Source organism: Mustela erminea, chromosome 1, assembly GCF_009829155.1.
Source record: "Mustela erminea isolate mMusErm1 chromosome 1, mMusErm1.Pri, whole genome shotgun sequence".
Taxonomy (NCBI): domain Eukaryota; kingdom Metazoa; phylum Chordata; class Mammalia; order Carnivora; family Mustelidae; genus Mustela; species Mustela erminea.
In genome coordinates this window covers 98,451,933-98,582,451 of record NC_045614.1, presented here as the reverse complement: position 1 = coordinate 98,582,451, position 130,519 = coordinate 98,451,933, and the positions used below count along the sequence as shown (strand labels likewise).

The 130,519-nt window shown below is 38.8% G+C and overlaps 2 protein-coding genes and 2 pseudogenes across 9 annotated transcripts; 2 read left to right on the top strand and 2 right to left on the bottom strand.

Moving 5' to 3' along the window:
* The first annotated feature begins 14,643 nt into the window (after positions 1-14,643).
* ILDR1 (immunoglobulin like domain containing receptor 1) lies at positions 14,644-46,533 on the top strand. 4 transcript variants are annotated; one of them, XM_032334870.1, is made up of 8 exons: positions 14,645-14,929; positions 27,246-27,416; positions 28,764-28,913; positions 32,101-32,220; positions 32,497-32,643; positions 38,895-39,026; positions 39,245-40,068; positions 44,035-46,533. In XM_032334870.1, the coding sequence occupies exons 1-8, from the start codon at positions 14,875-14,877 to the stop codon at positions 44,074-44,076; spliced, it is 1,641 nt and encodes a 546-aa protein (XP_032190761.1). In that variant the 5' UTR covers positions 14,645-14,874; the 3' UTR covers positions 44,077-46,533. The 4 variants fall into 4 exon arrangements, with proteins under 4 accessions (XP_032190771.1, XP_032190761.1, XP_032190778.1 ...); XM_032334887.1 differs by lacking the exon at positions 38,895-39,026; XM_032334864.1 differs by lacking the exon at positions 44,035-46,533 and having other exon boundaries at positions 39,245-44,028.
* Positions 46,534-47,429: 896 nt separating this feature from the next.
* LOC116585503 lies at positions 47,430-50,929 on the bottom strand (annotated as a pseudogene).
* Positions 50,930-55,537: 4,608 nt separating this feature from the next.
* SLC15A2 (solute carrier family 15 member 2) lies at positions 55,538-118,789 on the bottom strand. 5 transcript variants are annotated; one of them, XM_032334837.1, is made up of 25 exons: positions 118,722-118,789; positions 103,528-103,603; positions 97,604-97,656; positions 95,899-95,988; positions 94,001-94,088; positions 93,318-93,459; positions 88,385-88,477; positions 87,174-87,273; positions 85,293-85,383; positions 84,917-84,994; positions 79,695-79,777; positions 79,164-79,250; positions 78,907-78,996; positions 78,770-78,814; positions 77,174-77,206; positions 76,366-76,454; positions 75,046-75,127; positions 74,367-74,501; positions 72,831-72,995; positions 72,624-72,670; positions 70,912-71,022; positions 70,350-70,446; positions 57,838-57,984; positions 56,800-56,904; positions 55,538-56,458 (listed from the first exon to the last, which is right to left on the bottom strand). In XM_032334837.1, the coding sequence occupies exons 2-25, from the start codon at positions 103,562-103,564 to the stop codon at positions 56,282-56,284; spliced, it is 2,265 nt and encodes a 754-aa protein (XP_032190728.1). In that variant the 5' UTR covers positions 103,565-103,603; positions 118,722-118,789; the 3' UTR covers positions 55,538-56,281. The 5 variants fall into 5 exon arrangements, with proteins under 5 accessions (XP_032190728.1, XP_032190727.1, XP_032190729.1 ...); XM_032334836.1 differs by lacking the exons at positions 103,528-103,603; positions 118,722-118,789 and having other exon boundaries at positions 97,604-97,759; XM_032334838.1 differs by lacking the exons at positions 95,899-95,988; positions 97,604-97,656; positions 103,528-103,603; positions 118,722-118,789 and adding an exon at positions 95,109-95,197.
* LOC116590409 lies at positions 116,839-120,911 on the top strand (annotated as a pseudogene).
* The last annotated feature ends 9,608 nt before the right edge of the window (positions 120,912-130,519 follow it).

The following is a 130,519-nucleotide window of genomic DNA, read 5'->3' as shown; positions in this document are numbered from 1 at the left end:
ACAGATGCAAAAACTCTTAACAAAATACTAGCAAACTGACTTCAGCAGTACATTAAAAACACCATACACAATGAACAGGTGGAATTTTCCCCTGGGTTTTGAGGATGATACAACATATGCAAATCAATAAGCATGATACACCACATTAACAGAATGAAGGGTAAATATCCTATAATCATCTTAATAGAAATTCAGAAAAAGCATTTGACAAAATTTAACATCCTTTATTGATTAAAAAAAACCAAACTCTTGACAAATTGGTATAGAATAAATGTACCTCAACATAATAAAGGCCATCTACAACAAGCCCATAGCTAATATCATGCTCAACAGTAAAAAGCTTAAAGCTTTTTCCCTAAGATCAGGAATAAGATAAAGATGCCAGTTCTCACTGAAATCTTAAAATTTGTATGGAACCACAAAAGGCTGAATAGTCAAAGCCATCTTGAGAAAGAAAAACAAAGATGGAAGCATCATACTTCCCAATTTCAAAGCCTATTATAGTTTTTCTTTTAGCACTTTAAATATGTCATTCCACTGTCTTCTTACTTGCATAGTTTCTGGGATAAAAAGTCCACTGTCATTCTTATCTTTTTTCTTTAGCAGATTTTTTTTTCCCCCTCTGTGTATTTTCAAGATTTTCCTTTGGTTTTGGTTTCCAGCAGTTTGATTTTGGTATAGACTGAATTGTGTCCCTCCAAAATTCAAATGTTGAAGTCCTAACACCAAGTACCTCAAAATGAGACCGTATTTGGAGATATGGTCTTTAAAGGGGTGATTAAGTTAAAAGGAGGCCAATATGGTGGCTCCTAATCCAATCTGACTGGTATCCTTATAAGAAAAGGACGTTGGGATACAAAAGACGACACCATGGGTGACATCCACAGACAGAGGGACAATCGATGTGAAGGTACAGCAAACAGCAAATAGTTTATTAGAGTGGTTACGGCGAGGGGGTTAGGAAAGCCAAGAGGAGATGCCTCAGAAAAAACTAACACTGCCAGCACCTGAATCTTGAACTCACAGCATTCAGAACTTTGAGAAATAAATTTTGGTTGTTATAGACACCCAGTCTATAATATTTTGTTATGGTAGCCTTAGGAAACTAATACAATACAATATGTCTAAGAATGGGGTTTGCTTCAGTTTCTCTTGTTTTGTTTTTGGTATTTATCCTTCATGTTGTTTTCTGAGCTTCTTAGATCTGTGGTTTGAGGTATGTCATTAATTTTAGAAAATTCATAGTCATTATTTCTTCAAATATTTCTTCTATCCCATACTTATTCTCTGATCTTTCTGAGATTCTAATTACATGTATATTATAATGTTCGATCTTTTCCTTCAGGTCTTGGTTGCTCTGTTCTGTTTATTTTCCCCCCATTCTAGTTTTTTCCTCTTGCTTATCAGTTTATATGATTTTTATTGACCTATTTTCAGGTTGCATTATTTATTTGCTGTGTGGTCTACTTATGGGTCTGTTTAAGGCATTTTCCATCTCTATTACTACTCTTTTTTTATTTCTAGCATTTCCATTTGACTCTTTTTTGTTTATAGTTTACATTTCTCTGCTAAAATTATCTGTCTGAGGGCGCCTGGGTGGCTCAGTGGGTTAAGCCGCTGCCTTCAGCTCAGGTCATGATCTCAGGGTCCTGGGATCAAGTCCCACATTGGGCTCTCTGCTCAGTGGGGAGCCGGGAGCCTGCTTCCTCCTCTCTCTCTCTCTCTCTGCCTGCCTCTCCATCTACTTGTGATTTCTCTCTGTCAAATAAATAAATAAAATCTTTAAAAAAAAAATTATCTGTCTGATCCTGCATGTTGTCCTGTAAGATAGTTTCAACATATGTCATATTTGTGTCTGGTTTTTTTAGTTTTTTAAAAAAAAGATTTTTATTTACTTGTTGGACAGAGAGCAAGCACAAGTAGGGGGAAGGGCAGAGGGAGAAGCAGACTCCCTGCCGAACAGGGAGACCCATGTAGGACTTGATCCCAGGACCCTGGGATCATGACCTGAGTTGAAGGCAGATGTTTAACTGACTGAGCCACCTAGGTGCCTTGTGTCTGGTTCTGATGATTATTTTGTCTCTGCAGATTTTGATTTTTCTTGCCATTTTGTATTCCTCTGCTATAGATTGAATTGTATCCTCCCCCAAATTCATATGTTGAGGCTCTCTGAGTGTGATGGTATTTGGAGATGAGGCCTTTGACAGGTAATTAGGTTTAGATGAGGTCATTGGGTTGGGGATTTCATGATGGGATTAGTGTTCATATAAGAGGAGATACTGGGAACTTTGTCCTTTTTCTGTCTCCACCATCTGAATACACCTTGAGAAGGCACTTATCTAAAACCCACAAAGAATTCTTACCAGAACCCAGCTATGCTGGCACCCTGATCTTGGACTTGTCAGCCTTCAGAATGCTGGGAAATACATTTCTGCTGTTTAAATCACCCGGTCTGTGGTATTTTGTTATGATAGCTTGAGCAAACTAAAATAGCCTCGTCATTTTTTGTTCGAAGTCAGATGTGTTAAAGAAGATTATAGATACTGAGGTACACATGCTTTATGCTCAGAGATAAGCCTGTCTTTCCTTTTGCTAGGCTCTTAATGATTCGGGGATTTGTGTTAAATTTGTCTGGAGTTGAGTTGGGCTGGAAGTTCAGTGTTGCTATGGTTAACCTCAGTGTACCACAGGCTTTCAAATTTCTCTAGAGATACCTTGTGTGGGCTGTTTGTCAGAGTGTTTCTCTCAATGTCTGCTCTACACTTGGCTTCATCTTTCTGCTTTCCTCTGAGTCTTCCCTTTAAATTGCTTGCCCAAAATAATCTGTTTTTTGAAGCTCTTCTAGCTGTATTCCATTCTTAGTTTTACTTAATGTTTAGTAGAGTGGTTATGGGGAGGGGGTTAGGAAAGACTTAGTTCTCCGATGTTCTAATTGCTTCAGTTTTCATAAGACATTGTGAACCTGTGTTCTTCCATCACTGGTGTTCTTGCCTTTCACTGGACATAGTGCTGGGCCAGAACCTATCCTTGACTTAATCCCAGGGTTAAACATTTATTCTCCTGTTCCCTACCCCACCCCCCACCGCACCCCCCTGGTGGCAATGGGCGTCAACCAGTGCCCTAAGGATACAGTTTTTGTTTCCATTATCCCTGCAGATTGAGCCTTTTGTTTCATAAAAGACATAGAGCTGGGTTTGAGCCAAGTTATGGCAATGATTTCTAGTCCCCATCCTGTAAGGAAAATGTCCTCAGAGTTTTCTTCAATTTTCTTTCAATTTTCTTCAGTGCTCCTGGTGAGGGTCTCACAGAAAAACCCTTCAAGAAGGGCTTGCTTCACTGTATCACACTGGCCCACATTCAACCTTTAGAAATTGATTACAGTTTTCCAGTTATTCTTGTTACTGGCTTATATGGCATTGAGGGCATCTGCCTCAGATAATCAAATACTCTGATTTTGTTTTTCTATAAAGGAGTTGTCTCTCCCCAATTTTGGGTTATATTTTTGCCCTGTGATAGCAATTCTCCTAAGGATTCAAGAATCTGTTAGTTTTGCAGTTTGTCCAGCATTTTCTTGTTGTAAGGGTGGGAACAGCTCTCTTCATAGCTCTCTAAACTTCCGAGGTGAAACCAGAGGTAATATCTATATTTTTTTCATGTATTTCATACAATTTCTGGGACTCAACCAAAATAAGCAAACACACCAGTTTGCTGAATCCAAGATCAATATACAAAATTAACTGAATCTCTATAAACCAGCCATAAACAATAGGAAATATAATTTTTTAAATGATTTTAAAATTGATATAATTTATCATCAAATTATATCAATACCTACAAATAAACCTCATAAAGATGTATGATATTTCTATCCAAAAAAACTAAAAAATTTTTTTGAGAAATTAAAGAATATAAAAACAAATGGAGGCATATACTAAGTTCATAAATCAGAAAGCTCAAAAATATAAAAATAGCAATTCCTATCAAACTGATCTATTGATGTAACTCAATCCCAATTAAGATCCTAGAAGGTTTTTGTGTAAATTAGCAAGCTGATTCTAAGATGTGTATGGACATGTAAAGGACTAAGAGTAGTCAAGTCATTCTTAGAGAGGAAAGTGAAGTGAAAGGACTTGCTCTAGTAAGTATGAAGATCTGATAGGAGGTTACAATAATTAAAAGAATGTAGTATTCTACATTCTTTACAAGGGTAGTCAAACAAATAGAAAGCTCAATGAAAGAAAATAGAGAGTCCAGAATAATATAGACAAATGTATACACTTCACTTTTGGAAAAGCTGACATTGTTGAACAGAAGGGAAAGGAATTAATTTTCTTTCTTTCTTCTTTCTTTCTTTCTCTCCCCCCCCCTTACTTTCCTTTTATAGTATACGTGCTGCCCAAGCAAACACAGGAATTAATTTTCAGTAATTAGTCTTAGTCAATTGGATATCAGTATGAGAAAAAATGGAGGGCTACCTGGCTGGCTCAGTCAGTAGAACATGTGACTCTTGATCTCAGGGTCATGCGTTCAAGCCCTATGCTGGGTGTGGAGCCTGCTTTAAAAAAGAAAAATGAGAGAGAGAGAAAAATGGAACTTAACTCCCTACTTCATATGTCAGTTCTGTGTGTATTTTAAATCTAAATGTAAAAAGCAAAATATAATGCTCCTTGGAGATGACAGAGGAGAATATCTTCATGACGCTAAGAAAGGCATGTATTTCTTAAATAAGACATTAAAATTTTAAAGACATTAAAAAAAGATATTGATAAGTTAATCTTGTTGAAAATAAATATTAAAAATATCTGCTTATCAAAAAATATCATTTAGAGAGCAAAAGACAACTCACAAATTGGGAGAAGATATTTTTAACCTGTATAATCACAGAAAGGACCATATCCAGACTACAATAAGAAACTCCTGTAAATCAAGAAAATAACAGAAAACTGGATAGAAAAAAATAAGCAAAAGATTCCACAAAAGACAAAAAAGGATATCCCAAAGTCCTGAAGGCAGTTAAACATATGAAAAAGTGCTCAACTTCATTAGTCATAGGGGAAATGCAAATTAAACTACAATACAATACCATCACAGACCCACCAGTAGAGCTATAATTGAAGACTGTTGATCCCATATATAGCCAAGGATGTGGAACATTAACACTTTCATACATTAGCAGTATGTATATAAATTGGGAAAAACCTAAGTTTGAACATATGCTTACTATACTGAAAATCTATTACTGCATAAAGCAATATTGTTTTAGTGGCTTAAAATCACAAACATATATTCTCTCTCTTTCTGTGGGTCAGGAATTTGACAGTAGCTTAGTTGTGTGGATTTTGGCTCAGGGTCTCTCATGAGCTTACAGTCAAAATGTTAGCTCTTCTGAAGACTTGACTACAGCTAGAAAATTTCCTCCCAAGATCGTTCAGTCATACGACTATCAGCAGGAAGCCTTAGTTCCTCACCATGTGGACTTCTCCATAGGATTGCCTTAGTGTCTTCATGATATTGCAGCTCTTCCCCCAGACTGAACAAGGAAGAAGCTGTAATGCCTATTATGACCCAGTCTTGGAGGTAATACACCGTCACTTCTGCTGTTCATTAGAAGCGAGTCACTAAGCCCAGCCTATACCTGAGGGTCATGGATTTAAGCTCCCCCCTTTTGAAGAGAGGAGGGTAAGAGAATTTGGGGAAGTACATTAAAATCACCACACATACCCCATGACCAAATAATTTTACCCTGAGGTACAGAAGCAAAAATGGGTGATTGTATGGCTCTCCAAACATTTACAACAATGTTTATAGCATCATTATTCAGAAGAGCCAAATAGTAGAAACAAAATGCATATCAAACAATACAACAGATAGATAAATTGTGCTATATTCTAACATTATAATATTATTCATATATAAAAATTAACAAACTTACATGCAAAACCACAGGCGAATCTTGCTAATACTAATATTGAGCAAAAGAGACAAACTTCAAAAATGTGTACTACATTATTTTCTTTATATAAATGTTAAAAAAGGCAAAACCAATCTATACTATAAGAAGTCAAGATTGTGGTTACCTTTAGGGAGGAGAAGGAAGGAAAGGATTAAGAGGGATTATAAGGAGATGCCTCTGAAATTACTATTTCATTACTGATCTATAACTTGCCCAGAGTGGTAATGGCAAAGATATGTTTATGTTGTTATAGTTCATGGAGCCATACACGTCTGATTTGTGCAGATTTCAGAACTGTCTTATACTTCAACTTTGGAAAATTTTTTAAAAGATGCCAAAGAAAGAAAGTATTCTTCAGGTAAAAACACATGTCTATGTGTTGAATTTGGTCTTCAAGTAGCCAGTTTGTAATATCTGCTCTAGACCAGATTGCTAAATATGATCTCCAGTTATGTTAGAATTTGGTGGTGGCATAAATCTATTCCTATAGAATTTAGAATTGTCAGATGTTGGTTATGGAGAAATCCTTCTGGCTCAGTTAATCCAGTGATTTTTCAAACCAACCTCACTTGCAGAGGCAACCCCTTAGGTACTCTACAGACTGCAAGTGCTTCTCAGAACACTGTGTAAAAACCACTGATCTAGCCTAATGCCCTTGTGTTACAAATAAAGAAACTGAGGCTTAGAAAGACTGTTATTTGTTTAGAGTTATACAACTGCTTGGTGGTCATGTCCTGAGATTCGCTACCACCTGAAGTTACCATGAGTATGTGCTACTGCTCTGGTGAAGAAACCTAAAAAGGGAAAAATTACATATCTCAGGACCTTGGTATTTGGAGTAGCTACTCTCCAATTCAGTCATTCAAGGTAGTGGCAAAGCAGAATTATCAAAGATAAGCTGAGACCAAGAAATATGTTGGAAAGTGTTCTGTTTAGGGACTACCCTGGGGAATACCCCATTTGCTAACAAAGATGTGGGGCATTCTCTCATCCAGCTCACCCTTCAACTAGGTTCTCAGCTCTGGCTGTATATTACAACCACCTGGGAACTTTTGAAAAAACACTGCTTCCTGGGTCTCCCCATAGACAAATAGAATCAGATTCTCTAGAGTGGGCTGGAAAGAACTGGATATTCTAACCCCTACTGAAATTTACTGAGATGTGTATGGACTGAGCTCATCATCTCAGAGAAGCTCTGAGTCTAAACAACAAATTGGGTCTTGCCACAAGATTGAAAAAAAAAAAAAAAAAAAAAAAAACACACTAGAGAAAGAAAAAAATCCCTCTGGTGGTAGCAGAACTCCAAGCTGCCTATCTTTATTAGTATGAGGACTTGGGCTTCTTCTCTTTGTCTCCAGCCTCAGGAAAGCAGCCCCCATTTGTCCCTAGTTTTTCTCCTTATTATAAAATATTGGGAACACCAGATTCTTAGGCCTTGCGTGAAAAGTGCAATTAAAGTACCTTGGTCCCATGCATGGCTTTGGCAGAACATGGAGTCTACACCTCTGCTTAGAATGGGTAGAGCCCATTCTCTGAGGAAGGTTGCCCTTAGAGATGCATTAGTTCTGTATTCCTCTGTCCAGTCAAGGTACATCTTACTAATCTGTATCCTTTTCACCTTTGTAGAATACTAGAAGTGGGAAGGACCAAAGAGGTTATTTCACTCAGTTTTCCATTTGATAAAAACATTCTCGGCCATAAGTAACTTACTGAAGGTCACACAGGATGTCACTGGAAATGTCATAGCACAAATACATATGGTCTGATCCTGCACCCAGTGCTTGCTCCTTTTTGTCTTAAAAGCATTTTTAGTTACAAAATATGCCAAAGATAGAGACAAACATATGAAATTTAACGATTTTACATTCTTAGCATATTGGTTTCAAGTATTTTTTTCTTTTTTAAATAAAATGTTACAAGGGGCACCCAGGTGGTTCAGTTGTTAAGTGTCTGCCTTCAGCTCAGATCATGATCCTGGAGTCCTGGGATCGAGCCGTGTATCAGGCTCCGTGCTCTTCAGGAAGCCTGCTTCTCCTTCTCCTTCTCCTACTCCCCCTGCTTCTGTTCCCTCCCTCGCTGTGTGTGTGTCAAATAAATAAATAAAATCTTAAAAAATAAATAAATAAAATAAAAAATAAAATAAAATGTTACAGATTCAGCTGAAGTCTCTCCTAACCTCCCATCCAAGTACTAACCAGGCCTGGCCCTGCTTAGCTTGCAACATCAGACGAGATGGGGCGCATTCAGGGTGGTATGGCTGTAGACAAAGTTCCTCCTAACCTATACCTTTCTTCCTTCCCTCTCACAAGTAACAGCACTCAAAGATTGGTGAATCCTATTCCCTGGAATTTGTTGTACTTTGTTATATATATATATAGAGAGAGAGAGAGACAGAGAGACAGAGAGAGAGAGAGAGATCTATTGTATAGATTAAGATAATTCATTTTAACAGTGTCATGTTATCTCATTTCATTCATAAGCCCCATTTTATTTACTTATTCCTCTCTGATGGAAAGTTGTTTCCAGGTTTTGCACAAATTGTTTCACAGTCAACATCCTTGACATGTATCTCTGTGTACAAGAGTGAGAATTTCTATAGATTGGAGACCTAGAAGGGAAATCACAAGGTCCTGGAGATATGCACCTTCAACTTTATGAGATTTTGTCAAATTGTTTTCCAAAGTAGTTGAACCAGTTTATACTTCTCATATCTTTAGCAGCACTTCATTTGCTCAGACTTTAACATTTAAACACATTTGTCACAGGTGAAATAGCATTTTATTTTATTTATTTTTTATTTATATTTTTTAATGTTTTTTATTAATTTTTATTTTTTTTAATTTCTTTTCAGTGTTCCAGAATTCATTGTTTATGTACCACACCCAGTGCTTCATGCAATACGTGCCCTCCATAGTACCCACCACCAGGCTCACACATCCTCCCACTCCCCGCACCTCCCAAAACCTCAGATTGTTATTCAGAGTCCACAGTCTCTCATGGTTCGTCTCCACCTCCAATTTCCCCCAACTCCCTTCTCCTCTCCATCTCCCCATGTCCTCTGTGTTATTTCTTATCCTCCACAAATAAGCAAAACTGTATGATAATCGACTCTCTCTGCTTGACTTATGAAATAGCATTTCAAATTTATAATTTCTGATTACTAGTCAGGTTGAGCATCTTTTAATAAAATTAATAGTGAATTAGATTTCCTCTTATATGAATTGGCTTTTCATCTCCCTTACCATTGGGTTGCCTCCTTACTTTTTAGGAGTTTAAAAAAAAAATTGGTGGTTATATTTTGTTTGCCTTTTAAGTGCACAGGTAATATCTTTCTCCAGTTTGTGGTTTGATTTTTAATTTTGTATATATTGTCTTTCATTTATAGAACTTTTAAATTTAATATAGTCTTCTGTATCAGCCTTCTTCCATGAATTATTCTTTTTGTTTTCTGTTTAAGAAATCATTTCTTTCCTCAAGGTCATATGGGTATTCTAACATTCTTTTCTTCCAAAAGCTTAAAATTTTGCTTTTAATATTTAATTTTAATCACTTTGGGATTTTGTATGTAATATGAAGAAAAGATTTTAACATAACAAACACTAATTGTCCTAGCATCACTTATTGAATAGTTTATTGTTATCCCATTGAATCATGCCACCTCTGTTATATATCAAGTTCCCAGCTATATGGGTATCTGTTTCCAGAATCTCTTTTACGTTCCACTTGTCTGTTTGCCTATCTATGCCAATGCCACATTTTTTAACTGCTCTAGCTTTATCATTTAAAGAGGCAAACTCCCCTCTTCTTATTTTTTTCAAAAATTATCTTGGCTATTTACAATCCCATTCCTTTTAATTTTAGGAATAACTTGTGGAGTTCTTGGGAGATTTATCAGACTTGTGTTAGAAATATTTGGAATTCATTAATTTGAAAAAAATTATTGTCTTTAGTGGTATTGTTTTTATCCACGAATACGGTACATCTTTACACTATTTACCCCTTTGAAAACTATTTTCACTAACTTTTTACAATTTTCTCCACAGAGCTATTTCACATATGTTGTTAGATCTATTCCTAGTTACTTTATAGATTTACTGCTATTACAAATATATATTTTAAAGTTATATCTTCAAAATGGATGTTACTGGTATATACAGATGCCAGTGACATTCACGTATTGACCTTATTTTCAGCGACCTCTCTTGTTAGTCCTTATAGATTCTCTTCAGTAGTTTCTGTAATCATAACACTGTGAATAACAACATCTTTATTATTCATTTTCAGCCTTTTAATTTTTTTATTGTGCTAATTAGAAGATTCAGCATAATGTTGAATAGGAGTAGTAATAATGAGCAAATTTGTTTCCCCAAATCCTTTCACTAGATTCTACCACCTTCTATTTTTATCCCTACTCCAAGATGAATTGTGTCTTTGGTTTTATCCCACTGACCAAAACGTAGATCCCCCAGTCCCTGCTGACCAAACCTCCCTTACCAAGCACACAGCACCTACTAACCTCATTCAACCAATTGCACTTAATAAAGGAGTCCATCACCCAGAGGAGTTTCATTTAGATACTCCACTATTCTCTCAGGTGCAATGTGTCTGAAATAATTCAAAACTTTTCCATATATCTGTGTTCTTTAAGGGCATCACCAACCACACAGACTCAACAATCAGAAACCTATATTCTTCTCTCAATTCCCACATCTAATTTACCATCAGTCTCGTCGATTTCACATTCTAAATATCTGCCAAAGTATTTTCTCTTCTCCATTCTCAGCACCAATGACTGCGCTGAGCCCTCAGTATTTCTATCTTGACTAACTGATCTTTCCATCTTTCATCTCAATTCTTGCTTACCATTCTTCTCACTGCTGTCAAGTTTATTTTCCTAATATGCAAGTCTGATCATGCCTCATCCAGCTTTAAACCCTTCACTGCTTCCCCATTGTCTACTATATGAAGTCTTAGTTCTTCAGCTGGTCATGCAAGGCCCTTTGTTTACCCTGGCTCTCTAACGTATTTTCCTACCACTCCCCACCTTGCCCTACAAAAAATGAAGTGCTGATAGTTCAGCTGTGCTATTCCCTCGTGCTATGATTTTTGCACATAGTCTCTTTGTTTGGATTGCTCTGGCAAAGTTGTTCACTTTCAAACCCAGCTCACATGTCACTTCTTTCAGGAACTATGGATAAAGAGCTCAACAATAAATATTGAGCACTACCTATATGCCAGGTGCTTTGCTAGATGCCGGCATAGAAAATGAACAAGATGTGTTCCAAATGTTGCAGCATCAATTAGCTACTTTCATTTTTTTGTCTCCCTTTAGGTTTAACTGCCTGGAGCAGTATTTTTACTTACATGTTTATTTTCTTTCTTTCATTCTTTTTAAAAAAATATTTTCTTCATTTGACAGAGAGAGAATATAAGTAGAGGGAGCGGTAGGAAGAGGGAGAGGGAGAAGTACACTCCCTGCTTAGCAGGGAGCCTGATGTGGGGCTCTATCCCAGGACCCTGGGATGATAACCTGAGCTGAAGGCATACGCTTAACAAACTGAGCCATCCAGGTGCCCCTCTTTCTTTCATTCTAGATAAATACACAGTTAGATGCACAAATATCACACTATGCTTAAGAAGAGATGCACCTGCATATATAGACCCAGTATTCAGTAACATTTATGGACAGTTTTAACTAGAAAGTATGATTATAAATGATGAAATCATAAGTTCTGTACTTTGTGGTTAGACTCTGGACCATGAACACAAAGAAACACAGTATGGCTAGGGTAGTAATTAAGGGTGTGCTCTCTGAAGGCAGATTGCCTAAATTTGCATCTCAGCTTTGCTACTTACCAGCTGGGTGACCCTGGATAAGTAACTGGACCTTTGTGCCTCAAGTTCCTCAGCTGTAAAATGGGGACAAAAATAATCCCTGCCTCAGTGTTGTTGGGAGAATTATTGTTACTTTGGGGAAACTTTTGTCTCAGTCACCCTCAGTAGGTCAAGTGACTTTTACTTCTATATTGAGCAATTAAAGAACTTTTTGTTGGTCTGAACCAAATGTATATTCTTATCAAATTTTTACTGAACCAACGGCACATGCTGGCAGAATAACTGGCCCAGGAAAGCTCACAGTAGTGGAATGGAGTTTTACTTCATGGAGAGCTAAATGATCTATGTGGAAAAAAACAGTAGTAGCAGATAGAGTCAAATAGCTGCAAATTCAGGTGAAGGCATAGCTAGGTGAGACTGTAGGGTGTAAGAATTGACAGCTGAAGGTCTGGAGTCAGACTGTTTCACTTAGATTCGTGACTCCACCACTTACTAGCTTTGTTCTCTTGGGCAAGTCACTTCTTTATACCTCAGTTGCCACATTATTATTAATGGAATTGATAACAGCAGAAAAACAGTCCCTATTAAATGTAGTTATTTTAGAAATGTAATGAGATAATGCATATAAGGAGCTTAGAACATTGCTTGGTACAGAATAAAAGTGGTGAAGAAAAAAGATGCATGCGGTAGGCAGAGAAATATATAATCTGTGTGTTCACTCCAAGAAAAGCAAGAGAGGTAGATGAGCAATGGAATGAGTGATCCTAAGAAAAAATAAGGACATTTAATTCTACTGCACTTGGGATAACTTTTGTAAATGTTATATTTTGTTTCTCTAGAAGCCTTCAATATGTCCCCAGTTATGTTGGGTTTAGACCTCCAGAACTTCTCAAAATATGTTCCATGAAGCATCTGCCCAAAGATATGTGTAAGAAAAAGGCTTTGGGGTTGAATAATGCTAAAAAATGCTATATGACTGATTTCCTTAGAAATTTCAAATGTAGGGGCGCCTGGGTAGCTCTGTTGGTTAAGGCTAACTTTGGCTCAGGTCATGATCTCTGGGTCCTGGGATGACGTCCTGCACTGGGCTCCTTGCTCGGCGGGGTGCCTGCTTCTCCCTCTGCCCTTCCCACCTGCTTGTGCTCCCTTTGCCTGCTTGTGCTCTCTCTCTCTGTTAAATAAATACATAATATCTTAAAAAAAAGAAACTTCAAATGTATAGTAGCACTCTAAGGGGTTGAGAGATGCTGCAAAAATGTTTCACTGAGTTTAATCCAGCATTTTTAGAATTTGATCACAGAGCTTTTTCTCTATATGGTATTTATTAACATGCCATGGAATAAAAATAGAGAAATGCTGGCTTCCGATGAGTATTAAAAATAACCTTACATCAAAACAAGGGCTGAGAGGCATGGGATGTAGGTTTTGGAAAGAGAGGACTCATACTTTTTAAGGCTGGGATTGAAAATCTGTCTAGAGTAATTTAAAAATCCAGGGGCTATACAATTCCCTCAGGGTCACAAATACTCAGATACATACAGTGTTCCTGGGAACAATGTGCACAGTCTCTGGAGAGGCATTGGGTGAACACCCCTCACATTATAACCTACTTCAGCCGCTTTGCTGAGATCCCACTGTGGAAGGTGTAAAGGCCCCTGAACATGCTGTACCACCTGCCTTTGGCCATGTACTGTCTGAATTTACTTCCTACTTTTTTGAAGAGAAGAGGCTACAAGAAAAACATTAAAAGTGGAGAGGCCCAATTGGGGAACTAGAGGCCAGACTCAGGGGGAAGAGGGAAAATTGGGAGAAGGGACTGGGTTGACCTCCAATCAGTTTCCGGACAAGGATGTTCCTCTGGGCGGAAGTGAGATGGGGGACACCAGTAGCTCTAACAAAGAGAACCCTTCACAGCAGAGCAGGTTAGGAGATAATACTTAAGAGAAATAATATTGCCTTCCAAGGGCAGTGATGAGAATGGGAGCTTCCCGAGGGACAGAAACCCTGTTTAATTCATCTTTATAATTCTTTTCTTGAGGAAAAAGGTGGTGGCTAGGAGGGAGAGCGCAATGAATAATCCCTCATAAGAGAGAGTTAGATAAAATAGCTTGCAATTTACATTGACCAGTGTTTAGATGACTTTCCAAGTAAATGTTGTTGGCTGGTTTCTGAAGGTAGGTGTATTTTGCCCCTTCCCATGGCTTGCTACCACGAAAAGAGACACTGGATTATATCCTAGTTGGCCTGTTGCAAGGAGACCTAGAATCTCTGACTTGGGAGGGCTGACTCAGGGAGGGGCTGATGAGCCGTCTTCATGCAGGATGGAAATTAAGAATAAGGAATACATCAACACTAACAATGCCTAACTATGAGAGGGGAAAGCAGGACTTTTTTCTCATTTCCAATAATTCATATTTTTCTGACTTTTCTATAATAAGCACCTATGACTTTTATATTTGTGGAAAATTAAATCTATTTCTCTAGTTTATATGTACATCTTTAGTTTCTAGAAAACCCGAGCAGACATGATGGGCAAACTTCATATTGGAGTGTTTTTAGTGGGGAAAAAGTGTTCCAAACATGTTTGAGGGTATGGAAATATAAGGTAGGAAACACACCTCAGAAAGTTATATCCACCTAATTCTACAAAGAGGGGAAGAAGTTTGCTAGGGATAAGATTTCCCAAGAACCTCTGGGGAAAAATGTTAACGCTGTCTATGTCTATAGGTGGGAGGGGTGTGGCGAAAGACGGGGTTCCAGAGGGACGAATTACATGGCAGCCCCGGGAGCCGGCCGGGGAAGGTAAGAAAGGTGGCCACGGTCCTCCGGGAAGGGGGGAGGGGGGCGGAGCAGGAAAGGGCGGTGCGCGGGACGGGAGGCGGAGCCGTCGGCGCGCCCAGGTGGGGATGAGCGGGGGCCGTACCTGCTCCAGGACCGCAGCCGGTCTTCCCACCGCCCCGCGCGGAAAGAGGGGAAAGCGGAGGGATTCCTTGGAGAAGTGGTCCGTCCTGGAGCGGCTGCTGTTGCAGAGAGACGCGGTGTCCCCCCGGAGCTCCTGAGCTGGCAGGGGCCAGAGAGCGGCCGGCATGGGCCCCGAGCTGCCTGCGCCTTGGCTCCTGCTCTTCACCTGGCTCCCAGCAGGTGAGCCTTGGGAAAAAGTGGGTCTCACCCTGGGCCCGGGGAGACTGGAAGCCATTGTTGCCAGGCCTTGCAGAACTGGTCACAGGCAGGCCAGTGGAGGCCTGGGCCGCGCTCTGGTAGCTCTTGGCACAGGCTCCAGGAGGTGCGGGAACTGGCTCGAGTTTCTGCCTGTGAGAACCTGTTGTTTTCCTCTTTCATTAGCCCGGCCCTTCTGAGACAGGTGCAACTAAGGAAGAAACCCAGAGCCTCTGGGCTTCCCTGCCGCAGTCTTTAGGCACTTCTTGGTCTTGAAAGCTGAGTTGATAAACGTGGAAGCACCACTCTTTTGATCCCTCATTACTTTGCCCTTTCCTCTGATATGGTGACAAAAGTGCATTGATGTCCCTCCTGGGGGGTTTTAATGTGTCCTCAGAATCATGGGATGTTCGAGATGATTCAGAATCTATTCTACAGGGCTGAACCATGTGTCTCTTTGCTCATTATGTTCAGTGTCATTTTTCTACTTTCTTTGTACCCACCCACTTTCCTAACTTTAACCCTTGCTCAGTTCTCTCCCCATCAGGTGCCCAACCATCCACCCTCTCCTCCCTTCTCTTAACCTTCCCACCCTGTCTGCTTTGGAAAGCATGGTTTTTGTGTCTCAGTATATCTCTTGGGAATGTGACAGGCCTGTGTGTCTGCAGGAGTAAAATCAGGTAGGAAAGGACAGCTGAGTGACTGCCTGTGCAGGACTTCCAGCCCTTTTCAATTAGGATGTAGGTGTGACCTTACAAACAGACCGGTAGGAGTTCCCTTGGAAATAATGCCCTGCTGTATTTCATTTTACCATTCCCCAGCCCTTCTTTAGGACTAACTGCCCTCTTACCTCTAAGTCTTCAGTGGGAAGTCTGCTCAGTTTGCTCACAGACTAATGTAAGTCTTGTATTTTTCTGAGGGAAAAGATGTGATATGAAGGTATGGGAAGAATTTCATTTTTACCAGCTTAGGTATACTTAGCTTATAGGACATGAAAACCACTCGGATGTAACTAAATCTCATTAAGACAAGATTCTACAATAGCTTAAGCTTAATGCTGAGAATAAAAAGGATGGAGAATTGCAAACGGGTGAGAAAATCGGAAAATCAATATTCCCAATATCTTCTGGCTCACACCAGTTTCTGCAGGATATGTGTCCTATCAGTTGTCTGAAGCTGACAAGGATAGATGCTGGACACATGATACACAAGGAAATGGACTAAACCTCACCTAAACTGGAGTGTCGAAATTCTACCAGAACAGTTACCCGCTTAGACTGTGACAGCAAAATCCTAAACATCCCAGCTTCTTAGTCCTTTCTCCTTTGCCTTATGTGTTTAGCTCAAATTCCACAGCAGCTAGGGATTCCTGAAGTTGCTTGAGCTGCCTTTTCAAGAAAATTAAGGTCTACTCCCACCTCTACCTCTTAGCACCCCATCCCCAGATTAGGACTTTGTAGCCAGCAGTCATCAAGGTCAAAAGAATAAGAAAAGAAGCCTTACAGACAAAAATTTTATTAGGATATAAACCGCAATCCTTAAATCATCAGCATAATGTTCTAAAAGCTTTTATTTTTATGAAGAATATTGAACACTGAACATTTTTCAAATACAGTGATTATGACCAAAGGGTATATTCTTACAGTAAGCAGATTGCTAAATGGACAGGGACTTTTTTTTTTTTTAGAAGAAGATTTTATTTATTTATTTGTCAGAGAGAGAGCACAAACAGGGACAGCAGTGTGCAGAGGGAGAAGCAGGCTCCTTGCTGAGCAGGGAGGCAGATGTGGGACTCCACCTAAGGATCCTGGGGTCATGACCTGAGCAGAAGGCAGACACCTAACTGACTGAGCCACCCAGACATCCCTGGACAGGGACTTCAGAAAGTGGAATTCCAACTGTTCAGGAACCAGCCATGTGGTGTTAATACCAGGATGCTGAAGTGGTAAAACTATACAGACTGCCCTGTTTCCTGCCATTCTTTAACTGGAAACCTACCTGCATGACCCACTTTAGAACCAGAGAATGCAGAAGTCAAAAAAAGTCCGAAGTAAACACTTAATCTTACCTTTATATCATAGGTGCAAAATTGACAGACTCCAGCACTTTGAGAGGAAATAACTATTTTAGCAGATATTTTCCCCGAATATGGGTAGGGCATGCTAAAAAAAACAAAATCAAAAACAAAAACAAACAAAAACCCTGCATTCAGCTATTTAATGTGCATTTGGATTTTACATCCAGAATGTTTGTGTGACTCTGGTCAAGTTACTGAACTGCTGGAAGTCTGCAGTAAACAGGGATGATTATAGTACCTATCTCAAAGTTTTTGTGAGGGTTAAGTGAAATGAAGATTTTAAGGCACTGAAGATAGTGACTGAAACAAAATGAGGGCATAATGAATATTAGTCATGGTGATAATAATACTCGTGATTTAGACTCAAGGAGGATTTTTTTAGAGCTAACTTTAAAGAAACAATTGAAGTGTCCCCTCCTCGTCCTTCCCCTACAGCTAAGAAACTGCAGTTAATAGTCAAGTCAGACCGACTGTCGGGTTGGAATCCAGATTCTGCCTCTTACTAGCTGTGACTCTGGAGAAATTACTTCAGTTCCCTTCATCTAGAAAACAGGTAGAATTCCTGATGAGCCCCTCACACCTCCCGCCTTTCACCCCCATAAGGCCAACTTATGTTGGGTGGGTTAAGATCAGGCACAGTGTCTACAACATGATCATCACTCAGGAAATACTGGGTCCTGCCTCCCCCACCTCTATTTTTAGACCAAACTTCCTAAAATTATCTAAGATCAAACTGAAAATCAAGTTCTTCTCTCACTTCCAGTATCTGCCAGAGCAATGCTTCTCAAACTTGTTTTCTTTTTATAGTTCTTACCAAGAAAGACAGTTTATGTTGTGACATGTGCACATATATAAGATTTATAAAACAGAAACAAAACTACATGCACACATAAACCCATTACTATGCTGGATGAAAGAATAGCAAACTGACAAATAAAATAAAATGTTATTTTAATAACATTTAAATTAGTAGAAAATAGTCCCCAAATTAACATTCAATAGAAATGTCCAGTAAGTTGATTTTCCCAAGATCTGCTGCAAATTGCATTATGAATTTTGGAAAACCCGAGAGTATGTTCATTTTGGTCCATTGCCCTGTTCTCTCCTGTTTCTAAAGAAGATTGAACCCAAGTTTCTGGTTGGAGTCCAAGTTTCTACAGTTGTAAAGTATGGGCCATTAGAGAAATTATGTCAGATTTGGGTACTGGCTACCTGGTCAGTGTGGCCAGAGGCCCTGACGAAGCTTCTCAGGTCAGGGAGTCCTGGGAAGTTACCACAGTCCCTGTGCTCTGAGCTGTGGACTGATCACTTGTCAGAGTTTTAGTTCGTTTGTTTTTGTACTTCTTCAAAGTTTTTTTTTCCTTTAAAAAGAAACTTCTAGGGGTGCCTGGGTGGCTCAGTGGCTTAAAGCCTCTGCCTTCAGCTCGGTCATGATCCCAGGGTCCTGGGATTGAGCCCCGCATCGGGCTCTCTGCTTAGCGGGGAGCCTGCTTCTCCCTCTCTCTCTCTCTCTCTCTGCCTGCCTCTCTGCCTACTTGTGATCTCTCTCTCTCTCTCTGTCAAATAAATAAATAAAATCTTTAAAAAAAAGAAAGAAAGAAAGAAAGAAACTTCTAGCCCACAAGTGATACTTGCTCCTTAAAACAAAACACTAAGATAATTCAAAGTAAGTACCTGCAGTGTTTTGCACTATTGGTCAATGGTTCTGGTTACCTCCATCCAGCCTCAAAGTTTATTCCTGGAATAAAAATTTACTTTTCCGGGGCACCTGGGTGGCTCAGTGGGTTAAAGCCTCTGCCTTCGGCTCAGGTCATGATCCCAGGGTCCTGGGATCGAGCCCCGCATCGGGCTCTCTGCTTAGTGGGAAGCCTGCTTCCTCCTCTCTCTCTGCCTGCCTGCCTCTCTGCCTAATTGTGATGTGTCAAATAAATAAATCCTTTTTAAAAAAATTTTACGTTTCTGCCCAAATTCTAAAAGGGTGTGTCTCATTGGGACTTCTGTGAATTTCTTTTTTGGGGGGATTACAGAGAGGTGTTAACTTACAGATTCATGCAGCTCTCAACTTATGTTATCATTTTTCAGGCAATCAGCCCACTGACTCCTAAGGGACACATTCTTAGAAAGCATCTTGGCTAGTAATTTTCCCTCGATGGTGGGGGTAAAGTGTGGGATCACACTGAGGACTGAATGACATCTCAGTCCGCAGTATAGTGGGTAGGAAAGTGGAGCTTCTCAGGCTGAGGGGGGTGTGGGTGGTGGATAGGAGCTGCCCACGTGGCTCCTTCCTTACCTCCATGGGGCCTCTGATGGACCTCCCCAGAGTTCTGGGCTCTGCTGAACTCAAGTACAAATCATGGCCAGTCCCTGTCTGTCTTTCTCTCTGGGCCAGTTTGGCAGATAAGGAAATCTGCATCCAGGAAGATCATAAGCCTTAGGTTGACACAATGCAGTTACTTTGAGAGCTGAGACCAGAACCCTGGCATCCTTGATTGTAGTCCGTGGCTCTTTCCTCTGTTTCATACCATGGAGCAAGTTTGTTTTGTCTAATTGCATCCTGGTATGCAGAAATAGAAATAGATTGCCTCCTGGATGTCTAACTAAATGGCATTTATTAAACATCTTACCCCAACAAAGATGCTCTGGAAATGAGATGCTGGGTAATTAATGTACTGTCTACCTGGGTTTCTTTCAGCCCTGTGCTGTATTACATTATGTCCCTAGGGGAAAAATAAAATGGTGTGTTTTAAGAAGTAGGAAGACTTAGATCATGTGTCATCTTTCTCTCATCTATTTTTTTTTTTGTACTAAGATTTTTTTATTTATTTGACAGACAGATAACTACAGGGATAGCAAGAGAGGGCAGTAACAGGGAGAAGAGGGAGAAGCAGGCTCCCTGTTGAGTGGGGACCCTGATGTGAGGCTCGATCCCAGGACCATGGGAACAGGACCTGAACGGAAGGCAGATGCTCAACCGACTAAGCCACCCAGGTGCCCCTCATCTTTATTTCTAGTTTTCAATCTTTAAATCTTAGGGTAAGGTGGGGTCAGAGGAAAACAGTTTTGACACTTTCCTCATTTCCCAAACGCTGTTAATCACCATGTGTTGTTTCTTAATCCCAGGATCTGCCGCCTCTTTTCTATTCCAGGTGATAAACCTAACACCAGCCTATTTTAAGGATCTTAAGCATCTCCTTGCCTTGAGGCCTGCTACTGTCTCTGTCTCATTCCAGCCAGCCTCGCCCCAGATGATGGGTTACCTACCTGGGTTCCCCTTTCCCATCTTCACTCTAATCCTCCAAGCACCTCTACTGATCTCCATAGCTTATAAGAGTGGGTTAAACCTCTTTGTTTAGATTTCAAGGCTCACTCATTCTGGCCAAAGGGCAGGCTTCTCCCCAGTGATGCGGGTGCGCTCTGGTACTCCCTCTCCCTTACAACGCAGTTTGTTTGTTTTTTTGTCTGGCCATGCTACCAATGGCTAACTTTATTATTTTCTGTACTTTTAGGGCACTTAAAATGTGTTCCAGGCAGTTTAACCTGTTTTGTATGAATTCATTTGTTTTTCCGGTCAGCAAATGTTTAATGCATACCATGTACAAGGCATGCTGGCCAACACTAGCTGTGTGGCCTAAGACCGGTTACTTATACTCCTTGAGGATTTTTCTCATCTATGAGATGGTAATAAAATAAGGCTATCTCATGGGTGTTTTACAAGGGTTAAATGAGATGCTATGTAAGAAAGCACCCGATACCATGGCTAACAACGTAGCAAGTGCTCAGACTGTCTGTTTTCTTCCCAGGGTAACACCTCATATGCTTAGCACCACCCTGAGCTCACACTATTGAGTAGCACACTGCAGACCTTTGTTCAACATGGAATACATAGACATAATTCCTTCCCTGCCCCAGGCCACTTCTCTTTTTCCCTTTCCTCCTCTCCTGATTCTCTGGATCCCTTCCTTCTGGTTCACTCTCACGGCCACTCCCTCCTCTGCTTGATTCCTTTCATATTTGCACTGTTATCTAAGGAAATGTAACAAGTACAGACGGCAAATATACTTGGGGAGATAGCTTGCTCAGACATAAACTCTGATAGGATTAAACCTGTGTACTTTTTGTTAACCTGCTTAGTGGAGCATAGGAGCCTGCATCCGTGAAAAACACTCAAGAATGAGACCTTCTCTTAGGAGTTAGCACAAGGCTACCGCTCCTTGCCCGGGAAGACCGAGCTCCCCTGCTGCCTGCCACCCCTCTCCAGGCGGGACCCTTCATATGTAAAGGAGGGGAAATGCCATTCAGTCCCCTGAAAACAGTTCTTAGTTTAAAAAAAAAAAAGGAAAAAAAAAAAAAGCTCTGTACCTACATTCCTGTGTTGTATGGACAAAATATTCGAGAAACTATAAAACATCCTGCCCAATCTGATATGACACAGGGAAGACAGACTGAAAGAAATATACAAAGATATGTATGTGTTTGGAACACATAGCATTTCGTTGTAAAGCGTTTAACTCTGTTGTTCGTGTGTTCTCCTTTGACAAGTTATTTTCCCACCCTTAAATGACAGGTTTCCCTTCCTCTTTCAGAGCAGACAAACTGAATGGGCTTGCCAGGGGACAAAGTGACACAGCTTTAAAAGTTTTTATGCCAGTTTGCATTTGTATCATTTTAATTCTTTCAAAATCCTTTTTTTTTTTTTTTTCAAAATCCATTTACATGCTGTTCTCAATTGATGTCAGTGTCTAAAGGTGGGCAAGATAAGTACTAATGATACAAATAATAGCTAATGTTTGTTCAGCGGCTATTATGTCCCAGGCTAAATGCTAAATGCTAAATGCTGGACATGTATTACCTCATTTAATCCCTTCTACAATGCTGTCAGGGGAGTTTTGTGGGGTTTTTTCAGATTTATTTATTTTTATCTCTTTCCTATTTATTTATTTATAAATGCTTTGTTTAAATCAATATAATTAACATATACTGTATTACTAGTTTCAGGGGCTGAATTTAGTGTTTCATCAGTTGCATGTAACACCCAGGTCTCATTACATCAAGTGCCCTCTTTAATGCCCATCACTCAGTTACCCCCAGCCCTCCAGCAACCCTCAGTTTGTTCCTTATATTTAAGTGTCTCTTATGGTTTGCCTCCCTTTCTGTTTTCATCTTATTTTATTTTTCCTTCCCTTCCCTTATGTTCATCTCTTTTGTTTCTTCAATTCCACATGTGAGTGAAATCATATGGTATTTGTCATTCTCTGATTGACTCATTTCATTTAGCACAATATCCTCTAGTTCCATCCACGTCATTTCAAATGGAAGCTTTCCATCTTTTGATGGTTGAGTAATATTCCACTATATATATAGGTCTATATATATATGGTGTATATATACCACATCTTCTTTATCCATTCATCTGTCAATGGACATCTGGACTCTTTCCACATTTTGGGTATTATGGACATTGCTGCTATAAACATTGAAAGATTTATTTGTTTATTTTAGAGAGAGAGAGAGAAAGAGCACATGCACTTGTGTATGTGAGTGGGAGAAGGGGCAGAGTGAGACAAGTAGACTCCCTGCTGAGTGGGGAGCCCAATGCAGGGCTGGATCCCAGGACCCTGAGATCATGACCTGAGCCTAAATCAAGAGTTAGATGCTTAACTGACTGAGCCACACAGACACCCCTGTCAGGGAAATACTTTGCATGTAAAGAGGCAACTATAGTTTGGAAATAACTTGTCAGGTCTTTTAGCTGGTGGGGAAGTGGAGGCAGAATGTGAACTTAGGAAGTCAGTCTCTAGAATTAAAGTTTTGAAAAGAAAATGATAGAGCTATTTAGGAAATCGGATGGCAGTTAGCTGAGGGGAAGGAGATGCCACAATATGAAGGAGATTTAAGAATAGAAAGAGGGCACCTGGTTGGCTCAGTCAAGCATCCGACTCTTGATTTCAGTTCAGGTCAGGATATCACAGTTGTGAGATCGAACCCTGAGCTTATGATTCTCTCTTTCTTTTTCCCTCTGCTCTTCCCGCCACCTCAAGAAAGAACAGAAAGAAAATATAAGAATTTGAGAACAGTTTAAAGAGCACAGATCCAAAAAAGACATCTACCTTTCTGAATCTGTTTCTCTTTTCAGCTCAGATTCTGCTGTTCTTAGTCTCTTCTTGAAAACGTTACCTGCCTAGTAGTGTGCATGCCCAGTGTGGTTAGTTTTACCGAGAAGTCCAAGGCTAAAGGACAAGGATCATAGAGATTTTTTGCCTTTGAGATGGACTGTCCTCCTCCCAATCTGGAAAACCCTCCTGCTTTCTGAGTCTAGCACCAAACTTCCACTTTGAAAGTCAAGCTTGCCTGCGTGGGAGAGAGTAGGTTTACCCAAACCTGCAAAACCAAAACTCCAGCAAAACCAGATCCTGAAGCTGAGAGGCCTTGGCTTATTATAGTGTCTGAACCTTTGCCCATGTATATCAGCAGGTCTGTTTCCACCCCTTGGGGGCTTGTGAGAATTAGGAACTATGTGTGTATGTCACCGGGCACACCGTAGGTGCTGAGATCCAGAGCAACAGCTGAGACAAAGGGAGGGAGGGTTGCTGGTTGCTCCGTACCTTTGTCCTGGGACTCTTCCCCACTCTTCTTGTGCAAGGCCAGGGGCAGAGGTCTGAGAGCTGAACTGGTTGCTGTGGGGCTGGCAGACCCCAGGAGAACATGTGAATAAGCTCAGTATGGCCCAAATCATGGGAACCTGATATATATCAAGGCTTGAAATTCACATAGGGATGAAATCAAAGAGAGGATGAAAACAGTACCCAGGTGGCAAAGCCTGTGCTGACGTTGGAAAAGGTGAGGGTGTCCCCGCAGGTATGTACTGGCCATAATAAAGGCATTCATGGAAGGGGAGCTGGGGGAGGGCTTAGTGATGAAGGTGATCACCCTTGTCCCCATTCTCCTCCCTCAGAGTGTCAGATTCAGCGATCTTCAAAGCTGCCCCAGAGCAACTCCTTTCTCTGACTCCCCGCAAACTTGCTCTCCCTCCACATGTTCCGCCTCTACACACACACTGTTCACAAGCGCCCTTTGAATACATTGCTATTTCTGTTGAATTACCATTCAGCAAGATAAAGAACATGTCGGTTGTTAGTCGCAGTATCAAAGTGACTGCTGCCAATTGTCGCCTGGCCCATCATTCCTGTTATTTGCAGGCTGATGAGTACCGAACATTTTCCTTTATTTAGAGAATAACCAGGCTGAGTGGAGAGACCACCCATTCCAGGGGTGGAATCTTGACTCTGACCTCCTTAGAAAATGAGTGACCACAGACAAGCCACTCATCTTTTCCAGTCTTAGATTTGTGGTGTGTGAAATGGCCCTGATTGTCTCCTTCCGGGGGTCAGATTTAGTGTGTAAAAGACAGTATTTGAAAGTACGGTGTGAACATAGGATTTTGTTTAGTGTTTTTATCTCTATTCTAATCTTCTTATTTACCAAGCAAAATAAACTAGTGTCAGCAATGCCGTCTTCGTCATTTTCAAAAGCTTACCTATAGTGACCTATCGGTTAAAGCTGTGTTGGGTGAAAACTCCAAGGTCTATTTCAGGCCAGTTCTGGGAAAAAACCAAGGCGGATGGTGAGAGTGGAGAAGCAAAAATAATAAGGCAGATTACAAAACAACCCACGTTAGGCTTGAGATGCTAGTCACTGGCTCTTCCATTCTGATTGGACTAATTTCCAGGAATCTTACAGCTGGTAGAGACAGCAGCTGTTTTCCCCCCAAACTACTGAAGGCTCATTTTCAAAATGATGATCTTTATAACTGGATGAGGAAGTCAACATTTTTCCTTAAAAACCACCTTTGCCCTATTACTCTACAGAGAAGTCTTCAGTGATTACCCACTAACTAGAAATAGATGCTTCAGTGAGATTTAGACTCCCCACTCCCAGCCACTACCACCAGCCCTGCCTTATTTATCTCTCTGTTTCCCATAAAGCCAAGGGTTGGTTCCCTCCAGGCTCCCCAAGTTATTGCTCCTTCCTGATAAGGGCTTCTGCTCTCTCTTTTCTTCTGTCTTGAAACCATAAGTTTCTCTGCCTTCTTCCCATTTTTCATGTGTAATCTTAATCCTACCTGAGTGGCAGGACCCAGCTTATATTTCTTTCTTCTGTGAAATCTTCCCCAGCCACAGGTCTCCCCTGTATTTCTGCAGACCCTCTCTCCAGCATGCCTGTTACAGGACTTCCTCATTTCAGCCCAGCCCCGGAGACAGTTTGCGTCATTCCTGGGGGTGAGGACCTGTCCTGTTCTTTCTCTGTGGATGTGAGAAAAGTGGGTACACATGCGCATCCTAAGCCACAGCTTACTATCTTACGAGGGCTGTGTCCCAAAGGTGAGGCAGGATCCAGAGCCGTGTGGCTCTGGCCTTTGAGCCAGGCCCATCCAGCTGCTTTTTAAGGGGTGAAGATAGGGAATAAATTTTTGTGTTTGTCAGAATAGCTCAGTCAACATGAGGCTTTTCCACCTGAGGGCTCCCTTGGAGAGAACCCCCACTTGAGCCCTTTTCTGTTTGGCCTTCATAATAAGAGAAAGGAGGGAAAGAGACTCAGACTCAGACGCTAACACTAATACAGCATTGTATGGGCCAGGCACCATGCCAACTGCCAGAAGTGAATTATCTCATCGCATTCTTTCACAGACCTAATGAGGTTAGTACTATTATAATCTGCAGTCATAGCTGGGGGGAAAAAACAAACTCAGAGTAAATAGCTTATACCATGTCCAAATAAATAGTGAAGTTTTATTTGAATCCAATTGTATCGGAGTCCAAATCCTGTTTGTTTTTAATTTAGTCCACACTAGTGGTTCCCAAAGCTTGGTACCCAGAGCAGTTAATATCAGCATCTCCTGGAAACTTGTTAGAATTATAAGTTCTGGGGCCCTACCCAACTGCTCCTGAATCAGAAACTCCTCCTGAAAGTGATCTGGGCCGTTACAAGTCCTCTTGGTGGCGCATGCTCAAGTTTGAGTACTGTTATTCTGCACTAAGTCTCCCATGAGGAGATCCCCACTAACTTGGCCTAGAGACCATCTTGACATAGGAACGTTCTAAGGTGTTCTATGTGGACCTGCGACAGTGCCAAAGTCCCACCTGACTTTCTGTGCCTCCAGGTTCCTCATCAAGGCAGACCTGGAGCTGTGTGTTTGTAGCCTTGGAGGCTGGGGAGAGGGAGTCTTAAAAAAGAGAAAAGAAAAAATCTTAATTACTTCAAGTCTTTCTTAGTAAAATTTGTCCCAGTCTGATCATTTGTATTTATTTTATGTTCATGTTGATCACCTGTACTGCCAGTGTCTACCGTTAATGTATTCTTGTCATTCGTTCCGTTATTTATTCAACAAATGTTTGTTGGGTGCCACGGAGGTGACAGGTACAGTGTGAGGTTGTGCTGTAACAGCATGTCAGAGGCAGAACCAGCCGGCCTTCTCAGAGCCTGCAGTTAACTGGCCATCACCAAGGCATGTGCAATGTGCTGCCTGGAGGGGAGGAGGCACCTTGGGAAAGCACAGGAGACCCTTCTCCCAGATTTGCAGCTAGGGAAGGTTTCTGGAGGAGGTGAGGGTGCTGCTGAAGACCTGAGGAATACATAGGAATTAGCCTCCTGAAGGGAAGGGAGCGGTGGCTGGTGCTCTGGGAATGTGCTCCAGCCAAGAAGTCCACATGTGGGAAGACTTGGGGAAGACTGTGATCCTGGCATGGCGAGGAATGAAGCCAGTTCAGCGTGGCTGACACCGTGAGTGTAAAGTGGGCTTGGAAGGGAGATGAGGCAGCAGGAAACGCTGAAGGCAGATACCTGACAGGCTTTGGAGGATTGTTGAACTTCCCTGGGAAAGTGGGGAAACATTTTAAAAGAAAGTAACATGAACAAATACGTACATGTACTGGTGAGCTCACCCTAGTACTATGTGACCTTCCTTTAATGTAGTTTCTTTCTTGTTGGATGTGTTGACACTATCAATGGATCAGAGATCCGTTGTCATTCATGCCCACTCTTCATCTTCCCCATCTACCCCAGGTGTCTGCGTGGTCTCTGCCTCCCTCCCACTCTGTCTGCCATCTCCCAGCTAGGCAGCCAGTGTGTTTGCTTATTTGCATTGCTTTTAATACCCCATGAACAGAAGTAGGTCACCTCCCAGAGACATAGAGTGCCTTCAGCATTGTCTCCTGCTCTTGGCTGCAGGGTGCCTGTCCTTGCTGGTGACGGTCCAGCACACAGAGCGCTATGTCACCCTGTTTGCCTCCATCGTCCTCAAGTGTGACTACACTACCTCTGCCCAGCTCCAGGATGTCGTGGTCACGTGGCGCTTCAAGTCCTTCTGCAAGGACCCCATCTTTGACTACTACTCTGCATGTGAGTCCCTCACCCTTCTACCCATGTGCCTCTGTGAAGCATGGCCATTAGGGCATAGGAATTATTTAGGATGGCAAATCCTTGTGAGAGGGAGCCACAAAGGCCACTTAATGCAGTCCCCTCCTTTTATAGATAAATAAACAGCCCAGACAGGTGAAGTAACTTATTTGAGGTCACATACTATTTTATTTTAAGATTTATGCCCTACCTTGTTCTAAAAAGATATGGGCAACTCAGACATTAAGTTTTTAAAAGGCTGTGCCAGTCCTACATCTTGTTTTGTTCCTGGTTGCTTGCCAGCACACTGAGATGAGTACACAGTCTGCCTCCATTCCCCTTACCACCTGAGAATGTGGACAAGAAGCCTCCTACATCCCCTGGGACCCTAAGGAGTGGCCCTCTGTGAACCTCCCTCCCACTGCCACACTCACTTTTGTGGCCAGCCTTCCTAGTGGCCGAGGAAACTCCCCTAGTGAGTGAGAGCATACTGCCTCTAGGGAACACATTCTCAGCACTACCCTCCCCCACCCCTCCCACCACACTTAGCCAATCCTACCTCTCAGTAGTAGCCACCCCACTCATGTCAGCTCTCCTCCCTGGGACCAAAGCTCTTTCTAGCTATCTACCTCTGCCTCTCTCAAGGAACAAAGGAACCCAGATCATGACCATCAGCCCTGGACATTTAACCTTGTAGAAATTTTGAGAGTACAAGTAGACACTGTCTTTGTAGGAAGGAAGTGAGCTTCCTGAAGTGAGAAAAAAGGGGAGAGCCATCAGCTTTTCCTCTTTTAGCCCTGACTAATGTCTTAAAGTATGAATCTTGATACCTCAATGTTCTGCGAGTCACCCACAAGTCACCCACAGAATCTGGCAGTTGTCCCCAAAACATACATCTCTGAATCAAGGCGTAATTTCTAGGGGGTTACTCTTCAAATAAAGTCGGAAGGGAGGAGAGACCAGGACAGCAGGCATTTGCCACCAGCAAATGTATTAAAAGGGCAGGTAGAGGAACCCCACTGAAGCAGAATCTGGGGTGACCAAAAATGAAGCAAAGGTAGATGGAATAGGAGACAGGGGCATGGAGCCAGGATTTGGAAATGATGGCCTTTTAGGGGGTCTGGATCTTGCTTCTCAAAGGTTCATTTTATCACCTGAGAGTTCATAAGAAATGCAGACTCTCAGATCTCCACTCCGGACCTTCAGTACCAGAATCTTCATGTTTAGCAGGAGTAGACAAATGAGCTCAGGATAAAAATGAGAAGCTTCATTGCTCTAGGGAACAGTAAGGGCTCCTTTCCTCCTGGGAATTCCCCAGTGCTGTGTGACTTGACTGTCCTCTTTCCTCAGCATACCAGGCAGCTTTATCCCTGGGCCAGGACCCATCCAATGACTGCAATGACAGCCAGCGTGAGGTGCGCATCGTGGCTCAGCGGCGGGGGCAGAATGAGCCCGTGCTGGGGGTGGATTACCGGCAGCGCAAGATCACCATTCAGAACCGTGAGTGCAGGGGAGGCGGTAGCATCTAGGGCTGCCTGGAGGTGCAGATACTGGGCCTGGGTGGCTGAGTCATTGTGGGGATTTCCCTCTTTTCTTTCTTTCTTTCTTTCTTTCTTTCTTTCTTTCTTTCTTTCTTTCTTTCTTTCTTTCTTTCTTTCTTCCTTTTGTTTGCTTTGTTTCTTTGTTTGTTTGTTTGAGGGAAGTGCCAGATATATAGAAGGCTGTTACCACCATCTGAAGTCACTCCCCTGAAAAATTGGTCTCTGGATGATATATCCTACAGCTTTGGCTAAGAGTCTGGGAGTGGGTGGTTTCTTTTGCTTTTTCATGGCTGAGGTGTGGCTCAGGCTTGTTTGCTCCCTCCCATAAACTGCTCTCAGGGCATCATTTTCTCTGGCCCCTGTTACCTCAACTGAAAGATGGACATACTGGTCTCTGTCTCTGTACACTGAAGTAAATATCAAATGTGATATCTAAGAGCCATGTGTAAAGCATATTTATTCTTTGTGCTTAGTACAGGGACTGGTAGTTAGAGCCCTCAGTCTGTAGTCAGACTGGGTGTGGGTCCCCATTCTGCACTAACAGGGTATGTGAACTTGGGCAAGTCCCTTCAATTTTTTTTAACCTCAGCTTCTACAAAATGGGACATGCTGTAGTACTATCCTTCTCCAGGAGAGTTGTGAGGATTAAGTGAGATGATATGCATAAAACACTTAGCAAATATTAACTGTTCAGTGAACTTTAGTTATGATCACGGAGAATACTTTTGGATGGGTGGGCTGGTGCCCCACATTCCTGTCTTGAAATCTAGGATTGCCAAATTGGGTTATTGGCAGAATTCAGAGCCTGTTTCAATGAGCTTCACAGGCAGTGTAAAATAAATATTTGCTGGTTAAAAGGGAAAAAAGAAGGGAGAATACATGAGGCTAGTCACTCAGGGTACCTGTAACAATAATGTGAAGAAATCAGTGAATGCTCTATGACCATTTAAATGAAGATCATTTAAAGGAAGCCAATTTAACATTTTCTTCCAAAATTGTGTATAATACTTTGGCTGTAATATTTAAGTCTGATTCTTTTACTTGCAATCCCTGATTTCCCCAAGCCAGCCCTTAAACTCTTGGCCTTAGGTACATCTGTCCTTTTCTGGTCTCTAGGTTCTTTCTTAAAGATTCAGGATGGTTCTCTTTTTCCCAGAGCCTGCAGAATTAGCCCTCATCTGACTCCAAAACTTAAAGTCTCTTTAATTGGCAAGTCTCCTTTATAGTTTTTGAAGGATGAAAGTCCCCACAGGTGACAGTCCCCACTAATTTTTTTTCTAATTTTGAGTAATACTATCCACTATCTCAAACTCTGCTTCTCCCTTATACCAGTGGGAAAGCAGTATTTCCCCTTGGTTTTTATTTCTGCCTCCATAGTTGTCATGATTTCCTGGAGCCCTTGTTTTCTGACACTTTATGCCTGTGTGTACATCATTTGAGATGACCATGTCAAGTCAGTTCTTGGATTATTTAAAATATTAACATATCTGAATGTCTCCATTATTGTGACATCCCTAGAAAAATATTTATGTCTCTAATAAAAATTGGAGCAGATTTTTAATGCAGAGTAACACTGAGAGGGAATTTCCTCTGAAGCATTTTTACCATTCTTCCAAGTCTGGATTAAGCTTATTTCTGGGAAAGGCAGTTTGTCTGGAAAATCATGGGTAGGAAAAAAAATCGTAGATATTGACGTAGAAAGAGGAGGAAACAGAAGTTGAAGTTAGCTCCAGTGGTGCATGACCTTGCATTTTTGTTTCATTTCCTCAATCAATATTTTTTGATGAACAGTTAATGAAGAATTACAGATGGGACTGCCAAGTAAGCAGGAGCAAGTCTATAATGCTAAGGGTTTTTAAAAAGGAATTCGAAGATGTCCCCTGGCACTTTACCATGGAGGCTGCCCTGATGCATGACTGGACTTTAAGCTCTTTTAGGATGGAAATGAGTCTTGTTCCTCTGCAGATCTGTCATAGAGCTGGACCCACACAAGGTCTTCAGTGACGATTTGTAGCGTTTACTAAACTTGAACATACCATTCGTCTATCTTAATGAGGTAGCCCAACGCATGGTGCTCATGAAAACTGAAATTCCTTTGTTGAACATTGAGTCACATACCCTTAAAATATTGGCATTTTATCCTTCCTTATTCAACTTCATCTCATAACCTGTCCCTCCAAGATCCAGAGGGATCTGTTCACAGCCGGTGAGGGACCCAGGCTGTGGAGTTCTCCACACACTTTGGAAAGGACATTAGAACTTCGTAGTTAAGAGCACCAGGGTTGCAGCAGAGATATGGATTGGAACCTACCTCTGCTAACTCATTAATTCTCTGTTCTTAGGCCAGTTTCTTAGCCTCCTGAAGTCTTGGTTTCCTCATCTGAAATGAAGCTAATAAGCATTCTTACTGTGTCAGGATGGTATCGAGTTTGATTGTGAGTAAGCCAAAGCCCAAAGTATTAGTGACTTAAACAGTAGAGAAGTTTATTTCTTCTCATGTATAAATTTGGAAGTAGATAGTCCAAAATTAGTGTGGTGGCTCTGTTCCATTAAGACCTCAGGGATAGGCCCAAGCTCCAGCTCCCCAAGAAAGTCTTTTTCTTCCTCATGGTCCAAAATTGCAGCCATCACATTTGCTTTCCAGATAACAGAGTAAAAGAAAAGAAGAGAAAGAAGAAAATGTTCCCAAACTGTTTTAGGAGAGTTCCTGGAAGCCATCATGTGACACTTCTGCTTGCATTCTGTCCACCACAATGGAGTTGCGTGTCCATGTCCACCTTTAAGAGAAGGTAGAAAATAGTAACTTTATCCTGGATAGCCACATCCATGAACAAAGGTTACATGACTGTGAGAGAAAGTTATAATGTGTACCTCACTCACTCAGAGAGCTGTGGTGGAAATGAAATGAGGTGATGTCCAAAATCCATTCATAGTACCTGGTAGGGCTCACTGAATTGTCAGTTGTACCATCATTGTACTGTGTGGAGAAAGAGGAGGGTCTCAATAAAAGGACTTGAGGCCTACCCCTGCACTATGAGGGGCCCTCTTAGAGTGTGGAAGGACGGTGTTGGGTCTTTAAAAGCTATAGTTCAGAAACCCAGGCCCTCTCCTTTAACCCCTGGCACTTTCTCCCTCCCTTCCTGTAGGAGCAGATCTGGTGATTAATGAAGTGATGTGGTGGGACCATGGAGTGTATTATTGCGCCATTGAGGCTCCCGGGGACACATCAGGAGATCCAGATAAGGAGGTGAAGCTCATTGTCCTGCGTAAGTGCTGCTGGAGCTTTCTCTTAGCCACCCCATCACTGTGACACTTTCACATGCAGAAAAAAGAACAGAAGCAAGCAAGCCCAGGTTATTGTTGGATTGCCAGCCTCCAAAGTTCCCTTACAGCAGCTAAACCTTTTTTTTTTTTTTTTGGCCAGTATTTGATTGAATGTAATCCGTAGGTCGAGAGCTGTATTTATTAGACCTCTAGAACATTAGACCTGGAAGCTCTCACCGGCATGTTTACTTAGCTTGCTGTTGGTGTCTCCCCTGCAGACTGGCTGACAGTGATCTTCATCATTCTGGGAGCCCTCCTTCTGCTCCTGCTAGTCGGGGTGTGCTGGTGCCAGTGCTGTCCTCAGTATTGCTGCTGCTACATCCGCTGCCCCTGCTGCCCTGCCCGCTGCTGCTGCCCCGAGGAAGGTGAGAGGGGATGGACGAGCCATGGGAGGGGTGATGCTGCAGACTGCTTTCTCAAATACATCAGCCTCACACACCAGGCCAACACCTTGGGTCCTTCCAGGTTCTCCTCCATGCCCTTCTCCCATCACAGGTGCAGAGGTCTTTGACCTCAGCCCAGAAAATGATGCTCCAGGAAGTTATAGACCCAAGGGGGAAGATTTCTGCCTGTCTGCATCCTAGCCTGTCTAAGGTCTCCTTCCAGTTGTTCTGCCTACTGATGGCATTTCCTCAGTGGCCCTGATAAACCTGTGCTTCAGTATTTGCTCCTAGTACTCACCTTGCTTTGAAAGGGAGTGGCTGGAGTGGGTGGTTTGAATGTCGTAGGGAGAGAGGAGGCCACCCCTTAGAGATGGCTTGAAGAGAACAGATAGAGGAGAGAAGTACTAAAGCAGTGGTTCTTAAACTTAAGAATCACCTAGGGCTTGGTAAAACTTTGTTCCTGGCTCTACCTCCAGAGTTTTTCATTTAACTGGTTTTGGATAGGCCTGAGAATTTGTATTCTCAAAAAGTTCTCAAGTGATGTGATGCTGCTGATCTGTGGGCCACACTTTGAGAACCTGTTTTTAGATGAAGGAAGGAGGTTTAGAGGAAGGAGAGACAGAGCAGAAGATCTTGCTTTTAATGTGCTCTTTCTTTTTTTTTTTTTTAAAGATTTTATTTATTTATTTGACAGAGAAAGATCACAAGTAGGCAGAGAGTGAGAGGGAAGCAGGCTCCCCGCTGAGTGGAGAGCCCGATGCGGGACTCGATCCCAGGCCCCCGAGATCATGACCCGAGCCGAAGGCAGCAGCTTAACCCACTGAGCCACCCAGGCGCCCAATGTGCTCTTTCTTTTGGTTGACTGAAATTTGACATTTTAGAACCGAATTATGTCATGTCCTAAAAAATGTGGCTGTGGAATGCCAATCTCTTTTGTAAAAAATTATTCTATAAAATTCTTTTCTTAGTAAATAGATGGCATGGGATCAACTGCTTTAAATGGAGGGAGTTTTGTGTCCTTAAAACCTTTTTTCCTAATATAAGTATTACATTGTAGAAAACTTGAGAATTTCAGGAAAATGTAAAGACTAATCTGAGCACTCAGAGATAATCACTTTTATCTCTCTTATCAGTCTGGTTCATTTGAACAGGAATTTTTTAAAAGAAAAGATAAGGAATTGCTTCTTAAGAAAGAAACAAAACTTAATCCACAATGTCAAGAAGGTCAGTAGCCTGCGTCTGGTTTTTAGGCCTGTGTTCCAGGCTGTCTTACAGGAAAAGAGAACTAACTTATTGGATGTCTGCCATGTATTGGCCCTTCGCATATATTTCCCTAGATGAATCCTCGCAACCCTAGAAGGCTATATCATCTCTACTGAACAGATGAGGGGACTGAAGGTCAGAGTGGTCACAGCTAAATGGTAGCAGTGGCAGTATGGTGTTGAATCCAGGTTCACCTGACTTATGAGTGCCTGAATCTCACACAGTAGAGGCTGCCACAGCCTATACATGGAGACCACAGTTGGCTTGGCAGTGATACCAATGGCTTCCTTAATGAGAGGGAAATAGCAGAGAACTCAATATTGGGCTGTGGAACTCCTTACCTTTCAGGAGCCTGTGGGAGAGATGCCATGGAGAAGTCACTGTCACTGGAGTAGTAATACACAAAAAGAGATGAGAAAATCACTCCCAAGATGTCTTCTTAGAATCCCTAGGTCTGTGGGGCACTAAAAACAGGCAGGACTGGGGACAAGGCCAACACAAATGATAAATGTATCCACTGTTTCAGTAAGCTGATAAACAGGTTCTGGTGGGAGAGTGGTTTCTTCTAAGTTTTTAGAGTTCATTTAGAAGAACTGATAACAAAGAAATGCAGGCCACAAGTAAAGATCCCTGGACCTGAGCAAATGAGGTCTCTTTCAGAGTGAGTCATTACGGCAGACTGTTCTGAGAATTTTGATGACAAGAGGAGAGTACATGGAGGAGGCAGAAGTTGTTAAGGAGAGGTCTTAGATGAGGAAAGAGGTGTGTATGATTGTTGGTTAGAATAAGATAACCCCAAGCATATTTGTAGGCAGAGAACCAAGGCCAGTAGGAAATGACTAAACTGAAGCTTTATGAAGTGAGACAGTCACTGAGCAGGTGGAACAGGTGGGAGTGACATCAGGCATCTGGAGAAAGGACTACATTTAGAAAGGAAAGGTAGGGCAGTCTGACCTCTGGAGAGAGAGAGAGAGAGAGAGAGTCATTAAAATGTGAGGGATGGTGCAAGTATAAGGGAAGCTGAGGGATCTCATACCAGCCTGTCTCGATTTCAGCAACTCAGAATTCTACAGGCAGAAGGGAGCTTGAGAATGGCACTGGTGCTTCTTAACCTTCTCTGACCACAGTCCACCTCCCTAACTTGGTCCCACTTTCCAGTGAGTTAATAGAGGACCAGCGAGGAGAAAAATGAGAATGACAACAAATTTTAGTAACCCTTGGTAATTCACTTAGTGCTGGTAAATGACCCACAGTAGATCTTAAAGATAAAAGTTATTGAAACTGAATCCTAGATCAGTTGCTGGCCATCCTTCCCACAGAACCTCTAGACGTACCCTGTGGTAGGCCACAGGGCACTCTGGGAATCTCTGATCTGTGCCACCCACCTTCCCATCCCCCTCACAACTGAGGGAAGTAAGGCCTAGAGAGACTTCAGCACAATCACACACAGCTTGTTGGTGGCAGATCCTGGACTCTCAATTCCATGCCCAGGGCTGGTTCCTCTTTCTCAAATAAGATGATGTCATCAACTGAGAGTTCATGGGGAGGGGAAGACATGAGAAGAGGGGAATGGTTAAACTGCTCTGACGGGGGCACCTGGGTGGCTCAGTGGGTTAAGTCGCTGCCTTCGGCTCGGATCATGATCTCGGGGTCCTGGGATCGAGCCCCACATTGGGCTCTCTGCTCAGCGGGGAGCCTGCTTCCCTCCCTCTCTCTCTGCCTGCCTCTCTGCCTACTTGTGATCTTTCTCTGTCAAATAAATAAATAAAATCTTAAAAAAAAAAAAAAAAACTGCTCTCACGGAGGGAAGTGGACTTGATAGATCAGTCAAAGGAAGCCATGTTGGGGAGTGCTGTTTGAGGGAGGTCAGTTGCCTGGCTGTGCTGTCAGCACTGGCAGCACGGGGCCGGAAGTGAAAGCTGAAATGGTAAGAGTTCAAGCACATGGGATTCTAGGAAGCTCAAATGGTGTCGCTGAAATGACTAGCCAGTCAAGTTAGAGGGGGCTGGTAGTATGGGAAAAAGTGAAAGGACTGTGTGATCATGGGTTGAAAGAGGGTAAAGAGTGAGTTCTGTAAGAGTGAAGAGGACCCGGGAAGGGCTAGGAAGTCCAGAAGGAAAGCTTCAGAAACCATGGGTGATGCTAGCTGCAGGGAAGGAGAGGTGCTGGTCTCTGGAGGAGGGGGATGTGCTGTGCCATTTCTCTCACAAAAGAGACGTCTTGAAAGAATATGCCCTGGGTTTTCCTCAGAAATGAAGATAAATAGGCCTTTCGTGGTCTGGCCTCCAAATGTGTACTTTTATTTCCTGTGGGGTCTAAGGCAAAATAAGGGACCTTTTGTAACAATTTATTATGACAGTGAGAGCCACTGTCTCTTGGTTGTCTGTCATCTGTTAGGCACGTCACGTGTTTTGCTTCATTTAACATCTGCAACTTTATGAAATAGGTGTTTCCATCCTTAGCTCACAGAGGAGGAGCCTGGGACCAGAGACTATGGAAATTTACTCAAAACCACACAGCTGGTACATGCTGGGATTCATGCTAAAGTCCATCTGACCCTCAAAGCTTGTATTTAAGGAAACTTAACCCTGAGGACCACAGTTCTCAAAAGGATGTTAAGAACTCTCAATACTCAACTGCAGTTGGGCTTCCTGCAGTAGCATTAAGGAGCTTTTTAACAACTTGCACTTGCTTTGCACTAGACTGAAGGAGGGTATCTGGGAGTGGGATCTAAGAATCTGTATTTTTAACTAATGCCTTAGCATGATCAAGGCAGACTTTACTCCACTGAGGTTCATAGATAACGAATTAGGATTCTTTTGAGGCTTAGCTACTTTCTCCATGTCTCTTCTTTTATTGCCTGATTCCCCATTAGGTGAACAGCAGAAAATCCTGACATCCCCATGGGACAAGAGGGCCAGGGAGAAACTCAGAGACTATGTTTTCCACTCAAAAGTTCTATTACAACAGGGAAAGGTGGGGCCCTGGGAAAAAGGGTGTGGCAGCTAAGAAGAGAGCAGGTGGGTTAATCTTTGGAGTATGGAAAATTTTACAGGAAAGCTTATGGAGGATCTGTAAGGGTCTTTATGGAGCTGTCTGTCTGTGCAGAGGATCCTGTTAGTTAAAAAGCGTCATTTAGGGAACAACGTATAAGCCCAACTTTCTCTTTGTGAACTGTGGAATTGGGGGAGTAGGAGAAGGAGGTGGCCAGGATTCAGTTAGAGAGGTAGGGAGTAGGTAGGGTTGTTCCCAACAGAGTCAGATGCCCCAGGCCTTAGAGGCAGAAACTAGTCTGGAGTGGGTTTTGAAGTGTGCAGCTGATTTGGAGAGAAATAAAGCAAGGAGGTGCCACTGTGGAAATTGTGTTTTGTTTCACCGCAGAAATAAAGGGGAGTGGGGACTCAGTGATTTGGCAGAAAGAGGACAGGCTTGGGCATCGGAGAGGCCCAACTATGGGACTTTGAACTGGGAAGTCAACCTCTATGCATCCAGCTTCTTCATCTAATTCCCACATAAGACATTGCTCTGAGGATTATTTAGCTTATGTAAAATGACTGGCACATGTGTAGTAAGCCAGGCATTATGTGTGCAGAGGGTGGCCCAGGAAGGGAGCTGGGGGAGGCACTGGTTAGCAAGAGGGAGAGGAAAGTGCTGTGCACGTGGAATGTCTGGAGTGCTGCCACCTGAAGGTGTGGCCGCTGGGGGAGCTGCTCCAAGTCTGCATCTGCTTTTCTCCAGCCAAGGCTGTGATGTACTGTCCCGGCTGCAGCTCTGGACATTTTTGAGGGCTCAGCAGCAACCACGTTTTGTGCTGGAAGTGTGTTTCACACTGGAGCCACCGGGTCCAGATGGCCACTCAGCTGTTGGCCTCAGAAAATCCCGGACCCTGTGCAGCAGGGGCCAGAATGCCTGTCTTCTGCCCCTCTTACTGTGCCAAGAGGAAGCCCCAGGCAGAGCCCTACTGCTTTAGAGGTGGCCATGAAGCTTGAGGAACACAAGAAGAGGTGAAAGTGTCAAGCCGGGGGCCCGAGGCAGGCACTTCCTGCCCTGAAACACACAAGTACATTTCCTGCATGCATGGATAGACAGAGACCTTGGGAGACAGTTACCTCAGAACAGAAATTCATGAACAAAACCAACTAAATGCTTTTGTTTTTAATTTGCACTCACGGGGTGGAGGGGAGGGAACTGTGGGCTTCACACTAGCTGCACCTGGGGTACTGGAGTGACATGTCTGTGGGTTCCTTGTACTGCTTTTATATATGATTTTTTTTGCCCTGAAGTGTTCCCTTCTTTACCTTCACTGCATCCCTTAGAGGTATCTCCCACTTAGGGAAAACCCAACACTTTCTGAGATAAGGAGAAGAGTAGAAAGGATCCACTGGGATCTACTTCAGCTTTTTGCATCTCTTGCCTCCTCCTACTAGTTCTTCCCTGCAAGGTCTAGAACACCAGCTAGAAGGTTCTTCAGAGTCCTTCCCTCTACCAGTAATTCTGCCCATTGATCTCAACACCTACATCCTTTTTTGGTTTTTTGTTTTCCTTTTTCCACCTTGAGCAGGCAGACCTGAGGTTCCCTGGCAGCCCCGGCCTCACAGCCCCCTCGAAGTCCTTTGTGTCTGCATCTTCTGTATTTGGTTGTGGCTGAAGGCCTTGTTGGTCCAGGACCTGGGATTTCACATATTGCTCATATCCATGTATCTCCCTACATCTTAGGGGAACCTGGGAATGGCAGGATGATGCAATGTTTTCAAGACTGGGGAGTCAGATATTATATATATACTTTCCTGGAGTACATTTCCAGCCCCTTGCCAGATAACCAATGGGTTACTGCTCCTTTAACTCTGACTCCTATACAAGATAGGTTAGAAACTGGCCTCTTAGCAAGGCTGCTGGGTAGAAAGAAGTGAAGTGGGAGGTGTGGGACTTGTCCTGGCTGAGGGTCTGCATTTCTCCTTTTTCCCCTGCAGCCCTGGCCCGCCACCGCTACCTGAAGCAGGCTCAGGCCCTAGGCCCTCAGATGATGGAAAAACCCCCATACTGGGGGGCGGACAGGAGCTCCCAGGTTTCATCTTATCCAATGAACCCGCTGCTGCAGCGAGGTAAACCTTGCCCGAGATTTGGGATGGAAGGGGGCAGAGGGCAAGGGTAGGCACTGGGTCTACATTGGGACCCTCATGACCAATATGGCGGGTGTCTGGGATTGAGGATGGGATCGGGATAGATGCAAGCTGATTAATGGGGCATTCTGGTGCCCTGGTTCTGAGGAGTATGTTTTGGGCCAGCAGTTCTGCATGTTCTTATCCTTGTTTCTATTCAGATTTGTCCCTGCGATCCAGCCTCCCACCGATGCCAATGACCCAGACCACCGCTCACACTCCCATTGCAAATGGTGTCTTAGAGTATTTGGAGAAAGAGCTGCGGAACCTCAACCCAGCCCATCCTCTGCCCCATGACCTCAAAGCCATATCTGGCCAAGCCTGCAGCATGCTGTCCTCTCTGGGCTCTGAGGTTGTGGAGCGCAGAATCATCCACCTGCCCCCACTGATCAGAGACCTGCCGTCCTCAAGGAGGACCAGCAACTCCTCCCACCAGCAATGGCTTACCCCAATTCCCCCTGGACCCTGGGATCCAAAGGAGGGGAGAAGGCAGCCCCACTATTCTGATTTCCACCAGGAGCTTCAGGACCAGGAGCCTAAGCGCTGGGCATTGGAGGCACGGGAGCTGAACCGACTTCGGAGGGGAAGACACCACCGCTCTGGGGTGCACGGGTCCCCTTTGCCCTGGTCAGACAGGGACAGCCTCAGCGACGACCCCTCATCAAGGGAAGCCCATTGGCGGCCTGACCACCCACCTCTCCGGAGCCGGTACCCAGACGGACCCCGCAGGCCCAGACCCCGGGAGAATGTACAGAGGCACCGGAGACGCAGACACCGTAGCTACTCCCCTACCTTGCCTTCTGGCCTCAGTTCCTGGAGCTCTGAGGAGGATGAGCAGGAGAGGCACCCCCAGAGCCGGGGAACCCACCACCACCACAGCTCACACTCCTCTAACTGGCCTGAGGAGAAGCCACCCAGCTACCGCTCACTGGATGTTATGCCAGGCAAGAATGGCAGGAAAAAAGGGAGTGTGGAGAGGCGCTCGGTGAGCCTGGGGCATCTTGCTGCGGGTGGGGTGTGGGCAGAGCGGGGCTTGGCCACAGCTGACACAGGCCACCCCGCCTGCCCCTGATGAGGGTACCTCGTCCTTGAGCTTGCCCTGTAGGCATGGTGAGACCTCTTATCAGAGCTAGAAGGGACCTGTGCCATCCAGAGGGCAGAGGAGGGCTCCACGCTTGATGCTTAAAAAGGGCCTTCTCATCCTCAGACCAGCCCTCCTCACAGTCTCGTGAGGCAGGGTTCCCCCATTTCACAGATGAAGAAACAAGGCCCAGAATAATTCAGCGCCCCTCAGTAGTGGAGCTAAGACTTAAATGCAGGTTTCGTGGCTAAGACTTTACTTCCTGTCATAGCTGCCTGTCTTTACTTAGCAACCCTATTTCCATACCCCAAATTAGACCATGCAGCCTGACAGAGGACGTTTGTGCCACTTCTGGGGATAGCAAGTCAGTGTGCAAGGCCTTGTATTCGAGGATGAGGTCCTGTGAGACCCCCTGGCAAGCATCCTTAAACTGATTAAACAAACAAACAAGCAAATAAAAAACAACTTATATCCCAAATACGAGTCAAAACTTTAGGGTTCTGGAATAGGCAATGTGCCAGTGAGTGCCAGTCATAGCTTACTAAGCTAAAAGGGGTGCAAAGAGGGATCATAAGCATTTTAGGCCTTCATTTTTTTTGAAAGATGTGACCTAAAACATTTATTTTATAATTGATATACTAAAACGACGTGTTCCCTTATGTCACTTTGCAAAATTATGCTTCCATGGCTCAAAAATATTCATGAACTGCCTTCAGAGTCAACTTAAATGAAAACCTATTTCTCTATCTGACCAAAATCCTTTTCTACTTTGCTTCCTTTGAGATAAAAGGATATGTAGTAGGTTCTGAAGGAAGTTCTCAGAGTAGAGAATATTATAGGAAGAATTTTAGTCTCCTACACACTTCCAAGGATGTCTGGAAATGCAAGATTTAAACCAATCCCAGGCATGGAGTGTGCAAAGAAACAGGCACCTTATGGGAGCTATAGTGCTAGCCTTTCTAGATAAGAGCCATGGTGAAAGAGTAATTCATGAGGAAGGTAGCAAAGTTCTGTAGGTAGTTCTAAAATAATGACAGTTCTCATACATGTCCCAGGAAAGAGGCAAAGGCCAGTAACAATGAAATTTAGTAGTATCCTTACTAAGTGGTACCTAACTATGGCCATTGATGCCATATTCCATTTAACCCTCACAGCATCCTGTGAGGTTTATACTCTTGTCTTCATTTTTATAGTGGATACAGTTCTTTCTTCCATGTTATCAATAAGAAAATTACATCCTGGAAGAATGCCTAGAACCAGTTAAAGCCAGGACAACCGCTGCTGCTACTTTAGTCAGAGAGTGACTAGACTGTTTCTTATCTTCATTTTAACAGAAAAAAATGTAATTTGAAAGGCAGTTTTTGGCCCCAAATCCAAACCCTATCTTTGAAATTTTTCTTAACTTGCTTCACTTTAAGTGAAATTATGTGGTTTCTTATAAGTGAGAGTAGGGTGAAAGGAACACTTGCTATGTTCCAGATATTGGGGTAAGCCTTTTCCAAAATTATTTATTTAATCTTTGCAACAATGCGTGAGGCTCAGTGACATTGGATATCATGCTCGACGTCACACAGCAAATAGGCAGTGAAGCCAGAATGTGAACATGGGTGGCCTGCTGACTCTCAAGCCTGTACCTTTTCAGTAACTTTATGCAACCTCATTTGAAAGAAACAAGAACATTTCGGGCAGTGGTGTTTTCCTGTTATATTTCTTCCTGGTAACTTTATTTCTTCTTCATTTTCTAAAAGTCTCACAGCTTCCTTTATCATTAAGATGTACACACCACTAATTCTACCACAAGCAAACCAAATTTTCTATTGTAAAGTTGCTCACAAGATGCAAAGATTTTGCTCAGGATCATTTTGAAGGCCTTCATTGTTTTGGATTTCTCTGAGCTTGTCTCCCAAAGAGTTATCACTTTATCACATTGAACTGTTTACTCATATTCTGAATGAGTACAGGCCCAGGGCTATGGCTGGCTTTAGAAGATTGGTTGGTTTGAAGAGCACAGTGTTTTGTTTATAGTCTGAATTTTGAATGCCTTCAGTGAAGCAAAAGCCTCCAAGGCCAAAGTCTTACTCTTTGCTGCTCTTCTTGGTGGGGCTGGATGCTTCCCATACACTTTTCTCCCTCCCCCTCCCCCCATACACTTTTCTAACCAATGAAGCCTTCAGGAGCTTGCTGCTAACTTCAGAACTTATAATACAATTGGGCCACTAGATGGCAATCTTTGATTATGTATAACGAAGCTTGCGGTTGCTCCCTGAGTTAATAAATGTATCACTATTTTTTAAAATCAATTTTTCAGCAGTTACAGCTTCACCATAACTTTTAACAAAATGCTTATTAAAAATACTTTATTAAATATCCAGAGCAGTATGCATTAATCAAAAAACCTCTTGGCTTACATGGAACCTTCTCTCTGAAGGATACTGTTTAGCAAGTAGATACTGAGGAACAAGGGCTTCCATCCAAAAAGGTAAGAGAACTATTCTCTGCACAGTGCACATGAGAAAATGGGAGTTATGTCGAGGAATCTCCCATTTGACTACAGAATCAGGATTCCAGTAGATATCTGACCTCAGGTCTGGTGTTTTTTTCACTTCATCAAAGGCTACATCCTCAGAAATACAGGAAACTGTAATGTCAAGTTTTAAACTCCTGTGGTTTCAGACTGGGTTGCTCCTGTGTTCCTGGCCTCCTTCAAATGGATTATCTTTCTTTCTAATCTTGCCCTATAAGAAAGGGCTTCCCAAGGCATTTCTGGTTTGTTACAAAGTTGCCCTATACTCTCCTCTTCTAATACAAAAGAAAACTCCTGCATTCCTTCTTCTCCAAGTTAAACTCAAACTTTCAAAAGAGAATCCAAGATTCTTTTTTTTTTCATTTTTCTTGACTTGATTTAATAAAAAAAATTTTTACTCAGTATACTTAATCCTCTCCTTTTAATACAATGTCTATTCCTTGATCATGTCTAGGTTTCTCTTCAGCAAGCCCTGCCCAAGTTTCTTTTGTCCCATTTCATTGCTTTTCTTTGTATCAGAGAATATTCATCCCATTGCATTTTGATTAGAAGCCACGCTCCCTAAAACTCATTTTCCTGATAAAATGGAAACAATTTTTTTTATAGTAACATGAATGTATATACATATACAATGCATTTAACGATAGGTTTTGGGACAGATACCTTGTTTTGCCATTTCAAATAGGATAAGAAAGGTCACATTCATGGACTATAGCTATAGATATTCAAAACTTAGGAATGATCCCCAATAATACATAGTTAGAGAAATATGAGAAACATAGAAACATAGACATTGTCCTTGCCCTGATAGAAAAGTTGAAAAAGCCAAAGGATCAAGCTGAAGAAAAGTCACTGAGTTTGGTCAGAAAGAGATAATGATATTTAAAAAATAACTTGAGAGAAATACTAAGGTATAAAGCTCAACTTTTTAGAAAAGGGCCAAAAAGGAATGGTTCAAGAGAATATGAATAGGAAAAGAAGAACTGGGCCATGTCTTCATGAACAAATGGTAGGGAGATGGGCTGACGAATGGACAGGGTCCTTTTTTCAGTCTAAGGGAGATCTGAAGGTGTTAAAGTCATCAGGAGGCAAAGTGAATGAGACTGTAAGAAATTTTTAAACATTAAAGGTATTTGAGGAACGCTCCAGGAAGTTATGAAAGAAAAGAAACCTAAGCCTGGGGAAGAGACTGGCTTCATGAGGAGTCAAGAAGTATTTTTTAGGTTCAGTTATGTTATCCCACAACTCACCTAGGATTTGCACCAGGATCAAGTGAACCTTGTATGTTGTATGCACAGACAATAGATTCCCCAGCTGACTGGATTCTTTTGTGTTCTATTCCCCAGGAGAGAGACAGCTCCCATAGTGGAAGGAGTGTGGTCATTTAGTCACCTGGCACAGCGCTACATCTTTGGCTACTCCTCAGCTCTCACATGTCATCAACATCACCCAGATTTCCAGCTGACTTGGGAGGGACACTGCAAGTCTCTATCTTGCAGATTCTGAGAACAAAATAGAAAAATATTAAAAACCAGAGTTTGAGGAATTAATGACTGTAGTGTTAGCCTTGGCTCACACTCTGCACATTTAGAGTATCTAACTTGTAATGGACTCTAATTGGTTTGTGATCTTTCAGGAAATTAGTAGCCCAAGGCTTCAACTAGGTTACAGAGCTCAGAACTATGGCCATTCTCAAAGTGAGAACTCAGGAATCTTTAAGAGGAAATCAAACGTGTTTCAGGTACAGGAAATTTATTGAATATGGAAATTTCCACAGAAACTTGTCTGTATCTCTATAACATACCTCCATTTTAGGAGTCCACCTTTCTACACCCCATGCCCAGTCCTGAGTGTTCCTGAGGGTCAAGTCAGAGATGGAACAGGAAATACTCTCATGGGTTATTTAGGCAAGTGTGGAAGATCATTAAGAAGCAGTTATACACCAAACTTATCTCTATCCCTTATTTTCTCCTCCCCCTCCTCCTTTTTTTTTTTTTTTTTTTTGGCCTACATCTAATTTATATATCCTTACATATTATGTATCCACTAAAATCACTATACATTCTTCTTGGGAACAACATAATATACAAGTAAATTAGAAAGAAAATATACTGACCTAAGGATTCTGTCCCAAATTAATACTTACTTTGGTACACTTGACTGAACTGAGTTTTCTTCCCTACTAAAGCTCAGAGAAGAGCCAGCTTGGCTCTTCTTGGATAGTTTGGAGTTACCTTGGACTTGGATAGTTTGGAGTCACCTTTCTCCTGGCACCGCTCAGCCTTGTAGAGTTGAGATTTTCCAAGCAGAAGCATCGAGGTAGGTCTGGCCACTGAGAGAACCCCAGGAGGAGAGGACTATGCCCTCTCTATAGTAAGCTCTACTACTCCCTCCCATTTTCCCCAATCCCTTCGCTGGTTTCATGAATCCATCTGTGCTTTATGTAGAGATGCTCCTTGAGAAGATTGGAAGGAGATGGTGTGAAAGGAGGGGTGTGTGTGTGTGTGTGTGTGTGTGTGTGTGCGCGCGCGCGCATGCTCCTCAACAGTATCTTTATGTATATGGCCTTATTCTCAATTTAGATTCTATTGTGTTGACACATTCGTTTTTTCCCCCCAGCCTCATTAATTATATCCAGAGAAAATAGATTAAATGCGTGCATGAGGCAAAGATTACTTTCAGATTTTTGATGTCTATAATGTAACTGGGTCTAAAATAGCAAAACAGAAACAAAAATAAAAAATTTTAACAGATAAAGAAGACATAAAATTCAGTAGGCGAGGGTCTTCTGGTCTGGACAAGATGGTATAGACTTTTTCCTTGCTCCTTCCCACTAAGCATAAACCCTGGAAATGGCATGAGAAATAGGCAAAGGAGAACTCTAAAGGATGCTAAGAAAGCAGCAAGGTGGTTTGGGAACTCAGGGTGTGAGGCATAACACAGAGGCAGGGTATCTTGAATCCCCCAACCAAAAAAGAGAGACACCCAGAGCTGGCATTTCCCAACTTCCCACCTAACAAAAGAAGGTAATAGCTCATTCCTCCCCCCTGGATTTAGTGGGAGTCGCTCTGACAACCTCGGGCAATGGGGACCATCTAGGAACCCTGCCAAAAATAAGTGACCAGGGGAAGTACGCTCCTTCCCTGTTAGGCCAGAGACTCTTCCATGGAGAAGTACTATGGTGAGTAGGAAGAACCAGTAAGAGGCTCAGATAAAGTGAGTAACCCAGCTGAGAAAGCTCTTTGTTCCCATGGACCAGAGAGTTTCTTCCACTGCCCAGAGATAGTAGTGCTGACTACAAAACCAGGAAAAAGGACCTGACACAGCTAACAGCTTGAGCCTGGAAGCCACTTTGTTTCCATGAAACTGATACTCTCCTCCCTGGCCCAGATTAACTAGGGTAGCAGGGGAACACCAAGAGAAAGATTTCTACATACTCCTCACCAAGAGATATCTAGCAACCTAGCCAGGGGAAATTCTGTCTGTCACCTCAGGCAGCACTGACAGAGACCAGAGTGATCCTTAGCAGCACCATGTACCTCAAATAGACCAACATAACATCACAAATGTTCTGAATCATTAAACTGCCATTGGAATCATGGCCTGCAAAAGTAGGTGACAACTTGTATGTTGAACCTAATAGGTTCAACATAAAATAAATAAAATAAAATAAAAAATAAATAAAATAAAATATTAAAATAGGACCCAGAGTATCCTAACATAATAGACAAAATGACCAAGATACAAACCAAGAACCAAGAAAATCACAACTTGAATGAAAAATGAAATCACCTGATGCCAACCTGATTTGAATCAGATGTTGGAATCATCTGATAAGAATTTGAAGGCAGATATTATAAAAATGCTACAACAATCAATTACAATTCTCTTAAGAAATAGAAAATCTCAAAAAAGAAATAATAATTGTGCAAAAAAGAAAAGGGAATTACAAAACTGAAAAATACAAAGCTCAGAAATTAAAAACTCACAAGATGAGCTCAACAGAAGAGTGGAAATGGGAGGCTACAATCAGTGAACATGAGGACAGAACAACAGAATTCACTCAATTTGAACAACAAAAGAAACTGGAAAAAATGAACAGAGTCTCAGGGACCTGTAAAACTACAACAGAATATCTAATATCATTGGAGTCCCAGAAAGTAGAGGAGAAAAGTAGGGATGAATGAGTATTTGAAGAAATAATGGCTGGGAACTTCCTGTATTTGATGAAAGACACCAACTTAGAGATTGAATGAACCTAAAAGCTAAATGAACCCAAACAGGATAAACCTAAAGGATCCATGACAAGATACATCATAATTAAACTTTTTTTTTAAGATTTTATTTATTTATTTGACAGAGAGAGATCACAAGTAGGCAGAGAGGCAGGCAGAGAGAGAGAGGAGGAAGCAGGCTCCCTGCTGAGCAGAGAGCCCAATGCGGGACTCGATCCCAGGACCCTGAGATCATGACCCGAGCCGAAGGCAGTGGCCCAACCCACTGAGCCACCCAGGCGCCCCCATAATTAAACTTTTAAAAAAGGACAAAAACTCTTGAAAGGAGCCAGAGAGAAACAAGGCTTTCGCTGTAGGAAACACCAATTTAAGTGGATTTGTTATGTAAAACCATGAATAAGGAAAGGGCAGAATGTGTTTTGTTTTTTAATTTAATTCAATTTTATTTTATTTTATTTTGGGGGGGATCGTAAGTCAACATTTTAAGTTTTTTATTTTTTTTTAAATTAATTTATTTTCAGCATAACAGTATTTATTATTTTTTCACCATACCCAGTGCTGAAAGAAAAGAACTGTTAACCACAGTTCTCTATCTGAAAAAGCTATTTTTCAGGAATGAAGGGAAAATAAAGACATTCATAGATGAGTGAAAGTTAAGATTCTGTGACTAGCAGACCTACTGTGAAAAGACTGAATTTCTCCAAGCAGAAAGGAAATGATAAAAGAAGATAATCAAGAAGAAACAATAGAAAGAACAGAAATATGAGTCCATACAATAGTACATTTCCTTATGAGTTTTATAAACAGATTGAAATAAAAATTATAATACTAATACTCAAAACAATGATATTTAAAGGTGGAAAGGTAAAGAGACCTAAATGGAAGTGAAGTTTCTATACTTCATCTGAAGTGGTAAATGTTGATACCAGGACATCATTATAATTAGCACCCACAGCAACCACCATAAACATTATACAGAGAGAAAAACTCAAAAACATTACTCAGCCATCAGAAAGGATGAATACCTACCATTTATATCAACATGATGGAACTGGAAGGATTATGCTAAGTGAAATAAGTCAAGCAAAGACAATTATCATATGGTTTCAATCATATGAGGAACAGAAGGACTAGCTTGGAGCACCATAGGGGAAGGGAAGGAAAACTGAATGGGAAGAAATGAGAGGGAGACAAACCATGGGACAAACCAGGAAACAAACTAAGGGTTATAGAAGAGAAACAAATGTAGAAGAATTGAAATCATACAAAATGTGTGCTCTGACTATAATGGAATCAAACTGGAAATCTATAACAAAGACAACAGGAAACTCTTGAAACACTTGGAAACTAAGCAAACACACTTCTAAATTACGGACAAAAAGGAAGTCTCAAAGAGAATTTTAAAAGTACATAGAACTAAATAAAAATGAAAACACAACATATCAAAATATGTAGTATCTAGCTAAATCAGTACTCAGAGGGAAATTTATAACACTAAATGTTTACATTTAAAATGGGGAAAGATGTCAATTTCTGTAATCTAAGTTCTTAATTCAATAAACTAGAGAAAGGAGCAAAACAAACCCAGAGTAAACAAAGATATGAACTAATATAAGAACAGAAAATAAAACTGCAAATAGAAAACATTACCAAATAACTCAAGAAACAAGAAGCTTGTTCTTCAAAAATATCAATAAAATTGATAAACCTCCATTAAGACTGACAAAAACAAAATACTTACTATCAATAATCAGGATGAAATAGGAAATCTCATTCTAGATACTGCAGCCAGTATAAAGTAAATACAAAAGTATAAAATAAATAATAAACATAAATAATTATCATATAGTTATTAAGCAATAATTATAAATAAATAATGAGAGTATTACCTATAACTTTATGCTCATAAGTATGGTGGCTTAGAAGAAATGAAATAATTCCCTGAGAACCACAAACAGCCAAAATTCAACTAAGATGTAATTAATCATCTCCAAAGTTCTATAGCCATTAAGGAAATTGAATTTTTTTGGCTTTAAGATTCTTTTATATTCAATTTGTTCTACTTTCACATCATGTCCGGTTTACTGATACAGGTAAGTGACAATTGTAGAAGCCTGGATATCTCTCAACACAAATGAAGGAATAATGTTTGTTTTCAAAACATTATATGCTCCGATGGAGGAACCTGGGTTAATGTAAAAATTTTTTAATGCTCATATGCTTCAAATTTGTGCATATGAGATAAGAGTGTCCACATCAAACTACCTCTGTAACAGGGCTTAAGCTGGCTATATCTCCCATGGGATGACTTGATGTCCATATCTCCCCATGGAATAACCTGATGCCCATATTTTCCCATAGAAAATATGCCCATGAAGCAAACTGATTTTGAACTGCCCAGCAGTTACAACTTTCTGTTCTAGATAATTCAGATTCTCATTAAAGTCTCTTCTTACAATCTGAGTATCACGGGTCAAAGTCTTGAGATAGTCGTAGCTGGTTTTGGTCCAAAGTTTCCAGCACAGAGAATGTTGAATCTTTCCTGGCATCAGCAGTTTTTTTAGCTGGCAAACTAATATGGGGTATGCAGGTCTCTTTTTACCAACACCAACATCCTGTCACTGGGCTCCACTCAGTCACCACAAGTGCTGCCACCTCAGGAAACTGGATTTTTAATTAAAAGCTCTCTGAAATGAAATCTCCAGACCAAGTCAGTCTTACTAGAGAAGTCTAGCACAACTTTACAAGTATAATTAACACTAACTTTATACAATTTCTTCCAGAAGAGGAGGACATACTCCCTGCTCATTTAAGGAAGACAGCACAAAGTCATTGCAAGTCATTACAAAAAAAGAGAAAACTATGAACAAACATCCTTCCTGAACTTAGATGTAAAAATCCTTAACAGAATATTACCAAATATTTAAATATACAAAAATAATTATACACCATGAACAAGTGGGAGTTGGTCCCTATACATAAGCCTGTTCCCAGCATAGTAAAAACAATCTTGAAAGATGAAATTGGAGGACTTATTCTTTCCAATTTTAAAAATGTACTATAAAGCTATAATAGTTAAGAGAGTGTGGTACTGACATAGTATAGACATATTGATCAGTGGAATAGAATTAAGAGTCCAGAAATAAATCTTTACATTTATGGTAAATTGATTTTTTACAAAGCTTTTTAGGCAATTCTGTGAGGGAAGGATTGTCTTTTCTACAAATGATGCTAGGTCATTTAGATAGCCACATGTAAAAAGATGGATTTAGAACCCTCATACACATGTAAATAATTAATTCAAAATGGATAACAGTCTAAATGTAAGATTTAAAACTGTAAAACATTTAGAGAAAAAGAGAGAAGAAAACCTTTATGTCCTTGGATTAAGTGAAGAGTTCTTAGTATGACACCAATAGCATAATCTTTAAAAGAAAATAATTATAAGTTGGACTTCATCAAAATTTAAGTTTTGTACTTCAAAAGACACCATTAAGGAAATAGAAATACAAACCACAAACTTAGAGAATATATTCACAAATCCTTGATAAAAATACTTCTAACCATAATCTATAAAGAAATCTTACAGCTAAATAAGACAAATGACAAAATTTTTAAAAATAGACAATGTTTGAATAGAGATTTCACAAAGGAAAACATAAAAATGGTTAATGAGCACATGAAAAGATGTTCTAAATAATATTACTATCATTACTATCATAATAATACTATCACTACAAATTAAAACCACAGTGAGACACCACTTCATACCCACTAGAATGACAATAAGGAAAGAGACAGACAATAGTAAGTGGTAGCATAAATGTGGAAAAATGGAAACCTTCATAGTTGCTGATGGAAATGTGAAATGATGGGGCTGCTTTGAAAGACTTTTGGCAATTAAAAATGCATATTAGACATAAATTTACCACATAACTCAGAAATTTCACTCTGTTATTACCTAAGAGAATTTATCTACATAAAAATATATATAAATATTCATAGAAGCCTTATTTATAATAACAAAAAAGTACAAAAAATCCAGATTTCCATCAACTGGTGAACAGATGAACAAAATGTGATATAGCTATACAATGGAATTCTATTCAGTAATAAAGAAAAACAAAATACTGATGAATACTACAACATGGATGAACTTCAAAAATGTTAAGTGAAAGAAGCCAGATACAAAAGACCACATAGTATATGATTCCTATTTATATGAAATGCCAGAAAAGGCAAATCTGTACAGACAGTAAGTAAGTTAGTGGTTGCCTAGGCCTGGGCTTGGAACAGGAATTGACTGCAAATGGACAGGAGGTTTCTTTCTGGGGTGACAGAAATGTTCTAAAATTGGATTGTGGTGATGGTTGCACAATTTTGTAAACTTACTAAAAATCATGAAATTGTATGTTTATAATGTGTGAATTCTATGATATATACTATATCTTAATAAAAATCTTAACTATAGTAGGTCAAACATCATTACAAAATGTGTTTTCTGATATACAATGAGTGATAGAAATCCTTATAAAATGTGTTCGTATAAATGATAATTTTAATTTTAAAATTTTTTCTTTTCTAACAGAAAAAGGGAAATTGAAACAAAACTGGAAGAATTGTTAAACTTCAAATATTTCATTTGAAGAGATTTTATTTTTGAAAAGAGCCCTCCTGGATTTTGAAAAAAGAGAAAGGAAAATGTCGAGCAGTTGGAAATCATTGTGCTTTAAAACCCCAGGTTTTGAAAGCCCTATCAGATTATGAAAAAAGACAAAGGAAAATGTTGAGTAGTTGGAGTCATTGTGCTTTAAAACCCCAGGTTTCAAATTCTAGCCACTATCACATTCCCTGTAATCTCTGCTCACCTCTTGATTTAGTTTTGTTGTCAAAGTAAACAAAGTTCCCACTTATATTTATTTTTAAAAACCTAAAGAAGATATAATTTTTATTCAGTTATTTTTCAACTCCTACAAAAAGGATACAAAGAAACAGGCATCTTAAAAATCAAAACCAGTTCTGGTCTCAATTCTGTTGAGTAAAATGTTATGCTTCTTGGGGGTAATTTCATGGAGGGCAAAGTTCATTTTAAGTTCAGCTACATCAAGATATGAAATAGCCATAAGAGACTCTTAATCACAGGAAACAAACCAAGGGTTGCTGAGGGGAAGGATAGGGTGACTGGGTTATGGACATTGGGGAGGGTATGTGCTATGGTGAGTGCTGTGAATTGTGCAAGACTGATGAATCACAGACCTGTAAGCCTGAAGCAAATAATATATTATATGTTAATTAAAAAAAAAAAAAGATATGAACGAGCCAGTCTTTCCCTCCTCACCATCTCTACCTACTGCTCGAGCTCTTCTTCTAATAAATAAATAAAATCTTTTAAAAAAAGGAAGCTCAAATTTACATATTTTATTTCTTATAGATGAAATACATTAGTTTGTTTAGATAAATGTATATTTATCATTTTAATATTTATTTTACAATCATAATTCTCTTAATTAGTATTGGTTTTTTATTTAATGCAGGTTCTCCATTCCCAAGTTATTTTTATTCATCTTTTCTTAACAGGACTTCATCATTGCATAGCTTTTGCAAGAGATTCTCATAAAGGCAATTTTACTTGAGTTTGTTCATGTTTATAAAAGCTGTCAGGCCCCTACAATTTCAACCACATCTTGATATAATTTTTTCTTTAGAATACTGTAACAGTTGCCCCATTATCATTTGGTATTGAATTCTGATGTGGAAAAGACTGAAGATGGTCTGTGGGAAAATTTTTTTTTTTTTTTAAAGATTTTATTTATTTATTTGACAGAGAGAGATCACAAGTAGGTAGAGAGGCAGGCAGAGAGAGAGAGAGGAGGAAACAGGCTCCCTGCTGAGCAGAGAGCCCGATGCGGGACTCGATCCCAGGACCCTGAGATCATGACCTGAGCCGAAGGCAGCGGCTTAACCCACTGAGCCACCCAGGCGCCGGGGAAAATTTTTTCTTCTCTGTAGATCAGTGGCTCTTCATATATGGTCCCAGAAGAATATTTTCTCTTCTCTGTAGATCAGTGGCTCTTAACATATATATAAATATATATTTATATATATAAATACCCATATCATGTTGATGCTAATCAACATGGGTATTTGTTAAAATGCAAATTACCAAACCCCATTTTACGGCTACTGAATAAGGAACTTTGGTATAGAGTCCAGAAATGTTTTAAAAAACCATCCAGCTGTTTCTCATGCCTACTAATGTTTGAGAACTATTTCTTTTTTTCTGCCTAGATACTTTAAGATATCTTACCTTGAAATCAATGACCTACTCCACTAATCCAGGATATTTTAGAATTGAGAGTTCTCTGTCAAAATTTCCTGAATTCCTTTCAGTGTGCATTCTGACTGATCAAGGATACAAAGCAAACAAATTAATCACTTGGCTGCTATGACTGAATGACTATACATCTCAGGTTAGTTTTAATTTATGCCTATTGTCCCAGTGTATTTATAACTAGGGCCTCCTTTCATTTTCAAGACTGTCCTAGTTTGGATGATAGATTATATGGTCATCCTCTTTATGACCAGTGAACCCAGTGGCTTGCAACATATCTATGATCAAATGCGTTATGATCTCTGGGGAAGCTCTGAGAAGAGATTCAGCAGAAAGGCCCATAGTTTTGGAGTAAAAAGCTCTTGGCTTGCTACGGTGGAGACTGAATCCATTTGCCTATGGATCACTGTTGCCCCACATGAATTGAGTGTTTTATCTACCAACCCATAGAATCGGCCATTTCCAGCAATACTTCTTTATCATGTATATTTCGGACTGGGCTTGAGAAATTGTAAATTGGATGAGCTGGTAGCTCTTAATCCTGGTGTGTCTATTCCCATTACGCTGCTATCCTGCTCTCATTCTTGACTTTAGCTACATGCAATGCTCTTGATGGTCACAAAAAAATCTGAGTCTGTTTTGCAAAAGGTTTTGCATGACAGTTGGTGATGACTTCTGCAATGCAGCAGAAGTCAATGCAGTCCCACCAAGTTTGTGACCCTGCAAAAAAAGAAAGGTAACTCCATCCAGTGGGCAGAACCCTAAACATGACATCTCATTGCTCATTTAGTCCACAGGAAATCTGGCCTAAGGAGAAGCTCTATAGTAATACATGACTAGAAAGCTAATGATTTGGCAGCACAGTCAGGGACATGAAAGGAACAATATGAGAATTGTGCCTGGGTGGCTCAGTTGGTTAAGTGTCTGCCTTCTGCTCATGTCATGATCCCAGGGTCCTCCTGGACTTTTCAAGGCATCTGCTTCTCCCTCTGACCCTCCCTCAATGTGTTCTCTCAACCTCTCACTCACTCTCTCTCAAATAAATAAATAAAATCTTTAGAGAATTGATACCAACTTGGTCTGGAGAAAAAGGTATGCAAAGGGATCTCTCAGAATGAATTCAGAGGATTAGAATGTTTGTGTCCTATATAAATGCCCACCAAAGGGCCTTTACTCCATAGATTTTCTTTGCCTAGGTAAACATGATGAACTCCCTATTTCAGCACTAGGGATCCTATAATCAATTATTTAATTCCAAATATTCCTGTGAATTGAACCATTATGACTGTCCCACCAGCTCTTCTGTCTACTAAAGTAACCAGTCCAAGTTGTTCTTCTGATAATTTGGCGCTGCTTACTAGTCTCTGCCACCCCGAGATATCATATTCCTTATTGAAATCATAGAACCCATTTCAATATCAGTATTTGCCACCTTTGTCTCTGACCTACAGAAGCCAGCCACTATGGTGCTTTTCAGATATCTTGGTACTCTCTTCATTAATGCATTTCTCAATGTTATTGTGACTGGCATGTCCTTAGGGCTGGGATGGCTGAGTTGGTAGTACATGAGAGATCCACTCTAACATACTTATCTCCCTAAATCTTTTTTTTTTTTCTTTTAAAGATTCATTCATTTACCTGAGAGGGAGAGAGAGAGAGAGAGAGAACATGTGAGTGAGAAGGGGAGAAGGGGCCAATGAAGGAGAGAATCTCCAGCAGACTCCTCACTGCCAGGGAGCCTGAGGTGAGCTCCATCCCATGACTCTGAGACCATGACCTAAGCTGAAACCAACTGACAGAGCCACCCAGGAACCCCACTCTCTAAATCTTTTTATTCCTTCTTCTATAGAGGATTTCTGGCATTTCAACTGAGCATAAGCCAGGAATGAATCCAGTTTTCTGCCTACCAAAAACAAAAAGAGAAAATAAAACTAATATTACACTTTATGTTAACTAACTGGAAGTAAAATAAAAACTTGGAAAAAGAAATTAAATTTATGGTAAAAGTAAAACAGAAAAACTTATCAAAAACAGACCAACTACTTTGAGGCTAAAGAGGATAATAATTAAAAAAGGAAGTTGGATTCATAAAAATATTGTTATTAAACATCTATTATAATAAACAAGAAATGATGTAATAATAAGAAAAAGCTGACCCCAAAACACTGAAAATGCATGGTTGGAGAATTATAATTAGTACCCATATAACTGTCCTTAGAAAGACATAATCCAGCTGAAACATTGTAGTCGCTATGAAAAATGTACACTAAAGAAGACTCAACAGAATTTCTACAATTTATACATGTTCTTGTTTTCCAGAACTATGCTTACCACATTTAATTTGGTTTCCAAAAATCTATTAGTATGAAGAAAGGGGGGTTTGGGTTAGTAGATAAAATACTGTAATTATCAGAAAGATGTTATTTCTTCTGTGTATTAATAAAATGTCATTTGTTTCCTACCACCTGGACTGAAAAATTTACTATGGTCTTATCAAACCTGGATAGCTGAGAGGTCAGGCCCTATACCAGATTGCACCATAAATACCAATTCTTGAGGTCCTAGTGAATAGTACAATTATGTTGCTTATGAAGAAACCTGAAATACATTTCTGTTATTCTGCAATTTTACCCCTGAATCAATCCCTAAAAATGTGGAGTCATTGGTTCTAAATGGCAAGTAAAGTGATTCCCATATAACTCTACATAATCCCAGAAACTAATTCAGTTACACATTTGTGCTTTTAATGGCCATTTAGAGATGCTAGGCCTTCTTCAGGAATACTACACAATGTTTACAGAGTTTAGTAACTGATGGGAAGATATAGAGTCTCGGGGGACTTGCTCTTTAATGTACTGGAATATCCAGTCCTAAAACTGCCTCTATCATGAGAGAAAAGTGGAGGACCTCTGCTCAGATAGGATGCTACTTCCCTTCCCTAACAAGTAGGAGAAAAAAATGCCTTAGGATGGGTGATAACCAAGACCAAATCCCAGAAATGGGGTCTGGGAAGAGTCCAGGGAGCCATTAGAGCTTTGTCTTCTTGGTCTCCAGGTTGATCATATTCCCTTGGGTATAGGGAATCTGCTTATCTGCTGGCTCCTGTAAATCCTCTGGCTTTATAGGAACATAATTGTAGCCCATGATGGAGAAGATCAGGCAGACCACCAGCAGGAGACAGGAAAACAAAATGAATTCAGCCCACTGCAGGAAGAAATAAATATAAGAGAAGAATATGAAGAAACTTTAAACGGATCTTCATAGGATGAGGACTATGCAACAAACTGACTCAGGGTTACCAATGTAGGCAGGGGTTTGTTAAAAGAAGAATGGATTCGCTGGCCTCTCCTCATATGGTCTATGGCAGCCATTATTGCCACTCTTACATGTCCATTCTCCTGGCAAAGTCTGTTTATATCTTAACCATCTTACACGTAGCACTGAGTGAAGAATGTGGGAGGCAAAGGGATGGAGGAAGAGGGAGGAAAGGAACTTGGAGGGAAAATCTTGGGTAAACACAAACTCCTGCTTCATCAGATCCATACCTGTACCAGGCCACTGAACTGTGCCACAACAAGCACGATGATATTCCCAACTGCGACTGTCAACAACCAGGCTGCCTGGAGTACAGATTTCATACTAGTGGGAGCCTAAAGAGGACACAGGTTTGTGAGTAAACAAACTCCCCAAAACCACTCAAGCATCTATCCAGAAAACTTTTCCCACTAAAGTTTCTAAATTTGAACTCCTCCTCCTCCAGCTTTAGCTATCATGTTGATTTAAGGGGTGATAATAATGTGAACAGTAATAAGAAGATGGAGCTCTTAATTGAATACTTCAATTCATTATTTCATATAATCTTCATTATACACTAAGAGATAAATTCTATCAGTATTCTTACTTTACACAAAAAGAAAAATAGCATTAGAGAGATAATTAACTTGCTCAAGCTTTACACAATAATTAGTACAATAAAAATTTGAACATGGGCAATTTGACTCCGCAGTCCTTATTCTTTTTTTTTTTTTACATTTTTTTTAAATTTTTTTTTTTTAATTTCTTTTCAGCATAACAGTATTCATTTTTTTTTGCACCACACCCAGTGCTCCATGCAATACGTGCCCTCCCTAATACCCATCACCTGGTTCCCCCAACCTCCCACCCCCCCGCCCCTTCAAAACCCTTGGATTGTTTTTCAGAGTCCATAGTCTCTCATGGTTCACCTCCCCTTCCAATTTCCCTCAACTCCCTTCTCCTCTCCATCTCCCCTTGTCCTCCATGCTATTTGTTATGCTCCACAAATAAGTGAAACCATATGATAATTGATAATTGACTCTCTCAGCAGCCCTTATTCTTAAAGTACCCTTTCCTAGATCCCAAACAGCATCAGTTACTATGCTGCACTGCTATGATCCTGGGAGTCAAGATGACTCCCTCTTCAGGGTCATATATAAGAAATCTAAGGCCAAAAAAATATAGAGGTCTTGGCCAGGATCATATACTTTTTAAAGCAGTATTATGATTAAAATTCATCCTTCTCCAAGCAATATATCTGCCTCCACTTTTCACTTGCAAAAACCAACCTGAGAATAGGAAAACTCAAGTCCTGTGACAGAGAACATGACCTCCCCAGCTGTAACCAGGGCATACTGTGGTAGCTGCCATGCAATGGAGAGTTTGGTGGTAGGCACGTCTTCCATCTTCCAGGCCTGAGGATCCTGACTGGTGCGCTTAGTGAGGAAAAGAAGAAAGGGGTTCATCAGCAGTCTCAAGTAAATATTTCTGATCTAAAGCATTCTATGATCTTATACCCATCCCTTTGTATTTTCATCCTTTAAGAGACTCAGCAAATCCTATAAATTTCAGTTTTTTAAAATTCCTTTTGGTAACACAGCGCTCACTTATCTGGGTTTAGTCAGTCAGATAGCATTATTGACAGAGTCCCTAAATGGCAGAATATTTTGATATTGGTGTTTGGATTTCCACCTTTTGACCTATAGGTACTCTGATCCTGGCCAACATTTTAAATATAAAATGGCATCTGAATTATACAAACACAATGAATTTTCAGAAAGCACATTCTTTTTTTTTTTTTTTTTAAGATTTCTTTTCTTTTATTTATTTGACCGAAAGGAACACAGTGAGAGAGGGAGTACAAGCAGGGGGAGTGGGAGAGGGAGAAGCAGGCTTCCTGCTGAGCAGGGAGCCCAATGTGGGGCTGGATTCCAGGATCTGAGCTGAAGGCAGATGCTTCACAACTGAGCTACCCAGGCACCACCAGAAAGCTTTTTCTTGAGAAAAGTTTAATTCCTTGTCTAGTTTTCTATGTTAAGTACAAAGTGTTTTTAACATTTTCCATTATTTTACTAAAATTACTTTTATCAAAATCAATTATTTTCTTGGTAAACATTACATTAAAGATTTTGTTGATCAATTTTGAGAAATCTGTATCAAATACTGTCTGCTATTTTAAATTCTATTTACTGGCCATCATTTCTGAACTCAAATCTTACACATTTAAATTATGTCAAAAAGGCAGTTTTTTTGTAGAATTTTAGTCAAAAAGAACTCTTTCAGGGTCAATATTTTTGTTACTAATCTTACCAAATATACATGACTATTTAATCTTTATTTCTTTGTCTAGAAGTACTTTTACTATGCAGGTTTCTAGTTATGGTTAGTTTTATTTTATATAGGTTATGTCTACTAATATTTGTTATGAACTGGATAAAAATTCTAAAATTGTATGTATTTCTTAAAGTGAAACCATTATTAGGTAGTGGGTGTAATATCTAAAATATAATATGATTAAAACGGCAGTTAAAACATCAAGATCAAAAGTCTTGAAATCAGAAGTCTATAGTATCCAAATGTCCTTGATTCTCTGTGTCATAGGGCCATTGGGTTCAAAATAGTTGATTTATCAGTTGATATTGTGAACAATACACAGGCATATGTTTGCATTTTCTTAGGCTAAGGGAAGACCATGACCCGAGCTTCTAAATCAAGATCACATACTCAAATAGCCATAGGCATATAATTAAGTAAATGAAGCAGGCTGAGTGGGAATGATGGGAGCTGTGGTGAAGTGGATAGCACAAGCCCCATCTAAAGTGTAAAGTCAGTACAGCCCCAGCCAACTCACATGGTAATACTTGTTATTAAATCTTCTGATTTTGTTTTTAAGAAAAGTTAAGAATCTAGATTCTTAGGTGATATCTCCTGAATTTTAAGTATTGTCAATTACTAATGATTATCATTACTTTTGTCAGTAGTGTGCAGGCCGAACAAAACAGGACTATGGAAAAAACTGGGCCCCCGGGATCCAAGTTATGATCTCTACTCCAAATGATTATTAGATCCAGGCATTCAGAAACAATATATAAGACTTCAATCTTGAGTAGCACACAAAAGACAGAACAAATGATTAGTGGGATAACACCAGAAATTCAAGTGTTATGGGTTGCATTGTGTCCCCTTAAAACTCATATGTTGAGACAAGATGGCGGGGAAGTAGGAGGAGGCGCCCTTTCAATCTGTACCCTAAAGTGAGCTGATTACCTTCCAAAGAACTCTGATCACCCAAGAAATCAGCCTGAGATCAGAATTATACACGTCTGGATCTCTACCGGAGCAGAAGACGCCAGTGAGCAGGTAAAGTGGAGTGGGAAAGTTGGACTGATATCGGAAGATAAACAAAAGGGGGAGGGAGCCACCAGAGGCAACCCATTGGAAAGTAATATCCCAATACGAGAGTGCCCTGCATCTGGGGACCAGCATTAACTTGGGAGTCTGGTAGGAAGCACTCAAAAAGAGCAAAGGATCACCGGGGGTAAATTGTGGGAATCGGGGTGTTAGGGACAGGGGTTTAAGTCCCCAGACCCAGGACAGCCACCCCTGGCACAGAGCCAGAGAGAGTGCGGCGGAGAAACCAGGTCTTGGTCTCTGAGCCACCAGCACGCCTGAGAGCACATGGGGCCCGGCTCCCATGAGGGGCTGGGAGCCTCGCCAGTCAACAGCAGCACAGCCTTTCTGTAGTCCCCATGCGAGTGCCCTGCCCTGCCATCAGAGTCCGAATCATGCCCCACGCCCTCCCCTGAGAGAGGTGTGCACAGGTGCCAGTCCGGTGCTCTCAGACCCGGAAAGACCAGGCACTCCCAGCCCAGGCCAGCAGGAAAATCTCAGTGTGCAATCACTGCTTGGAACCTCTCTGGCAGTCTGGAGCTGCCCAGACCTCTGCCGTGGTTTTGGGTACAAGCAAAAAATCCTGAGTCCTGCTCCGCCAGCGGCCAAGGGGGGATTTATTTGGGCTCTGCAGCCAGACTGAGGATTCTCTCTGAGAGGGAGGTCAGGGTGCAGTTAGATTTCCTCTAAACCTACAAAAACCATCAAAAGCAGTCAAGGCGAGAGAGAAAAACAAAAGTGAACAAACATAAAAACCTCCAGAGAACAAAAGCCTGAAAAAACCGGTTTCCTCAGAGCCCATCCCCTTGAGGGGGGTGGGAGGACTTAACTAAGAGAACATCATTGACTAAAAACCCACGTGGCAGTCCCCTCCCCCAGAAAACCAACCAGGAAAAGGGGAAAAAAAAAAAAAAGACCACAAGAGAGCAACCACGACTACTTCATAGGACAACTTTTATTTTTAATTCGTTCCCACTATTCTGGCTCATTTTTTTCTATATAGATAATTTTTTAAACCTATTTACCATCACAGTGAGATGTCCAGTACATCAAATTCCATAATAACCTTCTAACCTGAACTTTTTGATACATACACCTGTGTTTTCCTTTTGCATTTCTATTTTTTAAATTTCTTTTTTTTTTTAATTTTAGTTTAGTTTAGTCTAGTTTATTCCTTTTTTTATTTTTACTTTCTAATATTCATATAGAGTTAAACTTCAAGGTAATCCCCTTTCCCCAATCAATGCTACCCCTATAGGTAAACCAGTTTTAATCCCTCTTTATCTTATGAAAGTTGAGTCCTTTAACAAACATATCAAGATACATCCAGGATGAATCAAAACAACCTTCCTCGCCCACACTGAGAATTTATAACCACCCTCCCATCTTTTTCTTCCACCAGCATTTCTGTGTTTTTGTGTTTGTCCTGATAGTATATAAATCTTACACTTGGGGTTCTTTTTGACGAGGTTCTTCCTTTATTTGCTTATATATATATATTTTTTTTTCTCTTGTCATATACTTTTATCAGTCTTTTTGTTTGTCTGTTTTTGTTTACATACTTCATAAATCTTACCTTGGGGCCCATTTGGGCTGAACCTTCTCTTTTATCTTCCCTTTTTTTCCTGTCTCTGTCTCTTTTTTTCTTTTCCTTTTCTTTTTTCTCTCATTTGGGTGGGGAATCCTGATTGCTCAGAAGCGTTCCAGGGTGCACCTTGACTGCACCACGGTCAATACATCCAGCTACATCCGTTCAGCCATCTCTCACCAAAATGACTAGGAGGAGGAATGTCCAACAGAAGAAAAATACAGAGGAAAGCCCACTTTCTGTAACAGAGCTAATGGCTATCAACATTGACAATATGTCGGAAAGAGAATTCAGGCTAACAATTATCCAGGCAATAGCTAGTTGGAGAAAGCCATGGATGACCAAACGGAACTGATTAGGGTCAAACTGAAATTGACAAGAGATCATGTTTTCAATGTTAGGGAAGAGCTGAAAGCTACCAGGGATGAGCTTCACAATGATCTCAATGAGTTCCAATCTAATCTAAACTCTCTCAAAGCTAGGGTAACTGAGACAGAAGATAGAATTAGTGATCTGGAGGACAAACAGATAGAAAGAACGGATCAGGAGGAAGCTTGGAACAAACAGCTTAGAAGCCACGAAAACAGAATCAGGAAAATAAATGATGCCATGAAACGTTCCAATGTCAGAATTATTGGAATCCCTGAAGGGGAGGAGAAAGAAAGAAGTCTAGAAGATATGGTGGAACAAGTTCTTCATGAAAATTTTCCCAATCTCGCAAATGGAACCAGCATTCATGTATTAGAGGCCGAACGGTCTCCACCCAAGATTATAGATTCCAGAAAAAACATCAAAGCACCTGATAGTCAAATTGAGGAATCATAATTGTAGATATAATCTCTTGAAAGCCGCTAGGACAAAAAGGCTCCTTACTTACAGAGGAAAGCCCATCAGAATAATGTCAGACCTGTCCACAGAGACCTGGCAAGCCAGAAAGGGCTGGCAAGATATATTCAGGGCACTAAATGAGAAGAACATGCAGCCAAGAATACTTTATCCAGCAAGACTGACATTCAAAATGGATGGAGAGGTAAAGAGTTTCCAAGACCGACAAGGCTTAAAAGACTATGCAACCACCAAGCTGACACTGCAGGAAATATTAAGGGGGGTTCTATAAAAGAGGAAAAATCCTAAGAATAGCATTGAACAGAAATATAGAGACAATCTACAGAAAGAAAGAGTTCAAAGGTAACACAATGTCAATAAAAACGTATCTATCAATAATCACTCTCAATGTGAATGGCCTAAATGTGCCCATAAAATGGCACAGGGTTGCAGATTGGATAAAACAACAGGACCTATCCATATGTTGTCTACAAGAAACCCATTTTGAACCTAAAGATACACCCAGACTGAAAGTGAAAGGATGGAGAAGCATCTTTCATGCCAATGCGCCTCAAAAGAAGGCCAGGGTAGTGATTCTCATATCAGATAAATTAGATTTTAAACTAAAGACTGTAGTCAGAGATACAGAAGGACACTACATCATTCTTAAAGAGACTATCCACCAAGATGATCTAACAATTGTAAATATCTATGTCCCTAATATGGGAGCAGCCAATTATATAAGAAAACTGTTAATCAAGATAAAGAGTCATATTGATATGAATACACTAATAGTAGGAGATCTTAACATGCCTCTCTCAGAAATAGACAGATCATCGAAGCAGAAAATCAATAAAGAAACAAGAGCATTGAATGACACATTGGACCAGATAGACCTCACAAATATATACAGAACATTCCACCCTAAAACAACAGACTACTCATTCTTCTCAAGTGCACATAGAACCTTCTCAAGAATAGACCACATAGTGGGTCATAAATCAGGACTCAACCGATACCAAAAGACTGAGATTATTCCCTGCACATTCTCAGATCACAATGCTTTGAAACTGGAGCTCAATCACAAGGAAAAGTTCGGAAGGAACTCAAACACCTGGAAGCTAAAGACCACCTTAATTAAGAATGCTTGGATCAACCAGTAGATCAAAGAAGAACTGAACAATTCATGGAAACCAATGAGAATGAAGACACTTTGGTCCATAACCTATGGGATACAGCAAAGGCGGTCCTAAGGAGGAAATGCATAGCCATCCAAGCCTCCCTCAAAAAAATTGAAAAATCCAGAATACACCAGCTGTCTCTACATCTCAAAGAACTGGAGAATCAACAACAAATCAAACCAACTCCATACATAAGAAGAGAAATAATCAAGATTAGAGCTGAGATCAATGAGGTAGAAACCAGAGATACAGTAGAATGTATCAATGAAACTAGAAGCTGGTTTTTTGAAAGAATCGTAAGATCGATAAACCATTGGCCACACTAATCCAAAAGAAAAGAGAGAAAGCCCAAATTCATAGAATTATGAATGAAAAGGGAGAGATCAAAACTAACACCAAGGAAGTAGAAACAATCATCAGAAGTTATTATCAACAGTTATATACCAATAAGCTAAGCAACCAAATGAAATGGATACATTCCTGGAAAACTATAAACTCCCAAAATTGAACCAGGAAGAAACTGACAACCTGAACAGACCAATAACTAGTAACGAGATTGAAGCAGTGATCAAAAACCTCCCAAAAAACAAGAGCCCAGGACCTGATAGATTCCCCGGGGAATTCTACCAAACTTTCAAAGAAGAAATAACACCTATTCTCCTGAAGCTGTTTCAAAAAATTGAAGCAGAAGGAAAATTTCCAGACTCTTTCTATGAAGTCAGCATTACCTTGATCCCCAAACCAGGCAAAGACCCTACCAAAAAGGAGAATTGCAGACCAATATCCCTGATGAATATGGATGCTAAGATTCTCAACAAGATCCTAGCAAACAGGATCCAACAGCACATTAAAAAGATTATCCACCATGACCAGGTGGGATTCATTCCTGGGCTACAAGGATGGTTCAACATTCGCAAATCAATCAGTGTGATAGAACAAATCAATAAGAAAATAGAGAAGAACCACATGGTCCCTCAACTGAAGCAGAAAAAGCATTTGACAAAATCCAGCATCCATTCCTGATTAAAATGCTTCAAAGTATAGGGATAGAGGGAACATTCCTGAACTTCATAAAATCTATCTATGAAAGACCCACAGCAAATATCATCCTCAATGGGAAAAAGCTTGCAGCCTTTCTGTTGAGATCAGGAACACGACAAGGATGCCCACTCTCACCACTCTTGTTCAACATGGTATTAGAAGTCCTAGCAACAGCAATCAGACAACAAAGAGAAATAAAATGTATCCAAATTGGCAGTGAAGAAGTCAAACTCTCTCTCTTCGCAGATGACATGATTCTTTATATGGAAAACCCAAAAGACTCCATCCCCAAACTACTATAACTCATACAACAATTCAGCAACGTGGCAGGATACAAAGTCAATTTACAGAAATCTTATACACTAATAATGAAAATACAGAAAGGGAAATTAGAGAATCGATTCTATTTACTATAGCACGAAGAACCATAAGATACCTGGGAATAAACCTAACCAAAGAAGTAAAGGATCTGTACTCAAACTACAGAACACTCATCAAAGAAACTGAAGAAGACACCAAAAGATGGAAGACCATTCCATGCTCTTGGATCGGAAGAATAAACATTGTTAAAATGTCTATACTGCCTAGAGCAATCTATACTTTTAATGCCATTCTGATCAAAATTCCACCCGTATTCTTCAAAGAGCTGGAGCAAATAATCCCAAAAATCTCTATGAAATCAGAAGAGACCCCAAATCGCTAAGGAAATGTTGAAAAACAAAAATAAAACTGGGGGCATCACGTTACCTGATTTCAAGCTTTACTACAAAGCTGTGATCACTAAGACAGCATGGCACTGGCATAAAAACAGACACATAGACCAGTGGAACAGAGTAGAGAGCCCAGACATGGACCCTCAACTCTATGGTCAAATAATCTTTGACAAAACAGGAAAAAATATGTAGTGGAAAAAAGACAGTTTCTTCATTAAATGATGCTGGGAAAACTGGACAGCTATATGTAGAAGAATGAAACTCGAACATTCTCTTACACTGTACACAAAGATAAACTCGAAATGGATAAAAGACCTCAACGTGAGACAGGAATCCATCAGTACCCTAGAGGAGAACATAGGTGGTAACCTCTTCGATATCAGCCACAGCAACTTCTTTCAAGATATGTCTCCGAAGGCAAAGGAAACAAAAGCAAAGATGAACTTTTGGGACTTCATCAAGATCAAAAGCTTCTGCACAGCAAAGGAAATAGTCAACAAAACAAAGAGGCAACCCATGGAATGGGAGAAGATATTTGCAAATGACAGTACAGACAAAAGATTGATATCCAGGATCTATAAAGAACTCCTCAAACTCAACACACACAAAACAGACAATCATAGAAAAAAAATGGGCAGAAGATAAGAACAGACACTTCTACAACGAAGACATACAAATGACTAGCAGACACATGAAAAAATGGTCATCATCACTAGCTATCAGGGAGATTCAAATTAAAACCACATTGAGATACCACCTTACACCAGTTAGAATGGCCAGAATTAACAGGAGAGGAAACAACATATGTTGGAGAGGATGTGGAGAAAGGGGAACCCTCCTACACTGTTGGTGGGAATGTAGGTTGGTGCAGCCACTTTGGAGAACAGTGTGGAGATTCCTTAAGAAATTAAAAATAGAGCTTCCCTATGACCTTCAATTGCACTACTGGGTATTTACCCCAAAGATACAGATGCGGTGAAAAGAAGGGCCATCTGTACCCCAATGTTTATAGCAGCAATGGCCACGGTCACCAAACTGGAAAAAACCAAGATGCCCTTCAACGGACGAATGGATAAGGAAGATGTGGTCCATATACACTATGAAGTATTATGCCTCCATCTTTTGTAGCAACATGGACGGGACTGGAAGAGATCATGCTGAGTGAAATAAGTCAAGCAGAGAGAGTCAATTATCATATGGTTTCACTTATTTGTGGAGCGTAACAAATAGGATGGAGGACAAGGGGAGATGGAGAGGAGAAGGGAGTTGAGGGAAATTGGAGGAGGAGATGAAGCATGAGAGACTATGGACTCTGAAAAACAATCTGAGGGTTTTGAAGGGGCAGGGGGTGGGAGGTTGGGGGAACCAGGTGGTGGGTATTAGAGAGGGCACATATTGCATGGAGCACTGGGTGTGGTGCAAAAACAATGAATACTGTTACACTGAAAAAAATAAATTAATTAAAAAAAAAAAAGAAACTCATATGTTGAAGTCCTAACCCTAATTGAGTCCTAACTGAGAATGTGACCTTATTTGGATATAGAGTTGTTGCAGATATAATTAGTTTATTAAAATGGGGGCATAAGGGTATAACCCAATATAACCAGGTATCTTGGTGAAAAAAGAAGAAAATTGGACTCAGACAAGCATATAAGAAGAATTCCATATGAAGATGAACGCAGAGATTGGGGTGATTCTTCTACATAACAAGGAATACCAAATGTTACCAGAAAACTAGAAAACTAGAAGTAAGGGAAAAGCATGGAAAATATTCTTCTTCACAGCCCTCAGAAGGACCAACACATTGGTCTTGGACTCCTTGCTTTCATGACTATAAAACAATAAACTCCTATATTTAAGCCACTCTACTTCTGGAACCTGGTTACAGCAGCCCTGGAAAACTATCACTAGGTTGTTTTATCATCTGGACATTAATTAAGGTAACATACCATATCAATAGGATAAAGGACAAAACCCACAAGTCTCTCAATAGACATAGAACAAGCACTTAACAAAACTCAACCCCTTTTCATGGTAAAAAACAAACAAACAAAAACCTCAACAAGCTAAGAATAGAAGGAAACTTAACCTACTAACTGACTATGGGCATTAAGGAGGGCATGTGATATAACGAGCACTGGGTGTTATATGCAATTGATGAATAATTGAACTCTACATCTGAAATTAATGATATACTACATGTTAATTAATTGAATTTAAATAAAGTAAGAAAAAAAATAAATGGTATCTCTGAAAAACCTATAGCTAACATACATAATGATAAAAAACTGATTACTTTCCCCCCAGGAGAGTGTCTGTTCTCACTACTTCTAGTCAACATTATACTAGAGCTTCAAATCCTGGCAATGAGTCAAGAAAAAGAGATAAAAGGAATCCATATTGAAAAGGAAGAAGTAAAGCTATCTCTATATAGATGACATAGTCTTGTATGTAAAAAGCCCTAAGGGATCCACTAGAAAAACTATTAAAACTAATAAATGAATTCAGTAAGGTTGCAGGATAAAAGATCAACATACAAAATCAATTGGTTTTTCTACACGCTTGCAGTGAACAATCTGAAATTGAAATTAGAAGAATAACTCCATTAACAACAGTATCGTGGGGCACCTGGGTGGCTCAGTTGGTTAAGTGTTCAACTCTCAATTTCGGCTCAGGTCATGATCTCAGGGTTTTGAGATCCAGCCCCAATACGACTCTGCATTGGGCTGGGCATGGAGCCTGTTTAAGATTCTTTCTCTCTCTCTTTCTTTCCCTGCCCCTCCCAACTGCTCTCTCTCTCTCTCTAAAACCAAAACAACCAAAACCCCCAACAGCGTCACAAAGAATAAATACTTACAAATATCCTTATGCCCCTCCCACTGCTCTCTCTCTCTAAAACAAAAACAACCAAAAAAATCCCAATAGCATCATAAAGAATAAAATGCTTATGAACAAATTTAACAAAGTAAATGTAAAACCTATACTCTAGAAACTACACTATTGAAAATGTTAGATGTTAAGGAAGATCTAAAAAAATGGAAAGAGATCTCATGTTCACTGATCAGAAGACTTAATATTGTTAAGATAGCAATATTCCTCAAAATCACCTACAGATTAAATGCAATCCCTATCCAAATCCCAGCTAGCTTCTGAATCTAAACTGATCCAAAAATTTATATGGAAATCCCTGGGGGGCGGGCCAGAATAGCCAAACCAATCTTGAAAATGAAGTATAAAGTTGGATGACCTATACTTTCTGATTTTAAAATTTTCTACAAAGTAACAACAATCAAAACAGTGTGGTACTGGCACAAGTACAAACATATAGATCAATGGAATAGAACTGAGAATATAGAAATAAGCCCTCACATCTATGGTCAACTGATTTTTTTTTTTAAAGATTTTATTTATTTATTTGACAGAGAGAAAGATCACAAGTAGGCAGAGAGGCAGGCAGAGAGAGGGGGAAGCAGGCTCCCCGCCAAGCAGAGAGCCAGACGCTGGACTCGAGCCCAGGACCCTGAGACCATGACCCGAGCCGAAGGCAGCAGCCCAACCCACCGAGCCACCCAGGTGCCCCTGGTCAACTGATTTTTGACAAGAGTACCGAGGCCATTAAATGGGAGAAGAACAGACTTTTCAACAAATTGTGCTGGGACAACTGAATATTCACAAAGAACGAATAAAGTTAACCTCCTAATTCTTGCCACATGCAAAAATTAACTCAAAATGGATTAAAGATCTAAATATAAGAGCTAAAACTATAAAACTCTTAGAAGAAAACATAGGCAGGGGTGCCTGGATGGCTCAGTGGGTTGGGCCTCTGCCTTTAGCTCAGATCATGATCTCAGGGTCCTGGGATCAAGCGCATCGGGCTCTCTGCTCAGCAGGGAGCCTGCTTCCTCCTCTCTCTCTGCCTGCCTCTCTACTTGTGATCTCTCTGTCAAATAAATGAATAAAATCTTTAAAAAAAAAAAGAAGAAGAAAACATAGGCATAAATCCTCATGACTTTGGATTATGCAATGGTTTCTTTGATATGACTTCAAAAGCATAAAGTAACCAAAGAAAAAGAGTAAACTGAACATCATAAAAATTAAAAATTCTGTGCTTCAATGGACAACATCAAGAAAGTTAAAAAACATATTCAACAGGGAAATATTTTTAAATCGTATATTTGATAACAGACATATCTAAAATATATAAAGAATGCTTACAACTCAATAATAAAGACCCCAATTAGAAATTTGACAAAGGATCTGAATAGACATTTCTCCAAAGCAGGTATGCAAATCTCCAATAAGTTCATGAAAAGATGCTCAACAACAGTAGCCATTAATAAAATATATATCAATACTACAATGAGCTACCATTTCATACCTATGATAGCCTACTAGGATGGCTATAAAAAAAAAAAACAGAAAAACAAGTATTGGTGAAGATGTGGAAAAATTGCAACCCTCATATACTATTGGTGAAAATGTAAAATGGAATTCATTTTGGAAAAGTTCCCAGTGGTTCCTCAAATATTTAAACATAGAACTACTATGTGACCCAGCAATTCCACTCCCAGATATATACCCAAGAGATATGAAAATATATGGCCACACAAAAAGTTGTACATGATGTTCCTAACAACATTATTTATAATAGTGAAAAGGTAGGAAAACCCCAAATGTCCATTAACTGATGAATTGACAAATTGAAATGTGTTACATCTATACAGTGGAATATTATTTGGTAATAACAAGAAATGAAACACTGATACATGTCTCAATATGAATGAACCCTGAAAAACATGCCAAATGAAAGAATCCAGACACAAAGGGCCACATATTATATCATTCTGTATTTCTATTAGATGCGTGCTACCAATGTTATCTCTTGTAACATCCCTTCTAGAGACCTAAGTAGGTTTTCTAAAGTCATGATAGAACCTATCACTTTACACTAGAAATAAGTATGTGATCGCAGGATAAATGCAGATCCAGACATAGACATATAGATACAAATATAGATACAGTTATATGGAAGGAGAGAGTGGCGGTGGCCATGAGCTACTTACATTAATAATAACAAACAGATAAGCTGCACCAGGGTCTAGTAGACCCATATTCAGTGAAAAGTTCTTATCTTCTGTTCTACAATGCACCGCAGGGTATCTGAAACAGGATAGTTTTAGTTAGAACAAACACCACAGCCTAGAAAAGCACTCCCATCTCCAGGGGAAAGACTGATCTCATCTCTCAGGCTGAGTCAAGCAGAAAAGCCACCATTTCTTTTGAAGGCAAGTCTCTAGGAGTGAAATATTTCTGTGCCAGGTTTTTCAGCCACTGATCTGAGCTCTTCATTCCTACCAGGTATTTTTTTTTTTTTTAACTTTACACCTAAATAAAGAAAGCACAAACATCTCCTTTTGTGGATTTCAGGGCCTAAGTTTTCTCACTGAATTCTTGTGAATTTTTCTCCTCCAAATCTTATGAATTAGTGGAATAGTGTAAAACAGTGAACCTGAGTATACTCAAAATTAGCTGAGATATACACAATCCCCTCACCTATATGCAAAGAAATCATTAAAAAAACAGCTGTTGATAAGAATAAAATGTTCACAAGGGTAATGCTCTTACTCTCCACTTTGTAGAGTTGTGTAAGCAGACACACCGTAGTCTTCACCAACAGTGAGGGAGATATCTGTACCCAGGGAGATGTTGACCTCTTTACGTAAAGTATTAATAAACCTAAGGGTAGAGACATTGTTACACATCAGACAAACCCTCACAAACAGGGACACCTGTTTACCACTATGTTCCCAGTGCCTAGAACAGTTTTTGGCAGACAAAAGGTCCATGTTATATATTATTATTATATATATTATTATATATTATTAGATGGATAAATAAATGAACTCACATGTAAGAAAAAATCAATAGTCTTAGTTATCCTTAACTTTATCTTTGCTGAGGTATTAGTTTCCATCTGTCACACTCTTACATCATGAGTGGGATGGACACAATCATGATCACCTATGGCAGTCTGAGTTGCCTCATTAATCCAGTTTAGGCACATCCACTTTCTTTGCCTCTTATAATGGTGGGATTCATCAGTTGAGACTCCACTAAGAAAAATTAGTGGATATATGTACACTAGAATATATATATATATATGGATATGGATATGGATATGGATATGGATATATATACACAAATACATTTTTTCCGGTATTTATGTAAAACTGATACTGTATCTTCTTATAAATGAAGTCTGATTTGACTATACAAAACTCGGACTCCCAGGCATTAGTAGGTTGAGTTTTCATTTTGGAATCTGCAGACAATCCTGAACCCTTCCAGAATGATCTTTTTAGTGTCCTGAACCTGGATTCCTAAACTGTTTCCTCAGTATGGGTTTTGGTATTTTGATAGCTTTTGTACTAATCTCTGGCCCACCAGGTAAGAAGGGCAGTTTCCTCTAGAACATCTATGGTGATTCCTGCACTGATCTAGAAATTTCCTTTTACCCCTTCTGGAGGTTCCTATGGTTCTCTCACCCAGGGAAGTCATATCCTCACTATCATCTTACTTATTTTGAGTTGTTCACTTTTTATAAAACATATTCAAAAGGAAATTATTATGACTGTTCCACCCTTCAGCAAAGTTCAGACATTTCATTACAAGTTCTCCTCTAAAGTGCTAGTCTCAACAGCAGCCACCTAATCTTGATGGACATAGGCATGTGCATCTGTCTGTTTCATGCCTGATTTCCTGCTGCAGAGAGCAGGTGACCTCTTGGATACTCCATTTCTGTAACTTTCATTGGTTGTCTGACATGACTTTGGGGCTTATCTGGATTCAAAAACAAGTCTTTTGACTCCAAAGGTATCACCTTTACTCCACCAAGGTGCTTCTACAGGCTTATAATAAAATTATACTTTGCTTTAAAAATACAGTAACAATAAGAGATACTCAACTACCAACCATGAAGAGAGGATTATTTGCTCACTCCTGAATTTTTTCCCAGTGATCACAGAGATGAAAGTACTTAATTATTTTCCTGAGAGCAAAATAAGTGGATAAAATTCAACAGAAAGGGATGTATGCACCAGAGTACAGGGGGCACATACAGATACAGGGTCATTTTTTTAATACCATATGGGAAAGCAAGCTTATCTGCCTCTTATTGTTCTAGAAGATGCCTTTGAGACCAATGCCCTTGATATTATAGGAGAGAGAATCCATGTACAAGACAAGTAAAATGTGAGGCTGCTTTATCTGAAGCCCCACAGATCAGAAGAGATCAAGAATCAACACAGAGGGGCTTTGGGTCTCCTTGACAACCAAACCTTACAGCTGTCATCCCATTGGTTGTTTTGTTTTCTTCAACCTTCACCTATAATAGAGGAAAGTAAAAATCAGTTACAGCTGACAACAAGAAACTGATAATCAGAAAATCTAATCATAAGACTTATCTTCGGTAAGACTTATCTTTGATGAGCTGGTTAAAATACACTCTGATAACAATTTGGAACCTAAGCTACTCCTCAACTTACCATCATGCTGGAAATGTTTTTTCCATCTTCTAGAATGATCAGACTGTACCAGTTCTTCTCCTCCATAGAATGCTTAGTGTAGACAGACAGATTGTGATATTTTAGGTAGAAGTGGAAATCCTGGCTTTTTGTCTTCAGGTGGAGCTGGGCATAGTGTGGCATCTTCTATAGAATGAAGAAACTGTCATATTCACTTTCTACCCTATCATAGGCATCAATATCTCATAACATCCCAGGGTGGGTGAGCTCATCAAATACTTTCAACTTTGCCCTTTAACCTAGTAATTCTATCTTTAGGAATATGCCATATGAGAGTAATTAGAGACATGCATAAGGATTTACAAGTAAGGATGTTATTTGTAGAATTATGCATATTATTATTTTTTTAAAAGATTTTATTTATTTATTTGACAGAGAGAGATCACAAGTAGGCAGAGAGGCAAGCAGAGAGAGAGAGAGGAGGAAGCAGGCTCCCCGCCGAGCAGAGAGTCCAATGCGGGACTCTATCCCAGGACCCAAAGATCATGACCTGAGTTAAAGACAGAGGCTTAACCCACTGAGCCACCCAGGCACCCCAGAATTATGTATATTAATAATAAAAACTTAAACGCCTATAAGGAAATACTTCAATAAACTATGATATATCTATAAAATGGAATATTATGTGTCCATTAAAATCATATTCTCAAATTATCTAAGGATACAGAAGGATGCTTATGAGATGATTAATGTTAATAAAAAAAATCAAAGTTCAGTACTATAGAGTTTGACTACCTTTTAGAAATTAGTTTATTTGTGTATACCAATATGCTGATTGATCATCTCTGGGTGATGCAATTATAGGTGGTTTTTATGTCTTTCTATATACCCTCCAGTTTTCAATAATAGATGTATATTAATTTCATTATTAAAAAGTAATATTTTAAAATAAATATTTCAGAGGCACCTGGGTGGTGCAATTGGTTAAGCAACTGATTCTTGCTTTCAGCTCAGGTTGTGACCTCAGTGTTGTGAGATTGAGCCCCACATTAGGGTCTGCACTCGGCATGGAGTCTGTTTGAGATTCTCTCTCTCTCTTCCTCTGCCCCTCCCACTCATGCTCTTGCTCTCTAAAATAAATAAATAAATCTTTAAAAACTATAAATATTTCACAACGTGTACAGTAGTACTGGTGAAAATAAGCGAGCCAAATCCTTCCAGAGGATGTGATGTTAGGAGGCAGTTTGAAATAATAGTACAAATTACAACCTACTGAGACCTTACAATGTCCCTGACACTATGCTAAGTGCTTCACATATAATACTTATCCTTACAACAGCTCATGGCATAAAAATTATTGCCATTTTATAGGTACTGAAACTGAGGTTTAGAGATAAAATAACTTGTTCAGGGTCTTATAGCTAGGGAATGGTAGAACCAGGAATTGGACTGGGGATAGTTTGCCTCTACAAGTGCATGCTTCTAACTACAATATTATGCTGTCACCTTGTTGCATAATCTGAATGTGTTTCTAATTTATTCAAGTCCATATCTTACCTGAAAGGATTTAATGGACTCTTCCAACAGAGTATTGTTTTCATCTCCCAGTACTGTCACCTTCACCTCATCATCCGCCAGATTCAAGGCTTGCAGGAAAATCTTTTGGGAACCGGGCTGCGGTGGGGTCATTCTCTTAGGACAGAGAACACAGGTCAGAATTACCAACAACCCTTGGAGGTAGTTCTCAGTCCTACCTCCATCCAGTCAGGAGGATGCATTTTTCTCCCGCTGGAGGGCATTTGGCTTAGAGAACTCTGAAGGCAGTCTGGAGGGGAGAAACACCAGCTCAGTGCAGCGAGCACTGATGCTACATGACAGACTCCATGCTTTTTGACTCAGTTGTGACCTCATAAGTCATTCCCCAATAATGACTATTTGATCTGCCAACTATTCAAAAGACTGTCTTTCCAAACAGACAAGAAGATAGCTTGGATATTAGTGTTTGGGAATTCCTTGACAGTATACTCTGGATCACTCAGGTGGGAGGTGGTCCTTGTTTTGCATTGCTCTTCTACCCGTATCTACTCATTTACCACAGATAGTTATGATGCATCTTGTCTAAAACGGGTTCTGTGCTAGGTCTCAGGCAATCAGGACTGAACAAGTCAGAAGAGTGAACAATGATATGTTTGACTCAGTTTGACTCCTCATGGAGCTTAAGATTTATTGAACTCACATCAATTTTTATCTCCACAGCTGCTGCAACTGCAAATGCCAGGCTTGCTAGGATCATACCAACAGCCATTTTCCTAAGCGATCTGCAGAAGGAAGGGATAGACAATTACATGGAAACTTTAGACTCAAAAGGCTAAAATTGAAACCCTCTAAGCCTACCATTAAAGACCTTTCCTGATTTGGTCTCAGCTACTTCTCCCCTTCACAGAGCTTTCTTCCTCTACTCATCACACTGAATAGTCTTCTATTCAACCCATTTCCTCACCTCAACTTTTGTTTATGATGATCTTTCTATCCATTATGTCATCATACCAAAAAATAGTAGTAACACATCGAAATTTATTGGACATTTACCATATGCCAAGCACGATACATTATTATCCCATTTTCTTTTCCTCCACAAGTCTTTCTTGACTCTAGCAGTAAGAAGGACTCTCTTTTTTCTCCATAACTCCCTGGCACTTTGCTTCCCTTCTTACTGAACTTAATATATTTCACGTTGGGTAATAATTATCCTTGCATGTGTTCTACCTCCCTTACTAAACAGGGAACTCTTTCAGCGTTCATTTGTGCTGTTATATTTGCATGGCATTCGTGCTAAACTCAGTAATATCTGCTCAACTAATGAGTAAATGACAAAAGGCCATTTGAATATTATAATGTCATCATCAAAAAGAAATTGCTATTAAATCAGGAATAGAGGAGACTTGAAATCCTCCTCTGTCAAATTTACAAAAAATAACACTTCTTTTTAAGTTTTTATTTATATTCCAGTTAGTTAACATAGTGTAATATTAGTTTCAGGTGTATACTGAATCACATTATAGTGATTCAACAGTTCCATACGACATCTGGTACTTCTATTTAGAATGGGAGAAAAGCAGTAATTAGGGACAACCTATTTCTGCTCTTACCAGGTCCCTGCTTTGTTTCATATGGACAATAAAAGATTTAAAGGGATTAATTATCATCACAGGATTTAGACTTCTTTGAAGAGGCAACATTCAAGAACAAAGCAACAAGTTGCTTTAGGAGCCTATTCTCACACAATTTTGACTTTCTGTGAAGCTTAGATCTACCCCTTCAACATCATGCAGTTAAGTGTGCAGGAATGGCTTGGACTCTCTATAATGAAAATTAGCTAGATCTAATTCCCATCCTCCAGTACCAATAGGCATTTAGTTTAACTTGGGTACACAGAAACAGAAAAATGATATGCCAAAACAAATCATACTAAGTATAAAGTACTGACATTGAATCTTTTTTTAAGCTGAGCAAATATTAAGTCAGTCTGAGCAATAAAGGCATCGTGAGCACTTACGAGAAATTAATTCCACATTTGGAAACCAGACGATAAATGACAAGGTCAAACAATGGGATGAAGATAAGAACCAGGAGGGGATTTAGTACCTGTAATATCATGGTAAAAAGAATAGTTACAAAGTGTTCTTCTGTCTTGAGTGTAAGTATGTGTTCTCATTTGCTTGTGTGCACTCTCCCTAACATCCAAACATACTTTCGTCATACTAAGTACAGAATGATTCCACATCTCTCAGTCCCGTTACACCAAGGACTCTGATTTCTCCTGCATAGCACCTCAGCTTCTGAACATCCTACAGAATCAGTTTCACTCTGAAACTGTTTTTCTGTCAATCAGTTAGGATTTCTTCCCTATCATTTTCACTTATTTTCTCCTGTTCTACAGCTGAAGGGAAAATGTCATGGAGAAAAGAAGAGAAGGAAGTCTTGGGGATTAAACAAGGGTTAAAAAAAGAAATGGGAGTCACCGGTAAACTGAGATTCTGACTTTGTTACTCACACAACAATGCCTTATACTTTCTTGGACAATATTTCCAAGGTACTACCTTAACAGGGAAAAATATCTTATGCTTATACATCTCCTGTGAGCTCAAAATTCACCCTCCTTGGAGCTGGGCAGGAGCTGCTTACTTAAAAGAGGATGTGAAAGAGAAGTGTGAGGCTTAAGGAGAGTATTTTCATCCTTATCCTTAACCCTCCTCAGCATATAAGGAAACAAATGTCCAGTTACAGTTGGTAATCCCATTACTTCAGATAGAAGTATGGATGAGGAAAGCCATAAATCCCAAGAGTATACAGAAATCTCTTACCTGCATCTGGTCTGGCTGAAGCACAAAAAAACCCTGAAACATAATAACAAATTACATTTATACAGTGACAAAAGACAAGAAAAGCTTAGATCAAAAATACTGTTAATTATCTGCCATGAGGGTGCAGCCTGCTTGAGATTCTCTTTCTCCTTTTCCCTCTGCCCCCCCCCCACTTGTGTTCTCTCAAAACAGAAAATATTTTAATTAGCAGGTGAGACACAAAAGATAAAATCTACCAGTCATTGGTTCAGGGCCACATGGTGCTTTTAAGGGTATTTGGGGAAACAGACTGGGAATGGCTTCAGGCTATGTTTACTGAAGGCAGGTAGGCCTAAGGGAGAATATTCTTTTTCTTGAGAGAATAGGGTCAGTGTGTTTTTGTTAATTTCAGTCACTGCAGTTGTAGGAGGTAATGTGCAGCATAAGACATCATAGTTAGGGTGAAGACTTCCTCTTACACATAGTGTTTCCAGAGTTGTTCTAGAGGGGTCAATAACAGAACAACCACAGTGAATCCTGGGCAATAAGAGAAGGGAGGGGCACCTGGGTGGCTCAGTGGGTCAAAGCCTCTGCCTTCGGTTCAGGTCATGGTCCCAGGGTCCTGGGATCCAGCCCTGCATCGGGCTCTCTGCTCAGCATGGAGCCTGCTTCCTCCTCTCTCTCTGCCTGCCTCTCCTGCCTACTTGTGATCTCTGTCTGTCAAGTAAATAGATAAAATCTTTTAAAAAAGAGAGAGAGAGAGAGAGAAAGGGAAAAAGTACCTTGAGTTTGACAGGCTCCAAACAGACTGGTTAATGAAATCCTAGCATCATTCTCTCCTGCCTCCTTTACCACGGAGATGGTAGAAAAACATTATAATTAAGTAGAACAATTGAGAACACAGATGAAACTTTGAGTTGGCCAAAGAATGGAGAATAGAAAAACAGAAAATAATGTTTACAACTTTCTTATTCCTTATCTATGTACAAAATACTGCACTTCCAAGTCCTCCACATGATCTCAGCCCAGATGCCGGGCTACATGTGCAGTAGCACCAGTCAAACCTGAGCCTGCTGTGCCCCAGGAAGGCTGAGAGGGGAGCAAACAACCTCTACCCCACAACTGGATCACTTCATTGACTATCTTCTCAGTACTACCCTGTACACACTGAAACCTTTCCATCCTTATATTCCTGATATCTAAAAATAATATTCTGGTTTTTTTTTTAAAGATTTTATTTATTTGTCAGAGAGAGAGAGAGAGCGCGCGAGCACAAACAGGCAGAGTGGCAGGCAGAGGTGGAGAGAGAAGCAGGGTCCCTGCTGAGCAAGGAGCCTGATGCGGGACTCGATCCCTAGACTCTGGGATCATGAACTGAGCTAAGGCAGCGGCTTAACCAACTGAGCTACCCAGGCACTCCCCAATAATATTCTGGTTTTTATTTCTAGAGTAGCTTTTTAAAATTTTGCGCACTCAGTACCTTCATGTTAAAGACAACTCTCTTCTGATCTTAAGTCCGTTTTCAGGCAAAAAACCCAAAGAAATCATTTTCCTTAAAAAAGGAAATTTATGTATTATGAAGAAAAGAATAGATTTCTCTGGAAAATCTTTTCTCACCAAATTCCCATTCATCCTGGTGGCTTGCAAGGTCCATCGTGAGCCCTAGGGCAGACAAAAGTGATTATGAGAAATCTCTTTCTTGTGGGAGGAAAGGGGCTGGAGGAAGGGGTAGCTTTCAAAAGAACTATTCTTACCTGCTGATCCAAAAGAGCCCAGAACATGGGCAATGGGATATAAAGGAATAGTACCCTGGTCAGTGCCTTCACATCCATAATGAGCTGCTTCTGCAAGAAAGGGGAAGAAGGAACAGGCTGAATTGCTAAATTTGGTTGTCTTGCTTACAGTAAAAATGTGCCAGAACTTTAAGAGGAGAGGCCAAATGCAGCAAGAGGGAATCAGTCTGGACTTAGGAAGATCTCCATGGAGGTATATTTCCTCAGTTCCAACTTACAGGGTATTTCTCAGCTGCCCAGTCCAGCCAGTGTTGTCGCTTTGGAATGTCCCCAGAGCGGTTGTTGAAACGGTTGGAAATAGCAAACTAGGGCAGAGCATAGATATCACATAAGAGACAAAAAGAAACCATTCCAATTCATTATCCCTTCCTCAGACATACATACTTTAAGTGACTTACTTCCACCCTTTGCTTTCATCAGACATTGAATTTCAGAATATTTCCAATATAATTTTATCTATCCCTATATCCTGTTGGCAACATATATAATGTATACACATTTCAGATGATTTTTGCCAATTTAAAAAATGGTAACATCATTATTATTATTATTACTATTATTATTATTATTTTACTTAATGGTTGAGTAGAGGTACAGAGAAAAATGGATTAATCTCAGCTTGCCAAAAGGTACAGAGGTAAAACAGCAGTCATTGGGGGAAAATAAATGCCTGTGTTTAAAGGCCTTTAAGCTCAGCATATAATTTTTTTCCATTGATTGAAAAAGGCAGGTAAACAAGTCAGACTTACCCAGATACATTTGGCAACTTGAGTAACTATGTTTCCTTCAGGAGGTGGTTTTCTGTATATTTTGCTTCCCATTGAAAACACAACTGCAGTTGATACACAAACAAGGTTCTTAGCTTCTCATTCAGCACATTCAGTATGTCAATGCTAAGGATAGGCTGCTGATGTGTAGGAGTGTCTGGCAAATCTTTTAAAGGGAGGGGTCTGACTTAAACTTCCCAACTTTCAGAATTATATAAATTATGGGACCCAAGAGAAGAATAAAGTTGTCAGTTGTTAAGAGAAGGAATCTGTTGAGACTTCCCTGTATCACAGAAAGGGAAGTCATCTCTGGATTCTCTCTTCTTTCACCATCTCTACATCTGATATTTTATCAAGTTTTCATTTAGACTCTTTCTTCAATGTATTTACCATCTGCCCTTCTTTTACTTTACTATCGCTACAATTCTTGTTTAGGGCCTCACAACCTCTGCCCTGGATTATTAAAATGTCTAGCAAGTACTTTCTCAATCCCCAGTATCTTCCTTCTCTTATCTGATGCCAAATTAAAACCTTCTTACCAGGACCTACCTAAAAAGTCCAAACTCCTGGCAGGAAAGGCCTTCCCAAATTCATATTATCCTGATGATGATTATTATTATCATTAACCATCTTTAAAGGTTTATTATTATATGTAAAGTGTTAAGTCTTTTATATATATTAACTGATTTCATCTGAAAAAATAGTTACTACTCTCTGCATTTTATTGAGGAAATTGAAAATAAAAGAAATTAAGCAATTTGTGCAGATCACATAGCTAGAAAATGCCAGAAATTGCATTTTTGACCTGAGGTCTGTTTGACTCAGAAATCTACCCATTTAACCACCATAAAACATCTCATTCACTCATTCTTGCACTAAACACTGTGCTAGACACTATTGAGACTGATGATATAAGAAAGATGTGGCCCCGTGGAGCTCACCTAAAGCTACTCCTTCCCATTTTATGTTTCATTATTTTCCACTAGGTCTGTACATTCTAATCACTGATCATCATTCCTACAAAAAATTCTATTCTGTACCATTAATGTACTTGAGCTCATTCTCTTTTCCTTACCCCATATTCTTTAATCACATCCCAGCAACTAATTATAAGTAGATTTTATTTTCATATTTTTCTTTCTATTTTCTAAATTACCAGCATTAGTTGATATTATTTTTATAATTATGGAATAGTAAATATTATTTTTTTCAAATTTATTAACTAACATCAGCAGGAAGACTATCTTAGTATGATTCCAGATGTACTTCCCTCCTTAATGGATTTCCCAACTCCAGCAAGATGTCCCTCGAGTAGATCTTCTACCAAAGATGTCTTGTCAGTGACAAGTAAGACCTTCCAGCATCTTTGCACACCAGAATGCCTGAATCCTCTTACTTTTCCTTACCTTAACTTTCTAAATTCTCTATTCCACTCATATTCACATCACCACGTTTTCTTTCTTTTTTTTTTTTTTAAAGATTTTATTTATTCATTTGACAGATAGAGATCACAAGTAGGCAGAGAGGCAGGCAGAGAGAGAGGTAGAAGCAGGCTTCCCACTGAGCAGAGAGCCCGATGCGGGGCTCGATCCCAGGACCCTGAGATCATGACCTGAGCCGAAGGCAGAGGCTTTAACCCACTGAGCCACCCAGGCGCCCCACGTTTTCTTTATTCATCCTCTCAGTGTCTCCAAAACTTCTCCAAATGGCACCTTTTACCTACCACAGTCTTCTTATTGCTGACAGAAAAGAAATTGTTAAAAGAAAGGATGCCGATCTTGGGAGACAAGTAGGCAGATAAAGAGGTATCTAGACAAGAGGAAGATTTTGGAGAGGAAACAGGTTGGCCCTAAAACTAAGAATGACCTAGAAATCTCAATAGTGGAGGGGACAGTGGAAGTGGTAAAAGGAAGGCCAGGTGATGAACTGGATAAGACCACACTTAAATGTCAAGGCCACTCAACTAAAGAAGAGGAATGGGAACCTTAGGTTTCCCTACTAGTTCTTCCTTGCTGTAGAGGATATTGCTTCCTACTTCACAAAGAACACAGAAGTTGTCAAATGGAAATTGTCTCAACTTCCTGCCACCAAATCTATTAAATCCCGTATCCACACCTATCCTCTCCTCCCTCCAGTTAGCTGAAGGCAATGTTCTTCCTCTGCACAAAGGTAATTCTGCCATTTGTGCTTTCATACTGATTATACTGTCTCTTCCTTGCATCTTCAACCTCTTTCTCTACTAGAGCCTTCCCAATAATATTCAAGCATGTCTGCCATCCTCTCTTGACTCCATGTCACATTCAGCTATACATACCATTTTCCCTTTTTCTCACCTCTTAGTCACTTCCTATTCTACTCTAATCAGTCTTGAATCTTCGCCAATCTACCGTAACTGACATTCTCCGAATCAATGACCTTCTTATTGCTCTATTCAATGGGCATTTTTCTCCCTGATCTTACTTTCTGATTCAGTAACATTTGTTACTCTGAACAATTCCCTTAGAATTACCAATTTGGCCATTCCTTCTTTGTCTCGTTTGTGGGCTTTTCCCCTTTGCCTATCTTTTCTTTTTAGTAGGCTCAGTGCCCAGCGTTGAGCCCAACATGGGGCCTGACCTCATGACCCTGAGATAAAGACCTGAGCTGAGATCAAGGGTTGGATGCTTAACTGACTAAGCCACCCAGGCACCTCCTTCTTTACATATCTTTTTAATGCTGGTATTCCTCAGGGTTCTATTCTAGCCCTCTTTTTACTCTCATTATATTTTAGTTATTTCATCTATTTTCATGGCTTAATTGCTTTCCATATACTAGTAGCTCCAGATCTTTATCTACAGCCCAAACACTTATTCTGAGCTTGAAGCCTGTATTTCCAAATACCTGTTTGATAACTCCAATTAGATGTTTTAAAGACATCTAATATGTAACATGTCCAAAACTAAATTCATTAGGACGATGAGCCCACTATTTACCTAGTTGTTCAAGTCAGAATGCTACATTCAATGTTGGCTTATTTTCTCAATCACATCACTTATCCAATCATATCAAGTTTTTTCAACTCTACCAGAGCTGAGACTAGTCTGAGCTGAGTGAGGCACTCATCCTGAGCACAAAATTTTAAAGAATGCTAAAAATTCGGTAATCAGGATAAATAATACCCTTGCCTCACCCTGAACCCATTCTTTCTCTACATTAGAGAGACAACAATGAAAAGTAAAAATCTAACAATCAGCCCTCTGTTCAGAATCCTTTTGTATCTCCCTACTCCAGCTAAAGTTCTAATTCGTTTATGACTTAAAAGTCCCTTGATTATCTGATTTCTGTCATTTTCTGCTTTTTATCTTTCTCATTTATACCTGGGGCAACCTGAATTCCTTTAAGGCCTTCAGATATGTCATAATTATTGTCTCACCTCCTTGATTTACAGGTATCTGTCGTCTTTGATTAATTGCTGCTAATACTTTAGATCTCACCTCAGATACCACTTCTCTCTCTCTCTCTCTTTTTAAAAGATTTACTTATTTATTTGACAGAGAGATGGAGAGAGAGCACAAGTAGGCAGAGTGGCAGGCAGAGGAAGAGGAAGAAGCAGTCTCCCCACTGAGCAGGGAGCCTGAGCTGGGCTCCATTCTAGGACCCCAGGATCATGACCCAAGCTGAAGGCAGCCACTTAACTGACTCACCTAGGCAAAACTTTTCTGATCTTCACTGTTTTAGTCAGACATCTCCTCTATGTACTCCCATAGCTTTCTCTGTACTTCCCCAGTTGTGACATTGATCATACGATATTGTAAATTCCTTTTTACTATGTCTCTTTTTTCCTGCTGGACTATGTAAGTTTTTTGACTATGTGGCTTTCTAATTCACCAATGTGACCCAATAGCTAGCACAGGATTTGACACATGAAATGTTCATTAAATAAATGTGTGTTGATCAATGAATGAAAAACATAGATAAATAAGTTAAATTATTGTGAAATGCCAGAGTATTATTATTTATTGGTACCCAGAAAACTGAAGCAACTAATAATGACATCTAACACTTATTTAACATTTCATAATTTATAAAACATTTTACTTACAGCACCTCTTTTGATCTTCATAATTACTCCAATATGTTAATATTATTGTTGTGCCACGATCCAGAGGAAACATAGCACTAATAAGTACAAAACCAGAACAATATTTGGAAAAGTGTTCAGCTTCAACGGAAGGAGACATGGAATGTATTAACACAGCTCTCCTGGAATAACACATAAACTAACTTGGAATTGGAATTAGAATCTGACTGTTACTATTAACCACCTTCTGATAGAAAATAGTCAGGACTGAGCATTGAATCTCTGGCTTCTTTCTTCCTCTATTGAGTTCTTTATGTGTTTGGACTGGATACGTTCCAGGGGGGTGTCACCCAAAGTTTCAGAGTGAGAACAGGTTTCCAGGTCAATGATTAAGAACAATCACATCCAAGTTTCCCCTTAAACTACGAAAACTAAACAACACACACATCCTCTTTCCTCTTCCATTACTGTGTTGTCACTGGTAAACAGAACATACTTGACCTAAGCTGCATTGGTTTCCACTTACTTATCCAACTCCCCTTATTCTCTTTGATTGAGAGAAAACTCCTTGGGAGCACTGAAGAGCAGGGCAACAAAACAGCTAAACCTAGATGCTACTTTAGAAGAATTAAAAATGTCTTCCAATTACCAGATAAATAACTGTCAAATGAAGTAAGCTAGTTTGAGAGAAAGGATTAAATATCTTCCTTGCTTCCTTACATATTTTAGTGTAGAGCAGTGGATCTCAGCCTTGACTACACATTAGAATCACTTAGATATTTTTAAAAAATTATAGATACCTAGGCCCCATCCTGCCGAGATACTGACTTAATTGCTTCCATATGGAGCTGAGGGATCAGTCTAGGAAAGGTCTTAGTTGTGTAACGTTGAGTATGCTTTTCTTTGCTTGTCTCTTTTTTCTCTTTTCTTTCCCACTCTTTTCCTTCCCCTTCCTTCTTTCCTTCCTTCCTTCCTTTGGTTTCTGATTTCATTCAGTTAATTTATCTCCAATGTCTAGAGAAAATTTCTACAATAACACTTACCTAATAGGGTTATGGTGAGGATTGAAATAAATGGCTTAGATGATGTTTTTAATGTAACAGGCATCAGTGGTTATTCATCTCCCCTGTCCCAGTGCACTTACCAAGAGCTATCACCATAAGTAATCCTGGAACTCCAAAAGCCAATGCATAGCAGTCTTCCCCAAAACACTGCACATCTCCTAAAAACAAAATCAAAAACAACAACCAAAAAACCAGCAGCCCTGAATCTTGGGTCTTTAATGTTTGATATTCTATTCTGCAAGCTCAGGTTTGTAAAATCATAGATATAGCCATCTTCTTTCCTCCCAACACCTAGTTCATAATCCTTCTTTTGGGCCAGACAAATCAAGATATTAAAAAATTGTCTCGGTTTTTAAGTCCTTGTAAAAGGAGAGAATGGTCATCAGGAAACCTTGAAAAGGTTTTTGACTGGACAAAGGAAACTCTTAGACAAGGGCCCTCAGAAAAGATCCTAACCTCTCAGCATGGGTGTGATAAATGTAGAAATCAGGCTTCCTGCATTGATGGAGAGGTAGAAGACAGAGAAGTATCTAGTCCGTTCCTCTGCCTGAAAACAAAACAAAACAAAACAAAACACAGGACAAATCATCAGTGCAATGTACCTCCTAGCTCCAGATCCACCCTATGTTCAGACTAAGCTGGAGGTACATACAAAGAAACAGATTCAGACATTGCCTCCATGATATTTGAAAATAATATTAGATACTTTAACAAATAACCCAAACATTTACCCATCTTTCAAACTCCAGTACCAACATCTTTAACATTCTTATATCCCTACTAGGCAAAATGGTCATCTTATACACTAAGCCACTTGTGCACTATACGTGTTTATTCTAATATTAATTTCTTTGCATTAAATATCTATTTCTTTCCAGCAGGCTAAGAGTTCCTTTAGAGCAGAAATCATATCTTACTCCTTTCTGAAATCCCTACTACTCAGCACAGCACCTGACATATATTATACTCAACATGTTTATTGACTGAATTAATTAAGTGAATGACTGACTGAGTTAAATAGTAAACATTGTAGAATGTGTAGTAGAAATGGCACTAGAACAGTGGATTAAACTGTTGATTAAATAAGGTAGCTCACTTACGTGAATTCTACCAGAAAGTATAAAAGGAAACCCTGGGTTTAAAAGTGGTTAGTGGAAACTTGGAGAGGGGTTTGTCTTATTATTGAGATATCTTTGTGGAGCAGTTACCAAATGAAGCAACTTTAAGATAAAGTTGCTGATGCTTTATTCATTTGTCTCATTCTGGCACCACAGGTCTTTTCCTGACACAACAGCATAATCTGTCCTTCCTTATTTACTATTCACAGGGTCTTTGCTTCCTCCTTTTGTCCCCTTTTCAACCTATTCCACTCACCTATTTGTACAGTTCATTGTGCATAGAATCCCAAAGGCTGCCAAAGGTTGGTATTTCTCCAAAGTCAGCAAGCAATTATGATCTATGGTACCCCAGACAGATAAAGAATATAAAATAATAACTCAGATGGCCTGAAGGGTAGGAGAAACACTAGAAGCAGGGCACAGAGAAAGAACAGAGAGAGAAAAACCAGAAACATGAGAAATAGCTACAGATGAGGAAATAATACATGAAGATAGGCAAAAAAGAAAACTGACAGCAAAAGACAGAAAGCCAGAAATGTCACCTACTCAAGAACAGACTCTTTTCCTTGCTTACTTGTCAGAGCTACCTCATATGGGCCCATTTTTAGCTTATTCATACTGCCCCCCACCCCCCAATTAATAGGGGGAGAGTATGTAGGAAAGACGGAATGATATCCAGACAAGTTCATCTATAAAATCTCATTCTGCTTTATTCTGAACGATCATTTTTCCCTTTCACAGGATCTCAGCCAGAGATGCTTAAATCATCTCTACACTGCTCATCACCCCTTATTCTCAAATCACCTACCAAGTTTCTTTTGAAACACCTCAAGTGAGGATAAGCTCACTACTTCAAACTCTATTTGAAGTTTTTCCTTCCATTGAGCAAAAAACTTCTTTTAGCTTTCACCTACTAGTTCTGGTTTAATTACTGACAGCTTTCCAATATCTAGACAGCTATAATATTCTCTTTAATTTGTATCTTATACAGGCTGAATTCTCCAATTCCTTCAACCTTTTTTCATAAGATGTGTTTTAGTCCATTCACCACCTTTGTTACTTTCCTTTGCATGTTTCTCTTTATTAATGACCAGTACCCAGCACTGAACAGAACTCATGACCTGTGGATTACTTTAATCTTAGTAAATAGCTACCTGCCAGGTACATTTTTAATGTCTGCTCTACATTCTTGAAATTACAGAAATAACAGGATTCTTACATGCTTTTCTTCAAACTGGTCTCCACCAAAAGCTGCCACACAGGGTTTAATACCTCCTGTCCCCAAAGCTATGAGACTCAGGCCAACCAATGATAGGACTCTGTAATGGAGAGGGAAGGATACTAACCATACTGATGCTAAACACAACCGCAGAAATTAGATATAGATATCAGGAGAAAAAAATGTGCATAATGTCAAAGACCCCCCCTTCATATTTCTTAACATTTCTGTGGGCACTTTCCATCTTCCTTCACTCCTCAAAGAAACCCAGGGACACTTACCAATCCTTATGACTGTTGAGCCTCTGCCAGAAAGTATACATTGCATGGGAAAGTTTTGTACCTGATAGTCTATTTACCTTTTGTGTGTAATAGGGAGAAGCAGATAATGAAGGAACTCCAAAGTTAAATCACTGGTTCTCAATCTTGTCTTAATTTAAGGGATAAACCAATAGAAGGACCTTACAACCACCAATCACACATACCCTTACTAACCAGAAAGCAAAATGGCAAAATTCATTATAATTAATAGAAAATTTGTCATTCATTTTTGACCGGCACTGACAAGGAGGCATCTAATATTTATTAAAATTGAAAATTCTTAACTCATTGGATAAATACTGTGTAGCCCCATTATAAACATGAATATATATGATCTACATCTTGAACAACTGTAATCCTCTCTATTTAGCAAATTAACTATCAGAATGTATCAAATGCCTCTGGCAAAATAAACATCAATAACTTAAGGGACAGAGCAACTGGAATATATGGAACCACACATAAATGGAAATAATCCAAGCTTTGAATAGGACTTTTACAATGTGTTACAGGGAAATATTATGTACTTTTTTAAATCCTAGCAAAGTACAGATGCATGGGTAGGTGAATAGGTGAGAAAATATGGGGGACATGAGGTTTTAATAATTGTCTTCAAGCATACGATGAGTTTTTATGAAAAGGATACTAGCCAGGCATTCTATAAGTCTCCAAGTGTTTAAAAAAAGCAAATGAGAACAGATAAAGTAGGAAAGAGTTCAACTGGTGATAAAATACTTTTTTTTTTCAACCACTTTGGTAATAAAACAACAGGTTGGAAAATAAAGGGACGTCTCTGGTAAGGAAATAGAAAATCACCTGTAATGAATGTGTGAGACATTTACCTGTCTAAAAGAAGGACAGTGGTTCAGTTTATTTCATGATTCTACTCACGTGTGTACCATTTGTCCCCCTATTATTGGTAAGGCACCCAAGGACTTGACCACATGACCAAGCACATACACCAAGGAGAGATAGATGATTGTCCTGTTGAGAGAGTTAAATCAGTCAGTCTATAAACAGTTAAGAAATGGGCAGAAGACATGAGTAGACACTTTTCCAAAGAAGACATCCAGACATATGAAAAGATGGTCAACATCACTTATCATCAGGGAAATACAAATCAAAACCACAATGATATACCACCTCACACTGTCAGAATGGCTAAAATTATCAACACAAGCAACAACAGGCGCTGGTGAGGATGTGGGAACCCTCTTACACTGTTAGTGGGAATGAAAACTGGTGCAGCTACTCTGGAGAACAGTATGGAGGTTCCTCAAAAAGTTAAAAATAGAATGATCCTATGATCCAGCAATTGCACCACCAGGTATTTACCCAAAGGATAAAAAAAATACAGATTCAAAGGGTTTAGCAATATCAACAATAGCCAAACTATGGAGAGAACCCAAATGTCCATCAACTGATGTACAGAAAAAGAAGATGTGGTATGTGTTATATAATAGAATATTACTCAACCATCAAAAAGAATGAAATCTTGTAATTTGCAGTGAGTTGGATGGGGTGAGAGTGTATTATGCTAAGTGAAATAAGTCAGTCAAAGAGAGACAAATACCATATGATTTCACTCCTGTGTGGAATTTAAGAAACAAAACAGATGAACATATGGGAGGAGGGTAAAAGGAGAGAGGGAAAAAAACCACAAGAGACTCTTTTTTTTTTTTAATTTTTTTTTTATAAACATATATTTTTATCCCCAGGGGTACAGGTCTGTGAACCACCAGGTTTACACACTTCACAGCACTCACCAAAGCACATACCCTCCCCAATGTCCATAACCCCACCCCCTTCTCCCAACCCCCCTCCCCCCAGCAACCCTCAGTTTGCTTCCACAAGAGACTCTTAATGATAGAAAACAAACTGAGGGTTGATGGAGGGATGTGGGTGGGGAATAGGTTAGAGGGGTCATGAGTATTGAAGAAGGTACTTGTGATGAGCACTGGATGTTGTATGTAATTGATGAATCACTGAATTCTACTCCTGAACCCAATACTACATTTTATGTCAACTAACTAAAATTTAAATAAAAATTTAAAAAAGAAGAATTGAGAAGCTTGAGTAACAGTCTCAGAACTCATACTGTTCGCAGTGCTAGGATAAATGGTACAGGAGGAGGAAGGAGTGGAGCAGGAAAGAACTGCCTGAGAAATGTACATAGAAATAGTAATGGTGAATGAACTCTTTACCTTTGTGGTGTTAGAGGTAATGGACTTTCCCTTCAAGCTCCTTTCTCATATGTGACCTGTCCTTTCCCCTCACTCACCGTATATACAAACAGAGCACCCACAGGATGGATCTGCAGCAAGTGATTTTTTTGTTTTTTAAACTAGGAGAACCAGGACAACAGGATACTTTGACCCGTGGTGTTTTTATCAAAGAATGTCTTTGGCTCTAGAAATCAATAGGAGTCAAGAAAAACTCCAGGTAAACAGGAAAAAGGGACGGCTAACACAAAGAACTTTCTTTAAACCCAACCACTGGCATATACCGAAAGATAAAGGGCTCTCAGTTTCAGCTTGGCCACTTGAACACTTGGGTTAATTGTAATCCCCACCACAGTTACCTCAGGTTCAAGTTACCAAGGGTAACAAGGACTCAGGGACTATGAATAGACTGCCCAGTGATAAAGATCATGCAGTTGGTAGGGACTTCTTGTGTTATTTTTTCCAAGAAATCTGAATGATGATAGAAAGTGGAACAGTGAGGAATTCCAGAAAGAAGGTATGTAGAGATTTACACACTGAAATATGGCACACCATGCAATATATTTCTTATATGCATTACTATACCAGCATTCTCTTTGTACATAAGTAGAATATTAGTACTAGAAGGAACCTTGGAAATTATAGGGTTTACATCTGTGATTTTAAAGCGTTATATGCTGGAATATAAAGAATGAAATGAAGGTATCAGAAAGAGGCTAGAGATGCCAGCAGTCTCAGGTTGTGGATTTCTCATTCTAAATGCTTAATCTCTCTAGGATGGCTTTCCAGGGAAGGGACCTTAGGGGGTTCATAAGGGCAAGTAAGGTGTAAGAGATTGGGTGACTAATCCATAGCATTAATTGCCCACGGCAATTAACAACAGAGGGAGGGGGCAGGCTTTCTCAAAAGGCCTTGTAGCATCTTCTAGAGGAAGTTTTCTTTGTTGGAATAAAAAGAATAGGTAGAAAGGGAATAAAAAGGGACTAAAAAGACCCACTATTATGAACCCAAAAGAGATGATCTCTGCTGGATAGTTAAAGAGAAAAAACAAAAGGAGTGTGAGCTGATGTAATATAATAGAGTCTGTGCAGGGAGATCAGAACAATATCAGACTGTTGGACTAAATGGATGAGAAAGTACAAATGGTTTAGAAAGAAAATAAGCAACCTTTTAGGCAGAAGGCTCAGGGAATTAGTCTAAGATATGAAGACTATACGAGAGGAAGCTCATGGCAGGAAACTTTAACAAAGAGAAAGAAGTCAAAATAGATTTGGGCATTCTGCATTTGGAAAGGGGTCACTGATATCCTAGCCATAGGAAACAGAACTTTTCTGGAGAGACTTGATCTGGAGAGACTGATCTTCCATCTATAAATGAGGAAGGTAAAATTCAGAGAGGTCAAAGGACATTCCTAAAGTGACATTCTTGGAGTGCCTGGATGTCCAGGTCGGTTGAATGTCTGACTCTTGATTTTGGCTCAGGTCATAATATTGAAGTTGAGGGACTGATCCCTTTGACAGGTCCATGCTGAATGTGGAGTCTGCTTAGGGATTCTTTCTCTCTTCTCCCTCTGCCTCTCCTTGCTCTCATGCTCACTTTTGCTCTCTCTTTCTCTTTCTTAAAAAGGAAAAAAAAAATAAATAAATAAGTGACATTCTAATCAATTAATATTAGGGTTAGGTCTAGAATTTCTATGTCTTGCTTATAGCCCAGTGTTTCTTTAGTTTTACTATATACAGGTTAATGTGGAAAAGAGGAAGAAGTTTTAGGTTTTATTTCATCACCAAAGCCATTGTTAATTAGAGCTTAGGAACTGAGAAGGAATATGTGTAGTGACGGCAGAGAAAGAGACCTAGCATTAAGAAGTTCAGCTCTGATGAGACAAAAAAGATAGGAGACAGAAAGGACATGATCTAGACCTGCTCAGAGAAAGAGTAAGGAGAAGTGTAGAGATGGTATCCAAAAGCATATTTGGCAATAAACAAATTTAAGAGAGTGATTGTAAGCCTGAACTGATAGGCATGGGTCACAGGGTATAAAAACCACACTAGGGACTATGACTAAAAATGTTTGGCTCTCTTTAAAAGCAACTTGACATAAAAAATAGTGTTCTAACATGCAGTTAAGCCTCTCAGTAGATGTTTATAGACATCATGAAAAGCCATATCTGTGCTTTAAATTTAGAGGAAGTAATTTTAAAAATAGCCCAGTGAGGGGTATTAAAGAGGGCATGTATTGCATGGAGCACTGGGTGTTAGAAACAAACAATGAATCATGGAACAGTAATTCAAATCTAATGATGTACTGTATGGTGACTAACATAACATAATAAAAAATAAATGAAAGTACTATGTCATGTTTGAGAGTCTTTTATTCTGTAAGTATTTATTTATTGAATAAAGACCATGGTTTATACTTTTTATTTTGCATATAGTGTCAACCTCCTCTCTGGAGGGACTTGGTGACCAATACTACATAAGCAGCAAAAATAAATCTTAAACATCTTCCTACCATCCTTCTCTTAAGTCAAGAAACTGTGTTTACTACCATGCTATGGTTGTAGCTATCTATTAAATGCTGATTAAACACTTTAGGACAATGAATATATACAGGCCAAGTGAGGTATAAACCAATGTTTACTAAATATGATTCCCTAGAACACCACATCCACAAATTATCCTGAAAAAATATTCCATGGTCAAATAAGTTTGGGAATCACTACATACCATAACCTTCTCTTGGAGACTGTACAGTATTTATTACCATGTTAAAGGCTATAAGAAGTCTTGCAGTAAAAAATAAATAAATAAATAAATAAAAATTTAACTTAGCTTAACCTAGCATTTTCCAAACTTATTGGACCATGAGAACTTTATCTTTCTTTATTACACTCATTGTATCCTATCAACCAATTTCCAAAAAATGCACTCTGAGAAATATTAATTAAAACAAATCCATAGATGATAAGACTATGGAAAATAACTTGGTGATGGATAGCCAAGATCCATCTCTAACCTATGAGGATAATGGTATAGGAGACAACAAAAACACTATCCCATGAATGTCTCTTATTGCTATTTTCAGAGGCTTAAAAGATATGGAACTGAATAGACCATTAGTCTAACTCATGAAAATATTTATTATATTCTTAAGAAGGAAACTATAGAGATAAGGGAAAAGAAACAGTAAAACAGTTGAGAAGAGGGACTCATAAGAATATACTAAAGATGATTCAGCCAGAGAAGAGATGGACAGTATATGAAATAACTACATTGAGGTCTCTAAAATTATAAATTTTCGGCTGGGTAGCAATCCTTATTGTCCCTAAGATCAGAACAAGAATTGGTCTTAAAATACAGAATGGAAGATTAAAATTAGATTGAGGGAAAAAAAAAAAAAATTCCTGACTAGAAAGGATGTAAACAATTAGAAAAACTGACAATGAAGAGAAATAGTCTTTCTGTGTTGTCAGTCTTAGAGAGATGCTTATTTGTCATGAATGACCTAACTATCTTCTTGGCTGGGAACCAAGAGGCTATAAGTGACAAAATCTCAGCACAATTAGGCTGTGACGTGGTGATGTGATCTCCCATTTTCCTTACTTGAATTTTCCCAGCCATGAGTCAGCAATGGCTGCTCCCAGGATGGGAGTGAAATAACAGAGGCTGCTGAAGGCATGGTATATAGATGTGGAGGTGTCCTCGCTCCAGTGCAGGAAATACAGGAAATACAGGGTCAGCACAGCTGAGGTTGAAAAGGGAAAACAAAAGAAGATAAATGCATTAAAGTGATTTATGGAGAAGTACATTTTATCTCTGAAGGTGATCTCGACCTTCAACTCTCTTATTGGTGAAGTGACTGAGGGGTGACTGCCAGGTAGTAGAAGCAAGAGCCATGGCAAGTGTGGGTGTGGGGCTATGCTTAGTGTACAATTGCAATATTCCTCCCTTCAGTCCATGCGCTTACATAGCAGCAAAGATCATATAGTGCTTCCAATGTCCCTACCTTCTCCCTCCCAACAATGTAGTTCATATCTGAGAAACAGATATGAAAATGGAAGTTGTCATACTTTTATTCTTACAGACTGTGTTCTGGTTTCTTGGCTTGTATGAGTTGCTAGGTGAAATCCCATGAGGTATTTATTGGCAGTGTTGGCTAAAGGGAAAGACCAATTTGGATAAAGGCAGAAAGTGTGGAAAAGAGAAATAAGGGCATAAAGAAGACCAGGTTGTTCCAAATATGAGGATGAGTGGGGAAAAAGAAAGACCTTAGGACACAAAATTACCTTTCATGCCATAATAGGAAAAGCGCTCACAGAATTCATTCACCACAATGAAGGCAATGCTCAGTGGATAGTTGGAGCCACAGATTTTCTATGAAACAAAAAGACAATGGTTCAAGCATGAACTTCCCCCCTCCACCATTTAAATCAGTAGATTGTTCTATAACAGAAAAATATGTTTATTTTAAATCACTGTGATAGGTAAAGTGAAGCAATGGCTCCTACTCTTCATGAAACAGCTATTATCACAGTGAAAGACCTGCAGTGCTGATAGAAGTTATTTGGAATATTACTTCACTTCTCGTTCATTTAACATGGAAGTACTCAGACATTCCTTGATCTCAGGCACCAGGACCTCCTTATCTTCCTACAACTCTTTACTGAAAAGCCTGGGGTTCTGAGCAGGAGAATAATCATACTTATTTCTAAGAACAGAACAAAGAATTAGACGGTGGAGCACTTGATGCCCAAGCAGTTACATTTAGAGGTCAATAACTTCCTTAGCTGCACTGTTCAAACTAACCTCTTTTGTCCCCACCTGCCATATTCATCATGCCAGGAGGAATCCTGACAATATGATGGTTTCCCATTCAGAGCCTGCAGGAGCCAGGCTCAGAGCCCAACCGAAAGGAATCTGATTGATCACCTTAAACTTGGGCAGAGAGTTCTTAAATCTTCTAACATTAAATGTTCATTCTTCCTGTGAAAGACATTCTATAACATTTTCTTGTTAATCCTATTAGACATTAAAAGAACTATGCTATTACATGTACCATATCAGTCAGTATAAAGGGACTGCCATGTTTATTTCAAATCCCTACCTATTATGATAGCCCAACTAACATGAGAGGGGATGGAGATAACTGTACTTGGGACAGTCAAATCTCATCGTGAAATTTTATCACCTCTTATTTCCTAAGAAATACGTGCATCTTTTTAAACAGACTGAAATTGTTTAGGACCAGAAGATATATAATTAACTAAATAAATAAAGTCATAAGTTAATGATTTTATTTTTTACCCATATGGATAGATATGAAGAACCCTCCTAAATATTAATATATGTTAATATATTAACTTACTTGAAAGACACAATAAACTGGCTTCTTACCTTCCCAGCTCACATCTTGAGAATTATGCAACCTGGAGTTTAGTTAACACACTTTACCAGCTATGTACTATTGGTTTTGGCTGTGTTAATCTACTGACCCTGGGCATGCCACTGCACCTGTCTTTATGTTCAATCCTCTTATTCCAAAGAAATGAGAAAACTACCACCTCTTGGCCCATAGAGAAAACTCCATAAATATTGGCTATTATTCCTATACCCTCTCCACTTTTAAGATTTTGATATAAAGATTTAATGAGATGATAGATTTGGAAGTGTTTAACAAGTATGTAATACAAACATCATTATTCTTTGATTCTCTGTCCTGTCTTCCAATGTAAACTGGCACACATCATAAAAGAGACTGGCTCTATTCCAAAACTTTCCTTGGTGTCTGGCATAAGATTCTGAATACAGGGGGGAGCTAAGGGCTGAGTTTTTATATTGGTTTAGAAAGAACAATCACACACAGTTCTCCGGGCAAGAATGCTTGCCAAGTTTCCCTGGATATTCAAATTGCTTCTTTTTTCACCCCAGAGAAACTCAGAATATGCAATGAGATACAGCAAAGTCCTGGAACCCAACTGAAGAACTCCTAACTACCTCTTCCTGATGCTTCTTCTCCTAAGTAAAGGAAACTTCTGTTTAAATTTGGTTTTCAGGTTAATTCTAAGTCCAAGTGAGAATAGTTTTTAATACCCTAATACAGCTCAGCCTGACACTCCAGAGGCCAAGTAGAACCAAAAGAGCAATTCTGTTCCTGTCAGAAGGAGACTGGAATTTGGGGACTCACCGGAGTTGGCTTCTTTGGAAGGCTGAGAAGTCGAGGTGGTACCTCTTCAGTGGAGACAGGTGAAAAAAGAGTTTCCTTGGACTCATTTTTCTGGAAAGGATTCATAGCTGGTTTCTTACTCTCACTCTCCTCAAGCATTTGGCTTCGGTAGGCAGTTGGGACAGCTGCCAGCCTACTGTAAAAACGGGCACTGGGAGTGGACTAGGTTTAACCCTCTGTGTGTCAGCTTTTAGCAGCTGCCTGACCCAAAGCAAAGCACAAAGCTATGGGAAAAGAAAGGGTTAGGTCTCAGAGACTAGTCAGAATAATGATTAAGTAAAAGGTTAAGCATGAGGAAGTAAGAGTAACATATCACAAGATGGGGCAAGACAGTGCTGGAGAATTACAGAAGAGTACAAAATAGCTGAGAATACAACGCCTCAAGTATAGATTTAAAAACTGATTTCAGGAAAAAAACCTGATTTCAGAGTCACAGGAGCAGCCATTTATTGAACATCTATTATGGCCAACAAAAATGTATATATAATACATACATATTTTATATATATATATATTTATATATATATATATATACACGCACACACACACACACACACACACACACACATATATATAATACCTACCTATCTACATTCTAATTCTTAGCACAATCCCCACTTTGTAGGAACTAATATCTTAAGAGGTTGAGCAATTTGTCTAAAGTTACGTGGTCAGCAAGTGGCAAGTCTGGAATTTTAACTGCTGTGATTGATGGGAGATTTGTATCAGTAATGCCTATGGTCATTATTCAGGAATGGAGGGTATGCAAACGGGAATGTAGGAATATAGAGGAATTGAAATGCATTGAAGAGGGAAAGTCATCACAAAATTGAATGTGCAAAGATAGAATAGATGTTGATTTTGGTTTTCAACATAATAAAGTTCAAATAGAAATAGCCTATAAACAGTTAAAGAGGTGGGGCTAAAGAAAATGAGAAAAAAGGTTTGAAGATGTACATTTGAGAATCATTCTTCTTTGCTAAATTCATTCCTTGTGTTTTCATCACTTCAAGATGAATCCGTAATTTAATTGATAAATAAAATTCAATTTGAGCAAAAATTATGAACTACTTTCTTTTTTAGAAAAATATTTTATTTATTGAGAGAGAGAGAGAGAGAGTATGCATGCACATGAGTGGGGCAGGGAGGGGCCGAGGGAGAGGAAATCTCAAGATTTCCTGCTGAGCACGGAGCCCTATGCAGGGCTCTATCCTATGACCCTGAGATCATGATCTGAGCCAAAATCAAGAGTTGAATGCTTAACCAGTGGAGCCATCCATGAACTAGTTACTTTCTAGATACTATCACAAACATATTTTCATTAATACTTAGTAAATGAACTCCCAAATTACTCCAGAATATAATATTTAGCCTTTATCAGAGGAGGAATAAAAACGGGTATTATGATGATAGATGCATTTAATACAGTAAGTTGATAGAAAAGATGAACAAGAGTATGATGCCTTTCCGGTTGTCAGTGAAAAGAAAAATGAAAACAAATGCCAGAGAGCTATAAGAAAAATGAGGGTTAAACTAACAAGGGGATCATAAAACAGGAGAATTATTTTATTTGAGAATATGAGAGAGAACCTATAAATTGACGCCTTGAAAAATTCTTAAACTACTTATTTAACTTGCTGATGAATAAGGCCAGAACAAACTTTACCTCAGACTTTGACCTTGTCTTCTCACTCCTCATCGCCCCTCTCTTCTGCCAACCTTTAACCAAAGAAGAGTCCAGCTTCATTTTTGACTGTGGCATTAATGATTAAGCTGTAGTTATTCTTTCCAAAGGTATTATTCCTTCTGACTTAGTGTGGTTATAACTTTAAATGCAAAACAAATAAATAGTCATGATTTACTAATCAAATTAACCTCAAGATGCCTTAAAGATCTAATTATATCAATGGTTCCCCCTGCTCTGGCCTATACTTCTAGAATAGCATTTGACCTGGCAAAGCACCTGTAGATACAGTGCACCTGTAGAGGCACTGCACCAATTCCTTTGCACTCAAAGGTACCCCTAATACCAAACTTTAGAGTATTGGCATTGGTTCATTGGTACTCTTTTAGATGAAATTCTTGTTTTGATTATGGCAGTATAATGCTAGCATTCATAGAATCAAATAATATCAGAGATGGAGGGAATCTTAATCTTGTCCTATGTAAACTAAACTTCCCTGATGGTGAGAGTGATATAGGGTATTTCATTCTCATATATATATCTATTAATTTATATATATGTTTTTATATATTCCAGAACAATTAATATATATATATATATACACACACACACACATATGTATGAATGTAGGCATATGTACACACACACGTGTACATACACATATACACACACAGATTTGCAGGCCTTTTTCTTGAAAATAACTTATTCAATAGATTTAAGTAGGGATCCAAGAACCTCTGTTTTTAAGAAGCACCTCTAGTGATTCTTATGACAGGAATTTAGGGAGCACTGGTTTGAAATCCCTCTGCTAGTCTAGCTTACAGAATACTACAGGAGAGCTCAAAGTTCAGAAGGGGCAGAGCAAGAACTAGAACTCTAACCTGCCATGGCCTATTCTAGAGCTCTATCATACACCAAGATGTCTCTTACATGCTATCATTTTTGCTAAGTTGAAATCAGACAGAAGAATAAAAGGGAAGAAATCAAAGAGAAAAGCAACTCCTGGACAGAAATGAGTACAAATTCTTCAGAGACAAAAGGGGTAATAAAAGTGGAAGAATCTAAAATATCAGTAATAAGAGTAAGAAATATTTATGGCCTCAGTGAGTGTATCAGCAGATTGATACTTTACACTCATATTCAGAAAGGAGACTAAGGCTCTAAAATGATAGATACTAATATAGTCAGAGAGAAGAGACATAAGAAATTAAAAGAAAACATGTTTAATAAGGTATATGAATATAGAATAAGCACACAAGGGGCACCTGAGTAGCTCAGTCAGTTAAGCATCTGCCTTTGGCTCAGGTCATGATCCCAGAGTCCTGGAATCAAGCCCTGTATCGCGCTCCCTGCTCAGTGGGGAGTCTATTTCTCCTTCTCCCTCTGCCCCTCCACCTGCTTGTGCTCTCTCTCTCAAATAAATATATACAATCTTAAAAAAAAAAAAAAAAGAATCAGCATGCAAAAATAAGTTGTACTTAAATATGACCAAAAACAAAAAGAAAAGGGAATTTTAAAAGTGATACCAGCTATAATTGCATAAAAATACCTAGGAATAAATCTAATAAAAGATAGCCAAGACCTCAACATTAAAACTATAAAATATTATTGAAAGTAATTAAAGATCTAAATAAATGAAGAGACATACCATGCTCATGATTTAGAAATTTTGTATTATAAAGCTGTAAATCTTCCAAATCAACCTGTTGTTTTAATACAAACTCCTAGTAGGTTTTGTGAGTGTAAAAAATGACAAGATGATTTTTAAAATTCATATGGGGATGCATAAGCCAAGAATAGCAAAGGCAATCTTGAAGAACAATAGTGAATGACTACTCAGTGTAAGACTTACTATAAAATATTGTAATTAGGGGCGCCTGGGTGGCTCAGTGGGTTAAGCCTCTGCCTTTGGCTCAGGTCATGATCTCAGAATCCTGCGATCGAGTCCTACATCGGGCTCTCTGCTCAGCAGGGAGCCTGCTTCCTCCTCTCTCTCTGCCTGCCTCTCTGCCTACTTGTGATCTCTGTCAAATAAATAAATAAAATCTTTAAAAAAAAATTATTGTAATTATAACAGAGTGGAATCAACACAATAGGCAACAAATGGAACAAAAAGGACTTTAGAGACATACACACTGCCGAGGTATCATTAATGGCAAAGTTGACTCTGTAGTGCAGTGGGGGAAATAATGGTGCTTTCAATAAACACCATCTGTATATCCACATGGAAAAAATAATTTTGGCCCTTATCTTATACCATATTTAAAAAATAATTCTATATAGATTGTGATATGTTTTTTTAAAGCAATTTTTTTTTAAGATTTTAGTTACTTATTTGACAGATAGAGGTCACAAGTAGGCAGAAAGGCAGGCAGAGAGAGAGAGGAGGAAGCAGGCTCCCTGCTGAGCAGAGAGCCCGATGTAGGACTCGATCCCAGGATCCTAAGATCATGACCTGAGCCAAAGGCAGAGGCTTTAACCCACTGAGCCACCCAGGGACCCCTGTGATCTGTTTTTTTAAAAATAAAGCTTTTAGAGAAAAACATCTTTATGTTCCCTGTACAGATATATTCTAAGATTTTTCAAATAAGACATAAAATATGATTGCCATAAAAGAAAAACAATTGATATTTTGGACTATATTGTATTACTTGGAGCAGTCAAAGACTGGGCAGAGGTAATGGTTAAACACCTTGAACCATATGATAATCATATGGTTTCACTTATTTGTGGAGCATAACAAATATCATGGAAGACAAGGGGTGTTAAAGAGGAGAAGGGAGTTGGGGTAAATTGGAAGGGGAGGTGAATCATGAGAGACTATGGACTCTGAAAAACAATCTGAGGGGTTTGAAGTGGCGGGGGGGTGGAAGGTTGGGGTACCAGGTGGTGGGTATTATAGAGGGCACGGATTGCATGGAGCACTGGGTGTGGTGAAAAAATAATGAATACTGTTTTTCTGAAAATAAATAAATTAATAAAAAAATAAAATAAAGTAACAAAAACAAACCAAAAAAGCCTTGAACCACAAAGGCTTTGTCTTTTGCTGACGGAACTGTGTGTGTAGGGGAGTGAGTTCAAAGTTCAGGCTATTTCCAAGTCTTCCCAGATTTTACTTTTTATCAGGCTTTTTCCCTGCACACAAGCACATAGCTCCAGGGTTAGTTAGTTAGGAATGTATGAATAACTTGGGGCATCTCTGATTCCATATGCACAGCCTTAGTTAGAATGTCATCTCCCCAGTAAGGATTGCAACCTCAGGCTGCTAGGGCTAAGCTCTTGCCTCTTCTCCACTGGCCAGCATCTGAGAGGTCACTTCCATGTAAAATGTTGCAGGGCATGAATGTCACCTACTCTTACAAACTGAGTGAGACTCCTTCATGAAGGTAGGGTAGGAGAGCTATCAACCTTTCTAGAACACACTTTTTACGATATTTTTTCCATTCTTGAGTTCTTAATTTTGACTCATCTCTTACTAAACTGGAAATTACTGAAGTAATTATTACAGGAATGGAATGTGAAAGATATAATTCCTGAATTCTGACATGTCTAAGAATGTCTTCTTACCAAACTATGGATGACTATTAACATATACACTGTAGGTCACACTCATATCCTTGTGCAAATGCAGCTTTCCTAACTTTAGTGCTTTAGTACAGTGTTATGCAATGATTCAAACCCATTGATTTTTGTTCCTTTGTAGCCAACTTACTTTTCCCACTTGCAAGCATATATCATTTTCATTTTCATCAAACCATTCAGAACAGGCAAAATAAAATGATATTGTGCTTATGTCAACTAACCTTATTATAGTAATCATTTCATAATAATTATGTGGATCAAATCATCACACTGTACATCTTAAATTTATACAGTGTCATATGTCAATTACATTTCAATAAAGTTGGGGAAAAAGATAATTGCTTGGCATCATGTCAGGATCATCAGATGATTCTGGCAGAGAACCTCATATCTGGTAATCTGTCTCATCCATAGCTCCCTGCATTTCAGTGTCTGAAAAAACATCAAATGAGGAGGTACAGAGGCATGGAAAATATTATTTCATTCCTCTCTAAACCACTTATATTTATCCTTAAAGGGTATAGAGAATGATACTCTAGGTATTCAGACCATAAAAAAGAACATGTCTTTAAGAACATGTTTCATTTATGGGGTAAATAATAAGGGGGAGAAAGGAGGATATACCTTTTGACTGCAAAAGGTATAGTTTGAGAATATAATGTTATGTAGCTGGCATTATCAACTCAGACCACCATGTACTCATTCCTGGTACAGTAATCACTAATCAAAGAAATCTCAGCATAATAAGTTTCAGTAAAAACCATTATAATTTGTATTACTATGTTAAAATGATAAGCATGTTTTATTAGCTACATTAAATATTTGAGCTTGTTTTAGTTAAGTAATAAATGACATAGCTGTGGTTCTCAGATAATGGTTGATGAATAAAATAGATATAAAAATGAAGTTAAAAATAGATTAGCTGAGGGTAGGCCAAAGAGAGGAAGGGAGAGAGAATAAAGTAAGAGAGATTAAAACCAAAATTTAAAGATTTAAAAAAAAAACACAAATTCCTATGGTAAAAGGCAATTATGACAAAATTTTTTATTGAACTTCAACTGCTGAAACTTGGAAACAGCCAAAATTCTTTCAGCAGGTTAGAGAATAAGTAAACTTTGGTACATCCAGACAATGTAATGCTATTCAGTGACAAAATGGAATGAGCTATGAAGCCATGTAAAGACATGGATGAAGCTTAAATGCATATTTAAGTAAAAAAATTCAGTCTGAAAAGGCAGCGTACAGTATAATTCTAACTATGTGACATGCTATAAAAGGCAAAACCAAGGAGACAGTAAAAGATCAGTGGCTGCCAGTGGTTGGGGTGGGGAAGGAGGAATAAATGAATAGACAGAGCAAAGGATTTTCAGGGCTGTGAAACTATTCTGTATGATATTACAGAGGTGGATATACATCACTATATATATGTCAAAACCCACAAATTGTATAATACAAAGAGCGAACTCTAATGCAAATATGGACTTTAGGTGATGACGTGTCAACGTAAGATTCATCGGTTGTAAAAATGTACCACTCTGGTGCACATGTTTATAGCGGGTGAGGTTGTGAGAGGAGGGGAACAGGGCGTATATAAGAATTTTCTGTAATTTCTGCTCAATTTTGCTATGAACCAAAAACTGCTTTAGAAAATGCAGTTTATTAAAAAGAAAAAGAGAACTTAAAGAAGGAAAAAAGAACTTGCTGCTGGTCAGTGGCTCTCAACTATAATCTAATATTTATCATTTTCTCCATATTCAAAAATACTGTAGATATAAATATTAATTATCTACTTAACACAATTAATTGCTTATTTTTTCTCAGAAGCAAAATATTAAAATGACAAAAATATTATAAGATATACAAGAACAGTTTTTTCATTAAAACGATTATCTAGCTTTACTTTTACCCTAAATTATAGCTTAATTTTGTCAAGAATTAAAGTATTCTTAACCAAAATTTAAGGACTATCAAATATAAAAGGCTCAGAGATATAATTAAAACCATGGGAATTTATTATAAATCAATTGTTTTGACATTTCACAATTGTGAGACATCAGTATTTTAAAAGAGAGTATTAAACTTGTACTCTAGAACACTTGATCTGCCACTTGTTAACTAACAACCTGTGGGCAAGTTACCTAATGTCTGTTTTCTCATCTGTACAGCCTAATAAAGAGAAAGCACATGAAAATGCTAGTATTTAAAAAAGGTCAAAAATATAACATCAGCCAAATTAAATTTCTTTTATCATCAAATGTTAAGATACATTTTCTTCAGTATTAGGAATCTTTATTCTTAATATAAAATAAAATATCACATCTTACAAATTTTATATTTATAGCTGAATGTTTCTTCAGTCATCACTGTCACTTCCTGATTCACTCAGCTGCAAATCATTTCCTAAAATTAAAAAAAATCAAAACTGTAGTAATTAAGTATTTTATATTTTCATATTCAATGTATTTACTTCTGGATAACATAAATATCATGCAAAATATAACACCATGGGTGAACCATTTAGCCACCATTTTGTCACTAATAACTAGATTGCTTATCCTATAATTTAGTCATATCATTAGTAATTCCAAAAATTAATACTGCATGTAAAGAAAACATACACCGTCAATCTTCAGCATAGTTTTATCACCTGGCATCTTTTTTAGTCTTCTTTCACACACCAACACCACATTCCTTTGTTACTCCCACTGATTTAATTACATCAGGTAATGAGAAAAAATGTAGTTTAGATGATCAGCCTAAATCATTTTGAAGAGTGTAAAAATGTTACACAATTTTGTACTTAAAATTCAGTCAAAATATTAAATAGTATATGTTATGAATAATTCATCATTGGTTCTGTTTATTTATTTATTTAAAATTTATTTTCAGCGTAACAGTATTCATTGTTTTTGAACCACACCCAGTGCTCCATGCAATCTGTGCCCTCTCCAATACCCACTACCTGGTTCCCCCAACCTCCCATCTCCCGCCCCTTCAAAACCCTCAGATTGTTTTTCAGAGTCCATAGTCTCTCATGGTTCACCTCCCCTTCCAATTTCCCTCAACTCCCTCCTCCTCTCTAACTGGTCCATATACACTATGGAGTATTATGCCTCCATCAGAAAGGAAGAATACCCAACTTTTGTAGCAACATGGATGGGACTGGAAGAGATTATGCTGAGTGAAATAAGTCAAGCGGAGAGAGTCAATTATCATATGGTTTCACTTATTTGTGGAGCATCATTGGTTCTGTTTATAATTCAATGATGTGCTTATAGCAATGGAACTTAATTCCAGTGGGGAGAGAGAGAATAAACAAAGAAATATATAATATGATGCCAAGTAGGGATAAATACTATGAAAAATGAAGATAGGTATGAGAAGAGTGGTGAGAAGTGGTATTTTAGACAGGATAGTTGATAAAGCCTCCTTGAAGGGTGGCATTTGAATAGAGATCCAACCGTAGAGAGAAAGTCCTATTAATGTGGATGGAGGGCAGATACTTTCCAGGCTCAGGGAACAGCACATACAAATGCCCTAAGGCAGAAGCATGCTTGCTGTGTTCTCTGACAGCAAGAAGGCCCTGCAGCCAGAGTGGAATGAATGAGGAAGAGATGATAGGAAATGAGGTCAGAAAGATATCCAGATATCCAGAAGACTGGTTTATAGGTTATGATAAAAACTTTGGATTTTGTTTGAAATGTAACAGGAATTCATCAGAAAATTTTAAGTAAGCAACTGACTTGAAATGTTGTTTAACAAATAGCATGGAGGACAAGGGGAGTTAGAGAGGAGAAGGGAGTTGGGGGAAATTGGAAGGGGAGGTGAACCACGAGAGACTATGGACTCTGAAAAACAATCTGAAGGTTTTGAAGGGGTGGGGGGTGGGAGATTGGGGGAACCAGGTGGTGGGTATGAGAGAGGGCATGGATTGCATGGAGTACTGGGTGTGGTGCAAAAGCAATGAATACTGTTATGCTGAAAATAAATAAATAAAATAAATTTTTTTTAAAAACAAGAAAGAAAGAAATGTTTCACAGTGAATATGGGGGCGCCTGGGTGGCTCAGTCATTAAGCGTCTGTCTTGGGCTCAGTTCTTGATCCCTGGGTCCTGGGATCCAGCCCCACATCAGGGTCCATGCTCCATGGGAAGCCTGTTCTCCCTCTCCTACTCCCCCTGCTTGTGTTCCTTCTCTTGCTGTCTCTCACTGTCAAATAAATAAAATATTAAAAAAAAAAAAAACAGTGAGCACGCTATAATGGTGTATATATACTATAATAAACTATAATCGTATTGCAGCTTCTCAAATAAATAATACAGGCTTTGACTCAGGTGGCTCAGGTGGAGGTGGTGCTAAGCAGTTAGGTTTATAGTATAAAGACAGAACTTACAGGACTATCAAAAGTACTGGATATAGGCATGAGAGAAAAAGAAAAGTGAAGAAAGACCCCAAGCATTTCTGATCTAAACAACTAGGTGGTGGTATCATTTACTGAGATAAGAAATGCCAGGGGAACAAGAGTTGTGAGAAAAATCAAGAAAAAAAAAGTTCGATTTTCAACATGACACATTTGAGATACACTGTAAATATTCAAATAAATATGTTGTAGGCAATTGGATATACAAGCCTGGAGCTCTAGGTAGAGGTCACTCCTGGAAATAAAGATTTGGGAGTCACTAACTGCAGGGGTTTCTTTGAACACATGGAACTGGATAATACCATTTGAGTAGTAAATTAAAATGGTAAAAACATTCTCATATTTTTAAACTACTCCAAAATCAACAAAAAGCTGGCATAATTTGAAGCTCATACCCAATTTAAGAGGAGTAGTTTCTAGGCCATAAATAAGCTGTTGTAAGAGAGCTCAGTCCACTGCATGAACTCCAGAACTATTACATTATTCAATAAAGAAATTTGTTAAAGCTTCTTTTGTGTATCTGGTTCCCAAGACCATTTTATACTTTTCAAGGATTAAGTTTCCATTTATTACACAACTATTCTATGGCATAAGAATGTTCAACTTGATACAATGTCATAATAAGTTTCTTAGGTCAAACCCAAATGTTCCAAGTTCCACTTCTGTTAATAGACTTCATGTTGTACAGATCATATGAATATATTACCATGCTGTTGAAATGTTTGGTTGATTTTGAAGGTATCAGATTAGCCTGTGAACACAACATGCTGGTAAAGGAAACACATTTCCAATCGAAATGGTAATTGTGACTTGGAAAAAAGAGTTTACCCATAGCAAATGCACACAGACTCCTAAGCCAGTGGTTTTCAATGAGAAAAATACTGTTCCATTAGAGATGTTACAGAAATTTATATGAAGTGTTGCTTGTCCAGATGATTTGCAGATTGCTAGTGGCATTTCGTGGTAGGGAATTTAGGAATGGCAAATGTCTTACAATGAATGGACCAGTCTTGTACAATAACGAAGTCTATTACATTCTGCAGAACTTTTGAAAGTCCAGTATTATATTCATGTATGTGGAAGACTTGTTTGTAATCGTAAGGTGGAACCTAATTTCAGTTTTATAAACTAAAGAATTCTTTTACACAGATTTAAAATTCGCTGAAATTTACAAGGATGGAACTATCATGTAAACTGAAAGAATACTTTGTTTTTTCCAGAACTTTTACAAAGATTTTCTTTGTTAAATTGTTTTGGAAAACATATTAGTGATATCAATGCTTTTCTAATCCCTATTTCAACAAATTAAATAGAAAAAATTGTTGACATTATGAATGGTATGTTGTCTTGCTTTTCTTAATTCTAAATTGATTCATTAAAGATTTCAAGCTATACTACAAAGCTGGTAGTAATCAAAATGGTATGGTACAGGCACAAAAATAGACATACAGATCAACTGGACAGAACAGATGGCCCAGAAATAAACCACATTTATATGGTCAATTAATCTATAACAAAAGAGGCAAGAATGTATAATAAATGGTGCTGAGAAAATTGGGAAAATATATGCAAGAGAATGAAACTGGACCACTGTCTAACATCATACACAAAAATAAACTCAAAATGGATTAAGATCTAAATGGGAGACTTAAAACCATACAAATCCTAGGAAAGAGCATAGGCAATAATTTCACTGACATCAGCTATTGCGACATTTTTCTAGATACGTCTCCTAAAGCAAGAGAAACAAAAACAAAACTAAACTATTGGGACTACATCAAAATAAAAAGCTTTTGCCCAATAAAGGACCCATCAACAAAACAAAAAGACAACCTACTGAATGGGGGAAGATACTTGCAAATGATATATTCAATAAGGAGTAAACATCTAAAATATATAAAGAATTTTTATGACTCATTACCAAAAACCAAACCATTACATTAAAAAATGGGCAGAGCCAGTAGAGGCAGGAGCTGCTTACACCAAATCCTGCTTCCCCTACGTGCCAAGTGCATATTTACTGGGGCAGGACTGACTCTGAGCTGGCAGAGTGGGCCTCTCCCCCAGAAGACCAGCACAGGCAGCACTCTGCATGCACAAGTCTACTGATTATACAGGGCTTCAAAGCATCATCTTTAGTTCTGATGGGAATAGGACCAAGCTGTAATTTTTTTTTTTTTCTTCCTTCTCCCTCCCTCCCCCCACCCCCCGCCTTTGGAATCAGGCTTATAGTTTTTGTCTGTTAGTTTGTCTTTTTATTTCCTTTTCTCTTTTTCTGGATCAGGCTCCCTTTTTTATGTTTCTTGTTCTTTTTTTCCCCCCTTTCTTTTTCTTTGGAATCAGGCTTATAGTCTTCTGTCTCTTTGGGGTTTTTTGTTGTCATTGCTGCTTTTCCTTTTCTCTCTCTCTCTCTCTCTCTCTCTTTGTTTTTGAATCAGGATTTATTTTTAATTTTTTTTCCTCTTTTTTTTCCAAGCTTATTTTAACAAACAAAGCACACCCGGTTAAAGGTCCAAAGACCACCTACTGCAAGCAAGGAGGAACCCTGCAGAGGACTGATCTGTGGGAAAGAGCAGCCAAAATGCAACAGCGGAGTGCACACAGCATACACTAGAAACACTTCCTGAAGTGCCAGCCCTTGGACAGTGTATGACTCTTTTTTAATATAGCATTACTCTCAGGTACAGGAAACATAACAAGCTTTCATAACTCACAAAAGACAGAAACTGAGCCAAAATAACAAGACAGAGAAATTTTCCCCAAAAGAAAGGTCAGGAAGATACTACAACCAGGGACTTGCTCAAGGCAGATATAAGCGATATATCTAAACAAGAATTTAAATCAACAGTTATAATATTACCAGCTGGACTTGAAAAAAGCATAGAAGACACCAAAGAGAACCTTGCTGCACAGATAAAAGGACCTAAGGCTAGTCGGGCTGAAATTAAAAATGCTATAACTGAGATACAAAACAGGCTAAATATAATCACAGTGAAGATGGCAGAAACAGGAATGAATAGGTGATACAGAAGATAAAATTAAAGAAAATAATGAAGCTGGAAAAAAGAGGAAAATAAAACTATTAGATTATGAAGGAAGACTTAGGGAACTCAGTGATTCCATAAATTGAAAAAATATCTGTATCATAGGAGTCCCAGAAAAAGAAAAGTGGGAAAAGGGGGCAGAAGTTTATTTGAACAAATTACAGCTGGGAACTTAACTAATCTAGGGGAAGGAAACAGGCATTCTAGTCCAAGTGGCACAGAGAACTTCCCTCAAAAATCAACAAAAACAGGTCAACACCAAGACGTATTATAGTGAAACTTGCAAAATACAAAGATAAAGAGAGAATTCTGAAAACAGCTCAGGAGAGAAAGTCCTTAGCCTATAAGGGTAGACACATAAGGTTAGCAGCAGACTTGTCCACAGACACCCGGCAGGCTACAAAGGATGGCATGATATATTCAACTTACTAAATGGTAAAAATATGAGGCTGGAAATACTTTGTCTAGCAAGATTGTCATTCAGAATAGAGGAGAGATAAAGAGTTTCTAAAACAAGCAAAAAATAAAGGAGTTTGTGAAAACGAAACCAGCTCTGCAAGAAATTAAAGGGGATTCTTTGAACAGGAAAGTGACACAGAAAGCAATAAACACTAGAAAGAAACAGAAACAACCTACGGGAACAGCAACTTTACAGGTAATATAATGGCATTAAATTCATCTTTCAATAGTTATTCTGAATGTAAATGGACTAAATGCTCCAATCAAAAGATACAGGGAAGCAGAATTGATTAAAAAAAAAAAAAGTCCCATTGATAATGCTGCTTACAAGAAATTCATTTTAAACCCAAAGACACCTCTAGACTGAAAGTGAGGGGATGGAGAACCATTTATCATGCTAAAGGACATCAAAAGAAAGCAGGAGTAGCCATACTTATTTCAGACAAACTAGATTTTAAACCAAAGACTGTAGTAAGAGATGAAAAAGGACACTATATCATAATAAAGGGGTCTAGCCAACAAGAAGCTCTAATAATTGTAAATATATATGCCCCTAACTTGGAAGCAGCCAAAAATATAAACCAATTAAAACAAACTTAAAGAAAATCATTGATAATAACACAATAATGCTACAGGACTTTAACTTCCCACTCACAGCAATGGACAGATCATGTAAGCTGGGCTTTGAATGACACACTGGACCAGAGGGACTTAAGTTATATTCAGAGCTTCTCATTCTAAAGCAGCAGAATATACATTCAAGTATACATGGTATATTCTCCAGAATAGATTACATAGTGGGTCACAAATCAGGCCTCAAGTAGTACAAAAAGATTAAGATCATACCATTCAAATTTTCAGACCATAATTCCACGAAATTTGAAGTCAACCACAAGAAAAAATTTGGAAAGAAAACAAATACATGGAGGTTAAAGAACACCCTACTAAAAAATGAATGGGTTAACCAGGAAATTAAAGAAGAATTGAAAAAAAATACATGGAAACAAATGAAAATGAAAAGACAAGAGTATAAAATCTTTGGAATGAAGCAAAGGCAGTCATAAAAGGGAAGTACATAACAATACAAGCCTTCCTCAAGAACCTAATCTTACACCTAAAGGAGTTAGAAAAAGAACAGCAAATAAAGCTTAATCCAGCAGGAGAAGGGAAATAATGAAGATCAGAGCAGAAATAAATGATACAGAAACCAAAAATATAGAACAGGTCAATGAGACTAGGATCTGGTTCTTTGAAAGAATTAACAAAATTGATATCCCCCTAGCCAGACTTATCAAAAAGAGAAAGGACCCAAATAAATAAAATCACTAATGAAGGCAAAGAGATCACAACCAACACTGAAGAAATACAAAAAACTATAAAGAGAATATTATGAGCAATTATATGTCAACAAATTAGGCAATCTGGAAAAAATGGATAAGTTCCTAGAAACATATAAACTACCAAAACTGAAGCAGGAAGAAATAGAAAATTTGAACAGACCCATAACCAGCTAAGAAATTGAATCAGTAATTAAAATCTCCCAACAAATAAGAGTCCAGGGCAGACAGCTTCCCAGGGGAATTGTGCCAAACATTTGAAGAATCAATACTTATTCTTAAACTGTTCCAAAAAATAGAAATGGAAACAAAACTTCCATACTCATTCTATGAGGCCAACATTATCTTGATTCCAAAACCAAACAAAGACCCCACTACAAAGGAGAATTACAGACCAATATCTCTGATAAACATGGATGTAAATATTCTCAAGTTACTAGCTAATCAAATCCAATAGCACATTAAAAGAACTATTCACCATGACCAAGTGGGATTTATTCCTGGGCTGCAGGGGTGGTTCAATATCTGTAAATGAATCATCATGATACACCACATTAATAAAAGAAAGCATAAGAACCATATGATCCTCTCAAATAGATACAGAAACAGCATTTGACAAAATACATCATCCTCTCTTGATAAAAACCCTGAAGAAGGGATGCCTGGGTGGCTTAGTCGGTTAAGCATTTGCCTTCAGCTCAGATCATGATCCCAGGGTCCTGGGATTGAGTCCCACATCAGGCCTCTTGCTCAGCAAGGAGTCTGCTTCTCCCTCTGCCTGCCTCTCCCCCTGCTTGTGCTATATCACTCTCTCTTTCTGGCAAGTAAATAAATACAATCTTTTAAAAAAACCCTGAAGAAAGTAGGGATAGAAGGAACATACCTCAACACTGTAAAGGCCATATAAGAAAGAGCCACAGCTATTATTGTGCTCAGTGAAGAAAAACTGAGAGCTTTTCCCCTAAGGTCAGGACTTTTCCCCTAAGTCCTACCCTCAGCAGTCAGAAAACAAAAAGAAATAAATGGCATCTGAATCAGCAAGGAAGAATTTAAACTTTCATTCTTCATAGACTACATGATACTCTATGTAGAAAACCCAAAAGACTCCACCAAAAATTGCTAGAACTGATACAGGAATTCAGCAAAGTCACAGGGTATAAAATCAACACACAGAAGCCTAGTGCATTTCTATACACCCATAATGAAGCAGCAGAAACAGAAATCAAGGACTCAATACCATTTACAATTGCACCAAAAACCGTAAGATACCTAGGAATGAACCTAACCTAAGAGGTAAAAGATCTGTACTCTGAAAACTACAGAACACCTACAAAAGAAACTGAGGAAGACACAAAGAAGTGTAAAAACATTCCACATGCATGGATTGGAAGAACAAATATTGTTAAAATATCTCTAATTCCCCAAACAATCTACACATTCAATACAATCCCTATCGAAATAACATGAGCATTTTTCTTCACAGAACTAGAACAGACAATTCTAAAATTTGTACAGAACCCAAAAAGACCCTGAATAGCTAAAGTAAGTTGAAAAATAATAGCTTGTTTCCCTCTCTCCTTTTTTTCTTTTCCCCCTTCCTGTATGTTTATCTGTTTTCTTTCTTAAATTCCACATATGACTGAGATCGCACAGTATTTGTCTTTAAACAAGCCACAAGTGACTCTTTTTTTTTTTTTTTAAAGATTTTATTTATTTATTTGACAGAGAGAGATTACAAGTAGGCAGAGAGGCAGGCAGAGAGAGAGAGGAGGAAGCAGGCTCCCTGCTGAGCAGAGAGCCCGATGCGGGACTCGATCCCAGGACCCTGAGATCATGACCTGAGCCGAAGGCAGCGGCTTAACCCACTGAGCCACCCAGGCGCCCCCCACAAGTGACTCTTAATGAGAGAGAACAAACAGGGTTGATGAAGAGAGGTGGGTGGGGGATGGGCTAGATGGATGACAGGTATTAAAGAGGGCACTTGATGTGATGAGCACAGAGTGTTGCATGTAAGTGAGGAATCACTGATTCTACTCCTGAGATCAATATTATACCATATGTTAACTAACAAAATTTAAATTTAAAAAAAAAAGGAAGAAAAAGAAGAGCAAAGTGGGAGACATCACATTTCTGACTTGAAACTGTATTACAAAGCTGTAATCATCAAAACAGTATGGCACTGGGTGTGGTGCAAAAACAACGAATACTGTTACGCTGAAAAAAAAAAAAAAAAAGAAAAGAAAAAAAAAACCAGTATGGCACTGGCACAAAAACAGACACATAGATCAATGGAACAGAGCAGCGAATCCAAAAATGGACCCACAACTTATGGTCAATGAATCTTTGACAAAGCAGGAAAGAATATGCAATGGAAAAAAAGACATTCTCTTTAAATAGTGTTGGGAAAATTGGACAGCCACACACAGAAGAATGAAACTGGACCACTTTCTTACACCATACACAAAAATAAATTCTAAAGGGATTAAAGACCTAAATGTGAGACAGGAATCCATCAAAATCCTAGAGAAGAACATAGGCAGCAACCTCTTTCATCCCAGCTGCAACAACTTCTTACTAGACACATGTCTGGAGGCAAGGGAAACAAAATAAAAAATTAACTACTGGGACTTCATCAAGATAAAAAAAACTTCTGCACAGCAAAGGGAACAATCAACAAAACTGAAAGACAGTGTATGGAATGGGAGAAGATATTTGCAAATGACATATTGTATAAAGAACTTATAAAACTCAATATCCCAAAAATAAAAAAAAAAATTCAGTTAAGAAATGGGCAGAAGACATGAACAGATATTTCTCCAAAGAAGATATACAAATGGCTAAAAAACTGATGAAAAAACACTCAAACACTCATCAGGGAAATACAGATTAAAAACACAATGAGATACAACCTCACACCTGTCAGAATGGCTAAAGTTAACAACACAAGAAACAACAGATGTGGAGAAAAGAGAAGCCTCTTACATTGTTGGTGGGAGTACAAACTGATGCAGCCACTCTTGGAAAACAGTATGGAGGTTCTTCAAAAACTTAAAAATATAACCCAGCAATTGCATTAGTAGGTATTTACCCAAAGGATACAAAAATAGTGATTTGAAGGGGCACATGAACCCCAATGTGTACAGCATAACTATCCACATAGCCAAAATATGGAAAGAGCCCCAATGTCCATACACAGCATACTGCATATGATGAGTGGATGAAGAAGATGTGGTATACATACACAATAGAATATTACCCACCAAAGAATAAAATCTTGCCATTTGCAATGAGTTGGATGGAGCTAGAGAATATTATGCTAAGCAAAATAAGTCAGTCAGAAAAAGACAAATACCATATGGTTTAATTCATATGTGGAATTTAAGAAACAAAACAAGGAAAAATAAAGTAAGATAAAGACAGGGAGGCAAACCATAAGAGACCTTTATATATAGACAACAAACTGAAGTTTGCTGTAGGGAAAGTGGGTTGGGGAATGGGGTAAGTGGGTGATGGGCATTAAGTAGGTCACTTGATGTAATGAGCACTGGGTGTCATATGCAACTGATGAATCACTAAATTATACCCTTGAAGCTAATACTACACTATATGTGAACTGACTTGAATTTAAATAAAATCTTGAAAGAAAAAAAAAACAAATGGGTAGAAGATCCAAACAGACATTTTTCCAAATAAGTCATACAGATGGTCAAAAGACACATGAAAAGATACTCAAAATCACTCATCATCAGGGAAATGCAAATCAAAACCAAAATGAGATATTACCTTACACCTGTCAGAATGGCTAAAATCAGAAAGACAATAAATAACAAGTGTTGGTGGGGATGAGAAGGAAAAGTAACCCTTATACACTGCTGGTAGGAATGTAAATTGGAGCATCGAGTGGAAAACAGTATGTAGGTTCCTCAAAAAAATTAAAAATAGAAATATTATATGATCTAATAATTCCATCCCTGGGTATTCACTCAAAGAAAATGTAAACCCTATTTCAAAGAGATATACATACCCCTATGTTTATCATAGCATTATTTACAACAGCCCAGATATGGAAGCAACCTGAGACTCAGAAGGATAAAGAATATGTGTTATGCATCTACAATGAAATATTATACAGTCATAAAAAAGGATGAGATCATTCCATTTGTGATGACATGGATGAACCTAGAAGGTATTATGCTAAGTGGAAGAAGACTGAGAAAGACAATAACCATACAATTTCACTTATATGTGGAATGTAAAAAAAATGAACAAAAAGCAGAATCAGACCTATAAATCCAGAGAACTGATCGTTGTCAGAGAGGAAGAGAAACAAGGACAGGCAAAATGGGTGCAGGTGAGTGGGAGATACAGGCTTGCAGTTGAGGAATGAACACGTCACAGGAATAAATTAGGTACAGCATAAGGAATATAGCCAATGATATTATAATTGCATAGTGACAGTAGCTAAACTTGAGGTGAACACAGCATATTGCATAAACTTGTGGAATCACTATGTTGAAATGTAACATTTTTGTGTTAACTACACTCGAATAAAACAATTTTTAATAAACAAATTTATTATTTAAAGTACATAAACATATGGCTGCTTTATTGTGTTCTGGTATAACCATGCTTGAATATTTACAAGGTGGAATGCGTATTACTTTACTATAAGTTATTTTAATTTTGTCTTAATATTATATTAAGTTATTTTCAAAGATGTATGTACCTAGGTGATACTAAGTTATGAAATTCACTTCAAGATAGTTAAAGGGGACTTTAAAATATCTTTTATAAAAGATGGTATTGGGTCTGATAAGGTGAAAAAATGAGATCATTATTATAATAGTAAGAGGATTTATTTCCCTTTTTAGAAATATTTAATTCGGATAAAATATATCAGAAAAAGAAATTCACCGCTTTTTAAGAGAAATCCCTAATGGTTACTACTAGTATAACAAATCACTACTGGCTTTTCCATATAATTCTTGCATCTACAATTATTTTATTATTCCTATAGTTTGTTGATTCTCCTGAATTTTTTTTGTAGACAATTATATTTTCTTTGTTTTCAATTCTTATATCTTATCTCTTGTTTTATTGCTTTTGTTAGAACATTCAGTACAATGTATGAATGAATAGAATAGAATGTATTAGTGAATAGAAATCATGGTATCAGTCTTCGTTGTCTTCTTCCTAACTTGGGAATGCATGTAGAATCTAAATTACCATGTCAGCAATAGTTTTGTTTTTTGTAATTAACTTTTATGAAGTTAAAGAAATTTTCCTATATTAGGCCTTTGGTAAAAGTTTTAAAACTAATAAATACTACGTTTTGTTAAAATCAAATTTGCTAAAATGATCATATGAATTCATTCCTATAATCTCTTAATGTGGTAAATTATATTGCTAACAATTCAGATATTGAACATTTCTTACATTTCTGTGATAACTCTTATTTGGTCATGACTTAGCTATCTTGTTTGAAGTGCATGGGTTATTCAATTTTCTAATGTCTTCTTTAGCAATTTTGTAACTGTGTTCTTTTTTTTTAAGATTTTATTAATTTATTTGAAAGGGGGGGCACATGAACAAGGGTGAGGGAAAGGCAGAAGAAAAGGGAGGGGGAGAAGCCGACTCCCTGCTAAGCAAGGAGCCCAACACAGGGCTCGATCCCAGGACTCTGGCATCATGACCTGAGCCAACAGCAGCCACTTAACTGACTGAGCCACCTACGTGCCACTCAATTTTTTTTTAAAGAACATTTTTGAGACTATAAATTTCCCTGTAAATATCATTTTGGTTGCATCCTCAAATTACTGAGGTGTTATTTTTGATATTACTTAATTGTGAATATTTTATAATTTCCTCATAGTTTCCTTTTAACGTGTAAATTATTAGGCATGTGCTTTGAAGTTTGCAAGCACGTATTTTAAAATAATTTTTGTTGTTTATGTTTGCATTGTATTATAATCCTATAATATGATCAATAAAATGTGAATTCTTAGAAATAATTTTATTTCCTTTTTTCTCAATAGGAAGAAATTTCTAAAATGTTTTACATATGCCTTAAAAGAATGTCTGCTTCACACTTTGGATTGTAGAATTCTATATTTACTATTAGAATAGGTATGTTAATTATGTAGTTCAAGGTTTTTATACCCTTATTAAATTTTGTCTACTTGGTTACAGATGGATTAAATATTCCATTATGACAGAGACTTGTAAATAACTCCTTCATCTATCAATTTTTATCTCATATATATATATATATATACACACACACACATATAGCTACACATTTTAATAATATGAACATAAATGGTGAAGATATATAATTATGGGCATATAAATTTGTAATTCTTTATCCTCCTGGTGAATGGGAACTTTTGTCATTATTTGGCCATTCAAGAAATCAGACTCTCCAATTTTACCTCTTAAGGTAGGAAGATTAGCACTAACGACATTAGTAACTAGAAGTTCAAAAGACCTTTCCTGGTCCCTATTTAATTCATAGTTTCACCTTCTCTGACACGCAGACTTGGCTCCTTCCTTCTTTAGTTCTGTTATTTGGCTAGAGCTAGAGTCAATCCTTCCTAGCTGCTTTCTCTGTTATTATTAACACAGTGAGATCAGCTTTAAATAAACAGAAAGTCCCATTCTCCCCCGAAGAGTATTAATCTGTATGCTTTTATTAAAAAGCATTTATTGAGCATCTACTATGTATCAGGGACTGTGCTAAACATAATTGGTGTCTTCCTGGACCTTATACTTTAGAAAAAAGTAAATCACACTAAAGATAAACCTTTATAATGATGACATTTGATATAAACAAGATATTGCTCTGAAGTTCTACAAAAGGGGGGATTTGACCTTGTCAGGAAGGTGTCCTTGATAAAGTATGCCTTGAATTGTAATTTAAAGGAGAAAAAGCTAACTACATGAAAGGAAGGAAGTGTTTCTTCCTGAATGAATAGCAGTGTATAAGGGCTCTGAGGTGGGTGAAAGTGTTTGAGTACCATGGTAAAAATTAGGTAAACATTGCTAGAACAGAAAGAGCAAGACCATTATAGTAAGATGTTTTGTCTCTGTCATAAAAAAAATTACACATGACCATTGAACAATGTGAGGGGGATTTAGGGGAGCAGACCTTCTATGGTAAAAGATTTGTCTAAAACTTTGACCCCACAAAAACTTAACTACTAATAACCTACTGTTGACGAGAGGCCTTACTGATAAGAGAAACAGTCAATTAACACATATTTTACATGTTATATGTATTACATATACATGTTCTTAATAACATTAAGAAAATAGTAAGGAAAAGAAAATACATTTGTAGTACTAAAAAAAGTCTATTGAAAAAAAAATCCATGTATAAGTGGATATGTACCATTTAAACATGTATTGCTTGAGGGCCAACTGTACTAGCTATTGAAAAGTTTAAAGCAGGAGGGGTGAAAAATTATATTTTAATTATGAAAAGATCAAAATGGTAGCAATGTACATAGTGGAGCAAAAAAGGGCTTGATTAGATAAGGGGTAAACCAGTTAGAAAGTCACTGCAGAGTTAAAAGCAAGGAATAACAGCAATTGGAACTAGAGTGATAGTGGAGATGCAGAGAAGTAGATGAATTTGAGAAACAGTAAGGAGGTAAAATAAACAGGACTTGATGAAGGACTGACTACATTATAAAAAGGGATTGGAAGTAAATCCTTGCATATAATTAGGCTTCTAGATTATATCATTAGATGCATCCTGCCTTTCACTAAGAGGAAACACAGTAAGCTAATGATTATGAGCTGGTTTTGGATAAGGCGAATTTGGGATGCCCTTACTAAAAGATGGTGTTGGACCTACCTGTTTCCAGAGCTCAGAGTCTGGGTCAGAGATGCAAATTTACAAGTACTAATTACATCAGAAATATGGAGGAGATTATCTAGGGAAAGAATGTAGAGTAAAAAGAAAAAAGACCTAGAATTAAGGCTTGAGAACTCCAGCTTCTAATGACTAAGTAAAAGATTCTAAATTGGCAAAGGAGAAAGAGAAATGTATCTAGAGAGACGGGAGAAAAACCAGTAAGACATTATGTCACAGAGTGAAAAGAAGAGGAATGACTCAATAAAAAGTTAATGGTTAATCATAGTATCAAATGAATAAAATAAGAGTTTTTTTCTCTTAACCCAAATTTTAGATCATAATCACTATGGCTCCACTGTAAATTCTTACTTTTTCAATTACTCATGTTTATATATACTTACTTAAAGTATTCATCAGAAGGCCACTATTGTCATGAAGTCTATTCTGGCCAGCATCCATATCAGAAATCCTGCCATGTGGAATGGCAGACATGGCAAGATGTCCTGAGATATAATTCCCTGACTCAGAAGGAGAGGATGTACACTGTTCATCATCTGAGTCACTGGAACTATCCTCACTACTCGAAGATGATGAATTTTTGGAATCCGATGAACTATCACAACTACTCATTTGGTCCATTAGACTAGCTTCTGCCTTCAGTTCTGAAAATAAAACAGAAATTAATAGATAGGTTAAATAAATAATATTAAACATAAATATTAAATAAGTAACATAAAATTTGAGTGTGTTAGCTTCTAAGAAACTGTTGATGAGGAATAGATGAGGTTAAACAAACATTTACAGCATTTTAAGCATTTTATTTAAAAAGCTCCTCTACCATTAAAAACACAGGCATTTCACTCAGCAAAAGAAACCAAGCAGACAGAGTCAATTCTCGTATGTTCTAACTCACTTGTGGAGTATAAGGAATAACACAGAGGATACTGGGAGATGGAGAGGAGAAGTGAGTTGGGGGAAATAGGAGGGGGAGACAATCCATGAGAGACTGTGGACTCTGAGAAAGAAACTGAGGGTTTTGGAGGGGGAAAGGGTGGGGGTTGGGGTAAGCCTGGTGGTGGGTATTACGGAGGGCACGTATTACATGGAGCACTGGGTGTGATGCATAAAGAATGAATTTTAGAACACTGAAAAAAAATTAAATTAAAAAAAAAGACATAGACAATGCCAAATCTAAATGCTACACTTATACCATTATACTTAATTAAATATATTTGTAATTTAAGTAAAGAATGTGAAAAATTTAAACTATAAAAATTAAAATCTATTTTGGCAGAAACTACCCTCCAAATCCTCTTACTCTCCCAATGTGTATAAGGGAACAGTACATACAGATGGATTTCTTTTTTTTTCCTAGCTGTTCTGACCTATAGTTGACAAAACTGTATATTCAAAGTGTATGACAGGCTCCCCAGCCCCAGTGTAAAAAGCAGTTTGGCCTGAGAAAACACTTTGCCTTGAACCAAGAATCTGGACGTTCAGTGTGAGCAATTGGGTGATGCTGAGTGGAGAGAGCTCCTGCCTCTGATCCAACAGTTCAAGGTGGTCAGGCTGGATGACAGGGGTCTCACAAAGCTGTGTTGCAAGGATGTCAGCTGTGCTCTCTGGGCCAATCCCTCCCTGACTGAGCTTAGGCTGTGCACCAAAAGAGCTGGGTGATGCTGGTATGCACCTCGTGCTCCAGGGTCCGCAGAGCCCCACCTGCAAGATGCAGAATTGCTGCCTGATGGAGGCTGCCTGTGGGGTCCTGTCCTGTGTGCAGCACTTGGTGCCCATCCTTCACAAACTGCACTTCACTGATAATTTGTTGGCGGATGCAGGCTTGCAGCTGTTCCGCAAAGGTCTCTTGGACTCCCAGGGTTGCTGTGAGATCCTTCAGCTAGAGTACTACAGCCTGATAGCGGCTAGTTTTGAGCCCCTAGCTGTGATGTTCAAAGGCCAAGCAGCATTCTAAGGAGTTCATGGTGAGCAACGATGACATCTGCGAGGCTGTCGTCTGAGTGCTATACAACGGCCCGGTGGACTCTACCTGCCACCAGTTTGAGATGCTCGAGGTGGAGAACTGTGGCCTCATATGGGCCAATGGGAAGAACCTGTGTGGTATTGTGACCTCCAAGGACTCACTGCAGGCGCTGGACCTGGGTGACAAGTAGGGTGACCTAGGCATTGCTGAGCTATGCCCCAGAATGCTACACCACAGATCCTGACTCAGGGCCCAGTGGCTCTGGGACTATGAGCTCACCACCAGGGGTTGTAGAGACCTGTGCCATGTCCTTAGGGCCAAGGATAGCCTGAAGAGTTGAACCTGGTGGGCAAAGTCCTGCAGCTTACAGCCACCTGCTGCCACCACTTCAGCATGACTTTGACCCAAAACAGTTCTGGTGATGCTGCCAATGAGCAACAACCTGGGGGATTCTGGAGTTCAGGAACTCTGCAATGGTCTGGGCCATTTCCGCACCACACTGTGAGTGCCCTGGCTCAGGGAATGTGACACGATAGACAGTAGCTGTCAAAGCCTGGCCTTGCTCCTGCTGGCCATCCACAGCCTGCACAAGCAGCACTTCAGGCAATAATGACATGCTCTGGAATAATACGACATCTACTGGATGGAGACAGGATTGCCTGCAGGTCGGGGAAGGGCTCAAGCTGAGCCTGAGGCCCATCTCCTGAGTAGCCTCCAGCCCCAGCTTCTGAAACCTGCTCTTCTGACAGGCCCTACCTGGGACCCCACAGGGGACTGGCTGCTCCCAGGGGCTTTTACTCTGGTGTCCTAGCTTTGACTGAAGAAAAACATAAAATCAACTGATTTCTATGAGAAAATTTTAGACATAATTATTAAAGCACTTTTTTTGGGCAAGAGGAAAAAACCAAATGTACAACTTAATGCTTTGATGTACATTATTCATCACCTCATAGCTTCCATTTGTGTGTGTGTGTGTGAGAGAGAGAGAGAGAGAGAGAGTGTGTGACGGGAACTCGTAAGATCTGCTCTCTTAGAAAATTTAGACACTTGGGACGCCTGGGTGGCTCAGTTGATTAAGCGGCTGCCTTCGGCTCAGGTCATGATCCCAGCATCCTGGGATCGAGTCCCACATCGGGCTCCTTGCTTGGCGGGGAGCCTGCTTCTCCCTCTGACTCTGCCTGCCACTCTGTCTGCCTGTGCTTGCTTGCTCGCTCTCTCTCCCTCTCTCTCTCTGACAAATAAATAAATAAAATCTTTAAAAAAAAAAAAGAAAAGAAAATTTAGACACCATACTCCTGGCATAAAAATAGACACATAGATCAATAGAACAGAATAGAAAACCCAGAAATGAACTCACAACTTTGACAAGGCAGGAGAGAATATCCAGTGGGAAAAAGTCTCTTCAACAAATAGCGGTGGGGAAATTGGGCAGCAACATGCAAAAGGATGAAACTGGACCACTCTCTTACACCATACACAAAAATAAATGTAAAATGGATTAAAGACCTAACTGTGAGACATGAAACCATTAAAATCCAAGAGGAAAACACGGGTAGTAACCTCTTTGACATCAGCCACAGTAACTGCTTACTAGATATGTCTCATGAGGCAAGGAAACAAAAGTAAAATTAAACTATTAGGACTTCATCAAAATAAAGAGTTTCCGTACAGCAAAGAGAACAACAAAACTAAAAGGCAACCTTCAGAATGGGAGAAGATATTTGCAAATGGCATATTTGACAAGGGGTAGGTATAAAATATATATATAAAAAAACTTATCAAACTTGACACAAAAAACCACAAATAATCTGATTAAATAATGGGCAGACGACATGAATAGATATTTTTCCAATGAAGACAGATGGCTAATAGTCACATGTTATGGAAACAGCCCAAATGTCCATCGGCTGATGAATGGATAAAGAAGATGTGAGATTTGTATATATATACATTATATATATAAACTTTATATATAAATATATATTTTATATATACACACATAAATACCTCCAATGGAATATTACTCAGCCATAAAAAAGAATGAAATCTTGTCATTTGTAACAACATAGATAGAGCTAGAGAGTATTATGCTAAGTGAAATAAGTCAGTCAGAGAGACAAATACCACAAGATTTCACTCATGTGGAATTTAAGAAACGAACAAATGAACATAGGGGGAAAAAAGAGAGGCAAACCAAGAAACCTACACTTAACTGTACAAAACAAACTGAGGGTTGCTGGATGGGAGACTGCAGGAGATGGGGTAAATAGGTGATGGGGATTAAGGAATGCACATGTTGTGATAAACAATGGGTGTGGTAGGTGAGTGTTGAATCACTAAATTGTATATCTGAAACTAATATTACATTGTTAACTAACTAGAATTTAAATAAAATCTTTAAAAAATTTAGAGGTGGTGGGTATTAAGGAGGGCACATATTATATAGAGCACTGGGTGTTATATACAAACAATGAATAATGAAACACTACATCAAAAACTAATGATGTATGTGGAGAATGGGGAACCCTCCTACACTGCTGGTGGGAATGCAAGCTGGTGCAACCACTCTGGAAAACAGCATGGAGGTTCCTCAAAAAGATGAAAATAGAGCGACCCTATGACCCAGCAATCGCACTACTGGGTATTTACCCTAAAGATACAAACGTAGTGATCTGAAGGGGCACGTGCACCAAATGTTTATAGCGGCAATGTCCACAATAGCCAAACTATGGAAAGAACCTAGATGTCCATCAACAGGTGAATGGATAAAGAAGAGATGGTATATATATACATAATGGAATACTATGCAGCCATCAAAAGAAATGAAATCTTGCCTTTTGTGACCACATGGATGGAACTAGAGTGTATTATGCTTAGCGAAATAAGCCAATTAGAGAAAGACAGTTATCATATGATCTCCCTGATATGAGGAAGTTGAGAGGCAACATGGGGGGTTGGGGGGTAGGAAAAGAATAAATGAAACAAGATGGTATTGGGAGGGAGACAAACCATAAGAGACTCTTAATCTCACAAAACAAACTGAGGGTTGTGGGGGGAGAGGGGCAGGGAGATGGTTATGGACATTGGGGAGGGTATGTGCTATGGTGAGTGCTGTGAAGTGTGTAAACCTGGTGATTCACAGACTAGTACCCTGGGGCTAATAATACGTTATATGTTAATAAAAAAAAAAAAGAAAAGAAAAAAATAAAGATTTCTAAACAGGGGGGAAAAAACTAATGATGTATTGTATGGTGACTAACATAACACAATAAAAAAAATTTAGACACCATAGCGTATATTAGATCCCCAGAACTTATTCATCTTATAACTCAAAGTTTTTACCCTTTGACCAATATCTCCTCTTTTCCCTACCCCTACAGTCCCTGGAAACCACTCTCCTACAGGGTATCTATGAGTGTAACTTTTTTAGATTGCTTCCACATGTGATCAAATAATATTTATCTTTCTCTGTGTAGGTTATTTCACTTATTTCTCTTTCCAATAGTTTGTTAGTATATGGAAATGTAACTGGTTTTTGTATATTGATTTTGTATCCTGCAACTTTACTGAATTCACTTATTCTAACAGTTTTTTGGTGGAGTCTTTAGGGTTTTTTAGGCATAAGCTCATGTCATCTGTAGAAACAAATTTATTTCCTCTTTCCAATTTAGATCGATTTCTTTCTTTTTCTTGCCCAATTGCTCTGGCTAGGATTTTAGTACTATGCAGTGTCTTGCTTTTCTTTTTTTTTTTTTTTTCTTTTTTTTTTGCTTTTTGATTTCTTTTTTTTAATTATGTTAGTCATCATACAGTACATCATTAGTTTTTGACGTAGTGTTTCATGGTTCACTGTTTACATATAACACCCAGTGCTCTATGCAATACATGCCCTCCTTAATATGCATCATTGGACTCAACTTATCACCCACCCCAGAACCCTGAGTTTGATTCCCGGAGTCCATAGTCTCTCATGGTTTGTCTCCCCCTGTGATTTTCCCCACTCACTGCAAGTTGGTACAGCCACTTTGGAAAACAATGTGGAGGTTCCTTATAAAGTTAAAAATAGAGCTACCCTATGACCAAGCAATTGTACACTGGGTATTTACCTCAAAGATTTAAAAAAAAAGGGGGCCATATATACCCCAATGTTCATAGCAGCAATGTCCACAATAGCCAAACTTTGGAAGGAGCCAAAATACCTTTCTCTAGATGAATGAATAAAGATGAGAGTGTCTTGTCTTATTCCTGATCTTAGAAGAAAACTTTCAGCTTTTCGCTTTTGAGTATGATAAGCTGCGGGCTTCTCATATATGGCCTTTATTATGTAGATCTATATTTATTCTGTATCTAATTCATTGAGAGTTTTTAAGGTGAAAGTGTTGAATTTTGTCAAGTGCTTTTTCTGCATCTACTGAGATATGATTTTCAGAGAAAATCATTCTGTTAACATGATATATCACATATATTGATTTGTATATGTTGCAATATCCTTGCATCCCCAGCATAAATCCCATTTGATGATGGTGTATGAACCATTTAACATGCTATTGAATCTGGTTTGCTAGTATTTTGTTGAGGACTTTTCCACCTACGTTTATCTGGGATATTGGTCTATAATATTTTTAGTGTCCTCTGGCTTTCGGTATCATAACACTGGCTTTGTAAAATTAATTTGAAAGTGTTTCCTCCTCTTCATTTTGCTGGAATAGCTTGAGAAGATCTGGCATTAATTCTTCTTTAAACATTTGGTAGATTTCACCAGTAAAGCCATCTATATGGACGTGGGCTTTTCTTTGCTAGGAGATTTTTTGATTACTGATTTAATCTCCTTACTTATTGTTGGTCTGTTCAGATTTTCTCTTTCTTCATGATTCAGTCTTGGTAGGTTGTCTCTTTCTAGGAATTTATCCATTTCTTCTAGGTTATACAACTTGTTGGCATATAATCTTTCAGTCTCTTGTGAATGTATTTCTGTAGTATCAGTTATAATGTCTCTCATTGCTCTTTTTTTCTTCATTAGTTAAAAGCTGGTTAATCTTTTTAAAAAACCAAATCAGCTTCATTCATCTTTTCTATTGTTTTTGTAGTCTATTTCTCTTATTTCAATTCTGAATAATCTTTGTTATTTCCTTCCTTACACTGAATTTTGGTTAGCTTGCTCTTTTTCTAGTCCCTTGAGGTTATAAAGTTAGGTTATTTGAGATCTTAATTTTTTCTTAATGTAGGCATTTATTCCTATAAATTTCTTTCTTGAAGAGTTTTTGCTGTATCCTATAAGTTCTGGTATATTGCCCTTCCATTTCATATATTTCAAGATTTTTAAAAATTTCATTTTTTCAGTGTTCTAAGATTCATTGTTTATGCACCACACCCAGTGGTCTGTGCAATACATGCCCTCCATAATACCCACAACCAGGCTCACCCATCCACCCACACCCCTCCCCTCCAAAACCCTCAGTTTGTTTCTTAAAGTCCACAGTCTCTTATGGTTTGTCTACCCCTCCGATTTCCCCTAATTCGCTTTTCCTTTAAAATTTCCCTTCCGATTTCTTCTTCAATCCATTGGTTGTTCAGGTACATGTTGTTTAATTTCCACAAATTTGTGAATTTCCCCATTTTCTTCCATTGTTGATACTAATTTCAAACCACTGTGGTTGGAAAAGATACTTAATATGATTTCAGTCTCCTTAAACTCATTAAGACTTGCTTTGTGACCTAACATATGTTGTTTCATGGAGAATGTTCAGCATATATTTGAGAGGAATGTGTATTCTGCTGCTATTGGATAGCATGTTTTATACAAATATGTTAGGTCTATCTGGTCTAAAGTCTAGTTCAAATCCAGTATTTTCTTATTGATTTTCTTGATGTCTTGATGATATATCTATTGTTGAATGATATGTTGATGATATATCTATTGTTGAAAGTGAGGGTAGTGAAGTCCTCTACTATTTTTGCATTGCTAGCTCTATTTCTTCCCAGATCTATAAATGTGTAATATTATTAGGGTGCTCCAATATTGGATGCATGGATGCATATACATTTTCAACCATTATATCCTCTTGATGAAATGATCCCTTTATCATTATCTAATGACCTTCTTTGTCTCTTGTGTTTCCATGACTGAAATCTTAATAACTTCTTACAAGGGGCATTATACACATTTAGATTTTACCTCTTTCAATATCATCCATGGGAGATGCTGGGGACATTTTGTCTTCAGATGGAGAATGTTTCACAACATTGGGATTCCTAGCTGAATTTCGCATTTGTTGCTGCTGTTGTTCTATACGATACTGAATTTTACTACTTCCTTCAACTCTGGAATAAAGAATATCAAAGCTCAATACAAGGATGATAGAAATTTAACAACTGCAACTTACAAAGTTACTAGAATTAACCACTTATTCTTTTCCCTAAATATCCTTAAAATGACATTCAAAAATTAAAACATTAGCTTAGTTCATTATTTAACAACTATCTATTGGGCCCTGCTGTATGCATGATATATACACAGATCCAGTGGGGGATACAAATGTAAATTAAAAAACAAGATTACTACTCAAAATTGAAAAAATAAGATGTATACAAATTACAAAGATAAACAGAAATTATACATGTGTATAACAAATACAACATATCCCCTAAATTCTAAAATTATCATTTCTGTTAAAATCAATTCACTTTCACATTTTTCATTCCCAACTTTAAGACATGTTACTAAAGGAGATTCATACACTTTCTTTTGAATATTTTTAAGAGAAAAGTATATAATACAGTTATGCTTGACTTCTGTATCTTCCATTTCCAGTCACCAAATCCTATCAGTTATACCTTCACAGAGTATTTAGAACCTCGCTATTCTCTTCATTCCTACTTTCAAAAATCATGGTTTATGTATTTTTCTGTTTACCACATTGTTTCATTCTACCCAACTTGTTTCGTGGATTAATGTTTCAAAAAAATGTAAGCAAGTCAATCTCCTTATACCGGGGCACAGAAACAAATGTCTGCTCTATTCAAACAGGTCTTATTCACTGGCTCCAAATAAGTCAGATAGATATATTCCTGCCTTCAAGCTTTGCCTACAACTTCCTGTTCTCTCTGGTCAATTAAATATTTTCTACTAATAAAAATTACTAATAAAAATTACTGGAGCAGGGAGGGGATAATAAAAATAGAGCTTTCTAGGATCCTTCTTTGATCTGAAGTTGGATTTGGGAACTCATATCTAATAAGCGCCCATATTAATTCTTATCATAAAGTATGTTTGGAGGGGGAAGTCCCAAATCTTTTTTCTTTTTTTAAAAATTCTAGTTAGTTAACATACAGTATAATATTAGTTACAGGTGTAGAATTTAGCGATACACCACTTAAATACAACATCCAGTGCTTATCACAAGTGCCCTCCTTAATTCCCACCACCCATTTAATCCTTCCTTCCACCCACCTCCTGTGTGGTAACCATCAGTTTGTTCTCTATGGTTAAGGGTATGTTTCTTGGTTGTCCCTCTCTCTTTTTTTCACCTATGATTGTTTTGTTTCTTAAATTTCACATATGAATGAAATCATATGTTATTTGTCTCTCTCTGACTATTTCACTTAGCATAACACTCTCCAGCTCCATCCAGGTCGCTGCAAATGGCAAGATTTCATTCTTTTTTATGGCTGGGTAATATTCCATTGTGTATATACATATACCACATCTTCTTTATCTATTCATCAACTGGTGGACATTTGGGCTGTTTTCATATTTTGGCTATTTGTTGATAATGCTGCTATAAACATCAGGGTGCATGTATCCCTTCGAATTCTTAACCTCTCAAGACATCAGTAAGGACTCCCTAAATGCTCTAATAAATGATAACTTCTCCATTCCCTTAAGTCCTAGAACAATTTTTGTCTATGCTATTTTTATGGCTTTTAGTGTAGGTCCCTTATATTGCATGATAATGCACCACATGTTTACAAACAAGAATATGAGATGGCTATATTCTTACTGACTTTTTAAATAGAATTATCTGTTAATCCAGTTAAAATGCAGACATTTTGAGGTTAGTATTTGTATAAGAAATTGTTATTTTCTTAGTGCCTTACATGTTCTAGGTGCTTGATAAATTTTTACTAGTGAAGATGAAATTATTTTACAAAGTATATAATGGCTCTTTTAAGTCCAATTCTATGAAAACACTTATAATAAAATAAATGTAGACCTCCATATACAGAAAACATTCAGAAACAAAAAAGCTTTTATATATCATAGAAGAAGGGGTAAAAGTCTTTGGCTAAGGATCTCTACCAAATTTAAACTTGGAAAAAGATTAAAACATTTCTGTATCGTGCAGAAATAATCCTTGCATAATAATGTACTTGGTCCAATCATTTCTTTCATTGACATTTCCTTAGCAATTTATTTGTTGATAAAGTAATTTATTTCATTAACCACATACCTTGTTTTTTTTACAGTGATGTTACTGCTGAGTTTTTCTAGTCGACATTCTCCAGTGTCATGGTTAATAATTAAAATGCATTCTTTTAAGTAAGGTTTCTTTGAACCTTTGAAAACAGTTACTGGTGGAGTTGAACCCTGTTTAAAAAGTTAATTATCATTACTTGAAATTTATCATAGAAATTCAGTTGGGAGAGCCTTTTAAATCTTCTGTGTTTCTCAATCTATGTTATACCTCAAGTCATCTAACTTTCTAAGTCCATTAGTTGGACAACAAGGATTCATAGTAAAAAAAACAGAGATGAAACAAAGCTGAGGTCTCAAACCTGCTATCACCGAGGAAAGGGAATAGAGGAAGTACTTGCCCTAAGTCATTAAAGATTTGTTTCATTGGTCTACAACAGGCAATTGGGATTCAATTTTAATGCAACCAATACTTTTTACAGATAAAGGAACAGAAGCCCTGAATCGTATTTCCTATCCATTCTCTTCTTCCTGTATAAGCTTAGTTTTTCAAATGTGATATTTTCTTAAAATGGCACTTACCTACGCAGGTTACCTGTTAGGCTAAACCTCACTATTAATTTTAGCATCATTAAGATTGAGACAACTGGATACACTTCATGATGCAATATAAAAGTAAACAGTATCACCTATAAAGTATTCTTGCCTAAACACACACACACACACACACACACACACACACACACACACACACACAATCTCTCATTAAACCTTTAGATATAACTATCAATTTACAGCAAATACGAGGAATAGCGGAAGAAATGAGTAGGATACCCCTAAACAGCAATTCAAGGACTCAAATTACAGTTAATAAGAGATTTGTGCAATGTTCTTCTTTATGATATTTGTATTCCTACTTAGAATAGATTTTAAAATTATAATACATTATTGCACGTTGTGTTCCTGAACATTAAAGGACTGGATTATGATTTCTTTTCTTGCTCCTAGCACCTGAAGTACCAAGCCCTTCACAAATACTAAATGGATATTGAATATGAACAATCTGAACATTTTGATCCTAAGTAACAAGTTAAATAAAGTTTTCATAGTCTCTATACCTGTCTTCCACACTTTGAACAAGTTTTTAAAAAGCAAAGCTTTTTTATTAAATTGAGCACCATTCCTATCTTAAACTTTAATTACTGCCTATTCCCTTATTCTATACCCCAAGAAAGGAGTATTAAAGTATTAAATTACCAAGAAACTCCCAAGCATATGAGTTGTCTTTGCCTCTAAATTAACTATTTTCAGCAAATGAAATTTAAATCAGAGGCAGCCTGAAAGATAAGGACTCAGCCACCACAGAACTGGGGGTGGGGGGCTTCAGGAAAAGGAAACAGCAAGTGCAAAAGATCTGAGGCTAGAAAGATGAAGGGAGAGCAAAGGGCTTGTGGGAAAGGGAGATGAGCTTGGGCAGATGGATAAGTGTTAGATCCTGCAGGGTCTTGCTGGCTCTGGGGAGGGTTTGAGATTTTTTTTTTTTCTTCTGTAAGTCATAAGAAGCATTTGCAGAAGAATGACCATTCATTCATTCATTCATTTATAGCATGCAAGAGCACACACAAGCAGGGGGAGAGGCAAAGGGAGAAGAAGAAAGAGAATCCTAAGCAGGCTTCATGTCCAGCATGGAGCCCAGCGTGGGACTGGATCTCAGGACCCTGAGATCATGACCTAAGCCAAAATCAAAAGTCTGATGCTCAACCAAATGAACCACCCAGGTGTCCTCAGAATTAACCTTTTAAAAA

Excerpts from the sequence above, each read along its gene's own strand:
- SLC15A2 (XM_032334836.1), bottom strand. The coding sequence starts at position 97,699 with ATGCCACAGTCAAAAATGAAGCTGGACTCTTCTTTGGTTAAAGGTTGG. Across the intron at positions 95,989-97,603 it reads AGACAAGGTCAAAGTCTGAG|AAAAATGAGTCCAAGGAAAC; the intron begins GTAAAGTTTGTT and ends AATCCTTTCCAG. Across the intron at positions 79,778-84,916 it reads ACTTATGGTGATAGCTCTTG|TTGTGTTTTCAATGGGAAGC; the intron begins GTAAGTGCACTG and ends TATCAACTGCAG.
- ILDR1 (XM_032334864.1), top strand. The coding sequence starts at position 14,875 with ATGGGCCCCGAGCTGCCTGCGCCTTGGCTCCTGCTCTTCACCTGGCTC. Across the intron at positions 14,930-27,245 it reads CTTCACCTGGCTCCCAGCAG|GGTGCCTGTCCTTGCTGGTG; the intron begins GTGAGCCTTGGG and ends TCTTGGCTGCAG. Across the intron at positions 32,221-32,496 it reads GGTGAAGCTCATTGTCCTGC|ACTGGCTGACAGTGATCTTC; the intron begins GTAAGTGCTGCT and ends TCTCCCCTGCAG.